Below are 144,179 nucleotides of genomic sequence, written 5' to 3' on the forward strand. Positions count from 1 at the left end.
TGACTTTCAGTACACAACTACACTCACTAATATGCATACAACAAAATACAAGATGGTTGGATTTCCCGCCTATTATATCAGCCACAAAACTACCCATACACATTTCCCAAAACTTTCTTCACGAGAGTGAACATGTTGCTGAGGCACTTTCTTTGGAATCGATAACCTCCTAGAATTACATTTACCAAATGTTACAAGTCAACTTTTGATGACGGCTTTATGACACCAGTTATTCTCAGAGAGATGGGCCATGCAGTTTCTGTCTGCCATGCTCCACCCGTTGATGAAAGTAGTCTTCCAAGTCTCGCTGGTTGCCATGCTTCAACCGGGCTGGCATAAGCATCTTACTGGTGAAACCCTAGTTTGGAATGGGCAGTAGTTGCTACAGGTGACAGGCATGGACAGGTTCAAAGAGTGGGACTTCATTGTTATCACCATTCTGGGGTTCATTATGATAGAAACGACCACCAAGTTCTTCTAACCGGCGGAATACGAGCTTCACAAAACCCAATTTTTCCTATATATGCAGATCAGACATGCACTTCTTCCGTATACTTAAAAGCTGATGGAGATTCTGAAATTCAGTCCCATGGAAGCTCAGGTGTTACTCAACCCATCAACCACAAACTCTCCTTTATATACAAGGCGCTGGCCATACACACCAGACTCTTTCCCATTCTTATGAGCTACTTGGATGAAAGAACTTCCCCAAATAAGTGACGATGATTGGCAAGTTGCCCTTAGCTCTCCTAGAGGCACAGCCATAGCTGCTCAATTCCATTTCATGCAATTCAAATACCTACAAAGAGTCTACCTCACACGTTCCAGACTATGGCACATGGGCGTGATCATGTCACCGTTGTGTCTATGCTGCTCAGCCCACTGCAGAGATTTTCTACACACAGTCTGAGGCTGCGGCCTTGTGGGCGGGAGTACTGATATGTCTGGGTAGAGTCCAAGGTTGTCCACTAGCTCATGACCCTAGACTCATGATGTTACATTTTCAGATGACATCAAGGGCACCAAGTACAAAAAGGCCCTCTTATGGATATGACTGATGGTTGCCAAGTGAGAAATATCCAGGCAATGAAAGTTGGCGGCAGCCCCAATACTATAGGAATGGAAGGCAGACCTAGATAGATGTATGGTCCTAGAGAGGCCAATCGATGCAGCAACCTCCAGAAACAGGGGAGGGGCTGAGGAGAATGTGCCCACCACCGCAGGATCGCACATCAAGCCATACACAGATCCCTGGACGTAGAAGTGTAAACGTATGGAGCAAATTAAGGAAGCTTGGAGGGCAGTTTATTTGAGAAAGGTCAGTACTGAGGGCAACATGAGGAGATGGGGAGGTCAGGAACTACATAGTGGCAGGGCCATTCGACATACACCATTTTGCTCTACTACCCTTGTACTATTGGAGTGAGAGGGGGACAAAATGGCAGTAAAATGTTATAGAAAACAAATTTAAAAGTTTTTCACTGCAAGAAACGTGATGTAATACTTAAAAGCACATGTCCAACTTTTTAAATACACTGCACCCTGCCCTCTGGTCTTTTTAGGGCCTACACTAGGGATGCCATATGTATTAAAAAGTTATGTTTTGACCAGGCAAAAGGTTTTTTTTTACCAGGCTAAAGTGGCAGTTTAAAACGGCACACATAGGCTGCAATGACAGGCCTGACACTTGTTTAATAGGCTACTTAAGTGGATGGCACAAATAGTGCTGCATGTTCACTAGTATCATTTAATTTACAGGACCTGGGTTGATGCAGTGCCACCTTACTAGAAACTTGCACGTAAATTAACTGTTACAATTGATTGCAAGCCAATGTTACCAGGTTGTAGGGAGAGAGCACAAGCACTTTAGCCATGGTTAGCAGTGGTAAAGTGTGCAGAGTCCTAAGGCCAGCAAAAAATAGTCAGCAAAAACAGAAGGATTGAAGGCAAAAAGCTGAGGGAAAACCATGCCAAGGATGTCAGGTCCAACATCAGGTTTCCCTTATTTGTTCTCAGTAGGTCCAAGTACGATTCCCAGGTTACACCAATTTTCTCAGCAACTGGTCAGTAGGTTTGCCATGCCCCAGTGCCAGTGTCTTTTAAACCATTTTCATGCATAGAATTCATGGAGCAAGTGTTGGCCCCTCACACTTGGATTGTGTATTAACTGTATAGGCAGACAATAATATGCCTGTTAATTTATTAGTAAACACACTAAGGCTATAGATTTGTAGCTTTCCAAACATGTTGAAACTGACCTTGCAGAAGGCCAGCCTGCAAGCATATTTTTAGCTACCATGAAAGGCTGCGAAGAATGACAAAATCTTTCTCTGGCGAGTATAATGTGAGCAGCAGAATAAAGACTCCCCTTTGGATTATGGTGGCACACAATGGGTACAACCAATCACTCACAACCAATATCCACTCACTTCACTCCCCCACACACATGGTTGGGTTCCTAAAATGTAAAGCACATACCACCAGAGAGGACATTTATATAAAATGTTAATATCAGAGGGACCACATATAAATGCCTCACTTTCTTGTCTTTATCTAGCAGTGTACGTCAAAGTCAAATCCATTAAGAACAATCTCATATGTTAAAAGCAATCTCTTCTCAAAATCCCCCAAAATATTTGTGCAACAGAAAGTAATCCAAATAAACAATATATATATAAAACAGTAATAAGACATGAGACCCCTTTAAAAACAGTGTTACAACATCTGTTAAAAGTGCTGATCCATAATTTCTTAACCAACAAGGTCCTGATGGAATGAGTGTTTTTCATCTACAGTACTTTGTTGTAGTTAGATCAAGCATATATATACATTGACGCGTTTCGGTGGACTAACCCAAATATCGTCTAACTTCTTCAGGATAGTATTTGGTCTGAACCTCCCTCAGATTAGGAACAACAGTTCATTTAATATCCTTAAAAGCATACACAAATCTTAAAATTAGAAGCGATTTGGAGTACGATAATCACAATGTGCTCTGTGTCAAATTTCTACCTGGTAGCATTTAAAATTCAATTAATCTCCCACAGTGTATATCCACAACCATGGCCCCACAACTAGGAGGCCCATATCTTTGGTGTTATAATGTAAGCACCAAAAATTGTGACAATTTTCCCATGTTAATAGGACACTAAGGTGCGTATTTACAAGGATCTGGTGCTGCGGCAGCGTCTTTTTTTGATGCAGCAGCAGTGCAATCAATGCTCCCGCTTCTTTATATGTACAAACTGACACACTGGACCCAATGCATCAGTTTGTAGACACCTGTGTCACATTATACCTGCAACAGGTATAATCTATTCAGGGTAGGTGTTCCCAGGTTAAAAGCCACGTAGAAATGACGCTGTGAAATTTACAACTTTTCGCTGCGTTACTCTATGACTTGACTGCTTCAAAATCCAAATCCATATGCCTTCTCAAGCCAGGCGTAAGGATTGGCGCAGGACTTTTAACATGAGACACTCCTAAATCTTACAACCAAATCCAGCAATGAGTCACTTTAGCGCCAAAAGATGCATCACAATTTCTGACACATCAGTGAATCCTTGCCCCATGGAACACTGTATTGTAAATAAAGCGCAGCTATGGCATCGTTAGGGCATTTGCAGCAGGCTCCAGAAATCTGACGCATTGATAACGATGCATCAGTTCTTGTAAATATGCCCCTGAATTTTGGTCCTAGAATATCTGTCATACACTCAGATCCATTCATTGTACAAACAAGGTCCATGATAACATTTCGTGAGCTTATCGCTGGGTTTCTAGCGATAATCACACGTTAGGCAGTTAGCACTAGGATTTTTATCGCTTTTGAGATAAGCGTTGCTAATAGCACGCTATCTCAGCGATAAAAATCCACGCTAGCCGGCGATAATTATCCTAGCGCTAAGTTTGCTTAGCGATAATTATCGCCGGTTGTTGCTGATATGCCCCTAAATAAGTAAAGCCCCCCTGTGCTCCTTTGAAAAAGTAAGCCTTCACATGGTTTAGTCTTATATACTTGTCAGAAGTATTTTCTGGTTTAACTAAACTCCCAACCACCTATTAATATTATGGTGACCTTTGATCACAAAACTGACCAGAGGATTCTCTTCTCTAACAAATTGTCTTCCTATTTTTGGCAGGGTGGTTGAATTGTTGGTGTTTAATCACTTTAAAACCCACAATATCTCCTAAAATCTTCTCAGATTCTAAAACTATGATGTGCCACCTCCACTGAAACCTCCCTCATGAATCGGCTACGTCTCTGCCAGTAAAAGAAACTGTTTTTGGGAGCTAGTCACTGGAGGAACATGGCAACTTTAATTTTACACATGTTCTAATTTTCTATTTTTTTTGCTAAACAGATTTTATTGATTTTGTGCAAAGAAAAGTAAGAACAATACAACACATATTTTGCTCAGCAGATAGAATCACATAGTGCGATTGCAAGGCATTGGCATTCAGTCGATACAGTACATCATCACAAAGCAGCAACAACAGCGGCCCCTGCCCTCCAGCAGTACCATAGATTTATTGGGCCAACCACTTCCCCCATACTCAGCCGTGTTTAAGGGAGCAGCCCCTGGCCTCGTAGACCGGTTTCTCCTACAGTGGACACCAATCTACTCCCCTGTGCCACTGTAAGAGAGTGGGAGGAGTAGGGGACCTCCATAGGGCAGCGATAACTCGTTTTGAGACCATAAGGGCCGTCCCTAAGAAATATCGATCATCCCTTGTACCCCCAGAGTACTCAAGGACACCCAGCATGAGCACTAGAGGAGAAAAGGGGACCACCCATCCCAGCACCTCAGTTAACTCTCCCACCACTGCAGATGAACCTCTGAATTATGGGGCACAGCCAGACCATGTTCTACTTTTAAAAAGTAGGGTTTCCCACCTGTCACAAAGAGTTATTTACACAGGTTTGAAAACAGGATTTTAAGGTGCACAGAGTTCTCAGTCCATCAACAATAGAGTCCACAAAAGGAAAAAAACATTTTGAGGACCATGCAGAAAAGGTGGATTTCATACACAGGCTGCCCCCAGTTAAGATTTAGGGGTATAATAATCAATCCCTTTATGGATGTCTCTAGTGATACGATAGAACAAGGACAATGTACTACTTATGCAGTGGCACTTGTCTCTTCTATGACCCTCTGTCCCTTAACTATACCCCTCCAACAACAACTACCCTAGCCACTAACCCTGTCCACGGGGAATCCTTCACCTGCACACCCCACCAATGAGATGAGTAACCCTGGCTTGCTCAAATATTCATCCCAATAGTCGGACAACACCACCATTACCAAAAAGGTTATGTGGTCTATTCTGCCTCAAAGGTCAGATTTCCATAACCACCCATTAACATTGGCCTCTGACAGTTGTCAGTGTCATGAGCCAGGCAACTGGGCATCCAATGACAGATGGATGTTTCTGTCCTGTGCCTCGGATAGGCCTCACTTTCTGTCCTTGAGCTTACAATGTTACTTATTTGCTCCTGAAGTCCTTTGGACCTCTTAGGTTTCTCAAAGTGGTAGCCTACAACTTAGGGTTGCAGATATCTTCCTGTCACTCTTATTTCCACTACCTTAGGGGTGACTCTGTAGGATTGGCTCTACAGCTCAAGGTCTGTATCCAGAGACTGAACAGGTGCCTGGCAGTGCTGGACATTCTTCACTCATCATACTTCTCCCTCCAGATACTGTTCTGGAGAAACCAATCTTTCCACTACTAGGGTCTGGATGGAACTGGTAGAGCAACATCATCCCCATTCACTGAGACCCACTAGACGTACCTACTAGAATTCTCAGGATTCACCAGCGTACTTTTTGTGTCCACTTCCCCAAAAAGTGACACTAGGGTATCTCTACCCTCTCCTCCTGGTAATGACCTCCCCCTAGTGCTACACAAGCCATCCCCGCAGAATGCCCTATGCAGAGCTGCTTCCTGGGGCATGAGGCACCACCCTTCAGATGCTCTGTCTGAGGACAGTCATGAAACCTGGCCTGGTTATATGGCACCATGGGTTCTAGCCTACCAAAACCCCACTTCCTATCCCCAAAGGCAGACATGCACTCTCCCTTGTCAGATGTTTGTGCCCTTTGGGGTTCTCTATTTTAACATTCTGTTGGGGGCATGAACACCCTCCTTGTGGTTACTCCCTGTTACCTTCATGGACACTCTTGTGCTGAGCAAGAGGCCTCCTCCCTACCCAGGCTGCGTAGTACCAGTGAGTTTGGAGTCCATCAGGTTCTGGCATAACTTTGTAACACTTTTATTGAATATGAGCTCCTGCATAGTCAAATTATACAGCCCATCATAATTCCTTACCTAACCTTTCACTCATCCATCCAGTGCCTTACCAGATATGTCAACAAAATCCTTCCTAGACTGGTGTGACTGGGCACCCCTGAACTATAAGCCATACTTCTCAGAGGGGTATACCAAATTTCGGCATGAGGGCCTCCCTCATGTTGGCATATGTAATCTGTCAGCTGCATCTAGGGCAAAAGAATGTCGGTCCCAAAAATGTCCCTGTTATGCCACAGGCTACGCTCCCTCTCCTCCAGTCTAAGCATGCGAAAGTCCACCTAATAAGTTGCAAAATGCCTATCAATGTCACCCCCCTACCACTGAACTGGGCACCTGGGGCCCCATTATAGATAGGGCACACTTTTCTTGTTTGAGTCACATTGCATCTTTAAAGATGTGCGCCATGCGCAAACAGGGAAACTCCTCCCTCTTATAAGGATTGTGTTGTCCTCAGGGCAGCAGCGAACTTGTGCTGCCCTGGGGGCAGCGCATTCAAGTGAAATAGGGAGCGGCTGCGTAAAAGCTGCTCTGTGTTTCACTGTGCAGACGGCAACTTGCATGCACTTTTAAGAGGGATTGGCGATCCCCGTGCAAGCGGGTGCAGTGAGTGACTGCACCCGCCTGCACGGGGATATCTGAGGGGTCCATACGGCTGCTATCATGGGGGCACACTCTCCTTTTTGTGGTGTACTTTCTGCCTCCTGACAGCCGCTCTGCCTAAAATATGGAACAGGCACAGAGGCCTAAAATATGGAACGGGCACAGGGGCAAAGAGATTCCCTCATTTTCTTAGGGCCATGACCCCATGTATATGAGGGTACACCCTCTTGAGATAGCGCTGGTGCTACATGTGTACCGGTGCTATCAGTACTAAAGAACAGGCCACACAAGCATCTGCTGCCACTTCTGTAATTCCAATGTGTCCCGGTGTGCACAAAGGAGGCACACATGCCCGTTGCACCCCCGAATCACTTTCGACAATACGGACCCTTGTCTTTTGATATGTGGACTCTTTGTTTATCTGTCCTAGGCACTTTCGAATCATTGCCACCATCAGCACTGGACTGTGATGTCTTTCAGGACCTCAAGTCCATCCTGTGTTGGCATCACTCATGGACCAGCAAGACCTTCTACTTGACTAAGGACTAGGTCAACTTTTCCTCCTCCGGTGCAAGGGTGGCAGCTGCTTTTCTCTCTTCCGTAGCCAGGGCTGCTTCTGCCTTCTTCTTCACAGCACCCAAGGTCAACTCTTTCTCTTCAAAGGCAAGGCTAACTAGCAGTGTTAAGGCCCTCTTCGTCTGTCTGCCCTCAAGCTCTGATGGGAGCAAACTGCAAGTGGACACACTGCTCAGTGCCCTGGGCTATGCAGGTGTTTCTGCTCCTTGGGGGCAACCTGCCCTGGCCCTAGGGACACCTCAATGCCATCCTCATTTTCTTCTTCAACTCCAAGGTTATCCTCATTCTCTACTGAGGTGGACTGTAGGTGGCAGACCTCCCACCAGCTCTGAAGGCAATGTAGTAAATCATTCTTTTTATATTCCCTGTTCAGCTACAGCCCTCACTGCTTGCACATGCTACTCGGCTCTTCCATGCTGAAACTCTCCACATTAGCCAATCGGCCTCCACGTTCCTAAAAGACATATGGTAAAAAAAAAACTAAAAACCAAATTAAAATCAAAAAAGTCATTTATTTCTATCAATTTAGATTTTGTTTTATAATTCAACTAAGACTACTGCATGATACTTTAAATCACAAGTCCAGGATCTCACCATTGAACACCAATGCAAGAAAATAGACTATTATTTGTGGTGGGGAGCTGACAACCTCAAGGATAAATAACAAACCTTGTCAGGGTGAACCTTCAAAGTCACTAAATTGAACTGAGTTCAACTCGATGATAGCTATGGCACAGAGCAGCCAGGCTTAACTTAGGGCAGTGGGTAAAGTGTTAATGCAGTACCAAAACAATAATAAAGTCAAAACACCAAGTAATAAAAATCCAAAACTGAACTAGAACAATTAAGTAAAGCATAATTAACAAAATGATAAAACCCAGGATGAGGAACCACAATTGTTTAATGTTTTAAATAGAAATAGTGGCAAGAAGCCCTTAGTGCCACTTTTTATCTCTGTAAGCAGTAGATCAAGTCCTAGGCATGGTTTGGAGCTGACTGTTATCCAGCCAAGATCGGATACGTCAAATGGATAGGTCCTGGTGAAAAACCGAAAAGGTTTATAAGCCTCACTTTAGAAAGGGACTATATCAATTATTTGAAGAATAGTATTGACATTTCTTTAAAGTCCCAATGCAGAATCCACCGTGTCAGTTCTGGGGAAGAAAAATCCTCCCAGGAAAGCACTGAAATTGTAGCAGCTGCTGTGAAATCGAAGACTGGATACCTGAAAGAAGTTGGTTCTGCTGGAGCTCTGTAGCTTTGGAGATTTCGTGCTGAAAAGTTTCTAAATCCCAATGCAGAATGGGACTGAGTGGTTTTTTGGAGGTGCAGGAACCATGAGTGGGACAAACCAGAAAATAAATCTGACGGTGTGGAACTGCTAATAGAATGCTTATTTCTTGGTGGTTCTGCTAAATCTCTGGAGGAAAACTTTACAAAAGTCTCCAAACTTTCTTCTGGTGCCCAAACAAACCACCACTGGAGTACATTTCTAGGGGCTCCAGGACATCAGAGGAAGACACCTGTAGACTCTCAGAGTTTCAGTCAGAGGCCAACAGCAAAGTCCAGTCCAGGTCCAGTTGCCACTGGTCAGCTGAGCACTTCTGAGTAAAGGCCACTTGCAACCTTTTGAGTCCCTGAGCCACACAGAAGGTCAGCCAACTGACCCGTCGAGTCTACTTATTTGTCCTAGGTACAAAGGGGAGCAGGTCTAGTCCTTCAGGGCTCATCTCAAGTCACAGACAGCAGGTCTAACACTCTTCTGATTTGTCGGAAGTCCAGAACGTTTTTAAGGAGGGTCCTTGAAGTGATATGTTTATGGCTGGTGCTAGCTAGTGGGTGGGGGTGAATCATGCCTCCTCCTTGGTGCTCCTTACTCTCAAAATTCAAGATGGAGAAATCCTTTCTCCCATATGCGGAGCCTGTTGGGGGCTCACAGAAGTGTCACCAGGGTACTGAGCAGGTCCTTCCTCAGTGGTCACGCAAAACCGTTTCGGGAAGTTGCTTTCCACCCACTGTTTTTAGTCACAACCAGACCATGGGGACAAAGGCTTGGGCCGTTCTTGTCACTTAATATTTACTTGAACAGAGCAGGCCCCTTTCAAGTTAATTCAGTTCCTGGGACCACCCCAACTAGTCTTCCTGCCAGGAGAAGGATTCATTTTGAAAACTCTACCACTTCTCAATAAGGCCGATTACAGGCTGGGTAATGGCTGGGGACTTAATGCAAATTAGCTTTCAGCAGCTTCAGGCAAAGTAAAGGAAGATTTTTGAAAGTTACAGTTCAAACATATTTAATAAAAATCCGACTTCATGATCACATTGTATTTTTGTTTAGTATAAAAATAAATCTTTGAACAAACTATTTAGTTGGTACAAGCCAAAAGTTATAGATTAAACTGTATAATCTATACTTGACTTTTCCTATATGCCAGTTCCAGCCTGATTAGTCATAATGTTGTTTGGGCCAAGTCACTGGGGATAAATGCTTTCGAATTTCACCTTACTTGTTTATCAGAGGATTTGGGAATAGACAAGAGATCTTTTCAACATGAATTAATGAGCAGCTACTGGAAGATGGAAGATGTGAGTTTAGGGTCCTATGTAGAAGACATACACATACTACTTAGTAGTGAAGTTGAATTTAACATTACTGTTTTAGAAATACTACTTTTAGAAAGTGGACATTTCTTTGTACTTACTGCTCTTTGTGCCTGCCAGCCTGTCTCCCATACACGTCTGGGTTGGTAACAGCTACACTTTGTGCATACTCTCTAAATAGCCACAAACACAGGAATGTGAGGCTCATCTGCATTCTAAGCACTCATCTGCATTCTGATAGTCTTCATGGAGAGGAAGTGGGAGAGGTGGCTCACACTTATATCTGAATAGGCTGTATCCTGTCCTCACACAAAGCACTGCTACCTGCCTTGCTGTGCTGGGTTGCTGCCTGCTACCTCTGCGCTGTGACTGACTACGTGTTTTCCAACGTCTTGTTGACTCCTGTTTTCAGAAATCTTAGCGTCATGAAAGATCTCCCCCTCGCAACACCTACTGCTGGGCTAAAACAACTTGGAGCCCTACCCTGCCTGAATACACTAAAATACGCCCTGGCACTTTAAGCAGGGTGCATGCAGTAATTTTTGTGCATCTCCACACTCCTGTGTATTGTGCCGATGAAAGATCACCTCGTCTGTGCTGTGTGTTGCAGACATTGCTGAGCCTGCCCTGATTGAGGTGAGATCGCCACGTCCACTGGCTCTTTGCAGACGCAATGGGCAAATTGCTGAGCCTGGCCTGCTTGAGGCAAGATCGCCGCCCCCAATGGCTGCAGACAGTCCAGCGCGTCCCATCTCCCTTCAGCTCTATGCTCCGGGAGAAGGGGCCAACTGCAGTGCTGGTCCCGGACGAGGGATACCACCACATCAACACGTTGCCAGGACCACCACATCTAAGACACTGCAGCACCCGAGAACAACCCTCACAGCTTGACCCCTGCAACACCATCCACCCCCAGGAGCCAATCACAGTGTGGGTCCCGACCAGAAGATGATGCCACGTCTTCCCGCATTATTTAATATCACCGTGGCGCTGAGAACACTGACTTTTTCTACATAAGAAAGGTACTGTGCTCAATTCTAGCTGCCTTGAACTCATGCAGGTGGCTGAGTTTGAAAATACACTGAGTTTGGAACTCCAAGTTTCACCTTTGGTTATGAACAGCGTCATTCGGAGGACTTGTGGAACATTGTTTTTCCCGCTCCAGAAAGTATGAAGTCCCTCTGTGTCTTCTCTCCTGGGATCATTGTGAATTCACAGAGACTACTGTAAAACCCCTAATAGGTGTGTGGGTGCTTTACCAGCCTCTATCAAAAATGCTTATTACTTGAAAAGAATTAATTGCATTTATATTGTTTTGTAACCAATATAGAAAGCTATTTTTATAAACCTATGTGGAGTCTATTTGTTGTGTAATCATAGGGTTACTGTGTGTGTTGCACAAATACTCTACACATTTCCTTGCTATGTGCCAAGCTACAAGAGGTTATCCAAGTAGTGTATCTAGCTCAGAGGTCTTCAAACTTTTTGATGCCGAAACCCCCTTGCCAAACCTTTTTAGGCATAAAGACCCCCTTCTGACAAAATTTTCTAGAAACTGGTACTCCTCATCATCAACATCTATCGACAACCATAAATACCCGTTAGACCTGGCAACTTTTGGCATGTTTCCCCTGTTTTGTTCGTTTCTAAGCTCCTAGTTCTGACTCTTTTTTTCTGGTTTAGAGTCTCTGCGCACTATCTCACTGCTGTTCAGTGTTAAAGTGCAAGTGCTCCAATTGTAAATTGTATTATGGATTGGTGTTTCCATAATTGGCATGTTTGACTTACTAGTAAGTCCCTAGTAAAGTGCACTGAGGGTGCCAGGGCCTGTAAATCAAATGCTGCTTGCGGGCCTGCAGTACTGAATGCGCCACTCACCCAGGCAGCCCTGAAAAGGGTTATCAGACCTGCCCTGCAGTGTCTACGTGTGGTTTGTAACTGCCATGTCGACCTGGCAAGTGCACCCACTTGCCAGGCCCTAATCTTTACTTTTCTTACATGTAAGTCACCCCTAAAGTAGGCCCAAGATACCCCTGTGGGCAGGGTGCCATGTATATTAAAGGTAGGACATGTACTGGTGTGTGTGACATGTCCTGGTTGTGAATTACAGTGTGTTTCATTTTCCACTATGGAAAGCCTATCTGTCCCATAGGATAGCATGGAAGTTTACTTATAACTTCTTTTAAGTATATCTTCCCATTGGGACAAGATGGAGAAATGGCTTTTAGTATGCCTGAAATCAGAATATAAAAATGCATCTTTTAGTAAAAAATTATTTTTATGGTCTATGTTTGAAAATACCACTTTTAGAAAGTAGGATATTTTCTTGCTTAGCCATCCTGTGTGCCTCTGCTGGGTTTGTGGATTGACTGTCTGACTTTGGAGTGACAGGGGCTGGGGATGTGTATTCTCATCGGACAGCCACTGGGGGGGTCGAGGTGTGCCCTGCCTCTCCTGGATGAGTCAGGGATGAGCTGAATAGACCTGGGCTGCTTTTACAGTAATGGGAGAAGATTTCCTTGCGCCTGAATAGGCTGGTCTACCTTGGACAATGCTGTCTCCATTTCCTGCCAGGAAGCTGGGCCAAAGAGGATGGAACTGGTTTCGGCTTGGTACAGGCACTCTCTGCCCAATAGCACAAAGAGAAACTGAGTATAAATATTGGGGCCCAAACCCCAGAACATTAGAACTTGGTGGAATCAAGGAACCTGCCAAGAAGAAGAGCTGGAAGAACCTGCAGTTGCTGCTTCTGCCTTGAGCAGTGAAAGGACTGGACTGAACTTTCATTATTTGTGCTGAGTATCTTCAAGGGCTTGAAGTACAGCTTGCCTCCTGTTCTGAAGTCTCAGGGACCGCAAAGTCTTCACCTACGTCTGGTACCGCCGCTGGAACCGTGGTTTCAGTTGCCACAGAGGGGGGAAAGCAACCAACTATGACTCAGTTGCTGGCTTCCTGTCCTGAAGGCACAGCAGAGGGTATCGCTTCATTCAATTTGCCTGTCTTGTCCCCCCATCTGCCTGAGTCTACAGATCTCAGCACGAGACGTTTGCACCCTGAAATACAGTGCTCTCTAGGAGAGCTTCCTCTGTTAGATGCAGATTCCCTGGATACCCTTATCTCTAGGGTAACCTCTGGCTCTCCCACGGACCACGCGCCTCCACAGTACCTCTCATTAGTTACCAATGCTATCCGCCCAGTCATCTTAGATGCTTTAAACTATTCCATCACCTCCGGCACGGTGCCCCTGGCATGGAAATGTGCACAAGTTAGAGCCCTTTTGAAGAAACCCAATCTAGTTCACTCCAATATGGCCAACTACCGTCCCATCTCTCTCCTTCCATGGCTGAGCAAGTTGATTGAGAGACATATAAACTCCAGGCTGGTACAGCACTTGGAATCCAACAACCTGCTTCATGTCTCTCAAACAGGATTCCGTCCTCAGCTTGGGACTGAGACTACCCTTCTGGCTGCAGCAGAGGAGACAAGGAGATTTCTGGACCAGGGCGGCTCAGCAGCTATCATTCTTTTAGATCTTAGTGCCGCCTTCGACACTGTCGATCATAACATCCTGCTTGAGTGGCTAAAAAATCTGGGAGTGACAAACTTGGCACTTACCTGGTTCCAGTCCTTTCTAATGGATCGGTTCTTTCAAGTCTCTGAGGGAACTGCCACGTCAAACCGGTGGCCTCTTAGCTGTGGGGTTCCCCAGGGTTCTTGCCTGAGCCCCACACTTTTTAACACCTATATGGCCCCATTGGCAGAGATAGTCCTTCCATTCGGCATAAAGATCTTCACCTACGCAGATGATACCCAACTGGTGGTGGCACTAAACCACCCTGAGGGATCATCTTGCGCTCTAGGTACCTGCCTAGAGGCGGTAGCTGAATGGATGGATCACTCTCACCTCAATCTAAATGGGGACAAGACCGAACTGATGTTTCTGGGCAAATCTTCATCTCCCTCCTCGGCAATTTATGTGGTCGACCTGTTATGTTATGTTATTTGCACTTATAGAGCGCGTGATTACCCTTGGGGGTCCTGGCGCTAAGTACTGGTTACCTGGGGAAGCCGGGGAGCACTAATGCAGGAAAAGCCATGTCTTCAAGCCCCTACGAAAAGACAAAAGATCTGGGGCCATTTTAAGGGAGAAAGGAAGCTCATTCCAGGCCTTGGAGGCACAAAGGGTAAAGCTCCTACCTCCCCAATTAAGTTTTCTAACTTTAGGGATTTGCACTTGTTTGGCACTGGCAGAGCGTAGTGTTCTGCCAGGTACATACCAATGAAATTTCTGCTTAAGAAATTCAGGGCCGATACCGTTAACGGCCTTAAAAACAATACAGAGAGCGTTAAAACTGACACTTTGTTTTATCAGCAGCCAATGTAGTTTCCTAAGTTCTCCCTTTACTGAAGCAAATTTAGGTGTACCGGTCAGCAGTCTGGCTGCTGCGTTTTGGACCAACTGAAGCCTATACATATGCTGTTTTTGTATGTTCAAATAGAGGCTGTTACAGTAGTCGAGACGCGATGTTACAAGGGCCATTACTACTGTCTTAAGATTGCTTTCAGTCAGGAAAATCGTAATTTTCCTAATGATTCTAAGAATCATAAAACAGGCTGAGGTCACAGAGCTTACTTGGTCGCCCAGAGTAAGTGTGTTATCCACTAACACCCCAAGGTTTTTGGCCTTCCTAGAGGGTATGGGACAAGGTCCCCGATTTTCCGGCCACCAATCCGGTGTCCATACAAAAGGATTGTCCCCAAATTTCAGGACCTCAGTCTTGTTAGAGTTGAGCTTTAAGCAATTTGAGAACATCCAAAAGGAGATAGCACTCATACATTCAGAGAACTGATCCCCAGTTTCTTTCTCATTTCCTTTAGCCATCTGCGTAGGAGGTAAGCTGGAAGCCGAAAAATCTAATAACTCCTGCCAATGGTGCTACGTAGATATTAAAAAGAGTTGGGCTAAGAGAAGAGCCCTGTGGCAGTCCGCAAGGGAGGGTGAATGGTTTGGATGTAAAGTCATCCAGCTCCACCGTTTGAGATCTGTCGGTAAGGAAAGATTGTAAAAGTTTCCAGGCTGGGCCTTTGACACCAATCTCAGACAGCCGGTCCATCAATAATTTATGATGGACGGTGTCAAAGGCCGCCGACAGGTCAAGTAAAATTAATACTGCACTACCTCCTCCATCAACGGACTCTCTGATTTCCTCAGTGGATTTCAGCAATGCCAACTCCATGCTATGATCAGCCCTGAACCCATATTGTGATGGGTCCAGTGAGTTATTGCGATGAAGAAAAGCACTGAGTTGAGTATTCTTGGCCCTATGCCCACCTCAAAGCAGCAGATTAAGAGCCTAGGCATGTGGCTTGACAGTTCTCTCTGTTTTAATCATCAAGCCCCTAAGCTGTCTGCTACTTGCTCTGGCCTAATGAGAATGCTAAGAAAGATCCGTCCCCTGCTCCCTTTCCAGGCGAGGAGGATTATGGTGCAAGTCCTTGTACTGTCCCGCCTGGACTATGGGAACGCGTTGTATCTGGGTGCCCCTCAGTCCACAATCCAGAGATCACAAGTGATCCAGAATTGTGCGGCTCGCCAACTGCTCCAGATTCCTCGGAGGCAAACAGCGAAACCAGCCTTAAGGAATCTTCACTGTCTTCCTATCCGGGCCAGGATACATTTCAAGGCCATGTGCCTGGCCCACAGAGCTATGTGGAAATCAGACCCAGCCATCATTCAGTCCTTGGTCACCCCCTATCCACCTCCTAGGAGTCTTCGTTCCAGCTCCGCTTTTCTTGCCACCCCAATGAAAGTACGTAGATCCAGATGGGGTGGTCGCTCTTACTCCCTGAATGCCTCCAATCTATGGAATTCCCTTCCCCCTACCCTCAGAGGGGAACCAAACATGCTGGCCATCAGGAAACTTCTCAAAACCCATCTTTTCTGCACTTCACACTAGCATGACATGCCTATCTGTCTGTCCGCTCCATAAGCGCTAGGAGGCCTCAGGGTAGCTACGCGCTATACAAATCCAATTTCATTAATTTCCTTCATTCATTCATCTCGCACGGCAACCCTGGTCTCACTGACGACGACCACCGCCGGCGAGCTGCTGCTTGCACCGTGACCTGTGGGCACCGCACTCCGCACCGCCTTGCTTCACCTCCACACCCTGGTCTCACCGACGCCGTAGCTGACTTCTACAACGTGACTGCACCGTGGCTTGGGGGCACTGCTCGTAAGTCTTGCGACACTCCGCCCCATCCTACACTGCAGTCCGGACTGACCGATGCCAGCTCCCCACAACCGGCACTGTCACCTGCACCGTGATCTGTCAGCACTTCAAAGTGCACCGCCTTCACTCCGCACCGCAGCCCTGGTCTCACCGATGCTGGATGACCATCACTGACTCGCTGCCTGCACCGTGACTTGAGGGCACTGCACGCTGCAATGCTCCGCTTCACACCACAACCGTGACGGTGGCCACGAACGGCTCGAACCAACGTCATCAGCCGCAACAAATAGGTACTTTTTACGAGTCTCCGGACACCCCGACCAATGCGGTCAGGCAGAACTGTTGGCGCCGCAGCCAGGGCGACTGACTCCAGAATCTGGGGTTTACGGTTTGATCCCCGGCGCCGGAGGCGGATTAGCCCAGCACCATGTGACTCTGGGCAATAGATTGCTTAATCTTCCTGATGGCCCCCAGCACCTAGAGACCCTTACGGGTGATTGTTCGCGCTTTACAAATGTGGATTATTATTATTATTATTATTCTGTTGTTCTCAGCACCACAGTAGCAACACACGGAGCTACCAACTTAAAAAACTGCATTCTTAACGTTATTCTTGCATAATGCATATTTTTAAGTACTGTATGTTGGATTTTTATCATTTTGGTCTTGTTTTGAATAGATAAAGTATTGGATATCTTTCTAAACTGATGTGGTGTCCTTTTGTAGTGTTTTCAATGTATTACTGTTGGTTATGTGCAAATCCTTTACACACTGCCTCTGAAATAAGCCTGACTGCTCGTGCCAAGCTACCAAAGGGGTGAGCAGGGGTTATTTCAGTAGTGTATCCCTCTTACCCTGACTAGAAGGAAGGGTCCCTACTTGGACAAAGGTACAAACCATTGCCAACAAGAGACCTCCATTTCTAACAGCTCTCAATTACCACAGCAAATATTTTTTATGGTGGGCAAATGATATTAAACAGTGTTTAGCAAACCAAAGGTCATTGAGCGTAGAGGTGCAGCCAAAGGTGTAGCTAAAAGCTAAGGGCCTCATTTATGAGGAATTGGCATAGGGCAACGCCACAAGTCTTCTTGTGGCGCTGCCCTCTGCCAACGTGAAAGGTCAGGAATGCACTGTATTTGTGAAATATGGTGCATTCCAGTCCTTTTCCTTTGCGTTGGTGCACAAATTGCTGCCTAGCACCAACATAGGCAGGATTGTTTTTGTACGGGAAGGGACACCTTCCTTCACCAACATGGAAAGCGGAAAAAACGAGGAGAAATGAAAACATTTCTCCCCTGTTACATCTCCACTGGGGAGGTGTCCGTTTTTGGAGCTGCCCCAGGTTTACGTGATTTTGTAAATATGGGGCAGCATCAAAATCCATGGGCTTTGCATGGGGACCCCACGCAGAGCCCATGGAACACCTCCTTGATGCAGAGTAAGGCAGAGACGTGACTTGCGCTGCTATGTCTTACTCCATACTTATGAGGCCATGCAAAGCCATGCAGGGTGATTTTGCGTCACCTCATAGTATGGTTGAGACGCTTGCTCCGGCGGAGCAAGCCTCGCATAAATAAGCCCAAAATATTCTGTATGTTTTTAGGTCCTTCACCATCAGGTATCTAAATATAAAATAATGGGCAGCGTAAATGAAAAATAAATAAAAAAAGTTATTGCTCAGTGAGAAATACACTGTAGTACATTATGAAACCTCTATTAGTTAATGCACTGCAGAGGTCTGTGTGTAACCATAGAACCATAGAATTAAATCTTGATTGGTGCAGTGGAGAATAGTGATGTTCATTTTTAGTACTATGAAGTTACAGCCTGCACCCGTCCGCGCCTGGACAGGGCCTAGGGCCAGGACCCCTGCGCAATTAAAGGTAAATCCAGTAAGGCTAGTGTACAACAGCAACAAATTGCTCAAACTCCGGACTAAATCGCACTGCCCCATATTAAATCCGCAGACTGAAAACAAACACTGTATGCACTGCCAGCTACCCTTCAGCTACACACAGATTAAGGCGCTATCCCAGCACTGCTCACATCCCACCAAGAGGACAACTAAAGTCATCAAAGCTGCCCTAATCAACGCATGGTCCTCAGTGAAACATAACACAGAGGAGGCCAACTTAATTGAAACACACAATCTTGACTTACTTTACGTCACAGAGACATGGGCAGACTATGCCTCTGACGCAGACATAGCACTAGCACTTCCAGGGGGCTACATGATAATTCAAGCTGACAGAAAAGGAAAGCGAGGGGAGGGTTAGCCATCATCTTTAGAGAAGAACTACAGGCAAGGGGCTTGGTCACAGGTAGCAGCCCAGATTGTAAATCGCTATCCTTCCAGATTGCCATCACTAACTACTATACATTAAAAGGCCTTCTGATCTACAGACCACCAAGGGCAAAAACCCACTTGACACAGTTACTTAGTCCTTTCCTTGAATCCAGTGTAAAGGGTGCAGACTTTACTATACTGGGGGATTTTAACCTACATTTAGAAAAGGACTCAGATAAAAGCACTGTATCAATAACCGAGACAATGGCCAGCTGCTCCCTGACCCAGATTGTCCAGCAGGACACACATACGGCCGGGCATACACTGGACGGGATCTTCACCTCAAACACTAACATCAAAATCGGAGAAATAATACCTGTCCCCTGGTCGGACCATAAAGTAATACAATTTTCCTTGAAGATGGAGCAGGAAAAAATAGCCACGGCTACCCAGCCCAGGCATATTTCCTACCAGGACTGGGCTAAGATTGATACACCTAGTTTACAGGAACAGCTTATCATGACCATTCCGGAACTTGGCCTAGATAGCAACATAGCCTCCGATCAAATATCCAGCTGCATCAAATCCGCGGTTGCAATTGGTGCCCCCATAAAAAAGACTACCTCTAGGAGGAAAAACACCTCAGAACCTTGGTTCTCGGAGAGGCTGAGGTTACAAAAGCAGGCATGTAGAAGGGCAGAGAGAAAATGGAGGGCCAAGTATGAGGCACAGAATAGAGAAGAATATTGTAGTACTCTGGCAATATATAAAAAACTAATAATAGAAGTAAAAAGCACCTATTATACAAGGAAAATAAATGAAGCCAAGAACTCTAGGAAAGAATTATTTACCACGGTCAAAAGACTAACAAATCTCACCACAAACAAACAAATAGAAGGCAGCACTGGACTATGCAATACACTGGGCCAATTTTTCATTGATAAAGTTAAATCAGTGTATGAATCCGTGAAGACGATTGACAAACCTGACACCTCCCAATCACATGTACACTCCAACCTTAGTAGACACACTGGAAATATTAACACAGGGTGCCGCTTTTTGACCCCTTCAGTGGAACAAATACGACAGACAATAATGACAACTAAGTCCGGAGGCCTAACGGACCCTTGTCCACCCAAGGTGCTACATCTGTTCCCTGACCTATTCAGCGAACAATTATATCTGCTTTTTACAAAGATACTACAGTATGCCTGGAAAACTGCATCAGTCCTCCCTTTATTGAAAAAGCTCAATCTGGATCCGCATGATCCGCGAGCTACAGACCGATTTCAAGAATACCTTTCCCAGCTAAAGTTATGGAAAAATTACTGAATAAACAACTGTCGGAAATTCTATTGTCTGCTCATGCATTAGATTAATCACAGTATGGGTTCATGGAGGAACATGGAACAGAGACAGCGTGGCTCATGGCAGCGGAGGAATTCAGGAGTGTACTGGATACGGGTGGGAAGGCTGCCCTGATCCTTTTGGATCTTTCGGCAGCCTTCGACAAACCTTAACCATGCTATACTCCCGACCCGTCTAGCAGAACTGGGAGCTCATGACACAGCATTCTCATTGTTATCCTCATACCTGACCGAGAGAACTTTCACAGTCAAATTAGGAGATTACACATCTGAACCTTTTAAATCACCCAGGGGGGTGCCTCAGGGATCTTCCCTGAGCCCTACCCTCTTTAATATATACGTTGCTCCATTAGCAACCATCATAAGGAATTGTGGGTTTCTACCTGTTTCCTACGCAGATGACACCCAAATAGTGGTATCAATCTCAAATAACGTAGACGAAACAGCAGACAGATTTAGCAACTGCATGGAACAAGTTAATCACTGGATGCAGCTAAACTGTCTAAAACTAAACAGGGATAAAACCAAAGTCATGCTACTTGGGACGGATCTTAACATCTGGTCGCCTAAATGGTGGCCTGATAGCTTAGGCAATTGTCCTTGCCCAGTGGATCAAGTCAGGAACCTGAGTTTTGTATTCGACAATAAATGAACGTTCAACGCTCAGATTAACAAACTGTCCTCTTCTGTGTGGTACATCGTCCACAAGAACAACATCAGGGTCTCGACTAGTACTGACGACGCGCTCAGCACCGGCGAACACATGCACTTCCAGATCCACTCAGACCCTAACTCCACCCTCAGAGGCACCCTCGTCTACCGACCACCCGGACCCCGTCCACAGTTCAGCGACTCCATCGCCGACTTCATCAGCATGCACGCCCTGACCTCCACCGACTACATCCTCCTCGGAGACCTGAACTTTCACCTTGAGAACAACAACGACAACAACTCCACAACCCTGATGGATAACCTAGCCAACCTCGGACTGAAGCAACTCGTCACAACGCCCACCCACTCTGCCGGCCAAACGCTCGACCCCGTCTTCTCCTCAAGCCCGCACGTCTCCGTCAGCCACACCACCGAACTCCTCTGGACCGACCACCGCTGCCTCCACTTCGCTTTCAAGAAACCCACCACACACCACCGCACCCAACAGATCCCCCGGTGCTGCTGGAGCAAAATCACCAAACACCAACTACATGCAAACCTCGCTCTGAGCCCACCCACCAAACCCTCCAACGCCAACGACGCTGCTCACAGCCTCAGACGCTGGAACGAGGACTGCGCCAACACCCTCGCCCCGCTGAAGAAACCCCCCCACAGAGACACCAGCAAGTGGGCCAGCTGGTTCACCCCAGAACTCCTTGCCTCCAAGCAAGCCTGCCGGAAACTAGAGAAGGAATGTCAAAGTGAACAAACTCCGGACAGCCACGCAACACACAAGGACACCATCCGCATCCATCACCACCTCATCATGGCGGCCAAGAGGACCTCCTTCAAAGACCGCCTCGACAACAACACACACAATAGCAAGGAGCTCTTCAACATCGTGAAGGAACTCTCCAACCCCAGCTCCAACACCAACGACATCTTGCTGTCGCAAGCCCTGTGCGACTCCCTCGCCATCTTCTTCCAACGCAAGATAGCAGACATCCACAACAGCTTCAACACCCAGACAGCCCCAACAGACAGCAACACAACAGACCCTCCGTACAACATCGACCACAACCCCCTGCTAGCCTGGGCCAGAGTGAGCATCGATGACACCATCAAGACCAAGAGCACAATCCACTCCGGCTCTCCGTCAGACCCATTCCCGCACCACGTCTTCAACAGACCAAGCAGCTCCATCGCACCCCACCTGTGCATCGTCATCAACCTCTCCTTCGAGACCGCGACCTTCCCATAGAGCTGGAAACACGCCGAGATAAACGCCCTACTCCAAAAACCTTAGGCAAACCCAAGAGACGTCAAGAACTTCCGGCCCATCTCTCTGCTCCCCTTCCTGGCCAAGGTCATCGAGAAAATCGTCAACAGACAGCTAACCCGATACCTCAAAGAAAACAGAATCCTGGACCCTTCCCAGTCAGGGTTCCACAGCAACCACAGCACCGAGACTGCCCTCATCGCTGCCACCGACGACATCAGGACCCTGATGGACAACGGTGAAACCTCTCCGCCGCCTTTGTCACCGTCTGCCACCGCACACCACGTGCACGCCTCCACGTGGGGATCCGAGACAAGTCTCTGGAATAGACCACCTCCTTCCTCTCCGGCAGAACCCAGAGCGTCCGCCTCCACCCATTCCGTTTCAAAGCCTCTGAGAACATCTGCGGCGTACCCCAGGGATCCTCCCTCAGCCCAACACTGTTCAACATTTACATGGCCCCGCTAGCAAACGTCGCCCGACAGCACAACCTCAACATAATCTCCTACGCAGACGACACTCAACTGATCCTCTCCCTCACCAAGGACCCCATCACCGCCAAAGCCAATCTCCACGAAGGAATGAAGGCCGTCACCGACTGGATGAAGATCAGCCGCCTGAAGCTGAACTCGGACAAGACAGAGGTCCTCATCCTCGGCTCCAACCCCTCAGCCTGGGACGACTCCTGGTGGCCGATGGCACTGGGAGCAGCCCCAACACCCACCGACCACGCACGCAATCTGAGAATCATCCTCGAGTCAACGCTCTCAATGACCAAGCAAGTCAACGTCGTCTCCTCCTCCTGCTTCAACACCCTCCGCATGCTCTGCAAGATCTACAGATGGATCCCGACAGATACAAGAAAGACAGTCACCCAGGCTCTCGTCAGCAGCAGACTCGACTACGGAAACGCCCTCTACGCGGGAGGCCCGACCAAGCTCATCAAACGACTACAACGCATCCAAAATGCCTCGGCGCGACTGATCCTCGACGTACCACGACACGGCCACATCACCCCCCACTTGAGAAACCTGCACTGGCTCCCCGTCAACAAAGGATATCCTTCAGGCTCCTCACGCACACAAAGCACTCCACAAGACCGGCCCAGCCTACCTCAACAGACGGCTCTCCTTATACATCCCCAACCGCCAGCTACGCTCCGCCGACCTCTCACTCACCACTGTCCCGCGCATCCAAAGAACAACCACCGGCGGGAGAGCCTTCTCCCACCTCGCCGCCAAGACATGGAACACCCTCCCACTGACCCTATGACAGACCCAAGACCTGCTGACTTCCAGAAGGATACTCAAGACCTGGCTGTTTGATCAGTAGCACCCGCACTCCCCCCCAGCGCCTTGAGACCCTCGCGGGTATGTAGTGCGCTTTACTAATGATTGATTGCTTGATTGATTCTGAAAATGATAAAAAAGACTCTTGCCTTTCATTCCCCAAGAAGCTTGTAAAACACTGGTAACACAAGCACTGGCCTTATCTAGACTTGACTACGGAAACGCCCTGTATGCTGGGATACAAACTCAATACCTGACAAAACGTCAGCGTTTACAAAATGCAGCAGCTAGGCTGGTTCTAGATATCCCCAGATCCGAGCCGGTTGCCCACAGTTTAAGAACCCTCCACTGGTTGCCTATGGAGAAAAGGATAAGGTTCAAGTCAGTCTGCCTAGCATACAAGGCCCTTCATGGGATAGGCTCCCACTTCTTAAAAACTCAACTGAAACAGTGCGAACCTCAAAGGAACCTAAGATCAAGCAAGGCAAAGTTGATTAAGGTTCCCAAATTCAAGCAATTAAGATGGGGGGTGAGAAGCTTTCTATTGCAAACAGCTAAAACTTGGAACCAACTACGACTCTCAATAAAAAATAGCTCCTCGCTGCTATTATTTAGGAAGGCCGTAAAAGCCTGGCTCTTTACTTCCTAGTTAGAACCTCATATCACCAGTAGCTCCAGACTTTCTGCAATTAACACAGTGCCAAGACGCCCCTGGGCATTCGTGCGCTTTATAAGTTTACAAATCAAATCAAATCAAATCAAACAGAAAGCACTGTGAATATGTAAGTCAATTTTTTATACTTGCATTACACACAGGGTAAAATAGAATGCTGCAAAACATGCAAATAGTTTTACCATAAAATGGTGCTTTCAAAATATAGATTTGAATAATACCAGAGCGTATGTAATGCAATTTTTTTTTTTTACATAACTGTCCCTTCAACACCTCTTTAGGGGCACTAAGGGCTGTGGAAATGCAGTTAAAATTAAAAGCAAGAACTTTCCAGCCCAGTTGTTAACTCTTTGCACTTCCACTCAAGAAAACAAATCTTTGTCATCACAAAGAGCCAGAAGTGCTCCCGGGCATCTTTTACACATGCAGATTAACTGAAAGGCACATTTGCCTTTCATTCAGGCAAGCAGCTGATAACGATCTAAATTAGCCTTTCCAGGATGGCTATCTTTTTTCAGGGACAAGAGAAGCTGGGGAATCTGCGACCCCCTTCCCAGGACTCCATGACCCCCTTGGGGGTCGCGCCCCACAGATTGAAGACCTCCGATCTAGCTTATCCTGACTAGAGTGGTGGCTTCTGCCTAGCTTGGGCGTATACCTTAGTCAACCAGAAAGCCCATTTCTAACAGCAGATCTTAACTAGAGCTTCATGTTGGGGGTGATCGTGGATGAAAGAGTTTTGATGCAAAGGGATGTTCAGGATTTTACCTTTTCTTCTTGGGAGGAGCTCAGACTGATGCCAGCCAAGAGTCCAGGACCTGTGGGCACCTCTTAGGAATCAGGAAGTCACTCCAGCAGTGACTAGCAGGGCTCAGGCAGGTGTAATTGCAGGCCCAGGAAGTTCCAAGTGCAGCATGTTAACTGGGCAGTTGCATGGCGGCTCCTGGAGCTTGTTATGTCCCTGTAGCTCAAGGGGGTGGTCACCCAACTGACCCATGGAGTCACTCAGATAGCTTGGGATGAAGGTAAGAAGTTCCAGTCTTCCTTCTAAAAGAGCAAGGCAGTGATCAAGCAGCAGAGCAGTCCTCTCGTAGCAAGGCAATCCTTCTGCAATGTCCACAGGTCCCAGAGTGCTCTGAAGAGAGGGTCTGATGGTTCAATATTGATACCTGTTGACAGCCTTTCTTTGTGTGTGGGGAGACACTCTGTTCTAGCCCTACATCTGGTTCTGGAAAGTCCTTCCCTTCCCCTGACAAGGATCTAAGAAGTATGGGATAACAAAAGGCTGGTGTCAGGTTTTTTTGTGCTTACTGGAGGCATGCTTTTGAAATGCAAGTGGGCATGCCACAGTTCCGCCTTCAGTCATCCTGACAGGATGGGGCATCCTGCCCACATCAAGTCCCCTTCGTGCCACTTTCTGGGAGAAACCTTAACAGCAGAGCCCTTCACAGTCATGTGACCCTGGACACTAGCAGAAGGCACAAATGGTTAGTACAAGAAAATACACACATTTTAAAATGGAATATTCAGAATTGTGACTTAAAATCCGAATTTGTTATTAAAGAGGATTTTAAATTATATTTAAGTTTAGAGAAAACACCATATCTCTATCTGCTCCCAATTTAGAGTTATCGCTAATTAAATGTAATACGGTAACCCAGTGTTAATCATTGGGTGGGATAGGCCTTACAACAGTGAAAAACGACTTTCCGGAATGTTTACTGCCAGGACATGTAATACTTAAGTACACATGTCCTACTTTTAAAATACAATGCACACTGCCTTATAGGCGTTAAAGGCCTACCTTAGGGGTGACTTTTAAGTATTAAAAAAGAAAAGTTTAGGCTTGACACATAGTTTATTTTCCCAAGTCCAAATTACAGTTTAAAACTTCACTACAAGCTGCAGTGGCAGGCCTGCGCCATGTTTAAAAAGAATACTTTAGTGAATGGCACCAGTGCTGCAGCAGGCCCACTAGTGTCATTTTATTTTCAGGCCTTGGTCCATGCAGTACCATTTACTAGGGACCTATATTTAAAGTAAATGCACTAATCGGGTAGATGCCTTTTGTTTCAAGTTTTAAGGAGAGAGCACAAGCACTTTAGCACCGTTTATAAGTGGTCACGTGTGCAGGATCCTAATGCCAACAAAAATGAATTCAGCAAAATAGGTGGCGGGAAGGCAACAAGTCTGGGGTAATACCACACCAAGGATATCAGGGCTAACTCTGATATCATTTACAATGAGGGCCAGAACACATCCATAGCCTACCCATGCCATGTGTATTCAATTACAATGAAAACACCAACATCACTGCAATGTAAGCAGCTATAATCAAAGAAAGACCCACAGCACAGGGTAAAACAACAATAAAGCTATCACTGATGCCTACACTGAAGCTACCAAAGGTAGCACACAAAATCCAAGGGACATGCAGATGAGCTGGATGAGTGTAATGGGACATGACCCAAAACAGTTCAGATAACCAATTTGATTAAGATCTGACACTGAGGATTCAAAAGTTACTTCTGTTTCAGCAGGCAATTCCACAGATACCACACATCAGGTCATTAAACAAATATCGCACAGTGTTATATACAGTAGGCTGGGCACAGCATGGGGTTAGCAAATAAAAGCACTAATCAGCTGCCTGTGCATTATTGAGGTCAAGAAATTAGAAGGAGTTTTGGAGGATACAGAGTTTCACATTCAATATACACATGGCAGCAATTAACAGATTCAACTGCACCAAAAGCAAAACTAAAAGCATTACTTCTAGCCTTAAAGCAAACAAATACGTCTGCAGTGCAGATACCTAAGGGAGCAGCACTTACTAGGTCGAGACAATTATTGATCCTGAAATAATTTCAGCAAAACAGTTTAACACAATAAAACAGCACATCCTGCAGGCCTTCCAGCAAAGTATGTTTACTTTCTAGAACAAGATGGACTCCCTCAAGTCACAATAACAGAAGGGGGCGTCTGTGGCTGTGATGAGAGCATCTCTTCACACAATAGTCTCTGCTCACGGTGGTGTTTCAGGTACTGTACATAAGTTACACTGTAGCTGACAGATACCGGAAACAACTGCAATTGCTCACCTGCCCCAATGCTTGGAGTGTGGACCACATCAAGGGCCAACTTCCACATCTAAAGTGTTAGTGCAGGCACTTTATTTTCTCACTATTTCAAACCTCATTTCAACAGAGTGGTAGAGAGAAGGAACACTACGCCAATGCGAGTCTTCAATACACATGTCTTTAAATAATGGTTTATCTTGGCTAAATACCCTGTACAGTGCAGGGCGAGCATTACATTATCCGTAGAGAATAAAAGTGTTTAACTAATACATCAGCGGGGATAGAAATCTTCATGATTAATCATGTTTGATCTATTACAGGATTTGCAGCAAACATGACAGTGTGCCTGAAGTGCAAGCAGCTGCTCCTTCCACATCTGCTGCTAATATTATTATTATGATTATTATTACTATTCAGATTTGTACAGCGCATGGAGACCCAACCAATGATTTCCCAGCGCTACGCTACAATAGGGTTACCAGGAACAGGGAAGCAACTCCTATACAAAACAGCCAGGCTTTGAGTTTCCAGCGAAAAGCAGAAAGTGAGTGACATGGTCTCAACTCAGCCGGTAGAGAATTCCATAACTTTGGGCCTAAGAAAGAGAAGGCTTGACCTCTGTCCAGCTCTCTTCACTCTCGGAACAATTCCAAGGTCCGAGTTGCTAGAGCGTAAAGAATGACTTGGAGTATAAGGTGTCGAAAGACATTTGTGTAAGTAACAGAGTGCCTTAAATTGGATGCGATGTTCAACAGGGAGCCAGCGCAGTTCGTAGAGCAGGTTAGCGGTGGAATACAAAGATCAAAAGGGAATGGACCACTTGTACCTGTGTAACCAGGGTCATTGATTGTTTGTATCTTTTATAAAAACCCTCATACACGCATGCAGGTGGAAAGGCGGTATATCTTGGTTCTCCGGCTTATCGTGACGTGACAGCGTCATCATAGGGTTTGTTTCTGGTATGCTGACCTCCACCTGAAGGTAGACCCACTGGTATTACAGTAGTGTCCTGAGACCAAGTGAGGTGAGGTTAAAATGTCCTGCAGCACCATACCGGAAAAAGTCTTTAATTATATGGAGATGTGAAAAGGTTAAAAACAGAGGTGTGCGTGTGTAGATCGTGTTACCAATCTTACGCACTGGTTAGTCCATATGTGAGGTTGACATGTTTCAGCCCCATTCTGCCCAGCCGGGTCTGGGGGCTTTCTTCAGGGCCTAGATGTGTGAGTCTGTGCTATTTGAGCAACCATAGAAAGTGGATCACTGACTTACCACTTAATTCTCAGGTCATTAGTATCTGAAGGGTCCCTTTTCCGGGCTTCCGCGGGGGACCGGCGAGACACTCCTAACCTGCTGCGGCTTCAGGAATGCTGTCTTGGTCTCGCTCTGAATTCGGTGCCCCGGGTCATAGCAGTGGAATACAGCTTGGGATGATGCAGTAGATGTTTTTCCATTGCATTGAGAACTATTTGAAGACGTCTGAGCAGATTCTTTGCTACTCCAAGATAAAAGATATCTCCATAGTTGAGTCTCGAGATCACCAAGGCCTGAATGAAAGTTTGTTGGACCGACAATGGAAGACACCCCAAGATGTTTTTGGGCCTTCTCAAAATGCTGAAGCAGGTGGCGGCCACTTTAGAGATCTGAAAACTCAAAGAAAGATTTACGTCCAGCCAAACACCTAGGTTTTTGACTACTCGGACAGGGACAGGTAAGGTGCCCATCACCTCAGGCCATAGATGCAGACCCACAGATGGGTAAGGTTTCCCACCACCAGCACCTCAGTCTTGTCTCCATTTCACTTCAGAAAGTTAGAATTCATCCAGGAGCAGCTGTTCAGTGTCACTGTACTCTTATTCTCCTGGTAAGACAAGGAGACAACGATCTGGGTGTCATCGACATAGGATAGTAGTGTGAGGCCATGTTTTTCCACAAAGTCGGCTAGAGGCCTTACGTACAGATTAAAAAGAAGAGGGCGGAGGCTGGAGCCCTGGGGAAGCATGAATGATAAAGGGTGTACCTTGGACCGGTGCTGTAGGGAATGCACCTTGAAGACACCACCCCGAAGGAAGGAGCTCAGCCGAGCCAGAGCCGAGTTCTGAACCCCAACAACCTTAAGCCTCTGCAGTAGAATATTGTGATTGAGTGTCAAACACTGCACTAAACCCCAGCAAAACCAGTGCAGCAGTGCCACCATTATCCAATTGTTGCCTTAAAAGATCTATGGCCAATAGGGCAGATTCTGTAGAATGGCCGGCTCTAAAGCCCGATTAGGAAGCAAACGATTGTGTTCCGTGTACATTGTGAGTAGATTATTCACATACTTTTGAAGGGCTTTAGACAAAGCAGGCATGAAGAAATCGGTCTGTAATTTATCCAAATATAGGGTCCAGGTAGGGTTTTTAAAGCAAAGGCATAACCATTGCATGTTTCCATACTCTGGAAACAATGCCTCCAGAGAGAGAGGCATGTCAAAGCTGAGTGAGTAAGTCCATTAAGGATGGGTCTAGCTTGCCAAACACAGCAGGAGGTTCAAGGATTAAGAGGGAACCTGATTTAACAGAGGTAAAAGGGATTTAAAAGTTGGAAGTTAAGAGACTCTAAAGCGCTCAGTGAGCAGGCCTTCAGGGGCTTATACTGTGGAGATTTAAACTTCCTCAAGGAGGAAAGAGTCTTGCAAATCGACAGAGTTGTAATACTGGAGTTGAAAGGAAAGTGACTTGAATGTCAGCAACTTTTTGGAAGAAGAAAGTGGCTAGTTCATCACATTGGGACTGAGTGAAAGAGACAGGCGGAGCTATAGTTGTAAGATCCGAGAGTGCTTTCATTATTTGAAACAACGTTTTCTAGCAGTTTTGAGCTACACAGATTTTATCAGAAAAGAAGGTGGCTCTGGTTGTAAAGCAGTTTTTATGGTAGTCTTTTAACCCTGCTTGTAGTTTGTCTTACCATCTGCACTGTAAGATTTCTGCCATATTCTCTCAAGGGATTTGCAGATCTTTTTACTTTTATTCAAAGTGCCATTGAACCAGACCCTATCCACTCATCAATAATGGAAACATCAGAACACACTGAGTTTGACAAGGGCGGGCTGTTGGATTTGAAAACCTGATTCAAAGCTCCAACATTAAGCTTGGACCAATTTCTGCCAGAGGATACTGACTGGACAGTCCTTAATTGCAACGCCCCTCAGATAATGTGAGAGAAAGGAACTACAAAATGGTCAGAGCAGGCTAAGGGTAAAGTCTGACCAGCACGCAGGTTCTTCTCATTAGAGAAAAAGGGGTAGAGCAAATGGCCAGCCCCATGAGGGGGGCCATTATTGGCCAGCTGAAAGTCCAGCTCCATGAAGTCCTCAATCCTCGATGAGGCGATACTGCAGGACTTATTGTTCAGGTGAATATTAAAGTCTCCAAGAATTGTGAAGCTAGCATACTTCACAGTGAAAGGAGACAAGCCCTCTATAAAACTGGGGCTTCAATTGCTGGCCAGCCCAGGATGGTGGAATATCAAGCCACCTGACAGCATAAGTTATTAGTAAGACTCAGCAGAAACAGAAACGCTTCTGGTAATTCTGCAACTGGCAGGTTATAGAGGAAAGACAATCTACTTGCCAATAATTGACTGAGTAAGAGGAGTTTGGATCTGTCTACACATAGTCCATGCCAGTAATAGCTGAAGATACATGAATGGTAATTCTGCCACCATTGACTGGATCTAAGAAAAAGAAGAGTTTGGTGTTCATTGCCTCAGTTAAGTGACACTAATGTTGGAAAGAAATGCCTCTTTGTGTATTGTATCCCACATGCTTTTGGACTGAGGATGCTGGCTGCTCAAGTCTTTGAGTGTACTGAGGCCTGGTTATCAGACCAACGTGCCAGTGCCCTGACCCCAAAATGTCTATGCTACATTAGCTATATCTAATTGGCATAGGCTAGCTTACATATATGTCCCTAGTATATGGTACCACAGATACCTACAGCATGTAAGTTAGAAGGTCAATCCAGTGAATGCAGCACTGGTTGTGTCACCCTTGGCATGACAGAAGCAAAATGAGCCTCCCAGTCCTCCATTGCAGACTGAAAGAGTAGTTTTAGATTGTTTACCTCCCTCTGTAATATGTGTATGTCACCCCTATGGCAGGCCTACCAAGCCCTAAGGCAGGGTGCGGCATATTTCAAGGGCAGGACATTTATGTTATATGTTCTGGCACTAAAAATGCAAAGCTGACATTTTTCCTGTGGAGAGACTTAGCAGCCCTTTTGCGAGTGCAGGGTTACCCGCTGACCCCTCAGCTGTGCTAACTCCTGAAAGGTGCGACCATAGTTGATACTCCAAAGTAAAAAAAAATCATTACATTAACTCTGGTTTGTTTTTTAAGTCAAAATGAATGTAGCATTAAGCAGTTTTCAACTTTTTCAAATTTTCCACTTTGTTGACTTTACATCTCCTGTGGCCTAAATGGTTGAACAAGGAGCCTGTCTCGAGACAGCTTTCTGTCCTCCTGGGGAGACATGCTAATGACTCCCAAGAAAGGAGACAATAGAAGCCTTGAACTGGAGAGAGGTGTTACCTAACTCCTACAAGAAGCCACAAGGGTGCTGTCCCACAATGCGGGCTTCAAAGGAGAGGACACCTTTGACGGGCAAATGGGTAACACTTGGGAAATGGATTGCCCCATTATCTAGGTTGACAGGCAGGAATGGGGAAACCAGTTGCCAAACCAGTTTTTCAGGGGCATGTAGCCCCCTTGGTAGCCGCACCGCTGGGTTGGGCTTGAGAACGTTGGATGCAGAGAGAGGGATTTTACCATGTTGGAAGTGGGCAGAATGGTGCATCATGGGATAGCCAGTTGCCACACTTCATAGGAAGTGGCCATCAGGAGACAGGGAGGTAACCTGGTAACCCATTGGCTACCAACAGCATTCTACTCTGAGGGCATTTTCTGTGCATAAGTAGGATATCACTGGCACCTAGAACTCAGATTGTGGCAGGATTGGAAGAGAGACGGAAGAAGGACTGCCCTGCGGCACCATGGAATCAGCAAAGAGAGGCTGCATCAACGTGGACTGCACCTGCTGTACCTGGTGGCTAGCAAAGGAGAAGGGATTTTGTCTGATGTGTCCTGCTTATGGGGGAGTCATCTCCAGAGCCCAGCCTAAGCAAGAGTCTCCCAAGAGTCAGAGTTGTATGACAAGGTAGTGTGATAGCTGCACTCGCGCTGCTATGATAGCGGTGACATTTTAAAACCAAATTCTCCCGTTTTTTTTATTTAGGTTTATGTTTATTTGTTAGCCTTGCTTTTAATCTGGGATTAGGTAGGGTGCTCCCTCCCTCTTACCGCACTTAAATTGTTTGTAGCACCGCCGCTTTGGTGGGTCCGGGTCACGGGTGGTCTATAGCCCTGGGTGGCCGCCATCTTTGGTTGGGTTCGTCTCTACTCTCCCGACGGGCGCCATTACGAGTGTTCCTGCGATCGGGCAGCGGGATCGCGCAGTGTGACGCCGTCGCTTAGCCGGAGTCGTGCCAGAGTGCTGCCCGTCTGCGCTCGTCCGCGTCGAGGGCGCACGGGGGGCCGAGGTCTCATATAATCTCTTTGCACATTTTGGCTTGGGGATGATAACGTATTCTATCGACACTTTGCGGTCAATTGCGTCGTCCATTCTATCATCTAGCTGTGATCAGACACCTATTCACCCGCTAAGCGGTCCTTATCGCTGCGCGTGTCAGAGATGGGCACTTGGCCCCCCGGCATCTATCGTCAAGAGGTCTCCTCTCCTTACTCCCCGTGATGATGCTATGACACCTGGACTTCGCATATTTAGCCTGAATGTGAGATCTTTGGTTCAGCATCATCTTGCCGTTTATGATCTTTTACAGGAGGAGTCTCCAGATGTTTTTGCGATCACGGAAACGTGGCTGCGGGAACAGGACGCAGCTATTATCAACTTGGCTTTCCCCCCTGAGTACTCTGTTTTTACTCTAAATCGCTCCTCTAGAGGTGGGGGCATTGCCCTTGCAGTTAGATCTAGTCTTCCATGTAGTTGGAAGGCACTGAATATTGCGGGATGTGAAAGTGCTTCCTTTAAGATTTTGATCAGCCCCCAGTTTTCGATCTCGGGAATGGTGGTCTATCGACCTCCAGGCAGCGATGTGGCTTTTAGGGAAGTCTTCCCGGATGCTGTCAGCTCGTTGGCAATTGGCTGTGCCAACTTTTCTATCTTGGGAGACCTTAATCTCCATTTTGACAACAAGAGCGTGCCGGCTGTTTATAATATCTTAGCTGACCTTGAGGCCCTTCAACTATCCCAAAAGGTAGTACTGCCTACCCATGTAGGAGGGCACCTGCTGGACCCCTTTTTTACGAACCTTATGGAAGCTACAGTTTCCTCTATAACACCTTTGGGGTGGACTGACCATTTTTTGGTGGCCATTCGGGCTCCTCTACCTGAGACTCTTGTTAGTCTTCCGCCCAAACCAGTTTTTAGAAGACACTGGAATAAACTTAGATTAGAGGACCTTCACAATGTCTTGGCCACTGATCCGTTGGGATCCTTGGACAATGCTGAATTGGGCGCTTGATTCATTGATACCCATCATGGCAAGTAAATCTCGCTCTCGCGATTCTAGTCCCTGGTACAATAGTGCCCTTCGTGTGTTGAAGGGCACTTGCAGACGGGCGGAGAGAGAGTGGAGGAAGGACTATGACAAGACTAGGAAAGTGGTATACCTGGCCTCCGTGAAGGCCTACCATCGTGCTATATGTAGAGCGCGTGCGGCGTTCTACGCGGAGGAATTCCGCACTAGCTTTAATCCTTCTAAAGCGATTTTTAAGGCCCTCAAGGACTTGCTGGCCAAAAGAACTTCCTCTCCGGCGCCGGCCTCTATTTCGCATTGCGAAGCTCTGGCATCCTTCTTTTTGGAGAAAGTGCAAGGTATTTATCGGGCCTTTCCCCTCGTGGGGCTACCTCCGGGGACGTTGGAGATTACTCCTGGCCACCCTATCATGGAGTCCCTTCCTCTGTTTTCATCTGAGGAATTTGATAGGGTGTCTCACGATATCAAGTCTGGGTCTCCTTTAGATCCATTAAGACCAGTCCTCTTTAGAGAGCAGTCTTTTGTGGGACGCCTCATAGTGCGTTCCCTTATTAACATCTCGCTGGCGACGGGTATGGTTCCAGCAAAATGGAAGCGGGCGGTGGTTTCCCCTGAAAAAGCCCTCATTGGACCCTTCCAAACCGGAGAACTACCGGCCTATTTCCCTGCTCCCTTGGCCGGCGAAAGTTATGGAAGCCCATGTCAACCAGGTGCTCTCTGACCATCTTGCTCGAGCTAACATCCTGGATGACATTCAGAATGGGTTCCGTGCTGGGCATAGTACGGAGACAGCTCTCCTCTCTATGGTTGAACATCTCCGTTGGGTGCTTGATGCGGGACAGACGGCGGCGCTAGTACTATTAGATCTGAGCGCCGCCTTTGATACTGTCTCACACAGCATCCTCCTGCGTCGCCTGGAGGAGATAGGCATCAGTGGTCTTGCCCTACAGTGGTTTCGTTCCTTTCTTGATGACCGTTCCTTTTGCGTCGCAATTCCACCCCATCAATCCAAATTCCATCCTCTGGGCCTGGGGGTGCCGCAGGGATCCTCGCTGAGTCCCACGCTTTTCAATCTTTATGTGAGGCCGCTCGCTGATGTCATCAAGCAGTGGGGTATGACCATGGTCTCCTATGCAGATGACACTCAGCTAGCGGTTACTATCAGCGGGGATGCCGAGCTTGAGGCCCCCAGGTTCCAGAGTGGACTGAGGGCGGTGGCGAGCTGGATGACTGCAAACTGTCTCCAGCTCAACGCCAAGAAGACCGAGGTTATGGTCGTCGGAAGGGGGTCGGAGCTCTGGGGGGATAGATGGTGGCCTCCGGAACTTGGGCCTGCTCCTACTCCGGTTACAGAGCTGAAAAATCTGGGAGTGTGGCTTGAGCCCACTCTCAGCTTTGTGGGACATTCGAAGAAAACTGCGGCCTGCTGTTTTGGGGTGCTTCGAGGACTACGACCCGTCCTGAAGTTTTTTGATCCCCCTACCAGGCAGCTGGTGGTTCAGGCAACTATAATATCCCGCTTGGACTATGCCAGCTCTCTCCTGGTAGGGGCGAACCAGGCTGATATCGGCCGACTCCAACGGGTCCAAAATGCAGCAGCTAGAGCGATAGTTGGCTTGCCCAGGTCTTGCTCTGTTTCCAGTACTCTCAGATCCCTGCACTGGCTACCGGTTAAAACTAGAATTAATTTCAAAGTTTTATGTGTGGCCTTCAAGATTCTGAAGGGCCTAGCGCCTCGGATTCTTTCTAATCTTCTGTCTTCTTATGTTCCCACCCGCTCCCTGAGATCATTGGGCCAAGCGCTTGCGGTGGTTCCAAGGTTTAAGCTTAGTCGAGCGGGAGGTCGGTCCTTTAGGGTTAAAGCAGCACTGCTGTGGAACTCTCTCCCGTTGGAGATACGCCTGATGGAGGATCTCCTCCCGTTTCGCAAAGCCATAAAAACCTTTTTGTTTTAACTTTCCCCATAGATGTTATGTTCTGCTGTTTTTCCTGTTGTGTTAGGTGTTGCTACGTCTACCTTGTCATGCGCCAGGACGCCCCTTAGCTGGGGCAGCTGCGCGCATTATAAATACTCCTAACATAACATAACATAACATAACATTACCACGTGTGGTTTTATCACGCAAAGACTCTTCATCACATTTTGAACCATGCATACCATTACCGCGCTTGTACATCTGTTAACATTACAAGTACACTTACCAAGCAAACAACTAGCACGCACACTTTCACTATGCATACCATTTCTCTCTCCTTGCCGTAAAGGTACCGAATTTGCTGTAAAATGTAAATTAAACTTACCTGTATGCAGCACTGTTCTCTCTGTTCCGATCGTAGGTCTTGCCCCAAAGTGCTTTATATTCTATAAAAAGAGGAGTTCAACCTCTTACTTCCTATAATATTCATTGAAATCGCAAAAGGATTATTCTTTTGCAGTCACTGTTAGTACTCTGGGGGTTTCCGGTGTATCCATTCTCAATGTCTCCCAGAGTAAGTGAACTCACATTTACATATGCATATGAATTCTAGATGATACGTGATGAATGGTTGAGTTGGCTCTGTGAAATCCAAACCTGTGACAGTAGGACAGACACAATCTCAGCAACAAACGTTTCATCTGCCGGGTGATTTAGTCTTACAGTCTCTCTTACTTGTAAGACATCTCCAAAGGTTAAAGTACAGCAATCTTCCTATTGTAGCCTCTTATCTTTTCAAAAGTCATAAAAGGAGTACCACTGGTTAGTGCAATAATAGGATCACAATAATAGGATCTGTTTATACCATGCAAGAGATAAGTGTAGAAAGTGTACTCATTACCAGGAAATTGTGGTATGTGATAAAAGAATGTATGAATGGAACGTTTTGTGTGATAAACCGTTACCCTAAAAAGCGAATCCTGGCTCTAAAAAAAGTTGGGTGTGTAAAAATGTTTTAAAAAAGCAATGTATGAGTACAGAAAATTAAACAATGAACAATGAAAATTGTGTGAATGTAAGAAACGCCGAAATAATCCATTTTCAGGGTTGAGCCATTCTACCCTAAAGGGGCGCAAAGAAGTAATACTCTACATATAAAATTCTACATATTTATAAGGATAAGGTGCAACACCAAAGCAAAACTCTACATATTAAATTCTACCTATTTATAAGAATAAGGTGCAACACTGCCACCTACTGTTAAAATGTGTGCGAGGTGCTTGCATTGTAAAGACTTGCATGCCAGCAGACTTTGCGATGTAAAAAACTAGTGGTGAATGGTATATGAAGTAAAAACTTCGTAGTAAAGGCTGTTTCCCAGAGTCAGTTGGCTGACCTCCTGTTCGCAGCACAGGGCCACAATAGCTGAAGATGGGGTAAATCGGAAGCCCAGAATCTTCAGACCACTGCCAACTGTTGCAGTGAAGCACCAGAGATCAGAACCTGATGCTCAAAGTTGCACCCAAGTCTGATTGAGTCATCAGAATGAAGCCTGGATTTGAACATGGTCACCCAAAAGATGAATAATCGCTCAAGATAGAATTTGCCTGTGACCACAGTGCCAGATAACGAGTACTCCAGTGGCGACTCGCCTTTTGCCAGGAACTAGAAGACTTTGAGGGATGTCGACTGCTTGGCTCGGACCACCTCACTCCCTCTGTCAACTGAGGAGTAGCTGCAAGCGGATCCCCCTTGCCGGCATCGCATCCACAGCATCTTTGCGCATTTTCAGCATACCGTATCCATTGCATCAGGACCACTTTCATAGGAACCTACAGCAAAGGATAAATGTGCCTGGAACTGAATAAAGCCTGCTTCACCTACTGAGGTAACTGTTTCTGACGGCCTAACTTGTCCCCCTGACTGACTCCCTGTTGAAGTTGGTCACCCAAACAAACTCTAATTAATCACAATACAACTAGCCAAACGTTTTTGTGCGAACAATGTCAAAGTGTTAAATTAGTTGAATTTGCTAGTGCTTGTTCGTGTTGCAGTAAAAAGTGCATGTATACTGTACCTTGTAAAATCTATATCTCTGAAACCCTCCTTTGGATCTTTTTCGTTGTGGTGTATAAAATTACATTAAAACACACTCTATTTATATAAATTAGTGTTGGATTTCTTGAGTATCTTGTGTATTGCTTCTTCAATTGTTTTGGTGCTGTTTGAATGCTTTACACTTGTTTCTGTGTGTATGCCTTGCTTCTCAGAGCCAAACCTACTCAGGGTTGAGCTGAAAGGTTTAACAAATAAAACCAACTGGTCCTAAAGGGGTTAATAAGTGCTCAGCAGCACTATAAAATACAACCCATTTTCTTACAATGGGGCTCATCCTTTACAGTCGTTCACATGATATGGAAATGAGGCCCAAAGCAGCTCAGTAAGTAGTAAGCAAACATGGTGGTTGAAAGTGCAAGAGAGGATGAATCAGATGTGCCGGAAGTGCTGGCTATTCGTAATTGACCTGAAGAAAATAATCAATGCACCAGAACTGCACCAGACTCATACTTAACACTGCCAGAGTGTGAAACATCTTTCATAGAAAGGCCAAGCGGAGACGAGCAAGGTGATATACAGACTGCAAGCTTCCAATCGTATAGATTTGATTTAGATGTAAGTAAGTTAAGCAGTGAGTGACTCCCCTTTACCCACTGGACTTTTGTTTGAATACTCTTAACAATTATTGTGTATTGTATATTTGCAATACGGTTTAAACTGGTGGGGGTGCTCCTCATCCCAATAGTGCATTGAGAGTTTTTGCTAGATTTTGGCAGATTTGCCAGATTGTGAAGAACCAAGTGCCACTATAGCACAATTACACAAGAAAGCTCAATTCATTGACCTACAAGGAGTGTGTGCACTGTCAACCCCACAGCCATCCCATTGCAAGACTTTGCCTAGTAGGAGAAATTGAGATATCAGATTTTGGGACTGACAGAATATGTGTAGGTGCCATAAAGCTTTTGTCTTATTCTTGATGACATTTTGTTCCCCAGGACCACTAGCAGATTATATATACACAATATATTAGGTATCCATACACCCTTCGCCGCATGCAGAGGCTTCTATGACATAAATAATATTGGCATAAGTAATATCAAAATGCAAAAACATCTTTAGAAAAAACTGTAGAACACAAATATTGCCATCCTCTACATAAAACACACAGATCGACTATAGGCTTTGGTGCTTGTTTTTCCTCAAAATTGAGGCACTTCCCTTTGCAGGCTTTTCTCTGATTAGATTGTATGATACTATTGAGGGGTTATATTTAACCCCTTCCATGCTGGACGGATTCCCCTGCTGTGCTGATCTTTTCCTGCGCGGGCGTGGTCATGACGGAACGGTTCCGTCATGAGCACAGCTCAACCGTGGCTCATGACGGAACCGTTCCGTCATGAGCACCGAAGGGGTTAAGGAGCGTATGATGCCTGTGATACTTTATTGTAATATTTCAGTAAGAGTATTTTTTGATGTTCATTGTGTGTCTGTTGCAGCCCTGAAGAAGTGGCTCATAACTGCGAAACATGTTGGCTGTAATGTTCAGTGGATCTCAACAATATATTGAATTACTTGTGGAGATCAGTTCTCGTGCCACCAATTATCGGCACAAATGTTGTTCATTGTATTGAGTTATTGAATATTAATGTTTGTGAGTTTTATATTTTTATGTGCTGACATATGCAAGTAAATGAATTATTTCTATGTATGCTATCAATACATTATGAAACATATGAAATCTGTCATGTAATAGATATAGTCTTTCTTATGTAACCATTTCTCCCCATGTTTATTCATGTTTGGATCTGAAGCAATAAGTAAGGTGACTGACTTAATGGCAGAGATGTTTTAAGGCATGGGCAAATTAGGAGCTGGCCCCGGGCCCTATACTCTCATGAGGCCCCCTGAGAGAGACCACTCTGTTCAGCAGATAGTCCTGTCCTGATGACCTTTAATGATTCTTTAACATATATTGTTTTAAATACTGTTTTCCTTTAATGAGTTTTTCTACACCATGCATCATCTATAAAAAAATTTCTTTTAGATGGAAACAGGACCTCACATAGGAGAAATGGGAGGGGGAAACAAAGAATATTTGCAGTAATATTAGTGAACTGTTGCTGTATTACTCTATCGAAAACATATTACAATCTCTGAATGTTGGATGTAAACACATTAAGAATTTGGACCAGTGTGGCTCTGCACTGTCAGTGAACCTTGCCAAAGAAGTCATGAAAGAGCTGTAATTGGATCATAAACTCATAGCTGTTTCAAAATGGGCCCCTAAAATACGTTTGGCCCAGGGGCCCCCAATCCTTAAGATGTCCCTGCTTATTAGTTAGGAGCATGCGCAGGGCTATTGATCATCAGGTAACCCATAATCAATAATAGGCACTCTAACTATGACTGGACCATTTTAGACTGTGACTGGTGTAGTTCTAAAACCTACATGAAACCCTCCTTAGGTTCATGTGAGAAGGCTGTGAAGTTCGACATGTTCTTGGAGTTGTTTAGTGACTACTTTTGCAAGTAGTTTAGCGATGTAAGGTAGCAAGGATATAGATCTGCAATTGCCGTCATCAGGACACAGATTGCCTTTTTTAGAAATGGTACTGACTGCAAATCTATCAGCTTTTCAGGGACATAACCTTCTATCAGGGAGGAATTTATAATGTTACTAATTATAGGAGTGGCTGATGAACCATAAGGTTTAAGGTGAGAAGCTGGAGCTGGACAGACATCTAACGGAGACCCGGCATGTTTGCTGGAAACTATGGGGAATATTTACTAGAGCCTTGGTCACTTTGCACCACGCAAAGTGGTACATGCATGACACAGGGCAGAGTTAGATTCATGAAGCCACGCAAAGCCACCTTGCATGGCTTTGAGTGACCCTCATAAATGTTTGGTAAGGCAACGCAGTGCAAGACGCTGTGTCGCCTTACTCTGTACAAGGCAGGCGTTCTATGGGCATTGCAGTGGGTGTTCCCACACATCTCCCCAGGGAATTTATCACAATCTTACACCTACCGAAGTGAGGTGTAACGGGGAGAAATATCTCAGTTTCTCCTAGTTTTTTCCTCTTTCTATGTGTGCTGCAGAAGAAAGAGGAAAACACCTCTAAGGATTGTATTTGTAAAGGAAGGTGCCCCTTCCTGCACAAACACAATCCTGATGACAACACAGGCACCCTTGCACTGTGCAAGAGTGCCTACGGTGGCGCTAAGCTGCTGAGATGGCACCAGTGCAGGGGGAAAGGACAGGAACACACCGTATTCGATAAATACGGTGCATTCCTGCCTTTCACTCTGACGTAGGGCAGCGCTACACCAGCTGCTGTGCTGAGCTACACCAAATCCTTATAAATGAGGGCCTATAAGACTAAGGGTAATATTCCTCCAAAATAGGAGCAAGATTTAGAGAGGGGCGGACTGCAAGTCCCAGCCGACGCTGCGGCCCGGAAGCTGCCAGTGATGCTTGCGCACCAGGAGGCGCTGATTAAAGCCCAGCAGGGCTCGCCCAACATGGGACACGCCTGGGTGCATGCCTGGGCCAAGACCAGGCCAAGATCGAGCCCATCTGTGGCCGTCTGCTCCCGTCTGTAGCTGGCGGAGGCTGGGCTGGGCCTACTCTCTTGGCGGTTGTGTTTGAATTCTATCTATAAAGTATTGCCATGGATTCGCTGAAGATACATCGCTGAAGATACAGTCTTGTACTGTGGCTGCAATTTTGGATTTTGGAGATGACAATCCCAATATTGATTCTTAAATGTATTGTTTGTGTGGGGGACAGTAATCATGGGGATACGAAAAGCCGCAGCAGTTGCAACCCCTGCTAGTGCCCCATTGGTTGATTTTCTACAGAAGGCTGTGGGGGTGATCAATAAGGAAATTGAAATAACGGAGCAAAGACTTTCTCTAGCCCCTATTCCATCAGCTTCTCCTCTGGCCTCTCTGGACATTTTTACAAGTAGCACTGAGTCCAGGCCCCCATTGCCTCTTCTGCCAGATGTGAACACTATCATTAAAGATACCTGCTGAAATAATGACTCAAATGTGCTGACACTCAACCTGTCTATGGGGGAGCCCAGACGCCGACAGGTTACAGGAGGGAAAAGGGAAAGAGTAGAGGGGATGGAGGGGATGGAGGGGGCGGAGATAGATCCCAAGCCAAAGGGTCAGTGCCCTGTACCTGAAAAAACTAGGAAAGAACCTGCAAAGGGAAGTGTTAATAGGAAAAGAGGTGGTCTGAGGAGGGGAGCCACGCTAGAGACACTGGATATTTCCTCCCTTACCAAAGTAAATCAAATGATATTAGAGGCCCTGAAGGCTATTTATGAACGTCTGAGACACGCTGAAGATCAGCTTAGTTTGTTGGTGAAGAACTTTAAAAATTATACATCTAATAGCCAGGCAAGGGACACAGCAACTCACAATGATACCCATGATCCCGCACCCACCGAGAGAAGCATCCCCTCGACTATCACACACTCCCCCACTCCAAATGTAGCTGATGCTAATAAGCCTGCTTTTCCGACTAAGCAGGATCCCTGGGTAACAGTTCCACCTAGGCGGAAACAGGAGGTGTGTCAAGGGGGTGGCACTTCTGGTTAGACTGGGTGAACAAATGGGAGATTGTACCGTGTAAACACCAATTGTCCACCACTTCCACCCACTGACAGGGGTAGGGCAAGTTCGCAATATAAATTACATCTACTGCCTGACTATATCCCTTATACCTGGTACTAGCTGGAGTCCCGCCACTGCAATCGGGTCGTATGAAGATTGTCAAAGCCTTATAAACAAGTCGACACACTGGTGCTGCAGCAAGATAAATTACCATTCTAAGTTGCTTGATAATATCATTATGGCATGACAGGTGGGCTAAGTAGGCCACACATTGAAATCTATGGGTTTAATTGTGTGATCCTTACCTTCAGGGACCCAAGATGTAAGTTTTTTGTGTTGCAGCGCATTAAGAATGTGTTGGGGGAGAATGGTCCCATAGTCTTTTATCCACCCCAAAGGGGCTTATACCCTCGAGTAAGGCAAAATCATTCCAGACCTAATCAAGGCAATTGATATTGATTGACTGCAGGATTTACCATGCCAACCAGACGATGAGGGAAGTCTGGCCAATTTAGCACAAAATCTTGTCATATGAGGAGGCAAATGTCTCCATGGAAGGGGCTACTCCAGTTGATGATATGTTTGTAGTCCCTTTCAGTTTAAACCAGGGTCACGTTCTGCAAGCAGTTGTGGTCACAGAAAACTTCAAAATATTATCATAGCATATAGCAGGTATTTGCTCCAAATTGGGGAACGAGGATTGGGTGGCTTTTATTAAGGGCTTTGACTGTTTATGTCTGCAAGAAACTTGGTCCATAGATTATATTTTTATTGCTGGTTGCCGCTCCATCTGTGTTCCCGCAAATCAATCCTCATCAGGGAGAGCTAAGGGTGGCATAATGGTACTTATTGCGGTCAAACATGGGCCTCTAGTAGCCAAATGTATAAGTGTTTGCCCTTTGCTCCAACTGAAAACTATCTCGGGTCTGTCCACGGTTAATAAATTGGCATCGTAATATTTTTGTTAAAAGGAAATGCCAAGACATAGAGTCCTTGCAAGTAGAAATCACGAAAGCAACCATGAAATGGCAACCTCTATGTCTTTTATGGGTGGGGGATTTTAATTGTACAATTTGTAAGTTTAGCTCTCAGGGTGTGTGTGGGTTGGCAGACATGGAGGGGCAGCCCCTAACTCATTTTACTCATTATCCCCAGGGCGGTGCACTAAATTTCTATTCTTATGGCCAATGATCTAAGCTTTTTGAATAAGCACAGATAGTTGCAAGCCTTCTATGGATCACCCAACTTTCATTGGTGGTGGTGGGGCTAGTTCAATTGACTTTATGTTGATGTGAAAGCACTTCACCACTGGGGTCCAGCATTCTAATGTCGAGCCAAATTGTGCAAGTGATCATTACACTATTATGGCTTCCTTTGATTTGCAAAAATTGGCCAATACATTTTAACCCTAAAAAAGGTTGTAGGCTAAACTGGGGACACGTAAACCCGGTAAAATTTGAGGAAGATACCATCAGAACTAATCTTAATTTAATAGATTCATGTCTACAGTTTGATTCGTCCCCGGCAGAAGTGGTTAGGGTGTTCGAGATATTCTGCTGCCATGTAGCCCAAAAGCAGCCGTTTGAGGTGCGATGGTTTAATAAAGAATGCTCCAAAGCTCATGAGGAATAAAAAGCGCACTACGTAATACCCCCCCGTGACAGGGAGCAAATCAAAGCCACAAGGAACACATATAAAACGGTGACTGAAGATAGGAAATGGGAATTAAGAAAGATGGTAAGGGAGGACCTGTAACTGGGTGGCGCACTTAAAGATTAAAAAAAGAAAATTGGGAAATCATTAACCGCTCATTGTTTATTCAAGAGGTGAAGCAGATGTGCTCATTGATCCTAGGAGAAACATGGGAAGCCCATTTTGGCGCCGATCACGTTCCTGTAAAAACCGGGTACGAACCGTCGGACGGAGCATATTCTCCGTCCGACGCGTACCCGGTCGTCAAAATCTACCAACATGGAATTACGATTCGCACGGAAACACCATTTCCGTACGAATCGTACAAAACCCCGACCGACGAAAATAAACCTACAAATGCGATCCGGGAAAGCGCCGACCTGACGTCGGGACACTCGCAGCCTGCCATTCACGAACCAGGAATTACGATTCGCACCGACGTCATCCCGCACGGTGAATATTTTCCGGCTGCCAAAAACTGCTGGGAAATCAGGACGACGCGAACAAGGAGTACCAGTACGCGACGGACAGACAGGACGACGCGAACAAGGAGTACCCGTACGCGACGGACAGACATGGACCCGAACCTACGTGTCATCCCGGCCCTCATAGCAGTCCACCTCCTCTACAGGTTACGACGCAGACGCCGCAGAAGGTCAGAACAACAAAGGGAGGGGGGAAAGGGGGGGCAGGACCAGGGGCAGGGCACAAAACACCCACCATAGTCACACAGCACACATGCCCTGGACATACCTGACCATCAGGCCCTGGTCACTACGAGGGGGTGGGGGCGTGTTCAGCTAAGCCAGGGACCGCCACAACGGAAGTTCTTCACGACGCGAACCGGCAACACAACCAGACAGGTACGTCCCATACCCACGCCTTAAGAGCGTGGGTACGAGTCATACCATGCCCACACCTACGTCACCCCAACAATGGCGGGATGGCTCGTACCCACGTGGCAAAGGCCTGGGTACGGGCCGCACAAGCATCACATAGCGTGGGGACGGATATGTACGGACCGTACCCCCACCCCGTATGCATGGAGCGTACCCCCAACCCCAACAGTGTAAGTACGACCCGTACCCTCACCCGCGGATGTATGGAGCGAACCCCCACCCCAACAGTGTAAGTACGACACGTACCCCCACCCGCGTATGCAAGGAGCGTACCCCCCACCCCAACAGTGTAAGTACGACCCGTACCCCCACCCGCGTACGTATGGAGCGTACCCTCACCCCAACAGTGTAAGTACGACCCGTACTCTCACCCGCGGACGTATGGAGCGAACCCCCACCCCAACAGTGTAAGTACGACACGTACCCCCACCCGCGTATGCAAGGAGCGTACCCCCCACCCCAACAGTGTAAGTACGACCCATAACCTCACCCGCGGACGTATGGAGCGAACCCCCACCCCAACAGTGTATGTACGACACGTACCCCCACCTGCGTATGCAAGGAGCGTACCCCCCACCCCAACAGTGTAAGTACGACCCGTACCCCCACCCGCGTATGTATGGAGCGTACCCCCACCCCAACAGTGTAAGTACGACCCGTACCCTCACCCGCGGACGTATGGAGCGTACCCCCACCCCAACAGTGTAAGTACGACCCGTACCCTCACCCGCGTTCGTATGGAGCGAACCCCCACCCCAACAGTGTATGTACGACCCGTACCCTCACACGCGTACGTATGGAGCGTACCCCCACCCCAACCGTGTAAGTATGACACGTACCCCCACCCGTGTATGCAAGGAGCGTACCCCCCATGCCAACAGTGTAAGTACGACACGTCCCCCCACCCATATGCATTGAGCGTACCCCTCACCCCAACAGTGTAAGTACGACCCGTACCCCCATGGAGCGAACCCACACATGTGTATGGACAAAGCGTACATATTGTTAAATAGGAGGGGTGTGTGCAGAGTCCTCCCAGCAGTGCCCAGACATAGGAGGGGTGGGTGCCTATCACTCCCAGCAGTGCCCAGACACAGGAGGGGTGTGTGCAGAGTCCTCCCAGCAGTGCCCAGAGACAGGAGGGGTGTGTGCCTATCACTCCCAGCAGTGCCCAGAGACAGGAGGCGTGGGTGCAGAGTCCTCCCAGCAGTGCCCAGAGACAGGAGGGGTGTGTGCCTATCACTCCCATCAGTGCCCAGAGACAGGAGGGGTGGGTGCAGAGTCCTCCCAGCAGTGCCCAGAGGCAGGAGGGGTGTGTGCCTATCACTCCCAGCAGTGCCCAGAGACAGGAGGGGTGGGTGCAGAGTCCTCCCAGCAGTGCCCAGAGACAGGAGGGGTGGGTGCAGAGTCCTCCCAGCAGTGCCCAGAGACAGGAGGGGTGTGTGCAGAGTCCTCCCAGCAGTGCCCAGAGACAGGAGGGGTGTGTGCAGAGTCCTCCCAGCAGTGCCCAGAGACAGGAGGGGTGGGTGCAGAGTCCTCCCAGCAGTGCCCAGAGACAGGAGGGGTGGGTGCAGAGTCCTCTCAGCAGTGCCCAGACACAGGAGGGGTGTGTGCAGAGTCCTCCCAGCAGTGCACAGAGACAGGAAGGGTGTGTGCAGAGTCCTCCCAGCAGTGCCCAGACACAGGAGGGGTGTGTGCCTAACACTCACAGCAGTGCCCATGAAACGCAAAGGGTGGAGTAGCCACAGATACCATGCCCACAAATGTCAGTCAGGTGCACAAAGACTAGGCCTGGGCGAAGCACTACGCTACGCTCGCGTAGTTTGCGAAGTTTGCGCTACTTCGCGCTACGTGAACTGCACGTAGCACAGTGCGAACACGCGTAGCGTAGTTTTGCGTAGTGCTGCGGTCATTTTTTGCTTGCTCGCGGTCCTCAACGTCAAGTTGGCGACCGCGAGCAAGCAAAATGACATCCCGGCGAGACTTTTTCCTTGTTCGCGATCAGCAACATCAAGTTGGCGATCGCGAGCATGGAAAATAAACCTCCCGGCGAGATTCCCAACGCGAGGTTTCTCATTGCGAGGGGTCGTGTATGCTCGCGACCGCTTGCGATGAGAAACTACCAGTTCGCGTTGAGAAAGCTGCCGCTCGAGTAAAAATCTACTCGAGCAGCAGAAAACTACAGCTCGCACTGTGCAAGATGCCATTTTCAATGATTGCACAGTGCCGGTTGCTTGTCCGCACTGTGCAATAATTGAAAACAACATCTTGCACAGTGCGAACATGTTACTACGCAGTTCGCGAAGTGCTACGCGTAGCTCGCGTAGTGCGAACTTCACTTTGCGTAGCTTCGTGAAGTGCTACTTCGCGAACTACGCTCACCCTTAACAAAGACCCTGCAGTACATGTACCACATGTGTGCGAGGCTGGGAGTATACGCATGCATAGCGCAGAAAAGAAAACATGTCCACATGAAGTCATATCAATAGTCCACACACACAAGTACTATGACTACCAAGGATGCCACGAATGATGCAGGTGGAGACATCGCTCTGCATGCATGTGCAAAGTAGAAGGAGTCCGTCACACACCCAGCTGATGTAGACACAGCTCAGCACCACATATTGGGAACACCCTGCAGGGAAGATGTCAGGGTACACAGAGGAAGGAATACACCCTGGTACAATTCCACCATGCAGCAACTGCGTACATGGACAGAGAAACCTAGCTAACACCGTGTGATGGCACACAGATACCAGGGTCCCCCCTATGACCAGCACACTACTACATTTCCCACACACCCAACACATGATCACCACCCAAATTCATGTAGCAGCCCCACCAACAGCAATATCAGTAAAGCAGTAGTGTTCAAAGGAAACAAAAATGGCTTTAATCAGCATTATCTAAAATTGATTGTTCGTAGAAAGTTCAATATTTACAAAGCCCATAGGGCAGTCCAGAAGTCACAGCTGGATGGGGGACACAGTGGGATGCGTGTCCCCTAGCTTGCCTGCACAGTTACAAGCCGTCGTCTTCCACAGGGGTGAGGGCATCATGTGGGGGGGAAGGAACAGGCACCGCAGGGACAGGAGGGCGAAGGGTAGGCGACGTGGGTGCAGGGATGGAGGACTCCACCACAGGGGGTGGGGCAGGGCCAAAGGTGGATTCTAGGAGCGCACTGCACACCTCGGCAAGGTCCTCCAGGGACTCCCCTGCACCCGAAGGAACCACAGGCCCCAAGGAGGGGGGGGGTCAGAGGGATGGGTCGCAGCGCCACTGGGGGAGGGTGTGGACAGGGGGGGACTCAAACACCCTGACCGTGGACTTCCTTGACCGCTTGCGGGGTGGTGTCAATGTGGGGCTCAGGGACAGAGCGGCCATGAACGAGTCTTTGGGGGAGATGTGGCCAGGAGAGCTGAGGGGAGGGGATTTGGAGGGAGTGGATTGGGTGGAATGCGGACTCCCACTCTGGCTGCGTGTCACACGTTTGCCCCCCGACCCAGTGGGTGTGCCTACTTCACCCTGTGTGTGCGTGTCAGGAGGTGTGCGGCGGACCTTCCCTGCTGGTGTGGTGCCTGTGTCTGTTGTGGTGGGTGCATGCTGACGTCTGGGTGTATGTGGGACAGGCATGGGAGTGGGAAGTGTGGAAGGGGCAGGGGTAGGGGGTGGGACGTAGCGCTGCAGGAGACCCACTGCTGCAGTCAGTGTGGAGTCTATGGACCTCAGCAAGTTGCGTTGGTCAGCCTGCGATGAATGAATGCCCTCCAAGTATGCCTCCATGTTGTTGAGGACCTGGCTGTGTGCATGGAGGACATTAAGGATCGCAGTCTGACCAACCTGCAACTGCCGCTGGATGTCCACAGACTCGGCATTGGCGGCAGCAGTGGAGACAGGGACAGGGGGTGCGGTGCCTGGCAGGAAGGAGACATGCGGTGACTGGGCACGCTGGGAAGGGACACGAGCACGTGGGAGGCGGCTGATGCCAATGGAGGGGGCGGTGCGAGATGTAGGGCTGCTGTCAGATGGTGGTGCAGCCACTGCCCACTCGGAGAGATCATCCTCGGACCCGTCAGCTTCATACTCTGTTGTGCCAGTCGACAGGTCCCCGGGTTCACTCTCCTCCGCCTCAGGCCCACTCGATGTGCCAGCCCCGATGTCACCGCTGGCACTGGTGCTCGGTCCCTCTGCGCCGTCTGTGTCCATGTCTCCCTCCGTGTCCCCCGACGATGCTGTGGGCATAGTGAAGAGACAGAAATAAATCATACACCTGTATACATATGTCACATGAGTCCAATCTACTTAGGTTACAGTGCATAGCCTGAAACAAAAGAAGAGTTACAACTACTAAACAAGGTACATATGTAGGGCATGGAAGACACAGTTGTTTGACCCACCATGGCACCGAAAAACTATGGAGAGCATGACACAATAGCAAATGAGATGGAATGGAATTTCCGACTGAGGAGCAAGGCCCTGGGGACAATCCAGCACTGCATCTGCACCACACAGCGTGGCAGGAAATAGGGATGAGCAGGGACCATAGCCAGGAACTAGAGGCACATGCAGCATAGGTAATACTGATAACATGCCCACCCTGACTGGCACACTGCACCTTGAGTGTATGTCCAGGCAAACATCACACACTGGCCAGTCCTAGCAAGGAGATTTCAGGTCTTGACATGTCGGCCATGCCCGCACCACCCACACCCTACATGAGACAATTCTTTGGAGACACAGGAAGCACGTACATCTCTTAGTCTGGGTGAAATACACATGGGATGCAAAAATTCCATATTGCACACAAAATACCCAAGGTGCGCCTGTCCAAATAATCATGTACAAATGGGCATCATGAGATGATTGTAACAAGACACACAGGCAATGGCCACCGTGAGTATGTACTGGGAAAATCAGGTCAGGCTGGACAGTGGACACTTGTACTACATTTCACGTCAATATACATGGTACCAGGGGACAATGGCACAGAGCACAGCCTATGCTGTAGACACAGAGATTGTCGACATTTTCGGATTACACACATGAGACCTAGGTAAATATGCCCCTGGGGACGGTAGTGGGCACACAACTCCATGCTCCTGAATGGGAATGACTGCAACACACGCTAACATCCCTGCACTATGCGTACCGCACACTCATGCACATCATGTCACAGGCCACCACATAGGACATGCGTGCTGGAAGGCCTCGCACTTGAGAGATTAACTCCCATGTCTGGACTCAGCATTAGTGCCAACTGACATGGAACCCACAAGTCCAGAACGGGACAGGGCACAGGCAAGGTCCCAATACCTGTTACACACCACCCCCACACATGATGCTGCAGGCATAGTACACTTTGAGAAGGTGCCAGGCTACATAACCTTGTGACGGAGTGACTACACACAGACCAGGGAACACATTGCAAGGAGGGGAAGGGAGGCAGGAGAGCACTGCAACACTGTGGGTAACAGGATCTGCACAGCACCATAAAACCCTGGCAGTGTATCCATGGAACAGTGCACGTACAAATGCTGGTGAAACACAACAAACACACATGTACCTACCCCCTTCCTGCTGCTGCATCTCCTGTAGGCGCCTGTCCAAGTCTGGAAAGACCACCGCCTGCACACGCTTGTGAATGTGGGAGAGACGGCGGCGCCCGCGGTTCTTATGGCTCTCAGGTGAGTCCCCCAGCAGGACGCGTGCGATCCTCCGTGTCCAGCACCGGATATCCTGCAGCGTTTCCTCACCTGGGACAGGCGCCGCCTCAGACCATCCGCACTCCTCAAGGCGCTGACGGCGGTCAGCCATATCTGCTCCTTGGCAGAGGCGTCTACCTGTGAGGATGAACAAGTGACACTACATCAATACACCTGGCACATGTCACAGAGACACATATTATAACACATTTGCTGTTTACAACAAGGCATAGTATGCATCCAACGCATTGCACCTTTGGCATAGGGACATGATCCTCTGGGGAAGGCCAAAAGCAGTACATGCTATTGAAAGGACACAGGTGGAATGAGGGCAACTACACAATCAATGATCCTGGCTCACACTGTGCATCACACCCACCCCTCCTGTCTCTGGCCTCTGCTGGGAGGACTCTGCACACACCCCTCCTGTCTCTGGGCACTGCTAGGAGTGATAGGCACCCGCCCCTCCTGTCTCTGGGCACTGCTGGGAGTGATAGGCACCCACCCCTCCTGTCTCTGGGCACTGCTGGGAGTGATAGGCACCCACCCCTCCTGTCTCTGGGCACTGCTGGGAGACATCAGGCATTCCCCCCCCTGGGACCCCTCCCTACAGTACATAGCATGTGTGTCACACCTGGACACAATGGCAGAAGTCACAGTCACAAAAAAAGGGACACAGTCTGTGCCAGTGGACACTGCACTCACCTGATAACCTGGTCGCCTATACAGCATGGGGTACTGTGGGAGGATCACATCCACCAAAGCCATGTTTTCCTCCAGGGTGAATGGCTGTGACCTCTCCACAGCCCTTGACATGGTTCCAGGGAATCAGTAGCAGCAGCTGGGTCATGGAATACAGAGATGTGCAGGCAAGTGCTCCCTCATGGGACCTGGCTGCCTTATATCTGCCTTGCTGGCCCATTTCATGCACAGGAGTGCAGAGTGATTGGTCACTCACATTTGCATCCTATGTTTCCTCCAATCCCTTCAAACCTAGCAGTCAGTGGGTTCTTATTCTGTTTTTTCGTCAGCATGATGTCAACCCCACAAACACATTGCAACAAAGTAGATTCATTCCAACTGACTTCTGCTGTGCACCTTCCAGAACAAATTCAAACTTAAAACTTGGTCTCCATGACAACCAGCATGCATGTAGGCCTTAATACTTGTCCCCCATGGGTCCCCTATGTAATTTGGAGCTTCCCACACAGGTACGGTGCGTTCCGGGGCCCTAGGGCACCCCAAATGCATAGCAACGGCCCGTACACACGCCTGTACGCTCCCTATCACTATGGGTGTCCTCGCGTATGCGTACTCGTAGTGGTACGGACCGTACACACGCCTGTACGCTCCCTATCACTATGGGTGTCCTCGCGTATGCGTACTCGTAGTGGTACGGACCGTACACACGCCTGTACGCTCACTATCACTACGAGTACGCATACGCTTGGACACCCATAGTGATAGGGAGCGTACAGGCATGTGTACGGGCCGTACCACTACGAGTACGCATACGCGAGGACACCCATAGTGATAGTGAGCGTACAGGCGTGTGTACGGGCCGTACCACTACGAGTAGGCATACGCGAGGACACCCATAGTGATAGTGAGCGTACAGGCGTGTGTACGGGCCGTACCAATACGAGTACGCATACGCGAGGACACCCATAGTGATAGGGAGCGTACAGGCGTGTGTACGGGCCGTACCACTATGAGTGTTCTTGCGTATGCGTACTCGTAGTGGTACGGACTGTACACACGCCTGTACGCTCACTATCACTACAAGTACGCATACGGCAGCACTCCCATAGTGATACGGGAAGGTACACAGGCCCTCTTAGCAGAAGTACGGTGTTTTTCACACATCACAGTGGTGACAGGCAGCACACAGGAAGGGATAGGGCTGACATACTTGTCCATGGATGGACATCAAGGCATTGTCTGGGCAGTACTACATGTGTGGGGCACAGGTGTGAAAGGGTGTGATGTGGCACAATACTCCTGAGTGGAGAAGGCACCAGATGTATGATGAGATGTGTACATATGTAATGTGTGACGGTGCAATGTGTGCCAGGCATGCCCTTGACTCCTTTGACATGTGTGCATGTCGTACTGCACACTTGGCATGAGCGTCACTGGCATGGCACGGACACCAACTCACGGAAGTGTCCCCTGAGGCCCGGTACAGGGATTACCACACCTGACATGTCACTACCCACGGTGCACGATGTGACTATGTCATGTATGTGTGGGGGGTTCACATTAGGTAGATGTTTGAGCTCCCTCAAAAGCTGCAGCCGTTGCTGCAACCAACATGTGTCTGTGTGTAGATGGCCATGGCACACTGTTACGCACACCAGGCCACATGTGGTCTCGGATGTGAGATGCGTATGTATGCATGGGACACGGATTAGCGTAACAAGGACATGTCTGCATCCTCTCTATGAATGTGTGGTGAGTCATCACATGTGCACCTTCATGGCAAGGTGTGTGGCCTGTCCTAGTGTAATGTCATGTGACCTGTGGCTCTAGTGTTCTGCCACCAGTCTCTGCAATCGACATCATACTTCTGCAGATGTGTGGGTGTATGTCACTCTTGTCTTGCGTCTGGCTGTTCACTTGCACTGGGACATAGCTAATCCCATGGCATGGCATGTGGAGGTTCACAATCTGCGTGTGTCGCTGGGTCTTGGTAGGAGTGTCACCTGCCAGCCATACGTGTCCAGGGCATGTGGCACATACCTCACTCCGTATGTAGCATATGTGTATAGACAGATTAACATGTGCTCAGGACAAATTATTTGTTGTTGTGGTGCACTCACTCCTCCTTGTCATTTCCAATTTCCTGCAGAGCGCCGCCTCTTCCCCGAGCAATTCCGGACTTGGCTGCCATGCGGGAGAATGATTGTATCCGGTGCTACCGCTTCCCCCAACGGTTGATTCTGGATTTGATGGCGAGACTGGCACCACACCTGCAACCGCTGCACAGGTATCCTACGGCACTGACACCCAAGCTGAAGGTAATGGCAGCCCTACATTTTCTAGCCACGGGTACCTTTCAAAATACCATAGCTCATGTTGGTGGCATGTCCCAGAGCATGTTCTGCCGTGTGCTGCATGATTTCTTAGAGGCCATGTTGATTCACCTGGCTGAGTTTATCCATTTCCCAACCCCTGAAATGTTGACTGTGGTCAAGCGTGGATTCTATGCCCTGGGAGGGATGCCCCATGTCATTGGGTCCATAGATGGGACACATGTAGCTTTGGTACCACCACACGCACAGGAGGTAGCGTTCCGCAATCGCAAGCACTACTACTCCATCAATGCCCTTGTGGTGTGTCTGTCCAACATGGTGATTTCACATGTCTGTGCTCGTTTCCCAGGATCAGCACACGATGCCTACATCATGAGGCGTAGCAGGATGCCTGAAATGATGACGCAGCTGCGCAACGAACGAGCATGTGTTGTTGGTGGGTACAGTCTGTCTGTCCTGTATTTTGCGTAGACTTCCAGCACGACCGCTTCTCCTGTCCTAACGATGTCCATGTGCTTCCCATGTAGGGGACGCTGGCTATCCCAACATGCCATGGCTGATCACACCTCTCCGCAACCCCATCACGCCGGCCCAGCTCCGCTACAACACCGCCCATGGCCGGACAAGGCGAGTGATAGAGAGGACGTTTGGCCTGCTGAAGAGCCGATTCCGGTGCCTACACAAGACCGGCGGCACACTCCCATATGCCCCGGCGAAGGTCTGCAAGATCTTCATGGTCTGCTGCATACTGCACAACATGGCAGTTGAGAAAGCTGTGCCACTCATCCTGGATCAAGATGACGAGGACCATCCACCCGTGGAGGACGAAGGGCTTGGCAATGGGGCTAGTGATGTGGAGGATGTGGAGCCGCAAGAGGACATCCGGACTCGGCTCATACGCGACTTCTTTGCTTAGTGGTGAGTACCAGTGTCTGAGTGTGCACGCATTGGTCCCCGTGTGGCATGTGCTGTGATGTGTGTCTCCACCTGCATGTATGGCACGTGAGTCAGAGGTGTGTGTGGGTGTGTCACTGGAGTGATGGTGCCAGTGATGGTTGTATTTCCCCAGTCATAATTGTGACCTAGCATGTTGTCATCCATACATGTGTCGAGTAAATGCACATGCAAGTGGCTGTGCTTTTTGTGGCTGACTTCTTGTGTGTCTCTCTTCCCCAGGTACTTGCGCATGCCGTCTGCTGCTTGCATTGTTGTGGCACTGCCATTCCTCATGGACACGTCATCGTGTGCTGACTCAGCGTTACAAACACGGACAAGTTTGGAAGTCTCCTTAGGGTAAGGGATGCATCAGGGGTGTATTGGGTGTGGCAGATGTTCACGATGTATGCACACTGCCCCTGTCGATGTTTGGTTCCTCTGCAGACATGTCGCATCACCATGGTGCACATGACATGCAGCTGGGTACACCTGAATAGATGGTCAGACTTGTTGACAGTCATCAGTGATGGGATAGTGGATTGTGATGATGGCATCAATGTGTGTAACACTGCCCTCGGACACATACGGTTTGCATTGGGTTGAAATGCTGTGGGACTTCCACATCAGCTGATCAATGGTGTATGGCAGGCTCTCCGTGAGCAGCTGTGGGTGTTTAGCTGTTAGCCGACGCTTGTGTGCCAGTTCCATGGCTATCACGCATTTGTGCTGCAGAAGGGGGGTGCCAGTGTTGGACCCACATGTTACTCCACATGAAGTGTTCATGTGTACTTCAAGTTGCCTCTGCAATCCCGATAACATGACTAATAAAGGTGTCCCTAGGCCTCCAAGGTGCCTCTTCTCAGTCAATGCTGCTGTGTCGCCACGGTGCATCCAGCATGTCTGGCATGGTTTTCCCTGATAGTGGCTATGTGTCTATGTGTCGTTAGCAACATGCAAGCTGTGTGTGTGGGATGTGACTGTGTATCGTGCATGATGTCCATGACTGTGTGGGTATTGTGACATGTGCCATCCCCATGCATCCAACGTTGGCCAGGCCCCCATTAGTAGGCCTGGGCGGTAAATTCCGTTCCGCTCGCGGAATTTGCGGAATTTCGGTAATTTCGCGTTCCGCGGAGAACGCGAAATTGCCCAAAATTCTGCTTTCCGCGACTTCGCGAAATTTTTTCTTGTTCGCGTTCTCAAAATGCGTGTTCGCGAGATATTTCTCCCCGAGCACGCAAACAGCAACTGTGAACAGGAAAAAAGCATCGCGAACAAGCAATTCCGCGTGTTCGCGAAATTTCTGCATGTTCGCGGAGATTTTTTACCGTTTTGCGGAGATTTGCATAACGCGATTACGCAAATTCCGCCCACCCCTACCCATTAGGTGCATCCACCGGACTCAAGCTTGCAGGACATGGTTCTGCCACCTGTCTACACATACCTGGGTGCCCCCCAGTACACTGGACATGATCCCTGACCTCTGCGCATGACTGTTGCTGTACTCAATATGTCTGTCAGCACGGTTGTGCGGCCACCCCCTCAGCTGGTTGGGCCCATCACGGGTGTGTATGGTGCTCCATGTCTGTCTTGCCTAATACACTGTGACCCGTGTGTCCTGTGCCAGACTCATGCCCCAGGGTGTGGATGGTTGAAGTCAAAAGAGAACTCAGGCATGGTTAGACTTTACAAGACACATGTAAGGTAATAATGCAACCAGCAGGCATCTTCTCATCATGGTGTGACTTTTTATTTTAGTGGGGGGGGGGGTATGACATGAGGGGCTTTCCGGGTGTTTGGAATCCAAAGTTCAGTAGGGGAGTCGGTGTCCTTGCCATTTGAAATCCTCAGAGTCCCTGCCACAGTCTTTGTCAACATTGGTCAGACAGTGACCAGCAAGGCCATGTGGCAGAGAATGTCGTTTGATGCTGTGCTGCTGTTGCTCCAGTGGGCCAGGTGCCAGGCCAGGTGTCCTGGGAGATGGTGCTGTAGCGCCGACCCTCACGGTCTTTTCCGTGGACGACCCGCCCTCCTGCGGGGACCCTCAGAAGCAGGCCGTGACGACGTCTGGGATGCTCCATCGGATGTTTCCTCCTCCTCCTCCTGATCCCTCCCTGTGGGTGGTGATGTTCTCCGCCTTCTGGCACAGGGAGGGTTGCCCATGTTGTCGGCCATCCGACGGAGTGTATCGTGAATTCCCGTGTACGCCGTCACGAGCTCAGCCTGTCCGTCCTCCATCCTCCGTTGGTGTTGCAGTAGACAGGCATGTAGCTCCGCATGTTGCTGGGCCTGCTGGGTCTTGATCCCCTCGAGGACGGACACAACCTGGGCCAGGCCCGTGGTGTCCTGCCGGTATGTGTCCAGGATGTTTCGGACATGGGAATATACCGGGTCCCCAGCCAACTGGTCAGGCTGGCGCCTCCGCCGTCCTCCACTCCCACCACCCCTGCCCACTTGCACCTGGCCTGCCCTTGTGGGCACATCGGGTCTCCGGGACCCCTGAGGGGTGGCATTGGCGTTGTCGCCTGCCTCCTCCTGGGTGCCCGGGACACCGTGTCCCTCCTGGCCAGCCTGGCTGCTTTGTGGTGGTGGGGCAGGGATCCTGGGTGTCTCCTGGGATGTGGCAGGAGTGGGGGTGGTGGTTGGCCCCGTTGTACCTGACGCAGGTGCTGTAGGTCGTTGGACACCAGAGGGGCCAGGATGGTCGGGGTCGTCCACAGAGTGGTGAGAGTCGTCGCTGCCGGTGGGATCGGCCTCCCGCAGAGCCGGGTCCTGTGAGTCTTCCCCCCCAGTGTTGGGGGGTGACCCACGAGGTTGACCTGTGTTTGAGAGAGACAATGTTAATTTTGGTCCATGCAACATCCATGTTTCATCAGTTTCAAAGTTGGAACCTTTCCTCTGGGAATTTGGATCTGTCTGGCATTCCACTCACAGTGCACTTGTGCATGGGTGTGTCCCTTGGGCACAGCTTTGGCGCCTTTAACTATGTGTGGCACAGTCTTACTTGCTGCGTCAAGTGTGACTGCAGTCAGCAGTGGAGTGGGCAGGTGTGGCGAGCCGTGCATTGGCGCCTTCCGTGTTGCACTGTACGTGGGCACATGAAGTACTTACACACACTTCAATGATGCAGGTAGCTGTCGTTGTGCTCGTGCACAGGTTGTGACATGGCCCTGTGTTTTGCCATGGAGGAGAGGGGGGGTGCTGGCACTGGCCACCCTTGTCTACATGCACGCAGTCCACCTGCTGACGAGCAGACATTCTCCCTGTGTCTCCCTCCCTCTCTGTCCCCCTCTCCCTCCCTCTCTGTCTCCCTCTCCCTCCCTCTCTGTCCCCCTCTCCCTCCCTCTGTGTGTCAGCCTCCTCCCTCTGTCCGTCTTCCTGTGTCTCCCTCCCTCTCTGTCCCCCTCTCCCTCCCTCTCTGTCCCCCTCTCCCTCCCTCTCTGTCCCCCTCTCCCTCCCTCTGTGTGTCAGCCTCCTCCCTCTGTCCGTCTTCCTGTGTCTCCCTCCCTCTCTGTCCCCCTCTCCCTCCCTCTCTGTCCCCCTCTCCCTCCCTCTGTGGGTCAGCCTCCTCCCTCTGTCCGTCTTCCTGTGTTTCCCTCCCTCTCTGTCCCCCTCTCCCTCCTTCTCTGTCCCCCTCTCCCTCCCTCTGTGTGTCACCCTCTGTCACCTCAGCCCAGCTTCCTGGGCACACACTGTTATCAGATCTTTGAATGGCCCATGGCTTGTTGATGTGAGTTTGTTTCTGATCTCCAGGCACCCATTGGGTGTAGTGTGTGTCTCTGCGCTGCTGCTGCTGTGGTGGTGTGTGCTGCCACTCTTTCACAATGTTGGCTGTTCATTAGCTGCTGTCATGTGCAAAACAGTGCCTTCACCCCCATGTGTTGATGCAAGGCGTCCGCCATTTGCTGGCGAGTCTTTCCTGTGTGGGGACACACTGTTTGTCTGGCTGTGACCTAGGCCATATGGGCAGAGGGCATTGTTGTCTGCTTCTGAGTTGCACTATGTGAATTTTGGGGCACACCCTCCCGCCATCCGGGTTACCGTGTCATGTGTTGGTGTCTTCTGTGGCCTGTGACTTGACATTGTCCAGCTGGGTGCATGGGGCATGGTGGCGGCAATGGCATGTGCGTGTTCATGGAGTGTGGTTGAGTCATGCGATAGCTTGGGGTGGTTGCATGCCTGTTTGTGATTTTGGTTGTGGATGACGTTCCCCCCATGTGAGGTGCGTTGTTTGTGTACTCACCCGGGTCTTGGAGTCCTCCTAATCCTTCGACTGCCTCCACCGGCAGTATGGCCATCACCCTCTCCTCCCAGGGATGGTAGTGTACGGGTCTGCGGGACGGCCCTCCTCCAGTGACGTTGGCCTGGTTGTGTTCATCCAGCATCTTGGCTCGGACCCTCCTCCGCAGATCGTACCACCTGGCTTGGCATTCCTGCTTGTTCCTTCTGGTGTCCGCAACAGCATTCACAGCATCGACGATGGTCTGCCACATGGCTGTTTTTTCTGACATGCTGGTCTGTCTGACCAAGGTTCCAAAGAGCTGTGGCTCGACTCTGAGGATTTCATCGACAAGGACCTCCAACTCTCGGTTACTGAACTTTGGATTCTTGTTAGTGGGCATGGTGAGGGGTGTGGGTGTGGATGGTGGGGGGGGTGTGTGGATGGTTGTGGGTGTGTGGGTGTGGTTGTGCAGGTGTGTGTGTGAATGTGATGAGGGTGTGTTTGAGAAGGTGGTTGTGTGAAGGTGTGCAAGTGTAAGGTGTGGTGAAGCTTCTAGTTTGGTGCTGTAGGTTGTCTGTGGGGTCTGGCAGCAGTGAGTCTGTTGCAAAGGCTCATGGTTTGTGTGTGTGGGCCCTTTTTATTGGTCCATTGGTGGGTGTGGCTTTGTTTGAACTTTGGGTGGGTGTGTTATAAGGAGTGGTGGTGTTTTGAGCCTCTGTTTGTTTTTGGCTATTGCAGGTCAGTGAATGTGTTGTTTTGGTAGTTGTTGGACATGTTTTGTGGCTTTGTGCCATTCGAATGGTGTATTCTTGTGTCGGTTTGGTTTGTCCTGGTTGTGTACGTGCGTTTTTTGGCATGTATACGGTGTGTACATGGGCCTTTTTGTTGTACGGTGCTGTCCTTGTGTGTGGCTTGGTACGAGTCGTACATTCGGTTGTGATGTTGGGGCCTGGGGTGCGCTCCGTCCTTAGGATGTTGTGGTGTGGGTACGCTCCATGCATACGCGGGTGGGGGTACGACTCTGACGTACACGGGTGTAGGTACACAGGGGTACGACACGTACACGGGTGGGGGTACGACTCTGACGTACACGGGTGTAGGTACACGGTGGTACGACATGTACAGGGGTGGGGGTACGACTCGAACGTACAGGGGTGTACATACACGGTGGTACGACACGTACAGGGGTGGGGGTACGACTCGAACGTACAGGGGTGTACAAACACGGTGGTACGACACGTACACGGGTGGGGGTACGACTCTGATGTACACGGGTGTAGGTACACGGGGGTACGACACGTACACGGGTGGGGGTACGACTCTGACGTACACGGGTGTAGGTACACAGTGGTACGACATGTACACGGGTGGGGGTAGGACTCGAACGTACTGGGGTGTACATACACGGTGGTACGACACGTACAGGGGTGGGGGTACGACTCGAACGTACAGGGGTGTACATACACGGTGGTACGACACGTACAGGGGTGGGGGTAGGACTCGAACGTACAGGGGTGTACATACACGGTGGTACGACACGTACACGGGTGGGGGTACGACTCTGACGTACACGGGTGTAGGTACACGGGGGTACGACACGTACACGGGTGGGGGTACGACTCTGACGTACACGGGTGTAGGTACACGGGGGTACGACACGTACAGGGGTGGGGGTACGACTCGAACGTACAGGGGTGTACATACACGGTGGTACGACACGTACAGGGGTGGGGGTACGACTCGAACGTACAGGGGTGTACATACACGGTGGTACGACACGTACACGGGTGGGGGTACGACTCTGACGTACACGGGTGTAGGTACACGGGGGTACGACACGTACAGGGGTGGGGGTACGACTCGAACGTACAGGGGTGTACATACACGGTGGTACGACACGAACAGGGGTGGGGGTACGACTCGAACGTACAGGGGTGTACATACACGGTGGTACGACACGTACAGGGGTGGGGGTATGACTCGAACGTACAGGGGTGTACATACACGGTGGTACGACACGTACACGGGTGGGGGTAGGACTCGAACGTATAGGGGTGTACATACACGGGTGGGGGTTCGACACGTACAGGGGTGTACATACACGGTGGTACGACACGTACACGGGTGGGGGTAGGACTCGAACGTACAGGGGTGTACATACACGGGTGGGGGTTCGACACGTACACGGGTGTACATACAGGGGGGGGTGTACATTCACGGGGAGTACGACTCGAACGTATGGGTGCTGGGGGAGTGTTGGGTGCGTATGCGGGCACATGTCTCCATGGTTGCAATGGGAGTTCGGTGTGGACGGTGTTTTTACCATACGGTTGTGAGATCGGACGCATGGGTTGGATCTTGATTCCTCGGTCGGACTTCACTTTTCACATTTGTATGGTAAATCGTCCGAGGACGTGTCGGACACATTTTCCGACCCGAGGACGTGTGGGGAATAATTCCCAAGGCGGTTCGTATGGACTTTTGACCATGCGAATCGTGATTGCCAGTTTGTACGGCACTTGTACGATTCGTACGGTAAAAAGACCGGATACGAGTCGTACGGGGGAATTTTTTACCGGATCGTAATTGGCACCCAAGTATGCATTTTTAATCCATTACAAAAGGGGCTAGAGGATAAAACAGGGAAAACATCCATTGATCCAACTTTACCCATTGAATTGAGTCTATCCACTACTGTTGACAAGGTGGCGGTTGCTCTAACACGGGGCATTTGTTTGAAAGCCCCCGATCCCGATGGTGCGCCCCTTGATCTCTTTAAAAATAATCCTAGGCTCTGGGCACCTCCTCTTATGAACATCTTCAAAGCAGCCCTTATTGGCCCCTTGCCGGCATTATGGAAGGAAGCAATAGTGGTCCCAGTCTTTAAGAAAAGCGCAAGTGACTACGGCCAAAGTCTTTGGCAGGGTGTTCCTTGTACACTTGGAACATTGGGCTTCAGAAAATGGGATTATGCACCATACCCAATATGGCTTTAGGAGAGGGCAGGGCACAACTGAACAATGCCTTAATGTATCCCTATTTATCAATCAGCACGTAAGTTCCATGTCGAGCTCTAGCCATCAGTCAGGCCTTCATGGACCTATCCAGTGCTTTTGACACTGTCAATTGAGACAAATTATGGACTATGTTGAAAGGCAGGGTGTGGAACAAGTATTAGTCACCCTACTACGCAGGCTTCACTCGGGTACCTCAGTCACAATAAGATATGGCAGCAAAGGGGAAAAAATGCATCCCATTATTTCGACAGAGGGAGTTAGACAAGGATGCATCCTGGCCCCCTTCTTGTTTTTAATCCATACAAATGCGTTGGAGGCTTTCCTATTAAATAAGGAACCTGATTTTCTTAAACTTGGAAATAAACGTGTCCTGCTTTTATCTTATGCAGATGACACAGTTTTTTTTAGCAAGGACAGCCATGAGTCTGCAGAAATCTCTTGATGTTTTTACAGATTTTATGAACTTGCTTCATTTGAAAGTTAATTTTATAAAATCATATATAATGGTATGCGGACCCCAAACCACTAAAACTAAAACTTTTACTGTTCAGGAAAAGAGGATTGAAAAGGTCAGTAACTTTTCAAATTTGGACAATCATTTTGCTAGCCAGTTGAGTTGGGAACCACTCATCACTCTAAGAGCACAGCAGACAAGTAGGGCGATGGATGCATTATTCCTCTTTGTATGTAATTTGTGGCACAAGCCCGTGAAGGAACTATTTACCCTGTGTGGAGCCAAATGCTTCTCTATTGCACATATGGAGCTGGGGTTTTGGGCTATGCCAAAAGTCAAAAGCTTGTATTAATCGAAAATAAATTCATGAAGAGATTACTGATGATCCCAATAAGCTCTCCTGCCCTTTTCTGCCACACAGAACTTGGTCTAGAATTTATAGAGGACCGTTTAGTGCAGTGCTCCTTTGCTCCTATTGGCAAAGATATGAACCTCTGAGGATCTAATGTTCTCACGTGAAGTGATCAAAGACTGCCTAAAATTAGACAATGTTTTAAAGATTCCATGGTTTCAATATGTAAGGACGAAGTGCAATGAGATTGGCCTGAAACACTTTTATGAAAACCCCGAGGAATTCCTCTGAATGCCAAAGTATAATCAAGTTGGTGTACTGTACTACGGGGAGATGGTTTACTATGCACAAACATGATGATATAGGAGAACCTCCTTTGCTTCCAGCCCCTACACAATTTTATCTTTCTCTTTCTGGTAAGTCACAGTATCTGTTTTATCTAACTAGGTTCCATTTATGCACTGTGCACTTTTTTCTGGCATTTCCTCATCCAGGAGAGTGTTTAAATAGGCTTACGCCCTGTCCATGTGATAATGCCTCTGTTCAAAGCACTCTGCACTCTACACTATTTTGCACATTGTATACATCGGAGAGAACCAGATTTCTGCCTATATTATTAAGGAATACCCGCCCATGTTAGTACATTGATGGTTCTAACTTTTTACAGTTCCTGGCTACGGCTGAAATCTGTATTGCAGTAGCTGACTACATAAGAGGCTCTATTGCGATCAGAAAGCCTTATGAGTAAAATCTGTATAGAGTTCTAACTTTTATTATGAATCCTGTATGTATTGTTTAAATCTTTTTTAACTTGTAAACCTTTTTATGGCTCTCTGAGCCAAAATAAAGTTACTCTTGACTTGACTTGACTTTAGTGGCCATTTCTCATTTCTTCTATCTTTGAGTTCAGAGTGATGTCATTATGTGTATTTTACTCCAGCGGTGCATGCCTAAATTCTTTTCTAATAGTGCTCATATAGTTCTGAAAATTATCTAAACAATTCACTAATTTTTTAGTTGGAAGAGTGTTAGAGGTGCTTATTGTGGGATTGGTGAGAGTACTGTGATTTTTAAATAATTCTCGAGAAATGTTTTTGCAGAAAGAACCTTACTGGTATAAAAAGTCCTGGTAGCTTTCCTTATAAGATGCTTTTATAACCACCTCTGTCTGACGTAAGTCTTCTTTGCTTGGGATTACACATTTTTTAAATCATTTTCTCTTCTTTTAGTTTTTCAGAATATCAGAGATTTATTTATTTTGTTTATTTATAAAATGTTATACTGCGTGAACATGACCCAAGCGGGTATTAGAGCGCTTCACATAATGACAAGAATAACAGAGAGGGAGACAAGTAACTAAAACAACAATCTGAAAGTGCAGGATAAACAAGTAAAGCAGAGTACCGGAGTATCAGAACACCACATAAATAAAGGAAATGAGCATACGTGTGGGGAGCCTCAGAGCATTTTTTCAGGGGTAGTAGGTACATTATAAGTTCAGAGCATATGCATAAGAAGTGCTTTTACTTCATTTTTGAAAGAGGACGTTGAAGGATTGAGTCTGTTTTCTGGAGGCAAGGCATCCCAGATTCTAGGGTCAATACTGGAGAAAGCTCGGTTATAGGTTTTCTTTCTTTGAAATGTTTGTGGTTTCAGCAGTAACTTGCTAGAACTCTTTAAAGATCTGCAACCACCCGAGAGTTTCAGTTTCCGGGCGTAGTACAGAGGAGTGTTAAGGTGAAGGGCTTTATGGACCATGCAAGCAATTTTAAGATAAATCCTAGCCTCAAAAGAAAGCCAGTTTAGAGAGTTCAAATCCGGCTTGATGTGGTTATTTCTTTTGGATCCTGTGATGAGCCTAGCTGCAGAATTCAAAGAGGCCCTAAGCGGTTCCAACTTGTAGCTCGGAAGACCACAGAGAGTTCAGCTCCCATACTCCAATCTGGAGCTGACTAGTGCTTGAACAGCAGACTTGAGGTGTTCCAGAGGAAGAAAGGGTTTTAACTTTCTTAGTATGCTCATTTGGAAGTTCGCTCCTTTGGTGGTAGCGCTGATGTGCTCCTGCATGCTCAGGGCCTTATCAAGTATTTTTCGGAGATATTTGGTAGAGTCAATGATGTGTGGGACAGAGTTGAGAGCTGTAAGTTGTTTCATGTATTCAATGATAATAGGCGCCTGTTTGGGAGGAGAGATTAGGAGGAAGTCTGATTTAATGGAGTTTAGCTTGAGATGGTTGTAAGTCAACCAGTGTTGGGTTTTGTGTAGGGCTGAATTGAGTAAATTGATGTCTTCGGGGGAGGAGATTTTCAAGTACAATTGGGTATCGTCAGTGCACATGTGATAAAGTATATTGGGTGATTTGAGCACTTGGGTTAAGGGCTCCATGAACAGGTTGAAGAGTGTGGGTGACAGCGAGGACCCTTGTGGGACCCCCAGAGTGATCGGAGTAGAGTTGGAGAGGTAGTGATTGACTTTAATTCTTTGCGATCTGTTGTGAACAAATGAGGCAATCCAATTTAGCACTGATCCTGAGAGACCCATACTGCGTTCCAGTATATCCAGGAGGTTTTCATGTTTGACCGTATCAAAAACAGACGAGAGGACAAGGAGGATTAGAAGGCAAGCTTCATTCTGATCCAGAATTTTTAGAGGGTCATCCATTATGTGGGCAATGGCCGTTTCAGTGCTATGACTCTGGCAAAAGCCCGATTGGAATTGATCATTGATGCGTGGACCACGCACGCAACCTGGGAATCATCCTGGAATCCGAGCTCAAAATGGACCGCCAAATCAACTCCCTCTCGTCCTCCTGCTTCCACACCCTCCGCCTCCTACGCAAGACCCTCTAATGGGTCTCCCTTGAAAACAGAAAAACCATCACCCACGCCCTTGTCACCAGCAGACTCGACTATGGCAACCCACTCTACGCCGGAATAAACAAAATCCTCACCGCAAGCTACAAAACATCCAAAACGCCGCCGCAAGACTGGTCCTCAACCTGCCAAGACACTGCCACATCTCCCATTACCTGCGCACACTACACTGGCTCCCCATCGAGGCTAGAGTCACCTTCAAGATATTATGTTATGTTATTAGTATTTTTAATGCGTAAACTGCAACCCAAAGGTGTCCTGGCACTGTCTACAAAACCTCCCAAAAAGACCCACATATGAGGCCACGGATTAAACGCCAAAAAGCCAGGTTTTTAAGGCTTTCCTGAATGCCAGTAGATCAGTACCATTTCTAAGATGGAATGGGAGGGAGTTCCATACCTTGGCTGCCCCTGCCAAAAAACTCCTTCCTCCCCAGCAGGCTTTTTTAGAGATGGGGACTGTTACCAATTTTGCTCCCAGAGAGCGAAGTGGTCTATTGGGGACATACCACTGAAACTGCTGCTTCAGATGCTCTGGACTGGTCCCATGAAGAGCGTTGTAAACAGTTTCACATTTGTAAGGAGCACTCCTAATATACACAATATTTACAGACAAATATCTTTGATTCAAAAAAATGTTTTTTATATCAATTTATTTTCAGATCTCGTATTTTTCGACATGGAGAATGTCCAATTGTTTATATGCCAATGTCTTATTGATTTAATGCCTCAATTAGTCCTTTTATCCTTAGTAGATGTTTTTGTCAATAATGAATCCTTTATATCCTTGTTCCATATCCAAGTCTTTATAAAGAACACATTTTTTCCTTTTGATCCATCAATCGTTGTTTCCAATTTTTTTATATGATCCAATCACTTTATCATCCTTTTGATCCATCAATCGTTTTTTCCCAATTTTTTTATATATTGTATGAGCCAAGCATTAGAACAAAAGGTTATACTTCCATTCTTTATGTCCAATACTCTCAACAGCCGACGCGTTTCGTCCCCTCCTGGGACATCATCAGAGCTGTGAAATAAATAAGAATATGTAATCATAATCAAGACTTTCCTGTCTATATATTCGCACCTTAACATCAATTCCTACCTATATAACAAGCTCCAAAGTTTTTTAGGATGTTAAACAAGTTAACCTAGTTTTTAACAGACATCATCTCTGTCAATAAACAGTAACATAATTGATAATATGAAGAACCACATGGGTAATATTAATTACACTCATTGAAATATAAACCTCATTTTGTTCCAAATAAACAAATTCCTATGTCAGACCCTCTTCATATGAACCATTCTATCAATGCTCTCTCCTAGGTCTCAATTCCTTCATTCCTAATTAATCGAAATCTAACCATTTAATCTTCCTGCTTTTTTCTCTGCCCAGTACTCAGAGTCCTAAGATCCAATCCTCTTGAACATCCATTATTCTGCCACCCTATTTAACTCTTAACTATATTTCTGTATTCCCAGAACAAGTAAAATTGAACCAATCTCACCTTTATCCCGTAATATTGGTGAGTGCATCCAAGACACGTTATTTCTAATGAAGTCTGTCCAATTCGACTAAAACAAATATTATCTGTATCAAAAACAAAGGAGAAAACACTTTCTACAACCTTTCCACAAAATAGAAAGTAACCTGAATCTTCCAAAAACCTTCTTCCCATAATCTCTGCCCAAGTACCTGTGAATATTCAGACATCTTCACCATCCTCTGCGCCTCTCACCGCGGTTTCTCTGCAACTCGCACTTCATATTTTAAACAATCCGCTCCTCTGGTTTAAAAAGGCAAAGCAGCCAATCACTAAGCCTCCTTTCTAATTACTAACCCTGTTCCCTCTCCGGTCCGCTCTTAGGCAAGTCAATCACTAACCGGCATTTCAAAACCGTGTCTGACCGCGGTTTCTCTGCAACTCGCACTTCGTATTTTAAACAATCCGCTCCTCTGGTTCGAAAAGGCAAAGCAGCAAATCGCTAAGCATCCTTTCTAATTATTAACACTGTTCCCTCTCTGGTCCGCTCTTAGGCGAGCCAATCACTAAGTGGTATTACAAACCCTTAAATAATGATCAGGTTCCCTCTCTAGCCCGCCCGTAATCACGGTCATTCAAGCAAAAATTCCAATCATATTATCATGTTTCCAACATACTTCTTAATCAATTATAGTCCCTTATGTCCAATACTCTCAACAGCCTGTATCTAGATCCGATTATTCTCCACATACGTGGATTTCCTAGTTTGTTATATTAAAACCCGCTCTTCAATGTAATCCTTTCATCCGCTTAATACCCCTGTTCGCACACAAGGCCCTCCACAACACCGGACCAGCATACCTGAACATCAGACTCAAATTCCATGCACCCCAAAGGACCCTAAGATCAGCACAACTCTCCTACGCCGTGGTCCACCGCACCAAAAAGACCAGATCAGGAGGTCGCTCCTTCTCCTTCCTCGATAGAGTAGGAATGGTCGTGATTGGATGAAAGTTGTTAAGGTCGTCTTGCTCAGCAGTAGGTTTTTTAAGAATGTGTGTAACCTGCCCATCCTTTAGACAATCAGGAATCACACCTTGCTGTAGGGAGACATTTACAATCTTGGTCCAGATTGGAACTAGGGACCTCTTTATTTCATTGATTAAACTGGGGGGGGGGGACGGGTCATTGAAGTGGTTGGAGGGTTTAAATGTAGTAAATATGTTAAGTATAGAGATTTCGTCAAAGGGTGTGAAAAGACTCCAGGAGGTGCTATTTTTGAGAGTGTACCATGGAGCAGGGGGTGACTTTGGGGAGAAAGGGGATGAGGGGTAGTCACCTTGCTTCGCTGCACCCTGTCAAAGGGAAAGGGCGGGAATCCACCGTAACTATTGCATACGGCACATTCCTTTTCTTTCTACCTGCACTGGCGCCGTTTCAGCAGCTTAGCACCAATGCAGGCACCCTTGCACCGTGGTACAAGGGTGTCTGCTATGCATGCAGGATTGTTTTTGTGCAAGAAGGGTCCATTGATGCACAAAATAATCCTGGAAGGCTTTATCCTTTTTTTAAGGGCCCGATTATGATGCTGTAAGGAATGGCTTGGACCGTCGTTTGGAGCCTTTCTTACCGCATCGTAATCTCCTGTTTGGAATCTCCTGTTTGGAGTCGGTCAGAAATCACTCCAAACAGGAGTTCTGAATGACTTACGATGGGCTCGAAGAACCCATCCACCATTCGGAAGGCCTTCAGTAATCCCTCAGCCGGGTCTTTCCGGCTGAGGGATTACGATGTCAGCTACCCGCTGCCTTTCTGTGCTGGCCTTTCTGACACAGAAAGGCATTGGGAATCTGTGTTTGGGGGCCCCCAGCAGGGCCCACATGGGTGCAAGGCCACGTAATGGCCGCCTAGGGGGCACCTATGGTGCTGCCGTGTTGATCCCTGCACCCGGTGGCAGGCACCTAGAGGTGCCTGCCACGGGGTGCAGGGATGAACTGCACCTCTGCTTTTTACCATGAGAACATGCATTCCGTTCGGAATGCATGCTCTCATAGTAAAGAATAGTATTGCGACTAAAAGGGTTCGGTCTTATCCTAATTCCTGGGCTGGAACCGACGACAGGAGGTTGTTCGGTTCCAGTTCCAAACCAATGTCGGATGGACTCCGGTCAATCTGACATCGGAATCCTGGCCATAGTGTCCTGCAAAATACAGCACACATAGAAAGAGGAAAAAACTAGGAGAAATATTGATATTGCTGCTCGCGGCACCTCCCCTTGGGACACATAAGGTTTTGGCACACTCCCAGGTTTACAAGGTCTGGACAATCTGGGGATGCGTCAAAATCCATAGGTGTTCATTGGAAACACCCATTGCAATGCGCATGGCATGCCTCCCTGAGGGTTCACGGACAGAATATCGACCACAAAAATATAGATTTAAAAAATATTGAGAGAAAAATATAGAATACAAAAATATTGTCTCCCTATACTTAAAAAGAAAAGTACAAAATATTGAAATAAAAGTTATTTTTTCCAAAAACATAGTTGTATTAAATATCGATTTTAAAATATATATAAGTTAAAATATAAAATAAACATAGATGTTTGGCAGCCATCTTGTGACTCGGTAGAACCGAGTCACAAGAAAAAAGAAAAACTACGGTGAAAAACATGAAAAGGGGGCAGGGTAGAAACACCCTGACCCCCTAGGCCTGCTTAGGGGGTCCCACAAGGACCCCAGGGCCCAAAAAAGCATTTTTTTTTTTAAACTGCAAAAGTCGCAGAGGATCCGTGGATCCTGACGATAAAATAAATAAAATGAAGCACAGGCTCCCACGCTCTGTTATTATTTAGCCCCCGGGTGGGCCAAGTCCCATGAGATTTTGTAATTGCGGGGATCCAGGGGGGCTCCCGCAGCCCCGGGGACCACCACCTCCGGGGCTTTTCTTAAATATTTGCGGGGGGGCACATGCCCCCCGCACAACCCCGGGGACCGCCACCGCCCGGGGCTTTTCTTAAATATTTGCGGGGGCACATGGCCCACCCCGCATCCCCGGGGACCACCACCCCCAGGGGCTTGTTTTTTTAAAATAAATAACCTGTGTGGGGGGGCTGAAGCCCCCCCACACACCCCGGGGCACTAAGTATTAGGTAAGATAAAAAATAAATTGAAAAAATAAAGGCCGGCCCCGGTGGTTGGGGTCCCCGGGGCCAATAGAGGTCTCAGGAGGGGGGCCACGTAGTCACCTCCATAAAAAAATATATATGTGGCCATGCCCCGGGGATGGGGTCCCCGGGCCCAGAATTGGCCATGGAAGGGGGGCCCACGCGGCCCCCTTCCTGTTCATATTTTATTTTTATTTTTTTAATGGGGTTGAGGCCCTGGGGAATGGGGTCCCCAGGGCCCAAAAAAAGTAAAAAGAAGGGGGGGCCACACAGCCTCCCTTCTAAAAAAAATTATTTAAAAAAACACCACGATCGTACCGGAGGCCCCGCCCCCTCCCAGCAACACTCTGCAAAAGCGCCCTGTGGTGCGTTTTAAATTGGGGAATTAATTCCCCTTCAATACTGGGGTCTCTTGGGGGCCAACTAGCCCACCTGTTACCTCCAGTAAGCCCCACAGGGCTGTGTTTGCAGAGAGGTGGTCCAGGCCACGCCCCTTTTTACACCTCTCTGCAACGCAGCACTTTGACGCTTACTGAAGGTACCTGGTGGGCTAGTTGGACCCCAGGGACCCTCAAGATTCAAGGGGACTTAATCCCCCAACTTAAAACATGCCACGGGGTGCATTTGCACAATGGTAAAGGGAGGGGCGGATCCTGCGGTGACATGTGTGCAAACACACCCTGTGGTGCGTTTTAAGTTGGGGAATTAATTCCACTTCAATCCTGAGGGCCCCTGGGGGTCAACTAGCCCACCAGGTACCTCCAGTAAGCTCCAAAGACCTGCGTTGCAGAGAGGTGGTCCAGGCCACGCCCCTTTTTACACCTCTCTGCAATGCAGCTCTGTGGCGCTTACTGGAGGTACCTGGTGGGCTAGTCGTACCCCAGGGACCTCTCACCAATCGCACTGCGTGGGGCTTACTGGAGGTAAAAAGTAGGCTAGTTGGCCCCTAAAGGACCCCACATAGTGAAGGGGACTTCAATCCCCATCCAAGAGCGTGCCAGGGAGCGCGTTTGTAGAGTTGGGGGGCAAAGTGGGCGTGGCATGGTACGAGTACTTACCAATGCTGCTTTGTGGGACTGACTGGAGGTAATAGTTTGGGAAGTTGGCCCCCAAGGATGTGCTCGTGGGCCAACTACCCCTCTTGTTACCTCCAGTAAGTCCCACATAGTGGGATTGCTAAGACGTCTTCGGAGGCCATGGTCCCCTTTCTCTACCACTCTGCAAACGTGCCTCATGGCAGACTATGGGATGGGGGATGGATGAAGTCCAATTTAGTCCTGAGGGAGTTTAGGGGCCAAGAATCCCTCCTTGTACCTCCTGTAAGTCCTAGGCAGCGGAATTCCTGAGCGTTGGTTGGACGCCCAGCACCCTTTCTCCACCACTCTACAAACGTGACTACTAGTTAAAGTAGCATATTTCTGTACCTTTGACTTACAAGTAGTTTTAGTCCCCCTGCACTATTATGTACTAGGGCCTTACAGAGGAGGTCATGCTAATCACAGGGGTACCCCAACGCATAGTGTTCCCTATTGTATGTAGGTGATTTCACTGTATTCTAAGTGTCTTTTAGCATTGCACTGGCTCTAGGCCTGGTTAGTCAGGGTCAGTTACCACCAGTACCCATCTGAAAAAGTTGTGGGCACAGGATAATTTTGTAACAAGGCTTCTTTTTGCTCCTCTGTTGGTTCTTTCTGCAAATTTCTTGCTTCTTCCTGCACTTTTCTTCATCTTTGTGGACTTCTGTTGCTTCTTTCTATATTTCTTTTGCTTCTTTCTGTGCGTTTTTCTTCTTTCTTCACATGTCCTACCTCTGTAAGCATAGTTAGAAACTAGCATTTAAAAAACCTTAGAAATTCACTTAAAAACCATAGTTTTCAGGCACGTTATAGTTAGAAATTAGCATTTAAAAAACCTTAGAAATTCACTGAAAAAAAAATAGGTATCAGGGGCGTTATAGTTAGTTGGACATTTCACTTGTACAAAACCATAGAAATTCCCCCGTTATAGTTAGTTCAGCTAATTATTACTTGCGCCCCCGCAATGCACTGCTGCTGATGTCACATATTACATCACTCATGACATGGTCAGTGACATCACTGATGACATCTCAAATAACATCACTGCTGACATCACTGATGACATCATCCATGTGATAATTTCATGCATCTTCTCACACTCTAATATAACCGTTGATACACCCACTCTAAATTACAGACTGCTATTCTCAAAACCATAGACACTCCAATGCCAATAACTACATACCCACTCACTGATTCTTAGGTCTACACACACATCCACTCACTCACCCGTACAGTCACTCATACTTACGGTCACTCAGCACAGGACTATCATATGCATTCATACACCTATATAGACACTCACACACCGCCACTCATCCATAGAGGTACTCACACACCTAGTCAGTCATGCAAATAATTAATCACACTCCCATTTACTCACCTATACAGTTATACACACACCAGCTCACGTACTCATACAAATACTAGCACATTCTTACGCTCTTATACAATCACTGATACAAGCCCACACTCATCCATACAGCCACTCTCACAATCACACACTCTCACCTATAGCCATTTATATACTCTAACACACATATATACTGCCTTTCACATATGTAGTTACTCTCACATGTACCCCTGAGATATACATTCACTCACTAACACACCCATACTCACACTCACCCGTACAGTCCATCACAGATGCACTCTTGAAACCATGCACCCAGTGAATCACCCACTCACACATCTATGCACACACACCCCACCCACACACACACTCAGGCACCCATACAAATACTCAGACAACCAATCAATAACTCATATAGACACTCATGTAGCTATTCACAAACCCATGCAGCCGCTTACACACCAACAGACAGACGGATACAGACATTCACACAGTTTAGTCACTAACCCATGCATTCAGTAAGATATGTTTAATCACTCACTTATAGAATCAGTCACGCACCTGCTAAATCATCCATTCAGACAGTTGTACACCCACTCATTCTTCAATATGCCTTTCCCTATACATATAAAACATATTTAAACTTTACAGAAACACAGAGTCACTGGATGATGTCATCAGTGATATCATTTGAGATGTCATCAGTGATGTTATCAGTGATGTCACTGACCATGTCATGAGTGATGTAATATGTGACGTCATCAGCAGTGCATTGTGGGGTCGCGAGTTATAGTTAGCTGAACTAACTATACGAGGGAATTTCTATGGTTTTGTACGAGTGAAATGTCCAACTAACTATAACGCCCCTGAAACCTACAGTTTTTTTTTGTGAATTTCCAAGGTTTTTTAAATGCTAATTTCTAACTATAATTTGGATGAAACCTATGTTTTTTTCAGTAAAAAATAAAAAATATATGTATATATATATATATTCAGTGAAAAAACCATAGGTTTCACAGACGTTATAGTTAGCTGGACATTTCACTCGTAAAAAACCAATGAAATTCCCCCGTTATAGTTAGTTAAGCTAACTATAACTCGCGCACCCGCAATCCACTGCTGATGACGTCACATATAACATCACTCATGACATGGTCACTGACATCACTCATGACATCACTGATGACATCTCAAATGACATCACTGATGACATCACTGATAACATCATCCAGTGAATGTGTGTTTTTCTGAAAATTACATATGTTTTATATATGTATATCTGAAGGTCGTTGGAAGAATAAATGGGTATATAAGTGTCTAAATGGATGATTTTTTTTTGAAAAATGTATTGTGTAACTGATTGATAAAGTGTATCAAAGTGAATACATGGCTTAGTGAGTAAGGTTTTAATATGTAAATATCTGTATCAGTCTCTCACTTTGTGTATAAGTGGCTGCATGGGTTGGTGAGTAGGTACATGGGTGTCTATATAGGTTATTAGTTGTTTTTTTGAGTATCAGTCTGAGTGTCTGCATGGTTCGGTGGGGGGTATTACGTAGTGCATAGGTGCATGAATGATTGACTCACTGTATGTGTTGAAGACAGCATGTGTGCAGGACTGTATGGGTGGATGAGTGTGTGCATGGGTGTGTTAGTGAGTGAATGACTGTCTCAATAGTGTCTTTATGAGTAACTACTTATGTTTTAAACTAGTATATGTGACTATTGGTGTATATAAGTGAGTATATGTGAGAGTGAGAGATTGAAAGAGTTCCTGTATGAATAAGTATGTTTTACTATAAGTGATTGTTTAAAAGACTAAGGGCCTTATGTAGGTAGCCCAACATTTACCACTTCATAAATACCGAATTTTACCGATTCGGTATTTATGAAGTGGTAAATGTTATGTAGATAATAATTCGGTAATTATTACCGAATATGTAAAATTCGGTATTTTAGAACCGGTATTTACCGATTCGGTAATATGCATCCCTTGAAGCCAGTTACCATTACCGAATCGGTAAATACCGATTCGGTAATGGGGGGAGCACAATCAAGGGTGGCAGGGTGTCACAGTGACACCCTGTTGCACCCCTGATTCCTGCATGTGTGCACATGTGGTACACATACATGCCCTAAGGGCATGTATGTCTGCCACATTGCACACTTAAACGTGCACAAAAATGCTTTTTTTCACCTATTCGTCATTTACCACCAACTTTTAGTTGGTGGTAAATAACGATTCCCCACAACACCCACACACTCCCCCTACATATCATTACAGGATTCGGTATTTACCGAATCGGTAAAATTACCGAATCGGTAAAATTACTGAATCGGTAATTTTACTGATTCGGTAAATACCGAATCCTGTAATGTGCCCCCTACATTGCTAAAGCCTAAATACCGGTCAGTAACGGTATAATTACCGAAAATCGGCCGTTACCGACCGGTATTAGGCTACGTACATATGGCCCTAAGTATGAGTACGTTTCCGTAGAAGTAAGTGTGGTGGTGTGTGTATAACTGTATATGCAAGTAAATGTATGTTTGATTCTTTATTAGCATGAGTGACTATGTGTGTGAGTAACTCTATGGATGAGTGGCATTGTGTAGAAGGATGTATATGTGTATAAGTACATATGAGTGAGTACATGTATGAGTGACTGTATAGGACTGTTGGTGAGTGGATGTGTATGTGGATCTTAGAATTACAGAAGAGATTGTTGAAACTGGTATTGGAATTTCCAATATTTTGTTAATTTTTAGTCTCTATTTTTGAATGTGTTTATCAATTGTTATATTACGGTGAGAGGAGGACTGCCACTCTATCACAAGGATGATGTCATCAGTGATGTCATCAGTGATGTCATTTGAGATGTCATCAGTGATGTCATGAGTGATGTCAGTGACCATGTCATGAGTGATGTTATATGTGACGTCATCAGCAGTGGATTGCGGGTGCGCGAGTTATAGTTAGCTTAACTAACTATAACGGGGGAATTTCATTGTGTTTTTACGAGTGAAATGTCCAGCTAACTATAACGTCTGTGAAACCTATGGTTTTTTCACTGAATTTGCAAGGTTTTTTAAATGCTAATTCCTAACTATAACATGTGTGAAACCCATGTTTTTTGTCAGTGAATTTGTATGGTTTTTTGATTCTTATATTTAACGCGTGTGAAACATTTTTTTTTTTATCTTTGCAAGGTTTTTTACATCTTTTTTTTTAAACTTTTTTTTCCCTTTAAACACTATGGTAAAATTTAATGCATTCTGCAATATATAAATGTTCACCTTTTTTTAAAAAAAACAGGTAAGATATAGTAGTATAATATAGTGAATCTTTTTTACAAATTATTTTTTTTTTTTTCTTTTACCGTGCGCGTACGCTTACCGTATGCACACGTTTTGCTTTATGTACGTAATATTTCTACGCTGTTTGCGTATGGTTACGCAATTTGCGTAGACGTCCGTACTTCCTACGCGACGTGTAAGCGCATACTTTACACGCGTACGCGCGCGCGCACGTTACGCGGAAGTGTTCGAGCGTGCCTGTTATGCGCATGCGCGCGTGCGCGTGTCTTTCGTACGTGCATGCGTACTTTTACCGTAAGCGCTCCGTAAGCGCTCTGTAAGCGTAACGTACGCGCACGGTTGGTCATGTGATCAAGAAACAACACTTTTGATTGGTTTAAACTACTTTCAGTTCTAGAACCTTCCTACACCACACCCATTCCCCTCATTTCTGCTTGTGATCCCTTAGGAGAAGGAGCTGAGTTGTCTTTGTGATACGATGGCAGACCAGCAGTCCTCTTCTGAGAGTGAGCCTGGTAGCAGCATCATCAGAGAGAGAAGGAGGAAACAAAAGACTTCTTTTGTATGGGAATATTTCACCTATCCAGAGGGGCAGAAAAAAGTAAATGCTCCTTTAGTCACCTGCTCACTTTGTGAGCGTGTCTTATCTAGAGGGAATCCAAGGAAGAAGTATTCCTTTGGAAATCACTCTATGGTTAGACACATTAAGGATAAACATCCTAGGTCTTATGCTCGACATACTGGAGAAACATCTCCAGTAAGTCACCCAAGCACACCTGCAGAAGCTCAGCCGAGTACATCTTCGGCAGCTCAGCTGAGCCCTTCCTCTGCGGTGGGGGCATCACCCTTTTCTGCTCCTCTGGATATAAACCCTTGTTTTGGGAGGGTTACAATGAGGTGCACAAGATGTCATGGCCTTATTGTTCATGCGGAGACCAGTGTTCCCCTCATAAACAATAGGATAGACCAGCACATCTGTGGTCCTTGTTAGTATTCCCATTCTTTCTTTCCTCTTTCCCTTTATGAACACAACGGTTCTTTTAAGAGCCAACCTTACCTCTTAACTGTTTTTTAAATTTTTTAAATGACTTTTTTTTTTTTTTTTTACCGTACGCGTACGGTACGCGCATGTTTTTTTTTTTTTTTTTTAAACCAAAACATTTTTTATCACCCTACAAGGTCCATGAGGGACTACTACAGAAATGAGAAAAGCATAGAGAAGAGTAGTGAAAAAAAGTGAGCATTAAAGTAAATGTGTGATAATTCCAGAAATTTCACACTTACCTGACAATGAAAATAACTTAAATAAAAATAAGTGATTTATTTAACTTTATATAAAAAAGTTTATTTTTCATAGTTTTCCTTTCTCAATCTGTAAAAAAAGAAAAAGGTATTAATATTTAACAATACATTTTATAATACAGTGCACATATTTTCATATTTCAACAAACATTTTTTTGCCCTTTTTTTGCTGTTTTCAGAATTTATTGCATTTTACTGTAAATCGTAAAAGCAATTGCATTCATCACTTAACAGCGGGCAAAAAAAAAAAACAATCTGAAAGATTGTTTAAAAAAAGCCCTGAATCTCTTCTCACTAAAACATACCGTAATAGAAATGAAACATTTGCAATAAAAATCTCACCTAAGAACAATAACTAATTCCAGTAAATATCGTCTGAAAATTCTGTTGCATAAGCATAATCACCAAAATAATTTGTGTCAAAGAAGTCCACAATGCAAATTATTACCTTTCCTTTAGGCCAAATGGTAATTTTTAAAATATTTTTTGATGACATTTCCAATGGTAATCCAATTAAATTGTAATAATGTTTTGTACAGATGTTGCAATTTCTTTCTAAAATTTTGGTTTCAGAAAAATTAAATAGGAATTTGCTAAATCAAAAGGCAAACGTTGCTTGAAAACCAATTGAGAATCATTACACAGTGTCCAGCCTTTTTCACATTTAAGAAAAACTGTGTAATGACCAGAAGTTACAATAGGCCCATCATGGAAAATTATTGCAACTGTGACAAAAGTTTTGCCAGAAATTGATAATTGCTGTCCTGTAAATTTCTTTATTAAAGTGTCCAATTTTGTTCCATCAGCTCTACAACATTGCATCATTAAAATTACATACTGTCCATATTTCTTTAAAAATAACGTTGAAAACATGTCTGATTTACATTTAGAACATTCCATGTTGTGATTGGCATCTTTAACTAATTTACCAAAAGTCACTGATTTAGTCTCTGGCAATGTTACATAGATAAACCTTTCAGAATCAACATTAGAGCTGCATGTGTAGAAACAGTTTTCACAACTATGTTCCCATTTATAAGAGAGACCAAACATATTTTCTATTTCTACCCCTTCATCTTCAAGTACCAAAAGGATGTACATCAAGAATTCCTGTGAATCTTGCTGGACATTTTGAGAAAACTGTGTTCGTCCTGAACAAACATCTAATAGATTTCTAATTTCAGTCGCACTTTCTATTTTAGCTTTAACAACACTCAGCTTCTCATAAAGAAGACTTAGCACAGAACAGAATCTTTTTTCATGATTTTCTATTATATGCTCTTGCAAACTTTCAAGATAAAATACAACATTCAGCACTACATTTGCGTAGCAGTTGACACCAGACCTATTTGCAAAATGGCCACCAACAACCTCTTCAACATTGTCCTTTTTCTTTTTGCTTGCAATCACATCACTGTCTTTTTGTTTTCTCTTCAGTACAACCTCATTACAGAAATTCTCAATTCTCCTTTTCCGACAAACAACACGTTTCTCCAACACAGGATACTGACCTAAATGAGGAGCATAGGTTCTTCTTAATCTATTATACTCCTTAACACAATTTGCATCAGCACTAACTTTTGAGTCATCAAAGTCTATCATGAATAAACCAGATAATGTTTTCACTCGTGACAAAGCAACATATGCCATACCTTCTTTGAACACAGTAGATCCAATGTTTACAAATGCACTATCAACAGTTAATCCTTGACACTTGTGAATAGTTACAGCATATGCTAGAGAAAATGGAAACTGCTTCCTACGTACATAAAAGTCTTTCACAAGCAAAAAACGGACTGAACAACGACTAATGTCTTTTACCTCTTCAATCTGATCAAATTTTATTTTTAAAAACTCAATTCCTTCTTTTTTCTGGTAGTTAACAAAACCCACAACTTTACCCATAGCTCCATTCACTAAACCTTTTTCAACATCCAAATTTCTCCTTAAAAATACTCGACAGTTCATGCAAAGATATAGATTTTTTTCTAATCCAGCTGTTTTCGAAATGTTCTTCTCTAGAGAATCCAATTTATTTTTCAGTTCGCCTGTTAATGTAATAGTAATTCTTTCATGTTGGATTTTGTCCACTGCTTCCATTTTCTTAATCTCTTCCTTTTCCAATTTCAAAAGTTCCTCATTGAATATTGAGCATTCACGTAGTGTTGGCATTAAGCAGATTACAGTATTTTTTTCTGCAATGTTCTTGTATATTTTCTCTGCAACTATTTCTTCACTTGGAAATAAATTATGTAGCAACCGACTCTGTAATGCTTTTCTGCCAACTTCTGTGAGTAGTCCAATTCTGATATCTTTCAGAATACTTCCATATTCTTCATCATTTGCTTGCCTCATATTGGTAGTGAGTTCTTTGTACTCAAAAAATGACCAAATATTCGCATTTCCAATGCTTCCTAATGACTTCTTCGTGTCCTCATGTGTCACAGTATTTAACACTGGTTGTCCTTTAACTGGAGTGAGCTGCAGTAGATCCCCAAAAACTATAACTTGTTTTCCACCAAATAACACGTCATAGTCTCTTTTTAGAATTTGCTGCATTCTTAAATGCACAAAGGCAAGCATTAAGTTTGATACCATGCTTACCTCATCAATAATGAAAACTTGCATCTTCTTCAACACTCTTGAAACTTCGAAACATGCTTCGCCAGTTAGCTTGTGATATTCTATTTTGTTCTCATGCTCCACTGGTAACATTAGCAATCGATGGAGAGTAATTCCTTTAATATTATATGCTGCTAACCCAGTTGGAGCAGGAACAACATAAGATAAAGTTGAATCAGTTTTTTGCTGTAGGTAGCTTCTGATGACTTTAATTAAGAAACTTTTCCCAGTTCCAGCTTGTCCACTCACATACAACCTAATTGGTTCAAATGATGTGCATGTGCACTCTTTATTTTCATGTAGTAATCCGTGATCAATTTTTTTTCTGACTTCTTCATAAATTTGTCGTTGTTCTTCATTTAGTTGTTGTTTCAAATCTGGTAAGTCTATTAAATCTTCCTGAGCTTGATTCATAGCCGTTTCCACTTCAGTCATGGCTATTGCAGCCTCATTTTCTAAGATTGGTTGTCCTAGTGGATCTTGACTGAGCGTTCCAGAACTTTGTCTGTCTTGAGAACTGTCTCTAGCTACTTCAGCTGCAATTGTAGCTTGCTGTTCAATTTCTTCGTTTAACATTTGGACATAATTCCTGAAAATACTGCATTCAATGGTATCTTTACATGCATTAAATGAATCCTCTTAGCTTTGAAATTCTCCAAGTAGTTCGTCCTCTGAACGCCATGGTTTAAACAGCTGTAAAAGTGCCAAGTAGTAAAATTCCTTTTTGTCAGTAGTGTCACAACTCAGCTTCCTGTGATTAATCAAACTTCCTTTTGTTTGACTCACTAAACATCCTTCCTCACCAATGACTTTATATTTTCCATTGTTGATGTCTTCTGTGGCTTTCCGTGAAAAAATGTAGTTCTGCAGCACTTCATAGAGACACATGTTCTCAAGATGATGACTTCTTTTTGGGTAATATGTGTCCAACATGTTTGTTTTCAAAATATCTGTACTTTCTGGGTCGTTCTCGGCCAAATATTCAATTTCTCCAACAGATTTCAGTACCCGATTTCGCATTCCTGCAAGGCCTAAACTGACCCAAATTATTCTTCTTGATTTCGAGTATAGACTTGCAGATGATAACCTATCTGAACATTCGTAGGATCCAATTTCTCGATGTGATAACATCTTTAAACTGAAACTGTTCAGCTTCTTACTGACAGTCTTCTCGTGAGAAATCTCGTCCCACATTTCCTTCAATTCTGTTTTCTCAGATTTAGTGATGTAAGATGTGACATACCGAGCAACAGCAATAGAATTGTCTGCCACATACTGAATATCCATGTTAGCATTCCACATAAATAAAATGACTGGGTTGTAGTCATTTATATATTTTGACTCTTCTTTTCTTCTTAGGTTGTACGTATTTTTGGGAGATTTTCTTGTAATAGTATGTCGCACAGCTGACATAAAACTGTTGACTCTTCCTTTTGAAAGAACAGGTCTAGGAAATCCAAATCGACATTTTGTGTAGAATTTATCTTTGGTCTTGTACTTCCGTCGACAGTATTTTCCACACCGATGACTTTGGAAACGTAAAACTTGCTCTTTTAACTTTTTCTCTTCTGTGCTTTTAGGTATAGCACATGTTGCATATTCTTCAATGAAAGATAACACTGCTTCATCAGCATCTGTTCCAAATTTTGGAGCATCCTTGATCCACAACAGCATATGAATGTGAGGAGCACCTCTTGCTTGGTACTCTTTTCTCCAAAAGAAATCCACAACTTCTCCAAGTGGTGGATTTTTTTTATTGCAGATGAAGGACATCATAGCCTCAAATCTATGATTGAAATATCTGCAAACATTAACCGGATCCAATGAGCACAGTTCTTCTGCTGTCTTGTATTCGATGTTTTTAATATTTGAATTTGCCTCTCGTAGAAAATCCAGTAAATCATCCCAAGCGTACTCGGCACAGCTTAGGGTTAGGAACCATGTTGGAGTTCCTAAATTCCGTAACATACATTTCAATTCTCCATGGCTTCGGTACCAATATTCATTCATCCCACGCTGACAAGCCATCAGATTGATCAATTGTGATTCCAAATGATCATCTCGCTGCTGCACTTTGTTCATAAAATCCTTAGCCGACACATTATGTAGATGTTTTCCACTTTTTAAAATGTGGTTTACTGCATAAGATAGTGCAGACAAGTCACTTTCAAATAACAGATGGAACAAATAAGGAATACTTTGACGAAATCTGGGATCTTCTGCATATAATCTTGTAGTCCGATACTCAGAAGCAGGAATCTGGACTGGACGTTCATCATATCGTCCACCTTCTCCTGTAGGAAACAGCTGGGGAAAACAACGAGCTTCCAAACTCTCCTCCCATACACTCACGGGAGTTCCTTGTGCTTTTTTCATTTGAAACAGATCAATGGTGTTTGCCATTACTTCTTTTGAATGAAGAGGATGTATGCTGAAATGTTCATAAATTTCTTCTTCTTTTGACTTGTCAACTTTTTCAATTTGCCCAGTTGGTGTTTCTGTGTCTCCTAGTACATCTTCTTCATCTTCATCTATATAAATTGATTCATACCATTTATTATTTTTTTTCAAATACAAATTTGCTCTTTGTACTTTTCGTACATCTACCAGCTCCTGCCAAATTTTCTTACTCTTTGTAGGTACACCATTAACCAGAATAACTAATGGTTCAGTTTCCAAAGTATCTGTATGAATAGTTTCCATATTTTTTTTCAAATCCAACGGCAAATAGACAACTCTTCCTTTTAAACCTCTCTGTAAATCTGAAGGAGGTAATTTGCCTGTTTTTGGCTCCATACGTACTATGGTCTGGAACGGATGAACACATTGAATGAGTATAGACTCATACGTATTTAAATCAGAAAGTTCTGCAGGAACTTCAACCAATTCTAAATTATTATGTACAGCTCTAGCTGGCATTTTATTTTCTTCTAACTTGTTGTAACAGTATTTACAAATACGATGATCTTCACCCAAATCAAAACAATTTTCAAGAAATACATATGTTGCAAAATCCTTCCACTTATAATTATCTTCTTCTTCACTTTTTTTGTAGAGATCAACATTCCTTGTTTGGATTTTATAATGGCTTCTCCGGCAACAAATACAAGTAATATTTGGTCTTTCATTAGAGATGATAGCAAATTTTGTAATTTGATCTTCAAATTTCTTATTTATGGAGGGTTCTACATTCTCTTCCACATTTTCCTCAATAACTGTGTCATTCCCTGCACTTTCTTTTTCTGGACCAAAGTAACAAAACTGAATCTCATCAGTAACCTTCTCAACATCTGATACAGATCCACGAAACAGAGCCTTATTCAACTCATTTAACTTTAGTGCTGGACTTTTAGCAAAATACAATCTTCTCACAAATTTCCTAATTTCAGTATGATGAACTGCCAGCATCCTAAAATGGTGAAAAACACTTTGACAAACCTTCCTAGATAGACAAGCCAGAGAGTGTCCTTGCAAACCAGTATTCTCTCTCACTCTGCATGGATCTAGTCCTTGAAGCACCTTAATCTTCTGTTTAACACTCTTTTTACTATATTCTCTTAAAAACTCACATAATTTATCAATAGATTCCTGTCGCAAAGTACAAATACTACTACAATTCCAAGTATACACTGGGGCTTTAGGACGTCTCCCCATAACCTCATCTGCAATCACTTCTTCCTCATTTCTTGGAACCATTTTCTCCTTTTCCATTATACAACCATCTTTTACTTCATACGCTCGTCCACTGGTGTCAACTGCATGCAACAAACTATTACTTTGAAGATAACTCTCTTCATTAAAAAATGGTTCAGTACTTGAACTATGCATCCATTCTCCTAAAAACACTTTACAAAAGTTATTTCTTTTTACTACTCTTTTTGTTTTGCTTTGTGACTTCATTACATTAACTATTTTTTCTAATGTACGCATCCCGTTCAAAATTAAAATGAATAGTTTTCTTTTTAAATCTAAAGCCTTAGCTACAATGGCTTCAATATCTTTTTTTCTCTTGTAAAATGTAGCTCTTTTCTTATATTTTTTCACATCCTTTAGCAAATTGGACATCACTCGTCTCTGAAACATTTTCCTACGGATCTCTTTAAATGCTGATTTTCTTTTCAAGTTAATTTTTATAGCTTCTGCTTGTACATTAGCATTTAGTAAATTCTTACTATTCTCCTGTTGTTTTCTACTTGAAACAGTTTTTCCAATGGGGGCATTTTTTAAATTTTTCCTTTTTTTGAATGTATGTTTAAAGAATTCCTTTGTCTGCTTACCAGAAGACTTTTTCTTTTTCCCAACATGAGCATCTTCAACTAACTTGGGTCCTCTAGTTGTCTTCAAATATCCATTTTTTTTCTGTTGTTTTCGCTGTCTTGATTTTATAGGCATCTTATATTTCCTTCACTGCTCTGCAGCAATACCTGAAAGAAACTAAACAAAAATACCTTTTTGTAATTTAAATATATTACTATATTTGTTATGATCTTTTCTTTTCTTATAACACTATCTACCCCTTTCCTACAAGTGAAAAACACAAGAAAACCAACACGAATTTAATCTCTAAGAACAATTCCTGTGTGCACACAGACTCTTGGTGTAATTCTAGGCAGAAAACGATTTTTCATTTGCAATTCAAAAGCACACTTACTTTTTTTTTTTTGCAACTGTTAATTACTCTAACAGTCTGACACATTTTCTTTACAGTTTACAGAGGCAGAAAAGAGCACATGTCCAATCAGCTTTTTTAGAGCATGTACATGTGTAACCTGGCTGACTGACTGCACTCCTGCAAAGATAATGATCCTTGGTGATGTTGAATGCATTAGCGTTTGTCAGGGGGTCCAAGAAGGCCATAAAAGACTCATGCTGTGATTTTACGCAGAAAATGAAATTTGCTTGACAATTTCAAAGCACACTTACTACTGTTTTCTGTGATTTTAGGCAGAAAATGAAATTTGCTTGCTAATTTCAAAGCACACTTACTACTGTTTTTTCCTCCAAGTGTTAAGTACTCTAACAGTCGCATACATTTTCATTACAGTTTTCAGATACAGAAAACAGCACATGTGCAAACAGCTTTTTCAGACCATGAACATGTGTGACCTTGGTGACTGACTACACTCCAGCAAAAGAAATCAGCCTTAGTGATGTTGAATGTATTAGCGTTACTCACTGCTACCTGAAACACCACTCACTTGTGAATACTCAGCATGATTCTACAGGATAAACTGCTGGGTGTGTGCTAACAGTCTGCTTATGCAGACTGTGTATTTTCAGTTGCAAGAGACATATGCATGGTTACTTCCAAAAAGAACCAGAGAGACACGAAATACATCTCTGACAGCAATTCCTCTGTGCTCACAGACTCATGCTGTGATTTTACGCAGAAAATGAAATTTGCTTGCCAATTTCAAAGCACACTTACTACTGTTTTCTGTGATTTTAGGCAGAAAATGAAATTTGCTTGCCAATTTCAAAGCACACTTACTACTGTTTTTTCCTGCAAGTGTTAATTACTCTAACAGTCGCATACATTTTCATTACAGTTTTCAGATACAGAAAACAGCACATGTGCAAACAGCTTTTTCAGACCATGAACATGTGTGACCTTGATGACTGACTACACTCCAGCAAAAGAAATCAGCCTTAGTGATGTTGAATGTATTATCGTTACTCACTGCTACGTGAAACACCACTCACTTGTGATTTCTCAGCATGATTCTACAGGATAAACTGTTGGGTGTGTGCTAACAGTCTGCTTATGCAGACTGTGGATTTTCAGTTGCAAGAGACATTTGCATGGTTACTTCCAAAAAGAACCAGAGAGACACGAAATTCATCTCTGACAGCAATTCCTCTGTGCTCCTAGACTCATGCTGTGATTTTACGCAGAAAATGAAATTTGCTTGCCAATTTCAAAGCACACTTACTACTGTTTTCTTTGATTTTAGGCAGAAAATGAAATTTGCTTGTCAATTTCAAAGCACACTTACTACTGTTTTTTCCTGCAAGTGTTAATTACTCTAACAGTCGCATACATTTTCATTACAGTTTTCAGATACAGAAAACAGCACATGTGCAAACATCTTTTTCAGACATGAACATGTGTGACCTTGGTGACTGACTACACTCCAGCAAAAGAAATCAGCCTTAGTGATGTTGAATGTATTAGCGTTACTCACTGCTACGTGAAACACCACTCACTTGTGATTTCTCAGCATGATTCTACAGGATAAACTGCTGGGTGTGTGCTAACAGTCTGCTTATGCAGACTGTGTATTTTCAGTTGCAAGAGACATATGCATGGTTACTTCCAAAAAGAACCAGAGAGACACGAAATACATCTCTAACAGCAATTCCTCTGTGCTCACAGACTCATGCTGTGATTTTACGCAGAAAATGAAATTTGCTTGCCTATTTCAAAGCACACTTACTACTGTTTTCTGTGATTTTAGGCAGAAAATGAAATTTGCTTGCCAATTTCAAAGCACACTTACTACTGTTTTTTCCTGCAAGTGTTAATTACTCTAACAGTCGCATACATTTTCATTACAGTTTTCAGATACAGAAAACAGCACATGTGCAAACAGCTTTTTCAGACCATGAACATGTGTGACCTTGATGACTGACCACACTCCAGCAAAAGAAATCAGCCTTAGTGATGTTGAATGTATTAGCGTTACTCACTGCTACCTGAAACACCACTCACTTGTGAATACTAAGCATGATTCTACAGGATAAACAGCTGGGTGTGTGCTAACAGTCTGCTTATGCAGACTGTGTATTTTCAGTTGCAAGAGACATATGCATGGTTACCTCCAAAAAGAACCAGAGAGACACGAAATACATCTCTGACAGCAATTCCTCTGTGCTCACAGACTCATGCAAAAATCACCACATACATCCCATCTCAAACTCATAACTCACCTTTAAAATTAGTTAGTTGAGAAAGAAATGTGGCACTCAAACAGCAGACTATCAGAGTCAGAATATCAGAGCTGTACACCTCTCTCCTCTGAGCAGAACCAATTAATGGCAATGTTTCCCTCTCTTTTTTCACACATATACATGTTAATTACAAATCTCAGTGCTTCCAACTTTTTATCCAATGAAATCATACATTTCTATTGGTTGAAAACTTCAACACTTTTCCAAATGTACCCTTCCCCCAACTTGACTTCTGCCTACTACCATAGCAACAGCTCATGGAACACTGATGTGAGGAGAGAGGTCAGAAGTTCACCACACAATGTTTCAAATCGAAAGACCAAGAGTGCTTCACCTGTCCAACCTATTAGCAAATCCAAACTATTCTTCTGTGGGAACACAATTTTCTGAACCAATACAAAACATGCTTCTAAAAATGTACACATACAGCCTAGTTTTTAGTGTAGAATGGTGTGAAACAGCCAATGAGTTCTTTTTATTTTAAAAAAATATGTAGGCCTCCATTTTCAAACTGTCTTTCATTTCATATTTCCATTCTACTGAAAGACACCTTCTGAGTGCATCCAGATCTCCTTGAAAGATGTTCACAGTGTGGATTGTAGGTCACAGCTATGTCTTCTGGAGTGAAAAGTATGCAGAAAAAAGAGGTATGGTGAGAGACCTTGCTTTGCCAAATGTAGACATTAAATGGATTGGTCAGAGAGGGTTAAAGTGGCACCAATTATTGCCTTTGGTGAAAACCTTTCAACATCTCCCACAGCCTAACCTTATTATTGTGCACTGTGGTGGAAATGACCTAGGCACTTTAACTGGTGTAGGTCTGGAAATGCTTATTAAGGACACCTTTGTGCAATTGATGTCGCTTTTTCCTCAATCTGCCTTTGTATATTCTAACATATGCCAAAGGCAAAAGTGGAACTAGTCCAACCAATTTTGTCCGCAGATTGACAAAACAAGAAAGCACGTCAACAAATCTGTTTCTGCTTTCCTCAGAGACTATGGTATGGGTTCTATATACCACAACAACTTGCGTTACAACATGCAAGACATTAATAGAGGAGACGGTGTAAATTTCAATGATGAAGGGAACAGAGTCTTCCTCTTGAACTTTAGACTCTGCATCGGTACTTACTTGTAGGTACCAAAAAACACTCAATGAACACAACGGCTCTTTTTAGAGCCCCCTAATATCTTAACACTTAAATTTGTTTTTTTCTTCTTTTTTTTTTATTTTCTACCGTACGCGTACGGTAAGCTTACTGTACGCGCGCCCCGCGATTTTTAAAACAAAAATTTAAATGTATTTTTCATACTTTTATGGCCTTCTTGGACCTCCTGACAAACGCTAGGGGGTCTGCAACTCTCTTCGTTGCCCCCTTTCCACGTTCTCCTCCTTTTTTTATCAGTGTGAGACACACAAAATGGAGGCCGACACTTCCTGATTTCGACCGATTCGAATGTTTACAGTCATGTAACCACCAATCAGAATTGACCTCGCGCATGGCAGCGTGTGCGTACGGTAAGCTTACGGTACGCGCTCGGAGCGCGCCTATAGATATATATATTGTTTTAAATGCTATTTTCTCCGCACATACTGAACACATTTACACCAGACAAAAGGCACATCCCTGACCTGAGGACTACCTCTCTGCCAAATTTCAAGTAATTCTGTTAAGCCGTTCGGGCTGTAGCTTGGACTAAAGGTCCTATGGAAAAATGCATTGGGAAAATGTGTTTTGGGACCCCCACTTTTTCTCGGCCCCCGCTTGACGAATCCCCCCGAGACTTTCAGGGTAGGAGCGGAGCGGAGCGCCCCACCTATTTTGAAAATTTCGCCAGGATTCGTCAATCTGGGCCAAAGTTATTCAAAATAGAATGTTGCGGATTTCCTATGGAAACACGGTCCTAACTATAACTACCTACTGGCGACCGCCAGTAGGTAACATATATATATATATATATATATATATATATATATATATATATATATATATATATATATATATATATATATATATATATATATTTTTCATCATCTTACTGCCAAAGCTTCCCCCAGGCCTGCGACGCTGGTGCCGTCAGTGGTAGCAGTAACCACTTCAAATAATTATGATCCCGTTCCCCCAAGCAAATTCCGGAGGAGAAAGGGACAGCACACCAGGAAACAGCACAAAAAGACTTTTATTTGTGCACTAACTTAATTCAGGACGACGCGTTTCGGCGTTTAGCCTTTGTCAAGTAACTTCCTGTGTTTCCACAAGCCGTAGGAATACACGGACATGGTTAATAGACATGGAGAAAATACTGCCATTGTTTACGGATAGCGTTACAATTGTACAAAATCATTCTGTTAAATAATTTACGTCCATAATAGGTAATCTTTTCCCGAATTCATGGACCCCAATGGTTTAAATGATAGCAACTTATTACCATGATGAAATTCAATTACGTACTCCAAAAGCCCTTGTAATCACGGACATAGTTCATAGACATGGAGGAAATACTACTATTGTTTAAGCATAGCGGTACATTTATACAAAATCATTCAGTTATTTGATTTACGTGCATCACAAGCAATCCATTTTAAAATTCATAGATCGCAATTGTTTAAATAATAACAAATTATTGCCATGATTAACCATGATGAAATTCAATTATGCACCCCAAAACAGACACTACATAATGAGTCCCTCATAATCACAATATAGTGTGATAAGAATTACAGCGGTGGTCCATATCACAGAATTTAGCTGAAATGGCAACTTATACAATTGCAAGCTATATCTTATTTGTTGATCATCCTTTTTAAATAAAGTTGAACAATTCAATCGAACTCGATTTTCACGTTAGTACGTGTGCTTGTATTTCGTAGCTCCTGTCACTCCTAGGGATTAGTGCCCAATCATTACTTTTAGGTGACATGGAGTATCAATAATGCAATACAGTACCTCTGTAAAGGAGGGCTTCTCCAATGACAATAAATAGAGTATATGACTTAATACCGGTGTAGGGAAACAAACCCCAAACGAGAGGACAGACAAGAGGAAGGGGGCAAAGAAGAGGAAGAGGACGAGGGACAACAAAAGAAAAAGACTAAAAAGGAACAAACGTGGAATCCCACAAACATTATCCCCTCACGTCAGTGATCAAGCTTCAAACAAATCAGTTGTAAATCTATCTGCCAGAAATCTCAATGATGCGGAAGTCTCAGTACTACAGCTAGGCTTGTCATTTTGTCCAAACAGTAATCTAAATTATACCAATACTAGAATTGACTTATTCTTGTATATCCGAAAACTCAAATTAATGAAAATGTATGAAACACATGTGAAAACCAAGGCCAAACCATTACCATCTACATTTGGTAATCAGGAACTGTATAATTTACAAGTCCAGGATATGGAATTACTGAAAGTCATGCGTGATTTAGAAATGGGCGCGAACAACGACAAGAATGAGCATGCTTTGCTACAAACACGTGGAGCACTGAATGAACATAGTGGATTGAAAAGGAAATCCAAGTTTAATCCCAATGTACCCTACGACAACATTGAAGCATACAGCTCTGCTGTCATCACCGAACTAAAACGGATGAGAAACACATTTCAAAAATCAAAATGGGACAATTTAACAACCGAACAGAGGAATGCACTTAAGGCTTTGGAATCAGATTCCGCGATTGTCATCAAGCCTTCAGACAAAGGGGGCAATGTCGTGGTAATGAATATAGAAGACTACAGATCAGAAGCCATGAGGCAACTTACAGACGAAACATGCTATGAACTTATCGACTGGAGTCGATACAAACAAACCATTACGGATTACCACAGTCTGTTAAGCAATTGGTATTTTCTAGGTCTAATTGACAGTGATGAATTCAATTTCTTAAGAACCGAAAAACCGTGTGTACCGTGCATATACTTTCTGCCGAAGATACACAAGAATGCCACCTCACCACCAGGGCGTCCAATTGTTTCATCAAATGGGGGACTTTTGGAGAACACTTCTATTTTTCTTGACTCATATCTGTCTGAATATGTACTGAATCTAATGTCGTACTGTAAAGACAGTTCCGATTTCCTGCGTAGATTATACGATATACAATGGGAAGAAGGATATATGATGATCAGTCTGGATGTCTGCTCTCTATATACATGTATTGACCAACACAAAGGGGTAGCAGCTTGCATGTACTTTCTAAAAAGTAGAAACATTGAATTTTGGGAGCACAACAGAATGCTTGAAACCATGATCCTTTTCTGTCTCCAAAACAACATCTTCCTTTTTGAGAAATCGCTGTATCGACAGCGATCTGGCACCGCGATGGGCACATGCTTTGCCCCCAGTCTAGCTAACCTGTTCTTGGGGTGGTGGGAGGAGCAAGTGGTATGGACACAGCATCTACAGAAATATACTGATCACATACTTGTATGGATCAGGTATATAGATGACCTGTTCCTTATATGGAACGGCACCATGAATTTAGCTAAGGAATTTATTGAGCAATTGGGTAATAATGATTTAAACTTACAGTTCACACATACCATGAGCACAACCTACTGTGAATTTCTAGACATCGCAGTAGAGATAAAGGAGGAACGGATTACTACACGTCTCTTCCGCAAACAAACTGCTGGAAATACATTATTGCACGCTGTAAGCCACCACCCAACACCATTAAAGAACAGCATACCATATGGGGAGCTGTTGAGAGCCCGCCGTACATGCAGTACTGAGGATGATTTCCAGCGGGAACAACAGACTATGTTGACCCGCTTCAGATCAAGGGGATACAAGGAACAAACCCTAACAACAGCTAAGAACAAGGTCAAAGACCTGAAACAACATGACCTATTGTTTAAACCATCAAGAACCAGTACTAGAAAAAAAGAGGATGAGGAGAACAAGTCCAATGCACCTAGAATGATAACACAATACAGCAGGGGTGCATGGACATTAGAGAGAATCATGAATAGGCATTGGAATTTATTAACTGCGGATCCAATCATTGGTGATCGCATAGGAACAAGACCACAGATAACTTACAAAAAGGCTAGATCACTGCGGGACAGATTGGTCCACAGCTTTCAAAACAATGACATGAGATCACAGTGGTTGAAAATGCCCAATGGCTTTACCACGTGTGGTATGTGCAAAGCTGATCGTAATGGCAAGAACTGCAAGGAATACATTACGGGCTCGGGACAAGTACGTCCCATCAAACACATTATCAATTGCACTAGCGATTTTACTGTCTACGTCCTGGAATGCCCTTGTGGCCTCCGGTATGTAGGCAGCACAAAGCTGCCCCTTAAATTGAGAATTTTACAGCATTTACGAGCCATCACGAACTGTGATCACAACTATCCTGTGGCACGTCACTACTCAGAATTTCACAACAGTGACAATAGCAGTTTAAAATTCTTTGGCATTGAACGAATCTTGAAACAAACACGGGGGGGTGACAGGGAAAGAAGTCTAAGAGTACTCGAGTCCAAATCTATCATCGATCTAGACTGCAAGGTACCAAAGGGTCTCAATAGTGGGGAAGAACTTGCGACCCACATAGGGCTATAACCTGCCATCTTCGCCTTTCCTGTAATCTCGGAATCAGTAGTAATGTTTTTCCCGACCTACTTAGGCTGGGATTTTAAGGTTTCGATATCTTATCATTTTTATTTCTCACACATTTTATTTAGTTAGGGTATTAGGATACCGATGAATTTATAATTCACCCCTATCGGGACAACATGCTTTAATAAACCACAATTGTGGTATATGTTCTTGATGGTATGTCTTACTACCCTCTCTTGTGTCACTAGGTAATCATGTTTATCACTCCCATTTTCCCTCATCACTTCTTTCCTATTTAGCACTAAATAAAGGCCTCTTCCTGTTCTTTCCCCATAGCACACACCATTGCAGAGCACTCACTCATATGAATTTTCATAAATGACCGTAGGTATGATGTAGGCGCAATTGCGCTTCTACACCGGTATTAAGTCATATACTCTATTTATTGTCATTGGAGAAGCCCTCCTTTACAGAGGTACTGTATTGCATTATTGATACTCCATGTCACCTAAAAGTAATGATTGGGCACTAATCCCTAGGAGTGACAGGAGCTACGAAATACAAGCACACGTACTAACGTGAAAATCGAGTTCGATTGAATTGTTCAACTTTATTTAAAAAGGATGATCAACAAATAAGATATAGCTTGCAATTGTATAAGTTGCCATTTCAGCTAAATTCTGTGATATGGACCACCGCTGTAATTCTTATCACACTATATTGTGATTATGAGGGACTCATTATGTAGTGTCTGTTTTGGGGTGCATAATTGAATTTCATCATGGTTAATCATGGCAATAATTTGTTATTATTTAAACAATTGCGATCTATGAATTTTAAAATGGATTGCTTGTGATGCACGTAAATCAAATAACTGAATGATTTTGTATAAATGTACCGCTATGCTTAAACAATAGTAGTATTTCCTCCATGTCTATGAACTATGTCCGTGATTACAAGGGCTTTTGGAGTACGTAATTGAATTTCATCATGGTAATAAGTTGCTATCATTTAAACCATTGGGGTCCATGAATTCGGGAATAGATTACCTATTATGGACGTAAATTATTTAACAGAATGATTTTGTACAATTGTAACGCTATCCGTAAACAATGGCAGTATTTTCTCCATGTCTATTAACCATGTCCGTGTATTCCTACGGCTTGTGGAAACACAGGAAGTTACTTGACAAAGGCTAAACGCCGAAACGCGTCGTCCTGAATTAAGTTAGTGCACAAATAAAAGTCTTTTTGTGCTGTTTCCTGGTGTGCTGTCCCTTTCTCCTCCGGAATTTGCTTGGGGGAACGGGATCATAAATATATATATATATATACATATATATATATATATATATATATATATATATATATATATATATATATATATATATATATATTCTGTTTTTTCAGTCCCATGAAGACTGCAACTCTTGGACCTTTTCAAACACCCTCGGTCCGTCTTGTGGTCCATTGCAGTTTCTCGCCTTGAATCTTCCAGGCTCTGGTCTTATCATGGGGGGGGGGGCAAAAGCTCACCCCCGGGTCCATGACCTGGTGTAATCATAGGACGATAAATAGATGTTTCCAGCTGCCCTGGGTATTATCCTAAGTACTAACCTGTACACTTAAGAAAATCCTCCCAACTTTCTCTTGACCGTCGTGAGCTGCATTTGATGTCCATATTGCTTGTCCACTTAACCACCCCGTGGGGGAGGAGGGGCAGGATCTAGCCAACATTTACAGATCTCCCGCCTGGCCAAGAGCAACAAGTAAAACACTAAACCCCTTTGCTTACTGTTTAAGGAGTTTTGCGTAGCACTATCTACCCCCAAAAGTACCATGGCCTCTGTCAGGACTACATGTTCTTCTGAAATGTCCTTTATGGTGGCTTCCACAGGCTTCCAAAATTCTTTTATCAGTGGGCATGTAAAGAAAACACTTACATCATAAGTTCTTGGGAGATTACATCTCTTTCATCTGCGGACTGGCTGTGACACAAACTTAGCCAATCTTTGAGGAGTCCAATACAACCTCTTAATAACAAAAAAATTATGGTGTTTAAAGTTTGCATATAATAATTTCGATGAATCTGTACAAAGAGATTGTATGTTTCCTTCCCGGTGTGAATCCGCCCAGATATCATAGGGGACCTTTAATTTATTTTCCTCTGCCTCCAGGAATTGTCCATACCACTTTGCCACTTCTTTAGCTTTCGGGCTGACTTCCTGTAGTGAAACCTCAAAGTCCCATAGCCTCCCTACTTCCTGTGAGGCAGTTGAAATCCATGAAGTAAGCTGCAAGTACTTAAACCTAGAGAGTCTATTGCCCATCTAGGCACTCAATACCTCCAAGGGTAGCACGCCACCTGTTGATATCAAACCCCCCACTTAGATATCCGTGCTTGCTTTAAGGGAAACGTCAGAGCATCTTTCAAGCATTCTGGCATCCCTGGGGATTCCCAGATCGGAGCAAATTCTGAAAAATAGCCAATGTTTAGTAACTTCCTTAATCCAATCCAAAGACTCAATGCGGTTTTCAACACCTTTAGCCTTACTTTTGTAAAAAAAAATTGGGCTCCGAATTTATATAGGAAAGCTGCTGGACCAAACTCTTTAGTCACTTCCCCCAATGTTAAACCCCAGGTGGAACAATCAAGCTCCCTCATAAGCATACAGAAGTTTTTTAATTGAAATGCCATGCAATAGAGCCTAAGGTCCGGCAAAGCTAACCCACCCTTCTTAAGACTACGTCTTAACCTTTTCCAGGAGAGCCGTACCCCACGAGATGCCCAAATAAAACTAGTTATTTTCCCCTGTATTTTGTTAATTTCTTCCTTGGGGAAACTGAGTGGAATGCAATGAAGAGATATGTCAGCTTCGGAAGAATAGACATTTTTACTAAGTTGACCCTCCCATAGATAGTCAGCGGTAAGTTCTTCCACCTGGATAATGACCTGTCGAACTCCTTGGCCACCTTCTTCAAATTACGCAACAGGATCTCATCAATTTTTTCAACTATAACTATCCCTAGATATTTCATCTTTGTGCACACTCTGCCTCCCCAATCCTCCATACTCCAACACATTACCTCCATCTTTGATAAATTCACTGAGTATCTGAAAAAAGCCCCATATACTTTTGTCATGTTTTCCACCCTAGGTTGTGTACAGGCCGGGTCAGAGGTGTAAATTATCAAATCATCGGCATACAAAGCTCCTTTGCTGCGTGAAGGGAGTAGATAAATGGGGGTAATCTGATCGTCATTTCTCAATATGTGCGCCAGGGGTTCGATGTATATGTCAAAAAGGAGTGGCGACAGGTGGCAACCCTGCCTCGTCCCTCTGTAGATATTAAAACTCTTCGTCAGTGAGCCATATAGGAGGATTTTAGCAGTGGTGCTCTCACATAGTTTTCAGATTGCCATAACAAAGTCAACACTAAAGCCCATTGTACCCACAACTGCCCAAAGGAATACCCAACTAACATGGTCGAAAGCCTTGGCGGCGTCTATAGTGATCAACATCAAGGGAATCCAATGTGGGTATATAGTCCCGATTTATGACAATGTAAGTTCTTGTATTTGTCTCTTCGGGACAAAGCCTTTCTGGTCGATATGTATTAGTAGGGAAGCCACCTTTGCCAATCTCCTTGCCCAAATACCAGTATCAATTTTATGATCTACATTTAACAAGGAGATGGGCTGATATGAATCAGCCTTCCTCGGGTCCTTAGTGGTTTTAAAATCAAAGTAATTGTGGCCTCTCTCCAAGAATTCGGAATTGGCCCTTCCCCCTTATAAACTGAATTGAATAGTGAGTTCATTTCCGGGACTATTTCATCTGCTAGTAGCTTGTATACCTCGGCCGGTAATGAGTCTGTACCTGCTGCCTTTCCTTTCCTCATATGCAAGAGCTGCTCTGTTATTTCCTTCTCTTTAATTGGAGCATCTATACTTTTCCCACCCTTTATTTTTAGAACGGGTAGACCTACGTTATTTAGCCAACACTTAAAGCTCTCCTCATCAGAGCGCTCTTCTTCCACATTAAGTTCAGAGAAGAGTGAGACCAAGCTGGCTGAATTTCATTATCCTTGTTCGTTATGTCGCCTTCGGGGTTGATGACCAGCTCCCCGATGTGATTTCACACACACTCGGCCCTCGACTTCCATACTAACAATGTTTTTCGGCATATTGAAAATGCTGCATGCGTCCCGTAGCCCACCTCTCTCTACATTTTGTCTCTAACTTGACCATATAATTTACTCTGGCTTCATCCATCAGTTTTAGGACCTCATCTCTGTTTTGAATATTCTGTGTCCCTTGCTGCATCTTGACTTCTAATGTCCTGATTTACCCCTACAATTTCCTCAGCTCAGCCCTCTCCACCTTGTTCTTGTATGAGACCTGACTTTGTAGGACTCCTTGCGCATAAGCCTTATAAGTATCCAAGATAACTCCAATGGAGGCTGAGTGGGTATTATCCTGGAAGAACTCTATAGTTGTTTTTTTCAAAAGGATGGAAACATCAGGGTCTAATAAGATAGATCTTATTAATGTCCATCTCGCATATGTCTTGCTCTAATTCCCATTAGTCTAACACTGACCACAGTGTGGTTAGAAATATGTCCTTGTTATATATGGACCTCTTTTAATTTCCCAGCCCATACTCTGTCCACTAGCAAATAATCCAGTCTTGAAAAATGGTTGTACTTTTTGCTATGGAAAGTGTAGCCTCGCTTATCCTTCATTAAGTATCCCAAGTGTCGGCCAATCTCATTTCATGTATCATATGCTTGAGGGTCTGTCTAGTCTTTGGTGATTGGGCGTGGGTTCCCCTCCTGCTAGTGGACCTGTCCAATGTAGGATCTAAAAGGGTGTTAAAGTCACCCCCTAGTATGATAGGCATGGTGACCACGACTAATGTCAGTTGTAGATCCGCAATGTACTGGGCGTCATCCACATTTGGCCCATAAAAACCAGCAGAGACAAACTCTGTATCAGAGCATCTAAGAGTTGCTAAACCCCACCTGCCTGAACCATAAGTGCTAGAGGAAATCAGTTCAGCCCCTGACCCCCTCCTGATAAGTATTGCAACACCCTTGCAATATTCTGATTTATCGGATACTACGAAACTTTCGACCCTGCTTTCACTCGTCGTTAGGTGGGTCTCATGTAGAATAAGAACATGGGATTTAGAGTCATCTAAGTATTTTATCACCAGTCTCTGTTTATTTTTTGATCTGAAGTCATTTACATTCCAGGTTGAAATTTGTAGCTTATTATCATCCCCACCCATTTGCCTTGAGATGAGTCAATTTTATAAGACATGAGGATCTCAGATAATCTGTTTTAAAAGTGGACCAAGACAATTTAAATGTTGAGGACTTATTATTTTTATTTATTTTTCCCACTGCACCCCACCCAGTGCCCTGCCCTCCTCCCGCTTACCTCCTATCCCTCCCAAAGGAACCCTCCCTTGACTATCAGGCATGGAGTCTGTTGGACCACCAGAGAAAGGGAGCTCACCTCACTAAGCTAAAAATATAAACTGTGCGTCCCCCTTCCCACCCCAATCTCATCCCCCATCCTTATTTTCAAATTCAAATTAGGACTCTTGCTCAAGATACCCCACCCTTTCTTATACTATCTCGTGGAACAATCAGATGCGCAATTTATGGACAACAGAAGAAGCAGATAGTCTGATTAATAGTATACAATACAAAAATATTTAATATTAAAAACAAATATATATGTATATATATATATATATATATATATATATATATATATATATATATATATATATATATATATATATATATATATATATATATATATATACACTTAAAAAACCATAGGTTTCACTCATGTTATAGTTAGGTGGATATTTCACTCGTAAAAAACCAATGAAATACCCCGTTATAATTAGTTCAGATAACTATAACTCGCGCGCCCGCAATGCACTGCTGATGACGTCACATATTACATCACTCATGACATGGTCAGTGACATCACTCATGACATCACTGATGACATCATCCTTGTGATAGAGTGGCGGTCGCGCGAGTTATAGTTATCTGAACTAACTATAACGGGGGAATTTCATTGGTTTTTTACGAGTGAAATATCCACCTAACTATAACATGTGTGAAACCTATGGTTTTTTAAGTGAATTTGCAAGGTTTTTTAAATGCAAATTCCTAACTATAACGTGTATGAAACCTATGTTTTTTTCAGTGAATTTGTACGGTTTTTTAACTGCTAAGTTATGTATGTATTATTATTTTGTTTATATATTTATTTTACAATAAACTACGTATTAAAATTGTATTTATTTTTTTGGGATTTTTCACCATGCGCGCACGGTGCGCACACCCCCGCGATTTTTTAAAAAAAAATTACATTTTTTTTTATGCCTTCGGGGTCCTTCAGGGACCCCCTGACAAAGGCTAGGGGATCGGGAACTCTCTACCCTGCCTCCTTTTCACGTTCGCCACCTTCCTTTTTCACTCTCGCACTGAAAACAAACAAAATGGCGGCCGACACTTCATGATTTCGACCGATTCGAACGTTGACTAACATGTAACCACCAATCAGAATTACGCTCGCGCACGTTAGGGTGCTCGCACGGTGCTCGCACGGTGCGCACACGGTCCGCGCACGGTACGCGCTTATAGATATTTATATGCTTTTAAATGCTATTTTCTCAGGAACTACTGAACAGATTGACACCAGACCTGCAAAAGGCACTTCCCTGACCTGAGGACTACCTCTCTGCCAAATTTCAAGTAATTCTGTTGAGCCGTTCGGGCTGTACCTTCGACTAAATGTCCTATAGGAAAATGCATGGGGAAAATGCGTTTTGGGATCCCCCTTTTTTCTCGGCCCCCACTTGACGAATCGCCCCGAGAATTTCGGGGTAGGAGCTGAGCGGAGCGCCCCATTAGTTTTGAAAATTTCGCGAGGATTCGTCAACCGGCGCCAAAGTTATTCAAAATAGAATTTTCAGATTTCCTATGGAAACACCGCCCTAACTATAACTATCTACTGGCGACCGCCAGTAGATAATTACAATGTCAAATACATATTGACATATTGCAAATACCTACAAATACCTACAAATATTAAGATAAATAAAAAGTTTTAAAACATTTTTACAATTTTATTTAAAAAGTATTTATTAACAAAACTATATTTATTACATATATTTAATTGAATTACTTCCTACCCTATTACCACACCTGCACCTAAAAACTTAGCTAAAACAAAAAATGATATACACTAATAATATAAATATTTATCAACAAACCAATTATCATTCATTACTTATTAATACATTTTAATTAATGTTTTTTCCACAGTATACCCCCACTAAACACAACACACTCATAAAATGTACCAGAAAATCATTTACACAATTAACATAATGAATTTGCAAATTAATAATTAACATTACTTATAAAATAATTAATATTTACTAAATATTCATTTACTTCCCACCCCATACCCCTACAGAACCCACAACCCACATCTCCCCAAAAATAATTGGACAATTAACATAATTAAATATCAATTAAACAAAGATTATTTATTAAAAACTAAATATAATTAATTACAATTAATTAATGTCCCACCCTTTACTTCACAGCCCCCACCTGAAATTAAACTAAAAATAAATTAATAACACAGTTAAAATAATTAATTTAACAAATAAATAATTAATAATATTTGACAAGTAATTATTAATCAATTAAATATAAATTACTTCCCACCTTATACCCCTATAAACCCCACCACCTCAAAATTAAACAAACTAAATTAATAACACTGTTAAAATAATTCATTTACAATTAAATAACTAATAGTATTTAACAACTAATTATAAATTAATTACAATAATGTACTCCCAACCCTTTACCCCTTAGAAACCCAAAACCCACGCCAAAACAAATAATTAAAAATAAATTACTTCCCTCCCTTTCCCTTTATAAACCCAAAGCCCAAACTAAAAACATTAATTAAACAATTAACAAAATTAATTATCATTTAATTAATTATATTTAATTATGAACTAATTATTAATTAATTAAAAATAAATGACTTCCCGCCTTATACCCCTATAAACCCCACAACCCGCACCTCAAAGAAATAACACAATTACCCTAATTAATTAGCAATATATTAATTAATATTAATTAACAACTAATTATTAAATAATTAAAAATAAATTACTTCTCACCTTCTACCCCTATAAACCCCACAACCTACACATAAAAACTACCCCCCAGAAAAATTAAAACCACAATTAACACTAATAAATAGCAGTTAAATAAATATTAATAAATACAAAATAATCAGTAATTTATTATAATTACATTACTTCCCACCCTTTTCCCTTATAAAGCCACAACCCACTACCGAACTAAAAAACACATAATGGAATTAAATTCAATTTAATAACTACTACAAATGTAACACGTAGAAAACATTAACAATACATATACAAAAATATTACATCCCATACATTTAAAATATATACTAAACGACATAACACTAATTAAAAAACGATATTTTAAACAACTATATTTTTGCAAACGATATTAATGACTTCTATATTGTAAAAATCGATATTCTTACCTTAAAATTGATATTCTTGCCCATGTCATTCTTGCTAATGATGTTTCTGTGTCACGATATTTCCAACGCGATAATTGTGTCAGTCGTTATTACTGACTCGATATTTTGTCTGAATACCAACGCAGAGTAAGGCGACGCAGTGATTTGTGCTGCCTTGCCTAACTCCATATTGATGAGGCCATCCAAGGCCACGCAAAGTGGCTTTGCGTTGCTTCATAAATATGATTTAGTGGTCAGGGCCACTGTTGCATCACAAAAAGTGACGCAATGGCGGTCAAGTGCCTCGTAAATATGGGCCCTTATTTTCATTGCTTTCTTTTCCGTAGGTGCAAACTGGCCCAGAGTTTTAATAAGGATAGTGTTGGAATTATCTAGCTTGGTTTTCTCATTGAAGACATTTCTAGATCCCTGAGCTACATTGTCAGAGAAGGTCTGGATGGAGATTTCTGGTGTTAAATTTTTGAAATACGTTCGCATCACATGATTTAGAAGGTGATTGTGTCCTTCCTGCCATTCTGAGGGTGGAAAGTGATTTTGATTCCTATCATTTTGAGGCACAACCATGGGAGTGAGATGGGACACATTGCAAGGCTGGGGTGTGACTGTGGCTCATCAGTACGAGCTTGCACAATGAGCGTGAGTGGTGTATCAATGTGAGCAGCTAGAATGTGATTGTGACTTGTCATTATGAGGCAAAAGAAGGATCATGAGGTATGTGTATGAGTCTGAAGAGTGATATAGTTAGTGCAAGGCAGGACAGTGAACATGAGTTGTGTTTCAATGTGTGGTTGTGGAGTGATTGTGACTTCTCAGTATGAGGCTCAACAATGAACACAAACTATGTGCCAATCAAAGGTGCTGTTGACACTTACATTGGCTTGTGTGTTAGTGTTGCGGAAGACAATGTGAGTGATGTCAGTGTGAGTGTAGACAGTGGGCTAGACTGCTGTATCAGTGTGAGGCCCTCAAGGTGTGTCTCGAACTGGGACACAATTCACAATCAATATTCATCTTCAGACTACCAATCAACTTACAATCAACATTTACTATTTATTGACACACAGTGAATGATCAATGTCTAATTTAGGGCCTGATTACGATAGATGACGAACTTCAGTTCGTCCGCCATCGTTTCATATTTGGGGCAGCCCGCCTACAAGGCAGCTGTCCCACAGTACGCAGTACAATGCGACCCCCACCTCGCATTGCCTATGTTTTGTATGCGACGGGTGCTGCTGTCAGCAGCACCTGTCGCAGTACAAAACAAAGACAGGTCACATATTCCTGCACTACATGGCAGGCACCATATGATGCCAGCCACATGGTCCTGGGATATGTAGGAAGGCACCATAGGTGCCCCCCAGGGCACAAGTCCCAGCCCCAGGGATAAAGGTGGACCCGCTACGGCACCCAAATCCGTTTCCACCAGCCAATTCACGGCGGGTGACTACCACGGAACGACAGACGGAAAGAGATATCATAATCCCTAGGACGGTGCCTAGCAGGCACCGCCGCGCAATGTAGGGACTAGCCGCCCGGACTGTGGCAGTCGGTCTTTCCGACCGCCACACTTCCACCCGCCATCGTAATATGGCGGACGGAAAAATGGATTACGATGGGGCAGGGACCGCCACTGACAGCCTGTCGGTGGCAGTCCCTCTGCCATCGTGATCAGCCCCTTAGAATGGTACTCTGTAAACAATCACTGTCCAGTCTCACAATAGCACACAAATCACAATCATTGCCCAGTATCACAATGACCAACGCTTCACGATCATTGTCCGTGTTTATGCTGACACGCATGTCTCTGGTTCACCGTTCAGACTGCTTCAAAATAGCATGCTGACGATGATCACTGCCTACTCCTTGCCTCATTGAAATACACTCACAATCTCTGTCCAGGACACGCCCCATCGATAAAGAACTCATGATCACTGTCCAGGGCAAACTCATGATCACTGTCCAGGACATGTCCCATTGATAAAGAACTCATGATCACTGTCCAGGACACGTCCCATTGATAAAGAACTCATGATCACTGTCCAGGACACGTCCCATTGATAAAGAACTCATGATCACTGTCCAGGACAAACTCATGATCACTGTCCAGGACACGTCCCATTGATAAAGAACTCATGATCACTGTCCAGGACACGTCCCATTGATAAAGAACTCATGATCACTGTCCAGGACACGTCCCATTGATAAAGAACTCATGATCACTGTCCAGGACAAACTCATGATCACTGTCCAGGACACGTCCCATTGATAAAGAACTCATGATCACTGTCCAGGACAAGCTCATGATCACTGTCCAGGACACGTCCCATTGATAAAGAACTCATGATCACTGTCCAGGACAAACTCATGATCACTGTCCAGGACACGTCCCATGGATAAAGAACTCATGATCACTGTGCAGGACAAACTCATGATCACTGTCCAGGACACGTCCCATCGATAAAGAACTCATGATCCCTGTCCAGGACACGTCCCATTGATAAAGAACTCATGATCACTGTCCAGGACACGTCCCATTGATAAAGAACTCATGATCACTGTCCAGGACAAACTCATGATCACTGTCCAGGACACGTCCCATTGATAAAGAACTCATGATCACTGTCCAGGCTCACACTCACACGACACAGCTCATGATCAGTGCCTAGGCTCACACTGTGAAGTGACCCGCCCAAAGACTGCACGCAGCGGCGGGCATTGAGAGACCATGGGACAGACCACAGACGCACCATCGCAGTGGCGTAACAAAGGCCCACGCATCTCTATGTTTCTTCTCCTTCTACTTCCCGGAATACTCTGGAGAGGATTTATGGGATAGAAAATACTACCTGTTCCAAGATGGTGCCTTTTCCAGTCCATTCAATCGGACATTCCCAATCCAATATGATGGTCTAACTTCCTGTGATGTAATACCTATCTGGGGCCTATATATTGAAAGGTTTTCCCATTCTCTCCTTAGCCCTGGGTATGGTAGAGCTTTCAGGAGCTCAGAAGACGTGGTAAATCCATTTGTTCGAGTCCTGCTCCAGACTGAAACCATGTTAAGCACAACAGCCGTTGTTTCCGCCCACACAGTCATTGGCAGCTCTGTCAGGGGCAATGGGTGGTGCAAGCTGCAGTGGCCTCCTAACGAGGGCCCTGCCACTTATTTGTTTTCACAAATTAAGCACTGCAGCTGCCACTTTGACCCTTTTCTATGCATCCTACTTTTTTCTCCCTTCCGTCCTTCTAGCCAACATGAAGGAAGATAATGGCAGATGTGGTAAACAGCCTTATTGCCTTAAAAAGCAGAATGAATACTGCCCTGGGATCAGGAGGGCTTGTGCTTTTCCAGGCGCTACATGTAAATACCGGGCTCGGTGCTGGGCTATCAGAGGTCCAGTGGGAAACAGTCAGGGCTCGGGTGTACAGCATTGAGCTGGTGGGGTTGGGTCCATGCCAGATGCTCACGATAACGACTGACTATATAAATTAGTTCTATCTATACTAAATGTGCGGAAAATCATTTTAAGTGGTTAAGGCGATGCAAGAGCTGGGCCTGCTTCGGATACCCCCCTGAACAGGGTGCAAGTAATATTTTTTTATGATTTCGAGCAATTCTTGTAAAGGTTGTCAAAAGTCTCTAATCAGTTGACGCTGCGATTGAATTGAACCAGTGTATGAGAGGTTCAAGGCCATGAAGCTGTAGCAATGCTTTAATTACTGGAAAGAAAGGCAGCTGCTCGCTAATTACTCAATCTAAGGATTTATGGTTAAGAAATGAAATTATAAACGCACATTTACAATTACTGCAAAGTCATTTAAGTTTGCCAGGAAAATAAACCTCGAGCAGGGCTGTAGCACAAAAAACATGAACTGTTTGCGACAATATAGGGCTGCAACTGATTGTATGATGAGTTGATAGCCGCCTTCATTAAGCTTTTTCCTTAAAGACTGTTCGAGAAAATCTGACAATCCAGGAAGAAATGGAAACAAGGTTTATTTTTGCAAAAACTATTTTACTTTAAAACTGGTTTCACTTGGCCCCCTTTGGAATTCGGGATATTGCGTAATGTGCCTACGCGTGCATCGCAGTCCGAACATAACCCCAGCTGCAGTCTCCGAGGGAAAAGTAGTGTTCATTTTGTTTTAAAATATTTAAATCTAGGCAGGGCCACCTGCTCCTGGCTGACACGAGTATTCATAATTGAACAGAGGTATTATTTTTTTGGTCGGTCTTTGATACAACTTTAACTGACTCACTAGACTATTTTTAGCCAAACATTCATACATAATATATACTTAGAGGGACTGTTATACCGTGGAATTCATCCATTGGTCTGACTAACTGCCAATCACATTTTGCTTCCGCCCACCACAGCACATATCATGGGGAATGGGTCAACCCACTATTTACTTTCATTAGTAAACAAAGCTGCACACTGTTCACCTCCACATACAAATAACTCCTTTGTCTTCTGTGACAAAGCTGGTTGAAAGTGTACCTTGTAATATTATTCATTTTGTATATTCAGTTCAAACACCAGTTATTTATTTAGCCTGCACTTTGGATGCCCAGTTAGATGTTGCGTTAATTCCATCTCCTTTTTAAAGCTAGAAAGTGTTTCACATTGTAGTGCCTGTGACTTGAGTGCGTGGTTGTGCGGTGATCTGTTCTTGTATGTTCACAAATATCAGTGCAGCACACCTGAATGCCTTGTATCTAAAAAGCATCACTGTAAAATGGCCAATCAGTGAATGTTTTTCTTACATTTAAAATCTGAATCCAAGCATGTGGCAGCTACATTTAGATATTATTTTGTCTTTATTGGCGTATGCCAATAAAGACAAAATAAGAGGAGAAAAAAATAACCATCGTACTGCTTGCCAAGGGCAAACATAAAGGCTTAGCCATTGCCTGTTGTGCCCTTATCTTCAGAAAAAACCTTAGAAAAACAAGCATTTTTCACAGCCAATAGGTCTTGCCTATGCAAGAGCTACACACTTTGCCAATGTGTTTCAGCCTTTGTATACACCAGAGTGGCTGCTGTTCAGCATGGCTAAAAGTTAGTAGTGTAGAGGAGAGTGGCGTGGAGTGGAGTGTTGTAGAGTAGAGTGTCATGGCGTAGAGCGGTGTAGAGTGGAGCGGCTTAGAATGATGAGGTGTTGAGTGAGTGGCGTCGAGTGGAAGGGTGTAGAGGGGTGTAGAGTGGAGGGGCATGGAGTGGAGGGGCAAAGAGTGTTGTAATGTGATGGAGAGTAGACTAGTGGTGTAGAGTGTAGTGGCGTAGAGTAAAGTGGTGTGGAGAAGCAAAGAGGGAGTTGATAGAGTGGGGTAGAATGGAGCAGAGTGTCGTAGATTGGAGTGGCATAGAATGACTTGAGTGTCATAGAGTGGAAAAGCATTGAGTTGAGGGGTGTAGAGTGTTGTAGAGTGGAGTGCATGGAATAAAGCGTCGTAGAGTGAAGTGGAATAGAGTGTTGGAGAGTGGCATAGAGTGAATTAGCATAGAGTGGCATAGAGTTGTGTGATATACAGTAGAGTGTTGTAGAGTGTCAATGAGTGGAGTTTTGTTGAGTGGAGTGGCACAGAGTGGAGTAGAGTGGTATAGAGTGGAGTAGGATAGAGTGGACTAGGGTGCCATACAGTCAATTAATATAGTGTGAAGTTGAGTGGAGTACACTAGAGTGACGTAGAGTAGTGTGTCAAAGTGGAAAGTCAGGAGTAGCGTAGAGTGAAGTAGAGCGGAGTAAGGTGGAGCATCCCAGCGTGGCATAGAGTGGAGAGGCAGAGAGCGTTTTCGAGTGGCGTAGAGTGTCGTGGAAGGGTGTAGAGTGGCATAGAGTGGAGTAGACTTTTGTAGCGTGGCGTCACGTAGAGTGGAGTATCTATGGTGTGGTAGTGCACTGTCATTACAGACAATACATTTTCAATTAAAATACCATTACATTTGGACAGACACAGTTTTACTGATTAAACTATACAGTGCACAAACAGTAATGTGTGGAAATTGAATTATTGTAATCATATTAAAATATTTGTTTCCAGCACACTTCAGAATTGAAAAAATATTTACTTCATTTGTGCTTTCCTAATTCGGATATATTCTGAAATATTTGCACGGTTCATTTACAAAAGTTGAATTTTTTTGTGTGTTAGAGAAAAGCCTTTCCTTTCACTCTCCCAGATTGTCAGATAAAGTACAAATTCTCTAACTTTGAAGTCAGAGAAAGAAATACAAACCACCCCGGAAGACAGAGCCTGACATTTGACCTCTATCTTTAAATGCCCATCAATCAATCAATCAATCATGGAACTTATATTGCGCACTACTCACCCGTAAGGGTCTCAAGGCGCTTGGGGAAGGGGGTCTGCTACTGCTCGAACAGCCAGGTCTTGAGCTGTTTCCTGAAGGCCAGGTGGTCCTGGGTCATCCGCAGGTGGACGGGTAGGGAGTTCCAAGTCTTAGCTGCCAGGTAGGAGAATTACCTTCCTCCAGCGGTGGCTCTCTGGATGCGAGGGACGATGGCGAGGGCGAGGTTAGCGGAACGTAGCCGGCGGGTGGGCGTGTAGAAGGTGAGGCGGCTGTTGAGGTACCCTGGGCCTAGGTCGTGGAGGGACTTGTGTGCGTGGGTGAGGAGTCTGAACGTGATCCTCTTGTTGACAGGGAGCCAGTGCAGGTCTCTCAGGTGGCACGAGATGTGGCTGCGTCGGGGGACGTCCAGGATTAGTCGGGCGGAGGCGTTCTGGATACGCTGAAGTCTTTTCTGAAGCTTGGCTGTAGTACCGGCGTAGAGGGTGTTTCCGTAGTCTAGTCTGCTGGTGACGAGAGCGTGGGTGACCGTCTTCCTGGTCTCGGTCGGGATCCATCGGAAGATCTTTCGGAGCATGCGGAGGTTGTGGAAGCAAGCTGAGGAGACGGCGTTGACTTGTCTGGCCATCGATAGGGAGGAGTCCAGTATGACGCCCAAGTTGCGTGCGTGGTCCGTCGGTTCAGGTGCGGTGCCTAGTGCCGGGGGCCACCAGGAGTCGTCCCATGCGGAGGGTGATGGTCCCAGGATGAGGACTTCTGTCTTGTCCGTGTTCAGTTTCAGGCGGCTGATGTTCATCCATTCAGCGACGTCTGTCATCCCTTCGTGCAGGCTGGCTTTGGCGGTGTCGGGGTCTCTGGAGAGGGAGAGAATTAGCTGGGTGTCATCGGCGTAGGAAATGATGTTGAGGTTGTGTTGGCGTGCGATGGCAGCGAGGGGTTTCATGTAGATGTTGAAGAGAGTGGGGCTGAGCGACGATCCTTGCGGGACGCCGCAGATGACTTCGGTGGCCTCGAAGCGGAACGGAGGGAGGCGTACTCTCTGTGTTCTGCCGGAGAGGTATGAGATGATCCATTCCAGAGCCTTCCCTTGGATGCCGGTGTCGTTGAGGCGTTGGACTAGTGTGCGGTGGCAGACAGTGTCAAATGCTGCGGAGAGGTCTAGGAGGATGAGTGCCGCTGTTTCGCCGTTGTCGAGCAGGGCTCGGATGTCGTCGGTGGCTGCGATGAGGGCGGTCTCGGTGCTGTGGTTGGCTCTGAATCTGGACTGTGATGGGTCGAGGGATCCGTTCGTCTCGAGGAAGGCTGCCAGTTGCTTGTTGACGACCTTCTCGATGACTTTGGCGGGGAAAGGAAGGAGCGAGATGGGGCGGAAGTTCTTGAGGTCGGTCGGGTCCGCTGTTGGTTTCTTCAGCAGAGCGCTGAGTTCGGCGTGCTTCCAGCTCTCCGGGAAGGTTGCTGTGTTGAAGGAGGTGTTGATGATGTCTCGGAGGTGGGGTGCGATGGTAGAGGCTGCCTTGTTGAAGACATGATGGGGGCACGGGTCGGTCGGAGATCCGGAGTGGATGTAGCAAGATAAAAAACAAATTTAAAGGCCTGTTTACAGAAAGCGAGCATTCGTGGAAGAATACAGTAAACATGCTATGCTCCACAGGAGGGGCAAGGGCATGCTAGACCACCTAAAACAAATCGAACCAGCCAATGGAAAGCAAGCACATGTAAGTTAAAAAACTCAAAGACAATGGTAAGCAATAGGTCGAATGCATTATTTGGTCAGCTTTCAGAATGTCCCCAAGATGCTTTTACCTGCGCTGTATGGTAGGCTTCGACCTAAAAACAATGGATTCTGAACCTGCCTCTAGAGATCGGGCAGAAAGCAAAACCCTGAATGGGCAAGGGCACAGGGGTTTCATCACACGAACTGGAAACCTACTCTATGTATTGTAGCTCGCCCTATGCTCAATGTGTGACATTGGGTTTTCACCGGACGAATGTGTGAAAAAGAGATCTGAAAATGTGTCACACACGATTTTGCCATGTGAATTGGCAGGGCTGTGATAGCAGGGCAAGTCTTCCAGTGAGTGAAGAGCGCTGGACTAGAGCTGCAGGTAAATAATAAACTTAATGAAGGCCACAGCACAGCTACACAGCAGACATGTGCAATGGGTGGGCCGCCGGTGCACCAAAGGCAAGCCTGTCCATGCCTGGACTGTTCCCAGCGCCAGGAACCCTAGTTCTTCTGCCCCACGCACCTACACTGCCGCAGACTTCTGAGGCCTAGACCTCAGTCGCAATGACAAAAACTGCTGCCTAACATCCCCACACACCACCAGAGGACAGTTTTCCTGACCGCACTACCACTTCACCTACAACACAGAAGTGTCCAACAATGCCATAGACACTGAGAACACAACTGCCTCCACCATGTTGACCGAGACTTCCACGGCACAACCCCAGTGCAACCTACTCAACGCACTATCGCTTGGCAAACACGCCACAGAGATCTGGTACACACTCTCATCCCTCACCCTGGATGTCTTCTTCCTCATGGAGGCCTGGCTGAACCCAGCCTCCATGCCAGATATTCCCATTGCTACTGCTGAAAGCTACAAGATAACACACCAAGACGGTATCAACAAACACAAAGGTTTAATTGCCATGATCTACAAGGACACCATCCACTGACTCGACCTCGATGATGGAGCACCTCAATTTCCAACTTCACACAAAAATGGAAAAAGCACCATCAGAGGCATCCTTGCATACAGACCACTAGGACCACGCCCCAGCTGCTGCAATGCCAACCCTGACCTCATCGTCCCGATAGCCATCAACTCCAAACACCTCATCCTCCTAGGCGATCTAAACTTCCACCTCAACAACCCTCGCAACACCAATACAACCCATCTCCTGGAAAGCATGAGCCATCGGCCACAAACAACTTGTCACCGACACCACACACATCGTAGGACACATGCTTGACCCCATTTTTACATCCAGAAAAAAAGTCAAGTAGAACCACGTCTCGCATCTTACCTGAACCAACCACTACAGCATCCACTTCACCATCACAGGATCTACCTAAACGAGCACCATGCTCTCCAGCTCCATGCACAGAAACAGGAAAAAGAATACAGAAGACCAGTGTAACAACGCGTTAAATTCTCACCTCCCAGACACAACATCCAACCCTGAACAGGCTGTGAAGAACTTCTCCCAGTGGAACACAGAATGCACCGACATGATTGCCCCTGCCAAGCCAGTAAACTCAAAGAACCTGCCAGAAAAGTCAGCTGGTTTACCGTGGAGCTGAACTCCACCAAGCACAACTGCCGACAAATAGAAAGGAAGTGGCGGAACAGCAAAAAGACAGGAGGCCATAACATCTTCAATAAAGCGCTCACCCAGTACAACTGCCTCCTGAAGAAAACAAAGAAGAAAACTATAGCAAACTGGATAGAAGCCAACACAAATGACAGAGAGGAGCTCTTCACCATTGTTAAGGAGTTCTCCAACCCCGCAGCACCTGGGAACAACATCACCCCCTCCCAAGAACTGTATGACACCTTGGTTGACTTCTTCCATGACAAGATCTCAGCCATCTACGAAAAGATCACACCCACGAACACAAACTCCAAACACCTGCTCATCCATTGGAACCCTCTAACAACTCAAGCCACAAAGGCCATCATTAACTTGTTACACTTGGGAGTACCCACGGACCCCTGCCCTCACCACATCTTCAACCTCAGGAGCAAGATGATCAGCGATGAGCTCAAGAAAGTCTTAAAAGCCTCCATCTCCTCAGCCTTCTTCCCTGTGGACGGGAAACACATGGAAGTAAGGCCCATCCTGAAGAAACTATCTGCTGACACAGCTGAACCAAAGAACTGCAGGTTCATCTCCCTACTCCACTTTCAGGCGAGTTTTGTATAAATATGATTATTTTTTCTCCCACAGAAATGTAGCCAAGTAACATTTAGGGAAATGCATTATTCCGAATTCTGCATGCATTATTACGTAACCTCACTATCCCAGAGGGTGTGATTAGAGCATCAAATAATAGTGCAAGAAGGGCCACTGTGTTTTCTCTGCCTTTTCATCTTCCTGTTCTAGTAATAATTCATGTTAACTTATAGTGCTGTCCGCTCTCTGGACAGTGCATTAACAGCTAGCAGCACTGGTCTTTCTTGCAACCTGGAGTCTGGGTGTGGAAACAAAGTGAGGCTGTGTTATGCTATGATGTGTTCGTTTAGTGTGAAGTCTGCCATCGCCTAGCTCTCTGGGCACGGGAAGTTGCATGTGTGTAGTGAAGTTGCCCTATGTCAGGGTGTATTTGCTTGGTGGTAAGTCTGCCCAAGTCTTACCCTTCTGGCGCTGAAAGCTGTGCTTATTAAGAGTGCCCTATGCACCTCTGCATCAGTGATTGGGAGCCGCTCTTGTGTTCGCCATTCTCGCAGTATGTCTTCCTGTCACCCTGCATTGAGCCCTTGAGGTTTGCTTCCCTGTGCCAAAATGCATGAAGTTGTGAAATGAACACAAGGGGCTTGAACCGTGCGCCTCCCCGCCAAAATTGAGTAATCGGGTAATGACAGCTGGACTTATGATTTTATTCTGGTGGTAAGTTTTTCAAACGCGCTCAATTTATTTTTTACATTTTTCCATGTGGTAACTGAAAAAGGGTGACTTGTAGGACTGGAAGGACTCAGCAACCGTGTCCCAGACCCAGATTTCGAACAAAAAAAAAGAAAACAGGGCTCTATTGCCTGAGGTGCCAGCTGCAGTTCATGCCTCTTTGAAAACCTGGTGCTGGGCAACTGCTGTCACCCAGAGTTCACTGCCTATTTCAAAGGCACCAATAACAGACCAGCACATAGAGGCAGAGGTGAACTGAACACAATTGTATTTATATATCGCTCACTAACACCTGACGAAGCGTTGAAGGGCTAAAATACTACAAGCATGTTGTACAAGCCTCTGTGTGCAGAAACAGCAACACTGACTTGGTTTGAGGACTAGCTGATTGAAAAGACAAACATTGCATGCCCACTAAATGAAACAGAAGTGGAGACAGAAAAGGAATTGTAAAGACAGAATATATATGCCTGGAACACAGAGAAAGGACATGTAAATATGCACAACAATAACAAATGGCAGGGAGGCTTAGAGGATGAGGCCAACAACACAGAGACTTTGATGCAAGAGGATAAAAGTAGAGATAAGAAGCATGCATTGTAAGAGTAACAGATATAGAAAAAACAAGAAAACAAGCAACACCAGGACATTCAGTAAACAGGCTGCATTGGAAAACAGCATCTAACATTTGATCTCAGTCTTTGAATGCTCAGCAAATGTGACAAGATAAGAACAAGATTTACAGGCCTGTTTACAAAAATGAAGCAGAGCTGGGAGTGGGTGAAAACAGGACCGATCATGTGAATTGCTATTCAAGTAAGAGAAAAGTATAACAGATGCTAGAATGTGACCAGTGGATTGATATAGTACTTGGTCCCTGCCGTTGGGACGGCTAAAGAAAGGAAGAGACATGGCAAATGCAGGCCTTGGACAAATGGGGAGAAAGAACAGGAGAGCGATGATGGAACCAGCAAATGGGAAGCCTGTTTAAGGGATGAAGCCCACAAATTATATACTACGGGGCGTATTATGAAGCCCATTATCGCCGCTTTAGCGGACGTTTTCGGCCGAAAACCGGCAATAATTGTATCACAAAATTAACAAGGGCACGCTAGCGCGTGTTTCCATGTCTTAGCGCACGTTTTCATCATGCATCGCATCGCTAATGAGATGCAAATTAGGCGTGCCTGACAAAACTCCACGGGACAATATCGCTAACGCAGCTTCGCGATGTTAACAACGAGGTCCCGTCTGGTGTAGCGATAAACATAATCGTGCTAACGCGCCATTAACGCTGGATTCTAACGTCTGTTAAAATCCTGATTTAGGCATACCGAACATGGGAGGTTGATTATGGGGTTATGACTACAAGGTCATATCAACAAGCTTTTCGCCGTTGTTCAGTAAACATCGCTGATTTTCCAGCAATGTTGGCCCATTTCCCCGCTATCGCTGGAATTTTTTTTTCGCCATTGCGCTAAGCGTTGTTAATAGAGCGCTAGCATGGCGATGAATTCCAATGAAAGCCAGCGTTAGAAAAAAACGCGCTAAGCGCGTTCAGCGATAATTATCGCTGCTGCTTGATAATATGCCCCCACATGTCTAGAAGAGATAGCACAATCCCTGTCTAGCCAAGACCTAAAAAATGTAAGGTTGTCAAAATTTAATTAATTTCCCTTGATGCGATTGGCGACACTCTGTGCAAATCACCCTGCAACGATTTGTGACACTCTCTCTGCTCTCAGCTCTCCTTGTAGACTGGGGCCACGCCCCTCCATTCCAGCACTCTTCCTTCCATGGATTCTGGTCACTGCTCTAGAAGCCATACAATGTTTCCATAGTTTTGGTTGTGGTTTGGAAGTCTTACAGCAGGAGTCTTTCTCATTTCAGAAACAGTCACACAGCAGGGACTGCCCGACACCCACCACCTGTAATTGTGTGCACACTTTTCTGCTCTGTTACCAGGAGTAATTACTCGCTTCTTGTCTGTAGGACTATTGTTGCTCTTGTTTCGTGCAAACAGTGAGCCGTGACTCAAAGGATGTAGTGGTGAAGTGGCCCCAGGACATGTGTGACACCCTCTTCCAGTCCTGGGTTTTAAGCCAGGAGAACATTGCATATTGGCACTTCTAGCATCCTCGGGGTGAATAGGGACACACACCTGCAAGTCCCAATGCACAAAATGCTTAAAGGTAGCTTGCTAATCAAACACGTGACCCGCAGATTACTCTCAGAAAGCTCTACAGCAGGAGTATTAACCCACTGATCGTGGACTACTGTAAAGGTGCGCGTCTGTGAGTAGTAAGAGGTAGATCCCACCTCCCCCATCCCAGGATTCAGTGATGAAGACAGGCCAAGGAGGGTCCAAATGCACTGATCTCAGAAGATGGCAAATAATTTGCTGAATAAAAGGGCCTATAGAAGAGTTATTGAAATGGGGATCCCCACTCTATGGTGTTTCCAGGCAGGCGAATGTGCCCCACTGGTGGCTCCAGAGTACCCTAGGACAGAGTGAGGCAGAGTCTTCGACAGGCCTCTGAGTGGAGGATCCGCGAAATGTCAAAAACACCTGCACCTTTACCATGGGTGATAGGAACAGTACTGCGGAATAAGGCGATAACTAAAGAGTCTAACACTTTAGCAAATGTACTAACTTCTCAGCCTCAAGAATTTGCAAAGCGTCTCTCCTTCACAAAACATCTCCAGTAAACTAGTAAATTATCTGCATTTAGTGGAGTCGTGGATGAGTTTTCCATAAATAAAAACATTATTAAGGACGATTTTGCCACAAGAAGACTGTTCTTAGGAGAACTGTCCATCACTTTGCATCAGAATTTCAAAGTTTTCATAAAAGAATGAAGACTGGATAGGTTTTCCACCTATTTGCAGAGTTTATACTTCCTCTTTTAATTCTCCTGGAGGAGCAGGTCTTGAATGTTTGATGTGTATTTTCTTTTCTAAGGCATTTCATCTCTGAGCCGGGCCCCAGCAGACACTAGATGCTCTTCCCTGGAGAGTTGATTGCTCTGTCTTCGGGCTTTAATATTCTCAGCGCTCTCTTGACGGTGCCTACAATATCATCACAAAGTCTTGTTTTCTTTTGGCTGTTGTTTAATATTGTAAGCTGAGGCTGGAGAGGGACATCTCATTCTGAGCATCATGTACATGAAGGAATTACAAACAAGTGTCTCTCAGACTCAGGGGGAGGCAAGGCCACCTTTTGGTACCCACTTGCCACAAAGGCAATGGCTGCTGTTTGGCTTCATTTACCAGCGATCCATTCGCATCCATTTCATGCTGGAATCTTAGGGGGCTTCCCAGAATAAGCCTGCTCTCCTGCCACCTGCTCTGGGACACCCTCATCCCTCCATTCATCTGTCAAATTATGAAATATTATTGTTAATAGTATCCTATACTAATCTTGAACACTATGAAATCTGGCCCTCCAAAGCACGTCACAGAGACGCACACATACATACATGTGTGCGCGCGCACACACCCCGCCACACACACACACACACACACTCTCTCGCACTCTTTTGGATTCTTCCCACAAAGTATACATGCAAACATAATTTTAAAAACATACACACACACTGGTGCTTGGATGTAGATATCCACACACAAGAAAATCTTCCTCCATGCACATAGAATCACCACCGACTCCTATTCGCAAATTACATACACAGATTCACACGTCCACATACTTTTCCTATCTAGAGATCTCAGCACACACACTAAGGCATGTACCCAGTTATTGTACTTTGCCACGACACTAGCTGTTTCCTGTAAAAACCTGGTGTTTTTCTCCATTTGGACCTAGAAGGTGCTGCATCCGGAGGATGAATGGCTGTTTCTTGCCTCAGCCCTTGTATGTTTCTATTTATATGGCCCAGTCGTTCACCGCCGATGTACCACACTGGTAAAGTGGGAATTGTCTTGTACCGGACAGACCCTTGGCAATGTCCATGGCGAACGCATGTTTATTGAAAGTGCATTGCTCATGGAAGGATGCTCCTGGAGCCTGTGGGCAGAAGTCCATGAAAGGGCTGTGTTGAGTTATCTTATTGTGACAATGCAGTAGACGTGCTATTGTCTGTGATACTGGTAGACCATGGGGTGGGATGTTGTAGCAAGCAGATTCTCCCCGGTGTGAATCCCCAGTTTTTTTAATTTTGGACCCCCAGATTGAGTATCTCTGATGAAGCCTCTCACCCTGGAAGGTTCTACCAAAAGAAGATTTGGCCTGTAACATCCAGTGACCAAAAATGAGATGGACTGCTAAACCGCTGGAGTATCCCCGCTGAACGTGTGTGCGCGTCTGCAGGCGGGCGAGGAAGACTGTTGGGGGCAGCCTTGCATTTGTGCGCAGGTGGCACTGTGGCACGTGACCCTGAATAAATTGGTTACGTCCTGCTAAGGGACTATAAGTCAGCTGGAAATCCAAAAAGAATTCTCCCTTTCGCTTAAGTATAAAATCTAAAGTTTTTAAACTGTTTTTGTATTTTAGATTGAGTATGTAAATTGTAACTTTTCAATGACACAATGCAGGGAAATCAGAGATGTGGATTTTCCTATACATTTATGGCCACAAGAGCTTATCCAGAGTCAATTTTACTTTTGTTGTGTTTGTTTGTGCACGTAGAATAGCGGACATTTCCCCCCGAATCAGCCTTAATGAAATTCAAGCCCCTTTCTTGTGCTCTAGGTAGGGGGGGTGCCCCAGCATGGAAAGCGCAACCAGTGTTCACCTCCTCTCCCATGGCCGAAGGAGACATGAGCGGGTCAGGGGGAGGTGGGAAGGAAGGCACACACGAACTTGTGGTGGTGGTGGGAGGGGTCAACTAGTCCATGTGACTTCTGGGCTTGAGAGACAGAGAGAGAGAGAGAATATCTACGAGCAAGTGCCCAGGAGGATAAGGGCACCTGTGAGAGGCAGCAGGCGCATCACACAGGCAAAAAAAGAAAAAAGATAACAAAAACTAAAATGTTGTTGCTGGCAGCTGCATCACAAAAAGAAAGTAACTAGTCTTTCAAGTAAAGGAATACCCCATAATGCACTGCAAAAATAACAAGGTGATGGATGGAATGCTTGAATTAATCTCAGCCTCTGGCAATCGCTCGGGCCGCGTCCCAGTCCATCGTTTCTCAGACACTATGCCACCTGTGAGCTGGACAGGAGATGAGCCCAGCCCATGTGTGCTTTCCTTCCAAGGGAACATTCTTTCACAGCTGGAATCTGATAATCACAGATGATCTCCTGTGAACAAGTATACCCTGAGTATACCCTGAGTGTACCCTGAGTGCACCCTTTGAAATGAGAATATACCTGCGACTCTGGAGTACTGCAACTGGTTCCCCTGATATTCCATCACTTTTTCCCAGTGGTTCAACCCAGCTGTGGTGTGCTTTGCACCGAGAAACTCTTGAGGGAAGTTAGCTACTCCATGCTGACATATGGTAGCGCATAGAAGTAGTCTTTAGGATGTTAAGATGCTAGGAACTTTCAAATCATGTTATAAATAATTACATTATTCTTGCTGTCAGTGAAATGAATTTGTGCTGTTTATTTATATTCTGTGTGGTACGCATGTTATAAGCACCAGGATTAGATTGTTGAAATAAACAATTTTAAACATATATAGCGTCTTTTCTTAGTACCTTGCTTGTGTGTGCGTTTCTTAAGATGACACTTGGGTTTGACTTACCACTGCATTTCTGACCTCTTTACAGGACTGCTAGCAACCCAGAAAGCACGGAGACCACTACAGAAGGTATTCCCAGTGGGGCTGTGTGAGGCTACAATAACCTGTATTTCCCCGTTCAAGCGCTAGATCATGGAACTCAGTCCAGGCACCCATGGGTGAGAAAGACAGACCTGTACTTCTCCGTTCAAGCGCTAGATCATGGAACTCAGTCCAGGCACCCGTGGGTGAGAAAGCCAAACCTGTACTTCCCCGTTCAAGCGCTAGATCATGGAACTCATTCCAGGCACCCGTGGGTGAGAAAGACAGACCTGTACTTCTCCGTTCAAGCGCTAGATCATGGAACTCATTCCAGGCACCCGTGGGTGAGAAAGCCAGACCTTGTAGACCTAGGCCTGAGCCCTAATTTACGCATCACCCTAACATTGTCACACTATAACTGGGGTGTTACCTGCTGCCCATGGCAGCTGAGTGTTGGAACAAAACCAAGATAACCTAGGACTCATTTGCCTTCAAGCAATCCCTCTCTTTAGCACACTAATGACCCGTCCCCTCTAAGAGCAAAGACAAAGACACAAATTGATGGCTCGAGATACTTGAACTAATCCTGCCTACTAGCTATGGCTTTGAATGCCTCCCTTTCCTTTCTTTGCTCACCGATGCATTATAGACAAGTGCCAACCATATGGAAATCAGTTTGGACCATGCTGACAAAGAGGCAGTTCAGCCCAAACTGGTGAGCAGCACCCCCCCTAAATGAGAACACAAGCAGCCACGGACACATCTAGGACTTGCCGGGTCTTTTCAGTGCGGTCCCGCATGAATCATTTTTCTTGTAAAACAATACTGGAGCCTTCTCTCCCGATGAAGCCTTTCTAGACAGGCGCAATACACAAAATATTAAGGGGCAGATTTATATCAGACTTGCGCCACTTTTACGCCGCCGTTGCATCATTTTTGTGACGCAGCGGAGGCATAAACCCTGCGCCATGTTGCGCCCCATTTACATCGTGACGCATCTATGGAGATGCGTCACGGTGTAAAGCGTCGCGCCACATGAAACCTGCGTCAGGTTTCATGTGGGCCTTTCTACTCAGGGGGGGGCGTTCCGTCGCAGGAACGCCCCTGAAAAGTGACTCAGTGATATCTATAAGATTTCACTGAGTCACTTTCCCAACGCTGATGAGTCAAAACCCTGCGCCTGCTTGAAGCAGGCGTAAGGCTTGACGCACCATGTTAGGGATAGGGTAGGTTGGAACAGTGCTGGAGTTGCGTCACGTTTGTTGCGCAAGGGCAAACTTGCGTGACGCATCTTCCCTGGCACATCCATGCTGATTTGCAGGGATGCGCCAGGGAACATAAATCTGCCCCAACTGTTTAGGTAGAAATATGTGAGTTACATGAATAATTCGAGCTATCCACCAACTTGGGCAAGCCGGGAAATTACCTCTGGGCGATACGTAATTGGAAGTTTTGAACTTGGAGCTGAGCATGTGGCCATGTGATCTCCTAAAACTGTTAACACAATTGTCCACAGTTTTTGAGCCGATCAGAATAAATCCACTGAAATCATTGATAACCCTTAAGTGATGACCTCAGCAACTCATTACATTGTTAAATGCTGTATTGCGGTCGCCGATATCAAGAGATCCTAGAATTATCAGTACCTTCTCTGGAGCACAGGGTTCTGGCTCTTACAAGGTGTACCCTGAGTGTACCCTGAGTGCACCCTGAGTGTACCCTGAGTGCACCCTTTGAAATGAGAATATACCAGGGTCTCTGGAGTACTGCAACTGGTTCCCTTGATATTTCATCACTTTTTCCCAGTGGTTCAACCCAGTTGTAGGGTTCATGTGAACTGCCCAGGATGCACAGATCTTATAACTCTGATGGGACCAGAAACTCCTCCTCCCAGGCCCCCTGGAGTTACAGGGGAACACGCATGTGGCTGTAAATGATGTGACAAACATGTCCCCTGTCCCACTGTGTGCATTCCTTCTGAATGGAAACTGACTGCCTCGTGCTGGGCTCTCGCATGGTCTATGTCAGATGGTAACAAACAGCCCTAATTGTCTGACGGCTCCGACAATATACATCCGCCGCGCACGAGAGGAACAAATATCTCTCGTGGCGGTTCCATATCGCTGCTTATGAGGAAAATAATTGGTATAGACAGAGTTCTTCAGGGAGATTGATTCACCCCCGATGCAGCACAGTTGATCATAATATTCTGGAGGAGCAATAAATTGCATCTTGAATTAGTTTTTTGTGAACTGTTGCTCTCTCATCATCAATCCATAATGTGCATTAGCTCCAGAGACATCATTACTATAATGCTAATTTGGCAATACATTTTTCATTGATGGTTTCTTGCATTCCCCATAAAAGCAATCTGTTTCCAAACCCTAATGGAGATGGTGAGGGGCGTGCAGACTCTTGCTATTGGGATGGCGAGTTTATGGACTTTGAGGGGATTCAGGCTGAATATTTATTTATCGTGGCGCTTTGTAAAGCGCTTTGCGTTGCCTTTGCGTATACGTCAGTTCACTGACGCTGGAGCAGGAAAAGATACTGGTTGGAATAAGTGCTCTGATCAGTGAAGGGAAGCAGCAGTCGGATACTCTGGTTTTCCATCAGAATATCGAGGAAAACATATTGTGGGATCTATCAGTGGCGGCTCCTTCACAATTGAGGAGGAACGTCAGCAGCAGAAAAATAAAACCATCTTTTATTCTCGTTTTATTTTTCAGCTGCTGGCCGAGTTAGGGAGTGTAGGGTGGGCGGTGCGGGGGTCACACAGAGGAGTGGTTAGTGCACTTCTCAGTGAGCATGTCTGTTTGGCCGGCCGGATTAGGCCAGCCAAACAGACATGCACAGTTAGGTTTCTCCAACCCAGGTTGACTCCCTGTGTCTTGTGGAAATATGGATTTTTCTGGTCAGTTATGTCCCCTATCTTGGACCCCAACGGTTCCATGTGCATGTTACAAGTACATGTATGTTTCCTCCAGTTCCAGTTATGAAGACGCAAACACATGTGCGTCCACCGTCAACATGTCCTCTGTCAGATCCGCCATGAATAGGCCGGATATTCCATTCCTAAGTATGAAAAGCCACCGGCTTTATATGGTTCACCTATGCCATTTTACAGTCCAGGCAAGTAGGCCCTGATTCTGTCGTCAAACTCTTCTTGCCTTCTGCCTCTGAAAACTCCAGTCTGAGCCTGCATCTGTGACCATGAACTTTGTCTCATTCTCTGCGCGGCTCACGAAGCCTGACATCAGCCTATTCTCTGCCAAGAACTGTATTTCACCTTCGAGTTATCTGCTTCACCCCTTAGCCGATGCATTCCTGTCTAGTAGTTTAAATAAACATTCTTCCAGCTACCGAGCAATGGCTCGGCTTCTCTGTCTTTATGCAAGTAATTCATAGTCCTGTTACCATGGAATATTCCTACCCCCTCGCATTTAGTGTAGACACTTAGACGCTTGTACACGCACGCACAGTCAGTATAGAATAGATTCTGTCCGAGAGTCCTTCTTTTGTGGATAACATAGTTCTTTAAACATAGGATGTTAGATATGATTTGGGATTAGGTTGACTTGACCCCCCAGACTTTTCGTCTCCACATGTAGAGCTAAATGTCAAGTCCCCTTCACCCCCTAGTTGGACGTCAATCACACGTCATGCTGCTGCGCGCGCATCTATGCCAAGTATTATCTTATAGATCCACCTATATATGACATCATAACCAATTATGTTCCTTTTTACTCCTTATTACACCCATTTTCGGTTACGCATATGAATCGTCATTTTCCTTATCAATTGTTACGCCTACTGCATTCGCTTCATTGTAATGTATGTACTATAAAAGTCATTTCTTGTCAATAAAGTATGTACTTCACTTCCTGAACCTCCGTGGTGATGGAACTTGGAGCAACCGATTATAATCGATCATTGGAATAAAGCCCATTCCGAACCTCTAATACCACGGATTCTGCCTCTCATTTTACTGAGCTATTTTATTATGTTTCCGTATCAAATTAAGTCCCGGTAATGAATTTTATTTACCACATGAATGGCGCCCGAATAGGGACACTTTCTCATCTCACGCGCCGGCGGTGAGTTGCAGGCCCGGTCTCCTGCCACAGCTGGACGGACAATAACGCGTACCAGCAGGATTTCCTGTATCTCCCTCCGGTCAAGCGGGGGCGACTGAGGCTGCGATCAACACCCAGACGAGGCGGTGAGAAGTGCGAAGTATCCCGACCAGAGCCTAGCTGAGAGAGCAAGATCCGAGGTATACAGAGGCCCACCAGTTCGAAGTCAAGTCCAGTTTCCAACGAGTCGAGTCGAGTCCAGCCCGGTCCAAGTTCAGTCTCCGAGGCCTTCCGTTTCCGAAGCTACCCGGTGAGTACCATTACTGGGGAGGCATTTCTGACGTGCACATAGGTTGTGCCGGTCAAGACGGGTTTGGGTACACAAATCCGGTCTGCACTGTTTTAGCAGTGTATATGTACTGTTTAGCAGTATATCAAGTATTCCGAAGTATCTAGTTATTGTCAAAGAATTATGCTTAGTGATTAGTTATGCAGACGATCATCATTGTTGGTTATTTTAAAGGTTAAAAAATGTTTAATGTTTAATGTTTAATGTGTTAAACGTCCTGCATATTGTGGTATGAATGGTTGTTCATTATTGTGCTTTTGTACTAAGTGTGTTCAAGATTAAGTATCAGATCAGTTCTCAATATGCCGCTCTTTTCGAAACTAAGACAGATCACTACAAGAAAAGGGGTACTCGAAGAAGCCGTTCCTATTCCTCCTAGGGACACTCCAGGGTACTTCATGTATCATAAACATGGCTTAGACGCTATATTATTTCTTGATTTATGGGTAGACTACACCAAGGAATTACCAGAAAGTCAGAGGTGGCCCACAGCGGGAACCTGGGATGCAGAGTGCATCATGAAAGTAGAAGAAGAGTTATGGAAAAGGAAAGTCAGACAGTCACAGAAAGATGCCGTTGAGTTATGGCGTAAAGAATCTCATAGACGTACAGAAAAAGCACGTAGACAGGAGGAGAAGAGTAAAGAGAATTCCAATAAAGTTCGAGAAAATCTATTAATTGAGGAAGGTATCCGAGTGAAATCAGAACAAGTAGACAGACAAAGAAATGCCCTTATGAATGGTATGTATCCCCTTCTGGCCGAAGGATTACCTAAAGCTACTCCAGAAACACCGAAAGACTTGCCGCCCCCATTATTTCCAATAAAGGTACATCCTAAGGGGCATCCTAGAACCGCAGAAGATGTTTTTCTTTCCTCATATTTAGATGACGCAGCTCCCGAGTATGCTAATTCCGCCCCACATAGACCGCCTATCAGGGAGGTTCAACGCCAAGACCCAGTACCCGTATCCCTACAGCAACAGATCGTGTCACAAGTTCCGGCAAGCACATCTGTTTCTACATCTGTTCCTACAGCTGCTTCTATAGCTGTGTCCACACCTATAGTTGCTGTGTCACGTTCAACGAATCCTTTCACACCCGACACCCCAGATGGGGCTACGGGAGGTGCTAGTAACATTTTTTCTACGCCACCCAGAATAAATAAACTTACTTTTCAAGAGTCAGCACATTCACGTACCCCCAAACTCATAAATGCCCGTACGCTTAAGGAACTTCTTATAGATTGTAGATATGACCCTGTGCCCGGCAAAGAGGACGAAATGATCATGGCATCATTGCGTATCAGACGAGCCGCAGTGTACTTAGGGAAGTTACCAGGAATGACTGCGCATCTAGATAAAATATACCATTTTGTCCAAACAGGGCGAAATCCAGAATGTATTAACAGAGCTATGGAATACCAGAAAGTGGAGATACAGGGGGAACTGTTACGTTTCCTCATAAATTGTGTGATCAGAAATGAAGACCGACCGGGGGTAGACCCGGAAGCAATGCAAATTCTTACCAGATGGAGCCAGAATATATCAGAAGGTAGACATGATAAACAAAATTGTATAATAGCCATGTGCCGAAAGATCCGTAAAGAAATAGAACGCCTACACGAAGAAAGATTAGCGGTAGACGAGTTCGAACAAAACGAGGAGGAAGGGTCAGGACTGCCCGCAGGACAGTCAGACACCATAGCCTATGTAGGTAAAGGAAGATCTTGTAATAGTAATAGATGTCCTATTGACCCGATACGTCCGATATGTCCAGATAATAACAGGAATTTCCAAATACCTATAATTAACATCAGGTCTAACGAGCATTCGTTCCAAGCCGCCGACAAACTACTCCGAGAACGAAGGGGTTATCATTTCCTCGATTCTATGGATGAACAAGATTTAGCTAGGGCAGCTGTCCATTGGGTGGACAGTCCCGGAAAATATAGTGATGATACAGTAGCACGCGCATTTTTGAATCTCACCCCAGATGAACAGCGGTTAGCTGGGATTTATATGATTCAACAACTCATTATACTATATCAGAGTCAGCATTCGGACCCTGGTCCCTTACCTGACATATTGACTGAATTGCTTATGAATAGATGGAGAGGTTCAGGTACTAAATTAATTAAAGAAATTCTAGAATCAAGAAAGAAGTATATTCTTTTTGTATGTTCAGACCGTGTCTCATTGCCCATCAAGGAAAGAACCACGTATTACATGGATAGACAGAATCCCTTACGAGAAGTGCACCCAATAAAGGGCGAGGACAACGAGTTTAAGCGCGTATTTGTATATACGCCCATATCAAAAATAGAATTGTTAGAAATGAAGAAAGTGGTACCCAGTCATGACAAAGATCCAGCGGGTTTTCACCGAGAAATTAAAGACATGTTACTCATGGGAGAGTATACCTATCCCGACATTATGACAATATTAAAGGTATTGATGCCTGCTGGCATTTATGAGAAACTCAGGGAAAAAGAGTGGGAGGTAGGAGACCAAAAGATAGAATGGTCAGTATTAGAAGCAGAAGAAAAGGCCCGAACTGCAGGAGCAGGACTCGGGGATAAAACTAAAGCACTACCAGGTTTATTAGTACAGGTACTGCCACGTTTACTAACTACAAAAAAGGAAGATTGGGGTACAATTTCAGCCTGTAAACAGAAGCAAGATGAAGACACTAGTGATTACTATGCCCGATTTGAAAAATGTTTTGGTATAAATAGTGGCATAAAAGCGAGTAGCGAATCATACCCACATCTGTTTGTAACAAAATTAGTAGAAAATGCCCTGCCCCAAGTAAAGAATAGAGTATTAAAATTCGAGAGTACCTGGCAAGGTAACACTCCATCACAAATGTTACAAATGTTACAGTACCATCACAATAGAATTAGAGAGGAACAAGAACATGAACACAGACGCATGAAAGACACAAAAATGAAAATGCTAGTTTCTCAGACAGTTCCAGCTGAAGGACATAAAAAGGGTATGACACATTCCGGTGATTCAGCCGGACCTGTAAAAGGGACATGCAATTATTGTAAAAAGCCAGGTCATTACGTACACGATTGTCCAGTTTTGAAACATAATATCGCCATAGGTAAAACACAAGAAAGACCACGGCCACCTAGACAGGACCAGAATGAACAAGGAGCTCCGCAGCATGCACAGTCCATGCCAGCTTCACAACAGTCTATACAGTTTGTGCCAGCTGCACCAGCGCTGCCTGTTGCTGCCACACAAACCACGACACGACAACTGTACCAGACCGCACAGTACGACTACCCTGATTATCAACGATACGCATGAACCAGCCTAGAGAGGGAAGTTGACTTACCCCTTATCGAGATCCCTGTAGATCAAGAAGGACCTTATGTACATAGTGAATTGTTAGGCCAAGACAGAAAATTTTTACTCGATACAGGGGCAAGTCGAACAACCATAAAACGTAGTGAAGTTCCAGGGGCACCCCTCTCAGGCTCACAGAATATTTCCCTTGGTTTTTCAGGAAAACCTATTGTTAATGAAGTATCACAGCCTCTCCCACTTACGATAGGACCTTTGACCCGAACTACAGATTTATTGCTTACTAAATCATGTCCAGAAAATCTGTTAGGAATAAAAACACTGAAAGCTCTAGGAGCTATAATATGTTGTTCTCCGGAAGGAGTAAGGTTGTTTTTACGTGATTTTAAAGGTCATTATGTGTCTAGAGACATGGATCCCCGACTGCAGACTTTACCTACACATCTATGGGCACAAGGCCCTACTGATGTTGGATGCATGAATATTACACCATATCGAGTCACATTAAAGGCAGGAGTGGTGCTACCACGAATGCGACAATACAAGTTACCACCAGATGCTGTAGTGGCTTTACTACAAATCATTGACGAGCTCATTACCCAAGGAGTAGTTGTAGAAACAGACTCCAATGTATGTAATTCACCGATAATTCCGATTCTTAAACGAACAGATCCAAAGGCCCCGCCAGTATATCGATTGGTTATTGATCTGCGCGAATTAAACAAATGCATTGTGCCACAATTTCCTGTGGTCCCAGATATCTCGTCATTACTGACAGCTATTGATTCCGAAGCGACATTCTTTACTGTAATCGATCTTAAGAATGCCTTTTTCAGCGTCCCAATAGATCCGGAAAGCCAATATTTGTTCGGATTTAGTTTGAATGGACGTAGCTTTAAATTCTCACGCGCACCTCAAGGATTTACAGAAAGCCCCAGCATCTATAGCCAAGCACTGAAACGAGAACTCGACCGTATCCACATGCCAGTTAACACTGCTCTGCTTCAATACGTCGATGATCTGTTGATCACCGCGAGAAGTGAACCGGAATGTGAAAAAGCATCACTGACAGTTTTACAATTTCTAGCCGAAAAGGGGCACAAGGTGTCCCCTTCTAAGCTGCAATTCTGTGTCCAGCAAGTTATTTATCTTGGACACTCGCTGTCCAAGGAGGGAAGGCAGCTTACACCCGACCGCATTCAGTTAATAGCTAACATGCCAATACCCAAGACACAAAAGGAGGTGCGGGCTTTCATAGGCCTCACGTCATATTGCAGGCAGTGGATCCCTCAGTACGCATTTCTAGCAAAACCACTCATTCAGTTGACAATACAGGAGGCAGCCACATCGACTGTTCTCCCTTGGACTCAGGAACATACACAAGCTTTTGAAAGCCTAAAGAAAGCTTTATGTCAAGCACCTGTTTTAGCAACGCCATGTTACAGAAAACAGTTTACACTCTTTGTTACAGAACGCGAAGGTACTGCCTTGTCAGTACTCACACAGGAACAAGCAGGAGCACACAAACCATGTGCTTATTTTTCTAGTACATTAGATCCCGTAGCTCAGGCTTTGCCTGCATGCCTAAAATCAGTGGCAGCGACAGCTTTAGCAATCAGACAAAGCGATGCCATAGTGTTAGGACATCCATTGACAGTTCAAGTACCACATGCAGTAGAGGTTCTTGTAAATAGAACGCAAACACAACACTTGACTATAGCGCGACTTACAGGGTACGAACTTACATTGTTTCAGCCACACATAGAAATCAGACGCTGTAACACATTGAATCCTGCCACACTTTTGCCAGTAACCGGAACAGACCCACTAGCCCATGACTGTATTGAAGTTATTACAATAACGACGAAACCTAGACAAGACTTAACCGATGTCCCATTGTCAGACCCAGACCTGACATTGTATGTAGATGGTTCATGTATGAGAACAAATACAGGAGAGTTGGTGGCTGCTTACGCAGTCACAACAGATACTGAAGTCATTGAAACTAATCGTATAAATACTTTGTCAGCTCAAGCCGCAGAGCTTATTGCTCTGACACAAGCCTGTATTCAAGCCACAAATAAAAAAGTCAACATATACACTGATTCACGTTATGCATTCGGAGTTGTACATGACTTCGGCGTGCTATGGCGAGAGAGAGGTTATTTAACTTCCCACGGTGCCCACATTCAGCACGGACCCCTCATTCATGCCTTATTAGATGCAATACATCTACCTACTGCAATATCAATTATGAAATGTAAGGCTCATACGAAGGTTACTGATATCATTTCTCAAGGCAATGATCTAGCCGACAGAACAGCTAAACAGACTGCTCAAACCCAAACATCCGACATGACAAAGACAATAGTCCCGATGCCGACACATTGTATGACAGTTAAAGATCCTACCCTTGACGTAATTGACATACAGACACATGCTACACCAGACGAAATAAGGAAATGGACTGAATTAGGAGGGATCCAAACGGACCAAGGATGGATGATGAAGGAAAAGTCTGTGTGGTTCCTTCCTGATTCAATGGTCCAAGTTATAGTTAACACTATACATAGTCCAGCACATCTAGGAGAAAAAGCTATGCTAGACAGCATTCAACACATTTGGTTCAATAAACATTTACGAGCAGCAGCCAAACAAAAGGTCCGTACCTGTATGATCTGTTGCCAGTTCAACCCAGGAAAAAGTGTTCCCGTAGAACAAGGTGGATTTCATCCTCCTAATCACCCTTTTGAAGTACTCCAGATGGATTATATCCAGATGGAACGATGTCGAGGATTCAAATATGTTCTCGTAGTTGTCTGCGCTCTGTCCCGCTGGACGGAGGCATACCCGGTTTCAGATTACACTGCCCCGACTACTGCCAAACAGTTAGTTCGAGAATTCTTCCCACGATACGGTTTACACGTGTTGTTCACTCAGATAACGGCCAGCCGTTCTCATCCGAATTAATGAAACATGTTTCACTTCTGTTAGGTTATCAGTGGAAATTTCACTGTGTCCGACACCCCGAAGCAGCAGGTCTCGTAGAAAGACATAATCAGATACTGAAAATCAGACTGTCCAAAATATGCAGAGAGAAAGGTGTCGACTGGGTAGTAGCGTTACCAGTTGCACTCTTCTACATGAGAATGGTAGCACACTCTCGAACAGGGCTATCCCCGTATGAGGTGATCTTCGGCAGACCACCAAATATGTGGGGGACGCCTATACCACGCAAAATAACTGATATTGACTGTAATATGCTGACAGATTACTTGGCTTCCTTGATGTCTGCACTACAATCTTGTCGTTCACAGGTAGCTGCAGCCTTTCCCGACAACACTGAGGTGAAACCCCATGACGTAGTTCCGGGGGACCTTGTGCTTGTGAGAAATTTCGACCGAAAGACTCAGCTGGAGCCCAGGTGGAAGACACCCCAGCTGGTCCTGCTGACCACAAGGACAGCCGTGAAGATCGAGGGCAGGAAAGGATGGGTGCATTCAAGTCATATCAAGAAATTTCATGGACTTCCTTCAGATGTAAACAGCCCACCTCGTGTGTCCTCACCAATTGACTCAAAACTACCTCTGGCTGAGGCCGACAGTAAAGAACTCTATAAACTAAAATTAAGGCCTAGGCCGTCGGACGATTTGATTGTTTAAGTCCTCTCCTAGGTGAAGCGGTTGAATCTGTCTCCGACATGTATCGCCTAGACCTGAATCATGGACAGTCGCGAAAAATGATGAAACGACAGGCGTATTGTAAATCACTGCGTAGCCATTGCATAGTGACATTATTAATCTTGTTTTTCTTAAGTCTTTTAATAATTACTGCAAGTATATTGTTGCACATATATTACCCTATTGCCGGAAACGTTTACAATGTTACTGCTGAACATTCTTTTAGTGACTTACCCCCGCATGAATTGTCTTATAGACTTGCGCTGCGCAATAATACTTTCATTAGTATGTTACATCATTCCCATCAGACTAGTAATGCAACTAATTGTTGGGTGTGTGGCCGGCTCCCTCCCTATCAGAATTATGAAGGAGTCCTGCCTTTCTTTCCACATCCGTTTACACATAATGGCTCCTGTGGAGCATGGTTTAGTTTAATCAATTCCATAGACTCAGATACATCCGTTTACCAAGACCAGTGGGTATGGGGAAATCTGAACCTAGTTTTATTCAAAGTCTGTTACCCTGACAAGGAGGGTCGCCCCAAAGGAACAGGAACTGATCTAGAAAACGAAGTATATGGATTAGGTAACTTTACTCCTAATCTCATGGTTCTAAATGTCGAATCCGAAGTTGAACTAGTTTTACCAACCATGTCAGTATTCCCAGCGAAAGGTGAATTGTGTGTAAGAAAAGTTGGTTCCATACATATGGGCCATAGTAAATGCACTACTACAGTAGAATTCAGTGATCAAGGCAAATCTTCATTTAGAGCTTATCGCCACTCCTACTTTATATGTGGTCAGACTGCATATATGCGTCTACCTCTAGATTGGGATGGTACCTGCTACATTGCATTCCTTTTGCCACCTGTTTTCCTAGCTCCTCCTGATTATTATAGAAATATTCATTTAGTACACAACAGAGAGCGGAGAGATCTCCCAATTGTCGATTACACTGAAACAGCATGGGAAAAATACACAGATTTCAATAAAGGCATCTTTCCCTATATAGGTACTGTTACTAATAGTAAGCTGATACGTAGATTAACTAGAACCCTTGAAGCGGTAGTGAATGAAACTATTTCCGCCTTAGGCAATTTAACAGAAGAGCAGTCTGCTATGCGGATTGTTGTGCTTCAAAATCGTCTTGTCCTTGACGTCATCCTGGCTGATAGGGGCGGAGCTTGTAGGGTCATCGGATCAAGCTGCTGCGTATTCATACCAGAAAATTCGCCATCTGTATATAAAGCTATAACTCGCCTTCATAAGATTGTAAGCCAGATACACCAGAACCCAGGCACTTGGACTTGGTCCGGTTGGTTTTGGAGTGTGATATCAGCCTGGGGATGGAGAGTTCTATCCTTCCTAGGTATTGGCCTTCTCATACTATTCAGTTGCTGTCTATGTCTACAATGTGGACCAGCGATCTGTGGCCTGTGTGCCACATCGTGTATTCCACCACCAAGATTTTATTCGTCACGGAAGAAGAAAGAAGAACAAATGATGTTATATGAACAGATCAATGGATTAATGAGGATTGATATCTCTTGACGGGCAAGTAGGGGACAAGGAGGGAATGTGGAAATATGGATTTTTCTGGTCAGTTATGTCCCCTATCTTGGACCCCAACGGTTCCATGTGCATGTTACAAGTACATGTATGTTTCCTCCAGTTCCAGTTATGAAGACGCAAACACATGTGCGTCCACCGTCAACATGTCCTCTGTCAGATCCGCCATGAATAGGCCGGATATTCCATTCCTAAGTATGAAAAGCCACCGGCTTTATATGGTTCACCTATGCCATTTTACAGTCCAGGCAAGTAGGCCCTGATTCTGTCGTCAAACTCTTCTTGCCTTCTGCCTCTGAAAACTCCAGTCTGAGCCTGCATCTGTGACCATGAACTTTGTCTCATTCTCTGCGCGGCTCACGAAGCCTGACATCAGCCTATTCTCTGCCAAGAACTGTATTTCACCTTCGAGTTATCTGCTTCACCCCTTAGCCGATGCATTCCTGTCTAGTAGTTTAAATAAACATTCTTCCAGCTACCGAGCAATGGCTCGGCTTCTCTGTCTTTATGCAAGTAATTCATAGTCCTGTTACCATGGAATATTCCTACCCCCTCGCATTTAGTGTAGACACTTAGACGCTTGTACACGCACGCACAGTCAGTATAGAATAGATTCTGTCCGAGAGTCCTTCTTTTGTGGATAACATAGTTCTTTAAACATAGGATGTTAGATATGATTTGGGATTAGGTTGACTTGACCCCCCAGACTTTTCGTCTCCACATGTAGAGCTAAATGTCAAGTCCCCTTCACCCCCTAGTTGGACGTCAATCACACGTCATGCTGCTGCGCGCGCATCTATGCCAAGTATTATCTTATAGATCCACCTATATATGACATCATAACCAATTATGTTCCTTTTTACTCCTTATTACACCCATTTTCGGTTACGCATATGAATCGTCATTTTCCTTATCAATTGTTACGCCTACTGCATTCGCTTCATTGTAATGTATGTACTATAAAAGTCATTTCTTGTCAATAAAGTATGTACTTCACTTCCTGAACCTCCGTGGTGATGGAACTTGGAGCAACCGATTATAATCGATCATTGGAATAAAGCCCATTCCGAACCTCTAATACCACGGATTCTGCCTCTCATTTTACTGAGCTATTTTATTATGTTTCCGTATCAAATTAAGTCCCGGTAATGAATTTTATTTACCACAGTCTGACCAAGTGCTAAACCAGCCTGCTCTGGCCAATCCCTGTGCTGCTCTCAAGCTACATGAGAGCAGCGCGGGGATTGCACAGGGACTCTTTGCTGCTGTCTTAGAGGCTGCTGCAACCAGGAAGCAGAGGAGCAGTTAATGCCCATGGCAACAGTAGCAGCTTCAGGTTGGTTTGATTTCTTTAAAATTAAACCTCCCCCGTCCTCCTCCCCACCCCCCCTCTTTTCATGCGTCGGCCACCACTGTATTATATTCAGGTTAAGTACAGGTTAACTATACCTAACTCTAATATATATATATATATATTACCTACTGGCGGTCGCCAGTAGGTAGTTATAGTTAGGACCCCTTTTCCATAGGAAATCCGCAACATTCTATTTTGAATAACTTTGGCGCCGGTCGATGAATCCTCGCGAATTTCTCAAAATAGGTGGGGCGCTACGCTCCGCTCCTACCCTGAAAGTCTCGGGGGGATTCGTCAAGCGGGGGCTGAGATAAAAGGGGGGTCCCAAAACGCGTTTTTCCCATGCATTTTTCCATAGGACCTTTAGAACGAGCTACAGCCCGAACGGCTGAACAGAATTACTAGAAATTTGGCAGAGAGGTAGCCATAAGGTCAAGGAAGTGCCTTTTGCAGGTCTGGTGTAAATCTGTTCAGTATTTCCTGAGTAAATAGCATTTAAAAGCATATATATATGTGGGCGGAGCCTAACCACACATCTCATCCTGAGATCTGATTGGCTGTCAGCACTTCATCCAAGAAGTGTTGGCAGCCATCTTGGGACAAATATACATGATAGCACCTCATTAAAAAGCATTGCAGTTAATAGAAGGTTTTAAGACTTTAGTTACATTATAAATCATTTGTTGATGGTACCATACTCATTTTAGGAATTGTGGTATGTTCTAAGGTGATTTCACCATGTGAAAAAGCCTTCTGCTGGGATATCATGATTGAGAGAAAAATATTTTCTCATGCTTTTACCACAGAGGTTTGGAAGGTGATCTATAGGCTAAACTGAGAGCTTATTTTCTGTAAATTCACATTATCTTTCTCAGTCATGTGAGAATGAAGTCTGATATTCTCAGTAAAACATGTACATCCAACAAGGGCAGAGACTGTCAGTTGATTCCTTTGTGTTCTACTGCAGCTTCCCAGAGTGTTCCAAAGAACTACTAGAGCGCTAACAGTCCTACTTATGATAAACGTATGGCACACCTGAAGCCATCTTGCTTGGATTAAAGTGGTAACTCTTAAAACATTTAATTTAAAAAGGAACAAAATGAGGGGGTTCATTTTTCCATAAAAAGTATGATTAGTGCTGCAGAAAGAAAAATTAGGGCACATTTTGAGTGACTTCTCAAATCCTCTTCTATTTCATTAAAAAATTCTGACATGCAGACTGAAACATGCACTTTCAATACCAGCAGCAGTTTTCCCTGGTGAGCAGTAGCTTTACTACAGTGATCTAATGAGCAAAAAGAGTGCTAACATTCTGAATTTATGGCAAATGTGTGACACATCTGAATGCCTTCTTGATGGAATCAAAGTAAAAAACTGAAAGTATTTCCTACTGAGGAGACTGCAGTAAATGAGGAAATTAGGAAACTTCATAACAAATAAGTCTCCCAAGATGGCCACCAGAGACAAAAGAGCCCAAATGTAGCCCAAATATCACCCAGATGTAGCCCAAGTATAGCCCAATGACAGAATGTCCCAGAATGTTCTTAAAAACAACTAGAGCGCTTACTATCTTCATTATGACAAAAGTATGGCACACCTGAAGCCATCTTGATTGGAATAAACTGGTAACACTTAAAACATTTAATTTAAAAAGGAACACAATGAGGAGGTTCATTTTGCCATAGAAATTATGATTAATACTGAAGAAAGAAAATGAGGGCACATTTTGAGTGACTTCTCAAATCCTCTTCTATTTCATTAAAACATTCTGACATGCAGACTGAAACATGCACTTTTAATACCAGGAGCAGACTTCCATGGTGGAGTAGTTTTACTACAGTGATCTAATGAGCAACTAGAGTGCTAACATTCAGAATTTATGGCAAATGTGTGACATATCTGAATACCTTCATGATGGAATCAAAGTAAAACACTGAAAGCATTTCCTACTGAGGAGACTGCAGTACATGAGGAAATTAGGAAACTTCATAACAAATAAATCTCCCAAGATGGCCACCGGAGACAAAAGAGCCCAAATGTAGCCCAAAATCAACCAGATGTAGCCCAAATATAGCCCAATGACAGAAGTGTGCAAAACACTTATTATTTTGTGTTTTTGCAGTGTTATATAGTGCAGACTTGTCAGGTATTGGAGTGCTTTACATGAGCATTGGTTACATCACACAAGAACAAATTCATTTTGGTTGTAGACATGGGGAGACTAAGTGATTTGACCAGAATCACAGAATGTCGAGCTGAAGCAGAAACTTCAACCTGGTTCCCCAGTTGCAAAGTCTGCAGTTCTGGAAGTAACACCACATCCTCTCCCCTAAGTGCAACATTTAATCAAGTGGTCAACTGGATAAAAAAACATAAAGATAACAAATAATTTAAAAGTGCTTTGTCGCTATTTGAAAACTCAGAAAATATGTCCTTATTTTAGTCTTTTAGAGCACTAACCATAATTTTGATGCCAATAAGACCCTCTCATATATGTAATTTCTAAAGGAAATGCTCTAGGTATTACAGTTTTGATTACATCAAGATGATGTCAGGCGTTCCACACTTTTGTAATAAATATAGAATGTTAGCAATCTAGTTGTTCATTAGGATACTGTTGAGAGGCAGAGGCCAGGGGCACGGACTCTGAAAATTGAAGGCAGGTAGGAGGGTGCAAAGGCAACAATTTAACCACACTGAGCAGGCAGGAAGGGCCGTGGAAGCACAACAGACTATGGAGGGCAGTGGAAAGGGGGGCAGGGGCAACAAACCAACAATACAGGACTTGCAAGAGAGGCTGTTGGAGGGAAGATCTATTACGGGTCAAGGAAGCTAGGGGCGGTCCCCAGATCCCTGGGAGCCACCACAGAACTGAGCAGGAGAGTGAGTCAGGGACAAAAGGAGCACCTTAATTTGAGCCGGGGTGCCTAGGAACGCTTGCTCCAAAAATGAAGAAAACAGACATATGAGACATGGAATTGGAGGCAGAATACAATGGCAGTTTAATGAGAAGATGCAACTTCAAAGAAACCGCAGAATAGAGACATAAAGTACAAAAAACAGAATCCAGATAATCATACAGCTGTCATGATATTCTCTGTATCTCAATTAATGTACTGACAGAGAGACAAGAAAACACATCTATAAATGCATCATGAGAAACAAGTTACACCAAGGAAAATGTTACCTAGGAACACTCACGTTTACTCTTAGAGCAAGCATTCCTGCAATTACAATACAAAATCTTTTAAATGCAAAAGTAAAGAGAACAATGGTTAAACATAACATGACATTTCATATAGGTAAAATAGAATAAGATACTTCAAGCAAAGCAGAGCAAGACATTTTAAGCAAAGGAAGACAAGAGCTCCCAGCTCTTGGGGAAAACCTGCACTGCCTGTTAACCTACATACAGACGGCGAGGTAGTCCGTCGATATCTGTGGGTGCTCCCTTTTTATATCATTTTGTGGGCTTCTTTGCACGCTACATCTACCTACGTATGCTACCCAAAAGCTTCGACTGCAGATTTTACCAGACATTTCGTCATTTACCCACTTAATGCTGACAATGGACTGGGTGAAAAGGTCAGTCTCTCAGGCCAATCGCTTATCGTAAGTTCCATAGAGCAAGCAGAAAATAATGGGTATTGTACGGGAATTCAATATATTCATGTATAAAATCTCCTCAGTTCTCCTAACTTGACGCTCTGCGGTTGCCACTTCCTTAAAAGCGGGAAACCTGCCCAGGAAGCAAGTACCAGTCCAGGATGCAGCCTACTGTATGTCGACAGCTTCAGGGGGATGTTGAACTTTGATACAGAGCACGGAGCACTCGGGTAGGGTGGGGGCTACTAGTTTGGATCAGAAGGCCTCGCAGACCTGCCTTCAGACTGCTATACACTAAAATTGCAGAGCTATGGTCAATTTAACAAAGAGGCCTACATATTGAACAGAAGGGCCTACACAGGGGTTTTATGCTGGCTGAGTGGTAAGGATGTCTCAGGATAATTATATAGCAATACAGGACCCGCTGGTCAATTTAATACGGCCTACAAATGCAGCTGGCAGGGCAAGGACAAGGGTCTCATACTTCAGGTGTGGACAGAACGGGCCAGGGGCCCCCTGTGATACAAAATCTACCCTCCTTCAAGGCTGTGGCAATGTAATAGACCATTGTGGGCAGAAGGAAGAGGCAATGGTAGTACAACCATACATGCCAACAGACCCGATTCAGCCAGGAAACGTCCAATGTTTTTAAGCTCAAATGGGCTTTATTTGATCTGTCTCCTGTCTACAATATCCTCTTTTTCAATGTAACTCAAAGGGGAAAATCAATACCCCAGTTTTTTTTCAAAATCTCCCTCTTACCAAGTTCAAAATGTTCGCAAGTATGGTACATTGGATCATGGAAGGAAATGGGATAGGGACATGGACTTGGATAACAGAGGACAGGAGGGACATGGAGAGGTGCACCAAACTGACCCTGCAGGGCAGGCATCAGGGTTTGCAGCAGCACAATACACCACACAGGGCATGCAGGACGGGAGTGCAGCACAACAATCCATAGAAAGCAAGAGGGAGGGGACAGGACCATGCACATGGACAACAGAGAACAGAGGGGCAAGAGGCAATGGTAGCTAGCTGACCATAATGGACAGACAGGAGAGAAAGCTGCAGCATCACAGACCATAAAGGGCAGGAGGGACGGATCAGGGGCATTACAATGGAACAGACAAGCCAGGAGGGAGGGAGTAGGGCTGGGGGCAAGGGGGCAGGGCAGGAGCAGCAAGATAGCCATGGAGGTCAGGCAGGATGGGCACTAGAAGCAAGACACACCATGAAGAGCAACAGTGAGACTGTGATGGCATACACACAGACCATGGAGGGAAGGCGGGAGGGGGTCAGGGGCAGCTAACTGACCACACAGGGAAGGTGGGAGGGGCCATGGCAGCACAGAAGACCATGCATGGCAAGTGGGAGGGTTAGTGGCAGCACAATGGCTATGATGGGCAAGAAGGAGGGTGGAGGGGCATGCACAAAGGACAATGGAGGATAGAAGGGAGGGTCAGGACCTGTGCACAGACAAGAAAGTTCAGGGGAAGGGACCTCACAACAGACCACACGGGGCAGGCAGGAGGAGCAGTTGCAGCACAACAGACCAGGGAGGGCAGAAGGGTGTGGCAGTACAATGGACCATGTAGGACAGGAGGAAGAGGATAGGGGTATGGCATGTGGACAGGCAGGGTGGAGGTGGCAGGGACAGGTTACAGTCATCTGACAATGCTAGGCAGGTGGGAGGGGAGTGGCAGCTCAACAGAACACTCAGAGTAGATAGGAGTGGCAGGTCCATGGGACATGGTGGGCAAAAAGGATGGAGCAGGGGCATGCACAAAGACATCGGAGGGCAGGGGGAAGGAGAATAGGGGCAGCAAGCTAAGCACAGAGTTTAAGCAGGAGGTCAATGATGGGGCATAGAATTGGGCAATGGAGGGCAGGAGGACTGGACTGGTACATCATACTAAATTGAGGGCAGTGGCAGCACATCAGACCATGCATGGCAGGAGGGAGGAGGCTAGTCCATGGATTCACACAACAGAGGATAGGGAGGAAGGGGATGGGGCAGCAAGCTAACTGTTCAGAGAAGGCGGGTATTAGGAACTTTAATGTTTTTAAAACATTGTGTCTGTGCGAACTACTTAAAATATGAACAAGTATGCAGCATAATCTCACTTTTATTCAGGAAGAAGAGGACGTTTGTGACTGTGACTCCGGGCTCACTTGGCAGAAACACCCCCTGACCCTCCACCCCCTATCGCAAAATGTAATGCCCGTGAAAAGGGTAGGTGAACACAGTGTTATATAGAACATAGTCCTGAGAGCATGATTGAAAATGAAAACTAGATATAGTGTATGGTATAAACTATGCACCAAAAAGTGTGATATAAGATGAACCGGGCGTGAAATATAATTTGCAATACATTGTGCGCAATGACAGATTCATTGGAGAGCGCGAGATAGCACAGGCACTAGCGCGTGCTATGCGATATGCGCCTTGGAGTGTAATATGCACAGGGCAGTGTTGTGTAACCTAACTAGTCTCTAAAGTTGTAATATAAAATATGTGCTGGGGAGTGTAACGTTGCATATGCACTGTGACAAATATATGGATCTCAGATTGTAATATGTATGGCATAGCACTGTGCGTTATAACATAGGCATCGAGAAAGGCAAGTTAGATGGGGCAATATAACCCGTGCGAAGACAAGTGTGGCATGACATATTCACGGGGTGGTGTTACAGTGCACATGGGCTAGAGAGTGTCATAGCATATGCACTAGCTAGTGGAATACAACACAGAGGTGTGTGGCACTCGGCAGGCAATGGTGGGTGTAACACAGCATTGGGCTCTGTCAGGAGCACGCTGTGACTCTCAAGTGATGTTCGTCCCCTTTCCAGAGAGTAAAATAAAAAGTATTACACATCCGGCAGTGGATGTGTGTTTTATTAACCGTGAGGGGGGTTTCTTGCATAGTTTTGGTCGAATTTTTGTCGAATCCCCTTTGAATGGCTTGGTGTGCATGTGTATTAAATGTGCCCGTCAATAGCTACCCATGTTTGTATAAATAAACGACAAGGGTGTCTACCAGGATTAGGCACGGTAGGGCATCAGACATGTCAGAGCTTCACTAGTGGTGTAAATACATTCCACGTGGATTCATTGCATGCATAGTCGCCTTTTAATGAATATCACGCAAATCGTCATGGTGATAGGTACGTACGGTTTGTCCAGCATGTCCTAGGTGTGTCTATAAATATATATTTTTTAAAAATAATAAAAAACAGTGGCCGGCCCTGGGGATTGGGGTCAAAAAAATATAATTAGGAGACTGGCCCTGGGGGATGGGGTCATCAGGGCCAATAGATTAGAATAAGAAGGGGAACCAAACAGCCCCCCTTCTTAAAAAACTAAAATAAATAAAAGACTGGCATCGTGCCGGAGGCCATGCCCCCTCCGTGCAGCACTCTGCAAACGCGCCCCCAACAGGCATCTCCAGTATGCGCCAGGGAGCTGCGCTGCAGCCAGGTGTTCTGAGGCCAAGCCCCTTTTTACACCTCTCTGCAACGCAGCTCTGTGGCGCTTACTGGAGGTACCTAGTGGTCTAGTTTGACCCTAGGGACCCTTAGGATTCAGGGGGACTCTCAACTTAGAACAGCCACAGGGCGCGTTTACACAGTGGTGAAGGGAGGGGACGGGGCCTGAGGTGACGTGTGCAAACACGCACTATGGCATGTTTTAAATTGGGGATATAATTTCCCTTCAATACTGAGGGCCCCTGGGGGCTAACTAGCCCACCAAGTGCTTCCAGTAAGCGCCACTGAGCTGCATTGCAGAGAGGTGGTCCAGGCCGTGCCACTTTTTACACCTCTCTGCAACGCAGCTCTGTGGCACTTACTGGAGGTACCTAGTGGGCTAGTTGGACCCTAGTGACCCTCAGGATTCAAATGAACTTAATCTCCCAACTAAAAATGGACACAGGGCGTGTTTACACAGTGGTGAAGGGAGGGGCGGGGCCTGAGTTAATGTGTGCAAAAACGCCCTGTGGCCTGTTTTAAGAGGTAGTTTTAATCCCCATGCCCTATTATACACTAGGGGCTTACAGAGGAGGTCATGCTAATCACAGGGGGACCCCAACCCATAATGTTCCCTAGTGTATGTAGGTGTTTTCACTGTATTCTAAGTGTCTTTTAACATAGCACTGGCTCTAGGACTGGTTAGTCAGACTCAGTTACCACCAGTATCCGTCTGAAAAAGTTGAGGGTACAGGATGATTTTGCAACAAGGCTTCTTTCTGCTCTTCTTTTTGTTCTTTCTGCACGTTATCCTTCTTCCTGCACTTATCTTCGTATTTGAGGACTTCTGTTGCTTCTTTCTGCACATCTTTTGTTTCTTTCTGTGCATTTTTTCTTCTTTCTTCACATGTCCTATCTCTGTAGGCATAGTTAGAAATTAGCATTTAAAAAACCTTTGAAATTCACTGAAAAAACCATGGGTTTCACACACGTTATAGTTAGGAATTAGCATTTAAAAAACCTTAGAAATTCAATGAAAAAACCAAAGGTTTCACACATGTTATAGTTAGCTGGACATTTCACTCGTAAAAAACCATTGAAATTCCCCCGTTATAGTTAGTTCAGCTAACTATAACTCGCGCGCCCGCAATGCACTACTGATGACGTCACATATTACATCACTCATGACATGGTCACTGACATCACTCATGACATCACTGATGACATCTCAAATGACATCACTGATGACATCATCCAGTGATTGTGTGTTTTTATGAAAATTATATATTTTTTATATTTATGTATTTCTCAAGGTCAAAGGAAGAATAAATGGGTATATAAGTGTCTAAATGGATACTTTTTTTGGGAATTTTTTTGTGTAACTGACTGTTTAAGTGTATCATAGTGAATACATGGCTTACTGAGTAATCTTTAAATATTTAAATATCTGTATCAGTTTCTTACTTTGTGTATAAGTGGCTGCATGGGTTGGTGAGTAGCTACATGAGTGTCTATATAGGTTATTAGTTGGTTTTTTATCACTATGAGTGTCTGAGTTTCTGTATGGTTCGGTGGGGGGTATTACTTAGTGCATAGGTGCATGAATGAGTGACTCACTGTTTGTATGTGTTGAATACAGCATGTGTGCAGGACTGTATGGGTGGATGAGTGTGTGCATGGGTGTGTTAGTGAGTGAATGACTGTCTCAATAGTGTCTTTATGAGTAACTACATATGTTTTAAACTAGTATATGTGACTATTGGTGTATATAAGTGAGTATATGTGAGAGTGAGAGATTGGAAGAGTTCCTGTATGAATAAGTATGTGTTTCTATAAGTGATTGTTTAAAAGAGTAAGTATATGTAAGTTTCTGTAGAAGTAAGTGTGGTGGTGTGTGTATAACTGTATATGCAAGTAAATGGATGATTGATTCTTTATTAGCATGAGTGACTATGTGTGTGAGTTACTCTATGGATGAGTGGCATTGTGTAACGGGATGTACAGGTGTATGAGTACATATGATGAGTGAGTACATGTATGAGTGACTGTAGAGGACTGTTGGTGAATTACTGTATGTGTATGTGGTTCTTAGAATTACTGAATAGGTTGTTGTAACTGATATTGATATGTTCATTATTTTGAACATTTTAGTTTCTATTTTTGAATGTGTGTTTCAATGGTTATATTAGGGGGAGAGGGGGTCTGCCACTCTATCACAAGGATGATGTCATCAGTGATGTCATCAGTGATGTCATTTGAGATGTCATCAGTGATGTCATGAGTGATGTCAGTGACCATGTCATGAGTGATGTAATATGTGACGTCATCAGTAGTGCATTGCGGGCGCGCGAGTTATAGTTAGCTGAACTAACTATAACGGGGGAATTTCAATGGTTTTTTACGAGTGAAATGTCCAGCTAACTATAACATGTGTGAAACCTTTGGTTTTTTCATTGAATTTCTAAGGTTTTTTAAATGCTAATTCCTAACTATAACGTGTGTGAAACCCATGGTTTTTTCAGTGAATATATATATATATGTAATCGCTCCACTGCACCAAAAGAAAACGGATCACTCGCTGGCGGGTGCTGTTTGCACGGTGGTGCTCCGTGTAAAATATACAGCTCGCAGGGTCCCTTACTCCCATCCGGGGAAAAAGGCAACAGCACTCGCGGTTTCAGTTTTTTAGGGCCAGTTTTATTCCTTAGCGCTTCACAGACGCGTTTCGGGGTTTCCCTTCGACACTGACGAAGGGAAACCCCGAAACGCGTCTGTGAAGCGCTAAGGAATAAAACTGGCCCTAAAAAACTGAAACCGCGAGTGCTGTTGCATTTTTCCCCGGATGGGAGTAAGGGACCCTGCGAGCTGTATATATATATATATGTATATATATATATATATATATATATATTCACTTACAAAACCATAGGTTTCACACAGGTTATAGTTAGGTGGATATTTCACTCGTAAAAAACCAATGAAATTCCCCCGTTATAGTTAGTTCAGATGGGGGCGTGGCTTGGCGCCCAAGGAAGATGGCGGCATCGGCGTAGGAGCTCCGTTCGTGCCAGAGCTCACCGGCGGTTTGCGCTTCCTACGCGAACAATGGAAGGAAGCCTTCGACGTCGGAAGGTACCGGGCGTGTGCTGAGCCCGCTTCTGGCATTGCGGCGGACCTGCCTTCAACCCTGCTGCCCTTCTTACTCCCGGTCGCGGCTCTGCACTGGCCGCGGCCGTCATTTTGTTGATTTTCCCGATGACTGCTTGACAGCCCCTCAGCAACGCGTTTCATCGCGTAATGGATTCTTGGCTCCCTCGTGGATCTTGCAATGTATCCAGCTTCCACAGACATTATAATCCTGCGTCTCTAGGTGACCTTTCATCAATTATTATGGCTTTCTCACGGACTTAAATGATATTTTTTGCTCTCTTCACTTTTGGCAGCCATTTTAGGTCCTCAACCTGCATTTCCTGGTTATGCTGGGGTTTTTTTTCCTTTCCTTTACCCTGGCCTAGCATTTTTTCTCGCCAACTCCTTTCATTTACTCCATTTTTGCTCTCCACTTTTTTAAGATCCTATAAAGTACTTGTTCTGTTTTCAGTCGGGCAGAGTGCTCTTTGTGAACCTGCGCACCTTAGATACATTGATGGCTGACTGTTCCAGCAAGTTCCAAAAACGCAATTATATCAAAAACTCCAAGCTTTTCACGGAGCTGGCTCATTTAGAAGCCTCTCAGTCTCTCCCTACCAGTGAGACGACGTCGAACATGGAAGCCTCCTCACAGTCTTCAGTAAAAATGACGCCTAAGAGGTTAAAAAAAGATCCACCTTCGCCTCCTAAATCCTCTTCGACCATTTCGATGGAATTACTCCTTGAAGAGATACGGGCCCTGCGTCCTGTCATGGAAGAAACCAACGCTAAGCTGCAGGTCCTAACTGATAATTGGGCCACGATGGATGAGAGAATGACGTCGGTGGAGTGTGATGTCTCCTCGCTTCAGGACTCTGCTGCCAAGGTCACCCACATGCATATGCAGATTTCCTCTCTCCAGAAGCAAGTGGAGGACTTGGAAAACTGAAACAGACGCAACAACCTTCGCCTTTACGGCCTGGTGGAGGGCTGCGAGGGGAGTGATCCCATCAATTTTTTCAAATCCTTTCTTCCTAAGCTTTTACACTTGCCTGAGGATCCCCCGCTCAATATCCAGCGTGCCCACAGGCTTGGTCGAGCTTCCTCCTCTTCATCCACGTCAGTGAAGCCCAGGGGTGTAATAATGTATTTTCTGGAATACACAGATCTGCTGAGGGTTCTCTCAGCAGCCAGAGCCTCTCCTCGCCTCACATGGTCTGGTTCCACTTTGTTCTTTGCGCAAGATTACGCCAGAGCCACTGCAAATCGTCGTAAGGCCTTCTTGGACATGAGACCTGACCTCCGCTCCATTGGTCCCAGATATGGTCTCTTCCACCCCTGTTTATTCAAAGTCACCTACAATAATAAGACTACGACATATGAGGAGCCTACGCGACTTCGGAGTTTCCTGAACTCTTGCGGCCAGGCTGACATGGAGCTCTCTGGGCCTTCCTCTTCTATTCCACCGTGACTTTTTCTGCTGTTGTGCTATGATGTTTCAATTTTTTATGTCTGCTGATTTCTCTGATTCAACTGCTCTCAGATTTGCATATTCTCTTGGTTAGTTTATGCTTTCCATTGCAGTATTGGTTACTGTTGTTGTGGTTCTTTGGTACACCCCATTCATTGCTTGTCTTGTACCCCTGTCATTTGCCGTCGCCTAACCTTGTTACCTTTTTTCCTTCCTTCACAGATGAATGTTCCGCGTTCCATCCTGTTCCTCTGGTTGAACGTCTCACTCACCCCGAGTGTCCTGCCTTCTCCAGTTGGCCCTACCTCCCTCCCCCCATCTCCACGTACGGCCCTGCTTGTCCTTGTTCCTGATCGTATCTTCCCTAAATTGCCCTTCGTAAGTATTTCTCATCCCTTTTTGGACATGTTTGTTTTCGTTTTGTTTCTCCTCATTTTGATCTTTCCCTTCACGTTTTCAAGTTTATTGGTGTCAATACCTCTTTTGCGACCTTTTTCTTCTTTTCTCTTTCGCTTCTCTTTTCTCCTCATCGTTTATTGGCTCCCCTGGTCATGCTTCCCTCTTCTTATATATTCTATTCCCCTGTTACTTCACTTCTCCTTTGGCTCATACTTACACTCTTCTCCTTTTGACCTCCTTTCTCTTGTCCTGCTTGTTCATTGGTCTCTTTGCGTA

The sequence above is a fragment of the Triturus cristatus genome, chromosome 3_1, assembly GCF_964204655.1.
Source record: "Triturus cristatus chromosome 3_1, aTriCri1.1, whole genome shotgun sequence".
Lineage (NCBI taxonomy): Eukaryota > Metazoa > Chordata > Amphibia > Caudata > Salamandridae > Triturus > Triturus cristatus.